This window comes from Dryobates pubescens, chromosome 11, assembly GCF_014839835.1.
Source record: "Dryobates pubescens isolate bDryPub1 chromosome 11, bDryPub1.pri, whole genome shotgun sequence".
NCBI classification, from domain to species: domain Eukaryota; kingdom Metazoa; phylum Chordata; class Aves; order Piciformes; family Picidae; genus Dryobates; species Dryobates pubescens.
The window spans coordinates 28874578-29017843 of NC_071622.1; the positions used below are offsets into that span (position 1 = coordinate 28874578).

Below are 143266 nucleotides of genomic sequence, written 5' to 3' on the forward strand. Positions count from 1 at the left end.
ACTCCTCACTGGACCCAGTTCATTGTTTCTGGGATCCAGAGGCAGGAGTGCAAGAAGGGATGAGAAACTCTTCTGATGGTAGAAGTGCACAAGAACACTGGGACATGCTGGTGGTCCCACATGCCTTGGCAGCATGTGAAAACACTAGGGAAAAAAAAAAAGAGAACTGGTTTATTTGATTTGCTAATTGGTTTATTTCATTTGCAGCCACTTCCCCTGCCTGACCCTGGGCACAGCTGTCAGTGCTGAGATGGAAACACTCCGAATGAAACGTGTTCTTCACACCAAACCTGAGGGAACAGATTTTCTTCAATGGCAACTTGCAATTTTGCCCCAAACTCTGCGTGCTGAAGATGTGGGGATTAGACTTTGGGTTTATCACATGGAAACACCCCACAAAGCCCAGCACCGAGTAGTATTTTCCCCAATTGTTTTAGCCAGTCCCAAAGCCAGCTTTGCTTTGCCAGGCTGGGTTTCAGCTTTGTGCCAAGAGTCACGCTCAGCAGACCACTTAGGGACCAGCTTTGGTGGTGTCTGTACTCACTAAGGACTTGAAAGACACAGCGGTTAGGAACTGTGAGTGAATGCTCAGATGATAGATCAAATCACACCACAGTGAGGTGTAGCAATGCCCTGGGCCCATCAGAAACTGCCCTGAGACTCTTTACCAGTGCTGCCATCTAGAGAGGAACAATCCATCCTCCATAGGTGGAAGAAGATCCCCCAGAAGGATTTAAGAGGATTTCAGCCTCTAGCACAAGGCTTCAGCCTTTGGTGCACACACTCACTCACACCAGCTTGTAAAACCATCACCCCACATGCAGGGAGTCACCCCAGCTGCTGCTGCTGACTAACGTGTCTTCTGGCAATGGCACCTCTGCCAGGCCCACCAGAGTGGGACCAGGAATCACCGAGGGGCAGCTGGGTGGCCAGGCTGATTTCCGCTGCGTGCACAGCCGCACTTGTTTTGTGGCTGAGCTCTTGTGATGTACTTTCATTTCAGCACAGGGGAAACTGCAAGGAGAAATCAGAGCCTGCATTACGTAAACTTGGGGTAAAGATTAAAACACGTTTGGCTGCTGAGACATCTGGATCTCATTGGCGTCCTCTGGGACAGCAGCCTATAGCTCCAGCCTGAGGAGAGGCGAAAAAGAGCAGGAGTCATTTTTCATGCAAATCTCCATCTGTGCAGAGGGGCTGAGTCTTGGTGAACCTCCATGGCCACAGCTCTGGCAAAGGTGGCCTAAGAAGTGCTGCAGGGCTGAGTGTGTTCCCCTCTTGCTGCACAGTTGCTGACTTGGAAGGGATCTGCTGTAATGCAGCCCAAGGGCAAAAGCGAATTTCCTGAGAAAATGATGACTAACTGACCCTGGACACGTAGAACGAAGCCTCCTGAAGGAGCTGTGCCAGTTATAGGATCATAGAATCACAGAACTGTTTCAGCTGGAAAAGACTTCTAAGATCAAGTCCAACCACCAACCCAACACCACCATGGCCATTAATCCATATCCCACAGTGCTATGTCCACACATTTCTTGAACACCTCTAGGGATGGTGACCTCCCTGGGCAACCTGTTCCAATGCCTGACCACTCTTCCTGTGGTTATCCTCGGCCCCCAGCCACTTCTACTTCCTGTGCTGTATATCCAACTCAGAGACTTGCTGGCATGCAGGCAGCTGCCCAGAGCTACATCCTGCTCAGTGTCCTGGTGGGTGAATCCACCCAGGCTTCCCTAAGAGCTATCTTTTGCCTGTAGCCATCTCCTTCTCCATTGGAAGGCTCCAAATCCCTTGAGCTGAATGAGCAAGGGCTGCACTGGCACAAATTATTGGTTATGGGGGAACTGCTTAAGCTCTACTGTACCACACTTGGGAAAGAATAGCTGGAGGAACTGTAGCTGAGATGAACCTGTGACATTGCAGGAATCATAGAATCACAGGCTGTTCTGCATTGGAAGGGGCCTTAAAGATCATCTACTTCCAACCCGCTGCCACGTGCGGGGACACCTTCCACTAGACCAGGTTGTTCAAAGGCCCTTTCCAACCTGGCCTTGAACACTTGCAGGCTTCCAGCCTCCACAACTTCTCTGGGCAACCTGTTCCAGTTCCTCACCACCTCAGGAAGCTGTGCATCTCCTTCTGTGGATGCTGAATTAAGGCAGGAGCCCCAGCAGAGGAGAGCTGCAAGCTGCTGTCAAGCTGTTAGCAGTGGGCATGAGAGCAGGTCTTGATACAGAGCCTGACTGGAAAATGCTCAGGGTTCCATTAGAAGAAATTCATTGCTGACCTGCTTTAAAAAGAGGCCAACCATAAACTGTGGGGTCACTTGTTCATGCAACGCTTCAAAGGCAAATTAGAGCAGCCAAATTGCTTTTCCCCCCACTAATCCCAGCCTTGTGGTTTACTGCTTTGCAGCCAGCAGCAAGCAAAGCCCCTGAGCCCTGACCTTGTGGAGGGAAGTGCCAAGCTCATCAGTGTGGCACCAAACCTGTGGCTCTCCCAAGCTTGGGCACAGCCTTCCCCAGAGTCAGCTGCTGCCATGGCACTAGGTGATGGTGCTGCACAGCCCCCAAACTTGCAGAATGCAGCCCGTGGGTCCTGCTTCACACCTGCCTGTGGGCAGCAGTGGCTCCTACCATGGCTTTCAGCCTTCATTAATGTCTCTTTCCTTCCCTTTACCCCAAGACTGAGCTAGATTCACAGATTCATAGAACGGTTTGGGTTCACTGGGATCATGTAGTTGCAACCTCCACATGATGGGCAGGGACACCTCTCACTAGCCCAGGTTGCTCAAGGCCTCATCCACCTCCTCCCTGGGCAACCTGTTCCAGGGTCTCACCATCCTCACTGTAAAGAATGTTTTCCTAATTTCCAGTCTAAATCCCCCCTTTCAGCTTCAGTCTATTCCCCCTCATGCTCTCACTATAAGCCCTTGTAAAAAGCCACTCCCTACATTTCTTGTAGCACTCTTCAGGTACTGAAAGGCTACTCTAAGGTCTTCCCAGAGCCTTCTCCAGTCCAGGCTGAACAACCCCAACTCTTGCAGCCTGTCCCCATAGGGGAGGTGCTGCAGCCCTCTGGGCATCTTCATTTCATTAAGGAGCTCTTAGGGTGCTAACCCAATTTACCAAACGTATGGCTTGTGACTCTTGGTTTTTATGACCAAATCAGCTGCAGCTCTGTGGCCAAGTGCAAATTCTTTTGTCTCTCAATGTATTTTATAATCACCACTTTACCTTGTTGTCAAGTTTGCTACTCACTGACTGAGAGCTCAAATGTTTCCATGCCATGTGTGACCCTACAGAAGGAGCTGTCAAGTAGATTTAGGCTTGGTCTTTCAAGAGCTCAGAAGGAGATTCCTCAGATTAATTTGGAAGCTTCCTTGCTGACTGCATTTGCCCTTTCCAGGCCATGTGGCTCACACTTCCAGAAGTTGCAGGAGGCTTAGTGCTAACGCTGCCTGACACCAGTATGGGAGCCCTTCATGTCAGCCCCAGATGCTCCAGATGTGCGCCACTGGAACACTTCCAGACCTCCTTTGAGCATCAGGGAAGGAAGAGTGAGCTGGTTGCATGCTGCAGAGCAGCAGCAAAGAGGGTGAATTTTATCTTCTCCATGAAAAGCAGGTCTGCAGAGAAGGACCTGGTGGGCAAAAGGTCTACCATAAACCAGCAATGCACCCTTGTCACCAAGAAGGCCAGAGGTCCTCTGGGATGGATTAGGGAGAAGGTGCCCAGCAGGCTGAGAGAGGCCAAGTCAGGAGCAAGAATGTGGCTCAGCTCCAAGGGTATAGTTTCCAGAAAAACAGACAGGAAGGTGCAGCTGTAGGCCTTACCATTGACCAGCTACAACCATGCCCCAAGTAACCCTCTTTTCTGTGCCCTTGGATATGACCATGGAATGACAAACTGGTTTGAGTTGGAATGGACATTTAAAGGTCATCCAGTCCAACCCCCCTGAAGTCAGCAGGGACATCTGCAACTAGAGCACGTTGCCCAGAACCCCAAACAACCTGACCTGGAACGGTTCCAGGGATGGGACATCTGCCACCTGTCTGGGCAATCTGGGCCAGGCTCTCACCACTTTCAGTGTAAAAAATTTCATCCTTCTCTCCAGTCTGAATCTCCTTCTAGTTCACCCCTTGTCCTATCACAACAGGCTCTGCTCAAAAGTCTGTCCCCAGCTATCTTATTGGCCCCTTTAAGCATTAAAAAGCCACCAGAAGGTCTCCCTGGAGCCTTCTCCAGGCTGAAAAACTCCAACTCTCAACCAGGCCTCTCAGCAGAGGTCTTCCACCCCTTGGACCTCTTCTGTGGCCACTTCTGCACATTAACACTTGCACATCTAGGTGGATCTTACCATCCACATACAACCAATCAAGAGCTCCCCAAAAAAATCCTTCCTTCTCCAGAAGGGAGCTTCATGTGATGTATGAAAATACAAGAGCATGAACAGCAATTGTAGCCCAGATTACTTTAATGTCCTGCAATCTTGTTATTGCTCATCTCTGTGTGGGTTTGTTGTGGGGTTTTTTTCTTATACAGAAGGCAGCTGGGGGTCAATTTACAATGTTTAGTTTTGAAAGTGAAGTGACAAATCCTCAGCCCTGAGGCAGAGCTACTGTTCACTCAGACCTCACCTTTCAAGGGCTGTGTATTAACAATGATCAAGTATTTGTGCTGCTTTGCCAGGAAACTTCCCAAGTTAGAAAAAGAGCCTCTGAATTACTGAAGAGCTGAGTCTCTTTGTTATTTCCAGAGCCTTTTGTTTAAGAAGAAAACCCAGCAGGTAGCTGAACCAAGAGGCTGTGCTGAGGAGCACCCTACAAGGCTCACCACCAGCGCTGGGTGACGCAGCCAAGCAGCACAGCCATGTGCACGCCGTGTTGAGAGAGGCTGGGTTTATTCCCTATCCTCAGAAGTTCAAGTGCTTTTAAATACAGAAATTAAATTACTATTGTTCTTCCAGTGAGAGATGTGACAGGAACAGGGCAGGGAGACTGATTTCCTTCACTCAGGAGCACTCCAGCACCTGGCTGACCAAGCCTTTATGTTATGACGGTGGGACCGGTGCGGCCGGTTCTCTCGTGGAGCTGGGAGAGTTTCAGTGCAATGGAAATGAGCGGTGCCAGCATGACCTGCAGAAAGGAAAGAGATGGCTCAGAGCTACCAGGCAAGCACAGCCACGTCCACCCTTCCCTCACCAGAGTCTGCTGTCATTCCTGGGCACCCACAGCTCAGTGCTGCTGACGGAGGAACTGCTCCAGCAGGAGGCACAGTGAAGCAACGGATGCCATGTTAGACCAGTAACACAGCTCCAATCCCAGCTGCACCATGGTCACAGGACACTGAAATCCCTGCTTTAGTTCATGAGATTTTTTTTCCAGTCTCTTTGTCAATAATGGCACAGGAAGTTATGCACAAAGACTTCTGAGGTTGTTTGCTGGGGACTATAAAATGATTCTTTTCCTCCTGTGCCTACAAGAGAAGTCAACAGCATTTTTAACTGATGCTGTAAAAAACAGCTAGGATTACTACAGGACAGGTCAGTGATACCTGAAGACAGCCACATCCTTTTACTCCTTTTTTATTTTTGTTTAAAGAGTTGTTTCCCAATTGGGTGTAGGAGTGAGTTCATTTATCCTTAGTGAGGCAACATTTCAACCTGAATCATAGAATGGTTTTGATTGGAAAACGCCTTTAACATCATTGAGTCCAACTATTTCCTAACTCCACCAAGTCTGGTGCTAAGCCATGTCCCTCAGCACCACACCTCTGCCTCTTTTAAACACCTCCAGGGATGTGGATTCAACCATCTCCCTGAAGAGCCTGTTCCAGTCTTTTAGAGCCCTTTCAGGGAAGAAGTTTCTTCTAATGCCCAACTTAAACTTTCCCCGGTGCAACTTGAGGCTATTTCCTCTTGTCCTATCACTTGTTACTAGGGAGAAGATGAAGCCAGGACTGAATCCGTGTCCTCTCACACCTGAATCCAGCCACGGATGTCCCACAAGCAAACAGGAAAACTCATGTGCGAGTGCACTTGTTCCACACTGATTATTTCACTGATAATTTGATCTGTCTTCATTGATAATTTGATCTGTTTATACTGGGATTAAAGACACCAAAGCCCTTGCTCCCAGGGTCCCTGGAGCACCTCCACAAAGCTCTGAACACAGCAGTGCTAAGCAAAGTTTTAAGTGTTTCAGGCAGGCTGAGAGGCAGTGGTGCCACAAAGGAGATGTGACACTTACCTGTGGGTCTTGATGTATCTTCTGAGCATCCTTCTCATAGCTGTCGATGTAGAGCCGCACGGTAGCCCCAGCACTGCCGGTACCGCTCAGTCTGAAGATGATGCGGGAGCCATCCGAGAAGATGAGCCGTAGGCCCTGGTAAGAGAGAAGGGATAAGAGCCTCTCAGCTCTGTTCCTCTTGGGGTCTTAAGGTACTCCCCACGAGATCCAGCATGACACAATCGCCAAGCTCCAACTCTTCAGAGAGCTACCTCAATATCTTGTCCCCCCATCTCCCCCCATCTTCTCCCCTACCATCCCTCCTAAACCACCCTGGAGAACCTGCCAGAGTTCCTGGACACGAAGCACATTGCTGCTGTAAGGTACTTCACCCCAGTGCTTGCTTGGAAACAAGAGCCAGGGACTGACTCTGTCCGACACGGAATTACCAGCCCACTGATTTTCCACCCAAACAGGACATTAGGACAATGCTTGGTCACCCCACAGGCAAGCCAGTGATTCCTGCAGGACTTCTCCATTATTCTTTCACAATTCCTGGGCTTTCTCATCCTGTTGTTAAAGCCATCCATCCACAGGACATTTTTATTTCAGTAATCTCTGGTGACAGGTTGCTCATCTCACATGGATTTAATACCCCCATGACTTCTGGAGCCTGGAACTCAGTCTCCTGGCACAGCCACTCTGCCCTGCTGCCTGCCCTCCTGGGGACAAGCACATGAGTGCCATCACCTTAGGGCACCTAGGAAGGACTCACCTACAGCAGCCTGGGGTCTGGCAATAGAGACAAGACACTACCTGAACGGGAAGGGCTGTGCCTCATGCTCCACTTTTGACCCTTTCTTCAGCACAACCCACATCTCGGCTGCTGATTGCCCAAATGATTCCCTTACCTCAACCCCATTTCTCCTTCCCCTTTAGGGTGGCTGTAGGGAAGCTCTGCTGCCCATCCAGCTCTCCAAGGCAGCAAGGCAGAAATTTCCCTTCATGAAGGGTAAGATCCCACCAACAAACATAGGGCAGAAATGTTTTTTCCAAGGGACAAACACAACGGTTGACTTTAAAGCAGGTGGAAATCCAACGGGCAAAGATTAAGCCCAAAATATAGAGCCCAACACCCCTCTGAGGTCATGTTTGGCCCAGGCAAGGCTCTGCCCACCTGGTTTCTGGAGACACTTCCATCCACAGGATCATTGTACTCAAAATTATCAGCTTTCTCCACCGTGTAGACTTTGTCACCACCTGATAGCTGCTTCCCCACAAAGGAGCGGTCAAACATCAAGGTCTCCAGATCCTTCATCATTTTGTTCGCTGCGTCTGCATCCACCTCTTCGTAGTCATACCTACAAGCAGTCACCACAAAACCCAGATTAGGAATGAGTGGCAATGTTTTGTGATTTCAGCTCTGTGGTCTGCTCCATAAATGTTCTTAATTCCCTTCCTGGAGGAGAGGACAGGAGAAGAAAGGAGATTTGTGAGCAGCAATACAGCCAGAATCCAACACAAACCTATGGGATGTGCTGGGCCCTGGAGGGTGGAACACAGGGCAGAGGTAAGCATGAGGTGTCAGGAGAGCTTTCCCCACCTGGTGAAGAAGTTTCTGCCATATTTCTGCCAGTGATCCTTCATGATGTCCTCCACGCTTTGCTTGCGGGTGGCTAGGATGGACAGCCAAGCCAGGACAGCCCACAGCCCGTCCTTCTCACGGATGTGGTCGGAGCCTACAGGGAGCAGAAACACATTTCCCACCTCCTTTCACGCAAGAGTCTGTGCTAGGGCCCTACCTTGTCTTCTCCATCCAACTGGCAGCCATACAAACTCACAAATGGAAGGCATTTGGTGAGCCCCATCCCTGCTGTAAACTGTTCAAGATATCATCTGCTTTTAGCTGGAGCCCAAATAAAACATTCAGCCCCTTTTCTCACACACACACACACACACACACACACACACACACACACTCATTGTTCACAGATCCTTAACTCTGTTCCCAAGGAAGTCAAGGGGGAATGCACAGTAAAAAAGGTCATCATCCAAAAAAGAATAAAAGGCCAAAGCAACAGAACAGCTCAGGAAGGACTAACATCAACCTCTTCAAGCAGCTGTCACATACTGTCAGCCAAACCAGACTGCTCTCATCAGCACAGATCCTGGCAGAGCACCAAGAAAAATGTCAGCTCTGGCTCTCAAACCAGACCCAACAGCCCTGAAATGATGCTGCAATAGAGAGAGGAGCAGCTTGGTGAACAGCAAACAGCTCAAGGAGGGACTTGTGTGTGCCTGCTCTCAGTGCCACACAGACTGTGAAAGAGCCTGGTTTGGCTAGGAGATGTTCCCCCAAAGCAAGCATTGCATGGAGAGCAGGACACCCTGGCAGCCCAACCTTGTCCTAGAACACACTGGAGAGGGGCTGACAGTGACCAGGCATGGACTGCACAGGACCCAAGGCCCTCAGGAAACCTGAGAGGGTGCTGCAGCTTAGACAGCACCCCCAACACCTAAATTAAACAAGGGATCAGGTGGCAGCCCAGAATACATCCAGCCCACACTCCATGCTTTTGGCTTGTGAGTTCAGCACCATGCACCAATGCACAGCTCCTGAGTTTTATCTTCTGAGCTCTGGACAACCTCCAAATAGGTATTAATGAAATCCCAGGGAGCCAGGGAATGCCTGCTAATGGAGAGAGCACTCCAGAGCTGCCATTTTCCCCTCTCGAGAACTGCCAGAGTGGGCAATCACCTGGGGAAAAGGGCTGGGGGCTGGAGCAGGGGTTACCAGGCTCCTTGCACAAATCCCACCATTGTGGGCGCAGCGGTAAATTCTCCTTGGGGTCCTTTACGGTGGGGAGAGCTGCAGGGAGGTGACGGAGAGGAATGCTAAATAAACACAAGTCCCCTGTGATGTATCAACTTATGGCTGGAATGAAACAGCCAAGAAAGCAAGCAGGAATTCTGTCATGTCGCATTACTCTAATTGCTCCTGGACTCCAGTCCCACCGGGTCACAGTTTGTTTCAATTTTTACTGGGGTCTACTTGGCTGCTCCTTCACCTCTCTCCCCGTCACCACTCACATTCTGTCCAGCTCCAAACAGCTCCTCATTAACTTGCTATCAACCAACCTCCCTCACCCCTTATTCATTCCTTGAAGTGCATTTACCAGAGGGACAAACCCTTTTTGCTGTACAGGGAGAGTCCAACATTCCTGGGCCCTTTCTTAATCTGTCCCCCTCCCCCCAAACTGCTTCAGTCCCAGGCCTCTCAGATGTGATGCTGCATGGCCAAACTCTCCAACCCCTCTCACAGCCCCTGCTGCAAACAGAATCAGTCACTTTTATTTGTAATGTAGTCACCTACTGGGGGATGGAAAGGAACTATGAGCTCATTGCTCATACAATAAAAGATGGAAACCATTTTAGAGCTGCTCATTAGAGTCCATCTTCCATCAGCAGCCCCGTGAATCACTTGCTGTTTTCTGTTTGTATTTATTTCCTGAAATGCCCTCTCATTAGCCAAAGTCCACAACATCTACTTAATGCATGCTGAAATCACTTGGGGCAAAACTCCAATAGCTTTCTTCACTCACCATTTGCTTCAAGATTTCTTTACAGAGATGCCATGCTGCCCTTTTCCTTCAAACCTGAGGTCAAATCCCATGTATCAGAGTAGCAGCTGACTGAGAAAATATTGACACTGAAGACTGCTTCTGCCCCACAGCCCCTCTGCTGTCACCAGAGCGTGTCAATGTGATGCCATTTCATCGGAATTATCATAGAATTCCAGGTTGTAAGTGACCTCCAGGTTCATCTAGTCCAACCTTTATGTGCCTGCTCCTGCCAGTTGGCATTCTCTCAGCTACAGGAGATCTGGGATCATCCTTTCACACCACTGTACCCCTCAGTGCCACAAAGCACTTAATTTTAGGTGCTTGGGGATTTAAGGCTGTCTGGGCTCTGCGAGGAACCCACACACAGGCTAAAATGTTCTTCTGAAATATGGGGTGGTGGAATGAAAGCATGCAGGGTCTGAGCCTGGAGTCATCCAGCCTAAATTCCCTCAAGAGCCTGTGCCTTGTGTGTCCTTCCAGCAATCCCCAGTCTCCAGAGAACAGGGAAAACAAGACATCAGGAAGAATTCAGACCAGATAAAACTCATAGACTAATTGTGTATGAATTAGGTGCATGCAGAGAAGGTCCTGTCTCCACAGTCAGGACAATAAAACCATGGTGGTAGATGCCATGGAAGATGTCAGAAGCTGCTAAGGCCTCCTGGGAGCAGTGAGTGTTTTGGGCACGCCACTCTAATGTGGAGCAAACTCTGCTCACTTGAACTCCCCTGCACAAATAACAGTTTTGTGTCACGTGCACCCCCCTAGTAAATTCCTTGTGATGTTCACTTTGTTTCTTAGTAACCTAATAACTCGCTCAGACTGTTCAAAGGCAAGTGTTAATTTAAACTTTATAAATCATACCTTGTTTTTAGAACAGGAAAATGAGGGCCCTATTAAAGCTCAGAGATTTAATAGTGACCTGAAACCTTCCCTAATAAAACTGCATGCTCCAAACCATATTTCTTTCCAGAAATGAAAACATTTAGAAGGTTTTCCTGGCCACCAAGAGTTGAAAAATACATTTAACACTGCACTTAATCCCCACAGATTCAATGACCGGGCTAGTAAAGAGGCCCTTAGACTTCCTGCCTATCTACAGATGCCTTCCTAAATAACTGAGAGGAGAACTAGCTCTTGCCTGACAAAGCTTTTAGCATTGTGTTTGTTCCCACCAGTGATTCTTACAAGCTTTTACTAAGTTTTATGATTTTAGAAGCATTAACTACTTCACATGAAAGACAAATTCCAAGCTGCCCAGCACTATGAAGGAATAATAGGAAGGAAGAAGAGAAACAATCCCACCCCTGGTGAACTCAGGAACAGTGACTTACCAGTACCAAAGCTTTCCTCCCCACACAGAGACAGCTTGTTTGCATCCATCAAGTTTCCAAAGAACTTCCATCCAGTTGGAGTTTCATACAAAGCAATCTTAGTAGCATGGGCCACCCTTCAAAGGTAAGGTCAAGTCACATCTCAGACGGACTCTCAGCACTCCCATGTGAAATACTGCAGCACAAGCTGTGGTTGCTACCAAGCACTGATTTTGGGCCAACACTGAAGGCAGGTCTTGCCACTCTTTAGGTTAGCACAGGAATCTGCTTTAACCTAGGTTTAATGTCTGGGGAATGAGTGGGATGCACAACTAAAGAGCAGATATAAACACACAGCTCTTCTAGAGACACCAAATGAGTGACAGAAACTCTTCATGAACCCATCTCCCTTCCCAATGGGGAAAAGAAAGGCAACAAGGGAGAGAGGCTTAACAGAGAGGGACTGTCATTCATTTAGTGCCCAGACCAGCTCTACCCCTTGACAATCTCACAGGTTCGCAGACTGCATCGGGTTGGAAGGAACCCTCAAAGGTCATCTTGTCCAACCCCCCTGCAGTCAGCAGAGACATCTTCAACTAGATCAGGCTGCCCAGGGCCACATCAAGTCTGATCTAGAATGTCTCCAGGGATGGAGCCTCAACCACCACATCTGGGCAACCTGTTTCAGTATTTTACCACTCTCATTGTGAAAAACTTTATTCTGGTGTCTAAGCATTATCTCAAAGCATTAAACAAAGAATCACTACCAAATTAACAAAAAAGGGGTGGGGAGGATCATCTGTTTGGGTTTCTCTGTAGAGAAGAGCCAAAAGCAGAGCCCAGCTCAGGCCCCAAAGAGGATTTAATTCATTAAACTCCCCTGGCAGCCAGCCCACAGCAGCCCTGGCACTGCTTCCTGCACGCACTGACACCCCAGCGCAGACACCACAAAGGGCCCCAGTGCAGACAACTCCCCCCTCCAGCAGGAGGTACAGGGGTTGGGTGGTACCTGTCAAGAGCCCCGCTGGTGGGCATGCTGCGGGCAAAGCCGCGGACTCCAGTCTGCTGGAAGTAGGGGATGCTGAAGATGTTGGCAGCGATGACAGCGACGGAGTCGGAGGGGTTGACAAAGAAGCCGTGCTTCCCCAGGATCATGTTGCGGTCCTGTCGGGGAAGAGAGGGCAACGCTCAGCCCTGCTTAGTGCGGAAAGGCTGCAGCAGCGGAGGCTGTGCTGCTTGGCAGGCACAGCCCATAAACCCGCAGCTCAGAGAGGCTTTTGATTGAAATAAATCCTTGTGAGACAGCTAACCAGCAGCACCTGCACAGTATTTCACCTTCCTGCTGATTTTTCACAGCTTTTAAAGCTACTTAAACACACTTTGGACTTCATTACTAACACGGCAGCCAGCTATTGCCATGGTGGCGAGCTACAGCAAGTGGGTCGCTTCTATTTGCAATTACAGAAGGGAGAGAGGGAGAAGAAAGACCTTCACCTTCCTCCTCCTCAGCTCAAAAGCCCCTGAGCAGTCAAAGAATCACAGAATTGCAGAATTGTTTTGGTTGGAGGAGATCTTTAAGATCATGTAGTCCAGCCATTAACCCAACACTGCCAGGTCTTCATCAAACCCTCAGCACATCTCCACGGCTTTTCAATCCCTCCAGGGATGGGGACTCCACCACTGCCCTGGGCAGCCTGTTCCTGGGCTTGACAACCCTTTTGGGGAAGAAATTGTTCCTCATATCCAACCTAAACCTGGTGCAACCCGAGGCTGTTTCCTTTTAACAAAACAGAGCAGCCCATTTACCCCATCTCCATCAAAGGCAGCTCCAAAGTCATACTCTCCCGTCTTCATGGTCTGGACCAGGTCAGCAGCATATGTTAAGTTGGGGTCAGGATGGTGGCCACCAAAGTCCTCTAGCGGGGTGCAGTTCACAGCTGAATTTGCTGGGGCTCCGAGCTCCTCACACAGGATCTTTTTCACATAAGGGCCCACAACTATCGCAGCAAAACAAGGAGAGGACACAGGTCAGCCTCTGCCCTCAGGCAGCTCTGCGGGAGCCACAGAACCACCCAAGCCTCCAGTCTGCTCATTTGGGGTCAGTTTTCATGGTTTATTGTGCTAAAGCCCAAGCACTCACATCAAAAGCCCCAAGCAGCACATAGGTGTGCTTCAGTCTGATCCACCCAGGCACACAAGCTCTTGCCAAAGCGAGCTCTTCAGCTGAGAGGCTGTCTCACTAAACAAGACCATTCATGGCTTTGGGTGAGGAGGAGCCTGTGCCAGGGACTCAGCCTCTGAGCCAAGATCCCACTGTGAAGGGCTTAAGCACTGTGGTGGGAGTATGAGGGCCCCATCTAACAGAACAAGCTGCGTGTGTGATTCATAGCCCACCAGCAGTACCGCAGGAGGTACTGCTCCTCCAACACTAATGATGGAGACAACAAAAAATAAGTGAGCATAGGAAGGGGAGTGGTGTGGTGACAGGAGAAACACGGTGCTAAGAAAGCTGGGGTGCTCCTGACAGTGTCTACTGAAAGAGACTCACAAGCTTGGCGTGGATGTTAAATTATATAAAACAGTCTAAAGGTCCCATTTTTGTATCAAATATCCTTGGCCAGACTTTGCCTAATTGCTGTGACCTCAATGGGACAATGACTGATGTAAAGTCTGCAAGGGCAGTTCAGATCACACCATCAGCACTAACCTCTGCCTCTCAGGTGTGGATTGTGGAGAGCACACTCCCCCCAAACCCCAAATATTTCCCCAAGTCCAAATATTCAACAAAAAAATGTAAAGCCACAAAAAGTTTGCCTGCAAAAATGAAAAAGCAATTATTTTACAAACCAGGAAATAAAAGTCCAAGTGATGCATATGAACACCCTAAAACCTTTCTCTGAAGCTGGTGCCAAAGCCCTGGGGACACTTGGCCCAGCACAGTGCCTCAAACCCGAGTCCACCCATACCTCCATGCATAGCATCTATGCGAATCTTCAGGTGGTTCTTCCCTGAAAGCAGTTCCTTTAAGGCATTGAAGTCAAAGATGTTCCTCAGCATATTTGCATAAGCTTCTACTGAGTCCACAATCTCCACTGGAGAAAAAGAATCAACAGAGAACAACTCTCAGAGTCTGAAATCATTGCAGAAATGTTGCTGTTCATGGCAGAGTGATGACAACCCTTAGTGCAAAGGGCCAGGGCTTGGCATAAACCCTTTAAACACCCCAAAGAAACATTACACAATGGCCCTATATCATAGAGTCATAGAATTGTTTCAGTTGGAAAAGCCCTCCAAGATCACCGAGTCCAACCTTCAACCCAAGATCACCATGGCCGTTAAACCATGTCCCAAAGTGTCACATGTTTCTTGAACACCTTCAGGGATGGTGACTTCATGAACTCCCTTTCCATCTGAAGAATTTAATTAAAGGCAGTCATTGCTAATGGGGCTAGAAACCAGATGGACCAATAAAATTCTTAGGGCAAACACTGTTCCCTGTTGCAGCTTCTTTTGAGACGGTTCAGACCCACTCTGTTTACCTGGAGGGTGAGACTAAGGAAAAGGGGGAAGAAAAAGTAGATAGAAGTAAAAAGCAGGGCAAATTTCCACCAAAGTCAACACAAACTGTGCCTCTAAGAGCCCGAAAAAATTACCCCTCATGACTACAAGCAACACAAAGACAGAGCCATGAAGAGCTCACTAACATGATCTAGTTGGAGATGTCGCTGCTCACTACAGGGAGGTTGGACAAGATGACCTTCGAGGGTCGCTTCCAACCTGAGGTGTTCTATGATCAAAACAGAAATGGGGACTAAGAAAAACACCAACTTTTACCATCTTTTAATGTATACATTTTTTAATTCCAAGCTCAGGGCGCCAGGAGATGGTAAAAACATTCTTGTCCTAAATGTTTTACAAGTCTTTTTTTAATGCATCTTCATATTTCACTGCTGACAAAAGTCATGTGTGAAATGTAATGGCTTTTCCACTCCCCAAGAGTGGGAGTTTCCCATTCCCCATGGGAAACCATGGCAGGGGGAAAATCAGTTGCACAAATTAAACACTAACACTAGGATCTTTCCTCAGGAAAATGCCCCTTAACTGCAGAGTTTGCAACCTTACAGACAAAACAGTCTCTGAAAATTGGACTTGATGATTTGAAAGGCCTCTTCCAAATGAAAAAACTCTATGATTTTAAAGACCTTTGATGGATCAGATTCACCTCCTGAAGAACAACCTTTCAAATGACAGAAACTGCATCTGTACAAGAAAGTATCTGCACAAGGTAAGATATAGGCCAAAAGAAAAAGCAAAGCCTGGATGCCAGGGTGACCAAAAGTGATGTCCTTGCTTGGTTTACCCAGGAGGTGAGGAGAGGTCAGAATGGCTATGCCTGTCCTTTAGAGAGACCAAATGTCTTTACCTGCTCCATGGCAGGTCCACATTAACTCCAGCAGAAAGGAAACTTTCTAAGAAGAAGAAGAGTCATTTACCTGTAAATGGTTTAAATTTGTTCTCCAGGTCAAACTGCTGCTTTCCAATGGTGCTCAGGTCCACCTGGAGATCTGGGCAGATTGCATATTCTTCAATCTTCTTGCTGATCTGGAAAATTTTGTCCGTGATACCTTCTGGAGCAGGACCTGAAAGATAAAACAGGCAAGGGGGAAGATGTTAAGGAATCAGACTGCAATAAGAGTGTGATTCAGAAGCACAAGAAGAGATCTGGAGCTGGCAACATCTCCCTTGAAGAGGAATATCAAGGTATGAGGTAGGGGCAGATCAATCATCTGCTCTGTGCTGGGAAACCCATTGCTGAGGGCACTGAACCTCTGTGATACTACAACAGTTAAATTAGGTTCCTTGGGGTCAACACAAGAAATGGCCAAGCAGAAACAAATGAGAATGACCTTACCTCCATTGGCAATATTAAATTTAATGCCAAAGTCCCCATTGGGCCCCCCAGGGTTGTGGCTGGCTGTCAGAATGATGCCACCAATGGCTTTGATCTTCCTGATGATGCAGGACACAGCTGGGGTGGAGAGAATCCCATTCTGCCCGATGACCAAGCGGCCGATCTGACAATGAAAGAGGAAAACAAACCTACAGTGAGGCCCAAATCCTCAGACCAGCAAAACTGCCAACCCCAAAATGCAGGTAAGGCAGAGGTGTATTGAGGGCAGAGGTGCTGCTTCTCTGCAGCCAAACAAGTTTTTCCTGGGAGGCTGCCAAAGCTCCTCGCTGTATCTCATGAAGGTCAACACCTAACCCTTTCCTGTTGTGCCTTTTTAGCGTTTTCCTTTGTGAATGCTGCAGCTCAGATGGACATGGCAAATTGCATTGAAGAGCTGAGCTTTCCAGAGGCATCTAAACAACAACCAAAAAAAAGCCCAAACCCCTTTGGCTATGATCTGGAACTTTGCTTTCAAAAGGCACAATGGGACTGAGAGAGGCCAAATCAGAACAAAAATTGAACAACATCACTATGCCCACAGGAGCAGCTGCACACCCTCGTACTCACAGCACGTAACAAACCTCCTGTCCACAACTACAGACTGAATCCAGACCAATGTGGTAACAATGCAAGGTAATCAGGACCTGCTTGCTCTTGGAGATCACACAATTAAACAGAATCATAGAATCACTTTGGTTGGGAAAGACCTTTCAGATCATCCAGTCCAACCATTCTCTTAACTCTTCCAAGGCTGGTGCTAAACCACATCCCCCAGCACCACATCTCTGTCTCTTATAAACACCTCTTGGGATGGGGATTTAACCACCTACCCTGGGAACCTGCTCCAGCGGTTGAGAACCCTTTCAGTAAAGACATTTCTTCTAACACCCAACCTAAACCTCCCCTGATGCAACTTCAGGCCATTTCCTCTCATCCTATCACTTGTTAACAGGGAGAAGAGACCAGCATCCCCCTGGATTCAACCTCTTTGCAGAGAGCTGTAGAGAGCCTCCTTTTCTCCAGGCTAAACAACCCCAGTTCCCTCAGCCACTGCTCACAGGACTTGTTCCCTAGACCTTTCACCAGCTTTATTGCCCTTCTCTGGACCTGCTGTAAGACTTCAGTGTTTTTCTTGGAGTGAGGGCCCCAAAACTGAACCCAGTACTCAAGGTGTGGGCTCACCAGTGTTGAGTACAGGGGGACAATCCCTTCCCTGCTCCTGCTGGCCACAGTATTGTTGATCCGGGCCAGGATGCTGTTGGCCTGGATGAGGATGAATTATTTTTCTGGAAGAACATGCTTCTTACTATAGCCCCAAATGAGGTGCTAGAGATTTAAAAACATACCAGACTACTCTCCATCAACTGAGGAGATCAAACAGAGAAAAGAGGAGGATTTTCATTCCACACAAGCTGAGCCAGGAAACAAAAGGCAGCACTGCCAGCCTGAAGGTGTCTGCTCGGTGCTAAGCCAAGGGCAATGGATGACTGCGATTCCTCTGCCCTGGCACTGCCTGGTGCTAAGCCTCAGCTCTGCTGCCCAGCCCTTGTTACATGCTCCAGCTGTCACAGACCAGCTGGGCAAAGGAGGTTACCGTGAAAGAACTGCACCTCTAGCAAATGATGAGCATAAACATGAGCCAGCACCTTATCAGCTCAGAGTAAGTGCCCTGCTTTCAGCTGGCCACAGCACAGTGCCTATCTACTAGTTTATCATGACACACATTCCATTTAGAGTAGCCCAACAAACACAGGATTGCTTTTTTGCACATTCTCAGCCTAAGCCAGCACACCTTGCTTCATGTTTTATTCCACCCTCCAAGTCTTGCTCCTTCAGTTTCACTGAGAATTAATGCAGTCTCTAGGCAACTCCTCCCTAAAACCTCATCTTGTGTTTCCCAGCTTCCCTTTGAGGGTCAGGTACAGCCACAACACCCTTCAGCATCAGTGCTCTGCTTGCATCATAGAAGCATAATCGCAAAATGGTGTGGGTTGGAAGGGAGCTTAAAGATCATCTAGTCCAACCCCACTGCCATGGGCAGGGACACCTTCCACTCGACCAGGTTGCTCAAAGCCTCATCCAACCTGGCTTTGGACACTTCCAGAGATGGAGCATCTACAGCTTCTCTGGGCAATCTATTCCAATGTCTCTCCATCCTCATGGGGAACATTTTCTTCATATTACCCAATCTAAAATGAGCTTCTCCAGTTTGAAGCATCATCCCTCATCCTGTCACTTCATGCCTTTGGGTAAAGTCCCTCTCCAGCTCTCCTGTAGCCCCCTCAAATATTGGAAGGCTTGCTCTAAGGTCTCCCTGGAGCCTTCTCTTCTCCAGGCTGAACAACCCCAACTCTCTCAGCCTTTCCTCACAGCAGAGGTGCTCCAGCCCCTTGATCATCTCCATGAAGATCAAAGGATGCGGCTGAGAACTGACAAAACTGGAGTTTCCCTCCCAAACCAAGCAGCAGGAGAACTGGGTGAGCACATCAGATCCACTGTCCTTACCCAACTTGTCCTCTCTGCACACCTGAAATGCAGCTTTTACATGAGCATTGCTGCTACTGCAGCAAGGAAGGAAAAAGAACAAACCAGCAAATAAGCAAAGAAGCTGTCCCTATACAAGCTGCTCTTTGATCTAGGGTCCCCCCTTGGCTTCCAGAGGCTTTTAGCTTTCATTCCCTGCTCATCCCATGCCAAATCCTTTGTAGTAACCACTGGAAAAGGTTGCTCAGAGTAGTACTGTGCTGAGCAATTCACACTTCATCTCTTTTCATGCCCTGGAATTTCTTATGAGAAAAATCCAAGGCTGTAATGATGTAGAAATCCCTTTCATGGAATGCTCAAAAGACACCCGTTCAGCAACAGAGCCGCTTTGTGCAGTCATTTTGGGTTACAGCATTTTGAAGCAATCCAGGCAACAATTCCACCCCGGTTTTACTGAAAGCCTCACTAAGATGCAATAAAGGAGACCTCCTGCAGTCCCCCTCCTCCCTCCAGTAGTGAAGGCTGATGCTTTCACACCAAAAACATGTTTTCCAGGGCCAAGGAAGCTGGTGTCTACAGCTCCATCATGTCATCAGCACACACTTCCAGTCCTCCTCCTGTAAAAGGAATGCATCACAAGATGCACCAATCCCATATACAAAATCCTCAATCTAAATAGACACTCTTCTGTTTATACAAGCTAGGTTAGGTGCACAAACTACCTCTGTCATCCCCTTCAATAAAATAATCATTTTAAACACACAGTGTGGTGGTACTGACACAGCAAGGGTGCTCAGAACAGTTTGGAAACCTTCCACCCTCCCAGGCTTGGAGCCTCCACAGCTTGTCTGGACACCCCAATCCAGTGCCTCACCACCCTCATGGAGAAGAATTTCCTCCTAATAGCTAATCTAAATACAGCTCCTTTTTGAATACATCACCCCTCACTGTTGTCACTCCATGCCTTTGTACAAAGTCCCTCTGCAGCTCTCCTGTGGCCCCCTATAACCTTTGGAGATGTAACAGTACCTGTGTCTGCCCAGTGCAAGCAAGGAGATTTTTGCATGCTCCAAGCACAATACGCATGACCTCCTCATGGCTCTTTCTGTCTGAAAACATCCTTAGACTCATCACTTCTATTCTACAGAGCAAGATGAGCACAATGCTGGTAGGTATTAGCCAAACTGCACAAAAAAGCAAGCAATGAAAAATATCAAAACCAGCAGCAGAACTAGCTTTCAGCCAGACATGCTGGGAAAACATGCATGAGAGAAGTCTCAGCAGGTGACAAGCAGCCTAATCCCACCTTTGCCAGTAGAAAATCTGTCCTCATGTCAACCAGTCCAAGCAGCAAGCCAGGCTCTTTATGTACATTTTCTATCTCTTCTACTCAGCCCAAACACTGACTTAAGGGCAATACAACAATTTGTACTGCCAGAGGAATTTTTTTCCCCCAAGATGGAAAAGATCCTGATTTTAATAAAAAAGTTCTCTCCTCCTACTTGCCCATTCCCTACTAATTACCCCATTGTCATCAAGGATTTTCTTCTGTCAAATTCCTAAAAGCCAGGTCTTTCAGCTTCAAGTTTGCTCTGTACTAAGAGATCCAGGAGAGCCCTCAGAGTTTTTAATTCTTTATAAGCAGAAAGAAACAAAGAAACTCCCCAGTGCCCAAGAGTCTTGCAGTGCACCAACCACGCTCTGCTGCAAACTGGTGCTTCCAAAATGGAGATTTCCAGCACAACCAGAGGTTGCCACTCACTTGCTAACTCTGAGCTTATTTCAGTTCTCAAAGTCCTTATTACACAGCCACCATTTCTTACCTGCTGGGAAAGAAACAGTCACCTTTTGCCTTCACCTTTGCTGAGCAGCTCAGGTGGATGCTGGAAGAGCTTCTGCTGAGCTGCCACTGAACAGGAAACCACAGCTCTACCACTTACATCGCCTCTGAACACCACCAGGGATTTATCATCTGAAGGACAGACAACAAAATCCACAGGTGCCAAGAGCTTGTGGCATCTCAAAACGCAAAATGAGAACACACAAAAGCAAGCAGCGTGTATTTCCCTGTGTACTCCCATGCACTTCTACCCAACTGCATCACAAAACATCACAAAACCAACAGTCATTTCTCTACTGCCAAACTGATCCTTGTTAAAAAGTTCACTATCAGCAGTTGAATAAAGCCTTGGGGGGAAAATAAAGCTCCCAGTGACTAGTTTATTTTGTTTTCCTGCACTTATCGGCTAGACAGCTACAGGAATTGAAGCCATTTAACGTTTACCAACCCCATTGGCAGCAGCCATTTGGACTATCAGTTCCACTGCAGACTTATTAAGGTATCTCCCATCACCTCCAACTACCATAGAAGATCCCTGTCGGTCTCTTAAGTCTATGGAAAAAAAGATACTCTGGATAAAATTCTGCAAGTAGTTCATCTTGGATTCAAAATAAAAGGTCTTCTTCCGTAATCCACTGGTTCCTGGTTTCTGATCATTGTAAGGAGCTGTTGGCATGGTCACCAGAGGCAGAGGAGCGTTTTCCATGTTCCTTTTTCATGCAAATGCATTGAAAAAGTAAATTAGGCCAAAATACAAAATTCAATCTTGACACCGGCAATGGCCCACCTATTAGAAGTTCAGTGAAGGCGCTGAGCACCCAAAAATAGCTCCTTGAACCTTGAGCTGCGTGTAGTTCTGTAACTGAAGACGTTTTCTTGCACTTGTTGTGGAGGATCAATGTCATGGGGAACACACAATTCCACGCTGCCCCCCCTCACTGAAAGGGCTGGGGAAAGGGCATTTTGGTCCTCTTGATCATCTTCTGTCCTCCACGGGGGCAGCTCCTCGCCATCCTGCGCTAGCACCCACTGCAGAAGTGCCAGGGGAGCAGCTCGGAGCGCTTTGCTCGGACGCAGCGAGGCGCTGCCCGGCGCAGCCCCAGCGTTTTGCCAGCCAAGCAGATCTGTGCGGCAGCGCCAGGCCCTCCTGCTGTGCCCCTGGGCAGCGGCTGCCCGGGAGGTGAGCTCCAGCGGGCACGGCACAGCTCTGCTGGAGGTATTTTGCAAAGTCTGGGGAGCTAAAGGTCACTCTGAAAATGGAAGGCAACGGATCTGTTACCTACAGTTTGCTCACACAACTCCTGCTCTGATAACCTGACTTCTCCACAGACTCCCTCTCAAACACAGGGACATTCTCCACAATGAACTGTGGGTTGGCACCACAAAACCTGTCAACGGGGCTCTGAGCAATCTGCTCTAGTTGCAAATGTCCCTGCTCACCACAGAGGGATTGGGCCAGATGATCTTTAAAAGTCCCTTCAAACCTACAGCATTCTGTGATTCTATAAATCATTTGGAAAATGACGTATGATAAAGCTACTCATTTTGGAGCAGCTTTAACACAGGCAGAAGAGACTCAAATAGCAGCAAAGTTTCACAGAACAACAGAACCACTTCAGTTGGAAAAGACATTTCAGATAATTGTTTTTTATTTGGAATGATACCTGAGTGTGAGGACAATTTCAGTAACATCTTAAATTGTGAAAGCAGTGGAATACATTTCTGGGGAGTGACCAGCAGTGGCTGCCGACAGCCCTTAAAATTTCTTTATAGAATCACCTTGGTTGGAAAAGACCTCTAAGATCATCCTGTCCAACCATTCTCTAACTCTACCAAGGCTGGTGCTAAACCATGTCCCTCAGCACTGTATCTCTGCCTCTTTTGAATACCTCCAGGTATAATGAGTCAAGCACTCCCCTGGGGGTCGCTGTTCCAGTGGTTAAGAATCCTTGCAGTTGAAGAAGTTTCTTCTAATTACCCAACCTTAACCTGCCCGGGTGTAACTCGAGGCCATTTCCTCTTGTTCTATCAGTAATTTCTTGAGAAAAGAGACCAGCATCCACCTGGCTTGAAACCTCCTTTCAGGGAGTTGCAGAGAGCCAGGTCTCCCCTCAATCTCCTTTTCTCCAGGCTCAACAACCCCAGCTCCCTCAGCTGCTCCGTACCAGACCTGTTCTCCAGACCCTTCACCAGCTTTATTACCTTTCTCTGAACCTGCTCCAGCACCTCAGTGTCCTTCTCATAGTGAGAGATGTCATCATCCTGAATGTGGGGAAGGTAACTTTGAACACTAGACTGAAATCAAGAGTTTCCTCCAAACTTTTTCAGTAACACTCAGAGTCCTCTGTCCAAGCTGCTGGAAACAATTTATAGATGTTCCTGGAGCAATTAAAGAGCATACACTTTGTAATGACTCAGTTTGTCCTGTCATTAAAAAACAGGCAAGGAAAAAGGAGATGTGTACACAGCTGAACTGGGACCATTTAAGCAGGAGCTCACAGGACTGTTTCCTGAGGTGCTGATTCTGTCATTGCTCCAAACTCAGATTTTCATCCAGGGGGTAAAAAGATCCTGTTATATGCATCAGTGTGTTAAAACCAGGCCGGGTAATTTGCATGAGACTGAGGGGAAACTTCATGACTGAAGGCAGAAACGTACCTCTGGAGAGAAAGGCTCTACCTGGCCTTCTGTGAATGCATCAGCCAGGTCCCTCAAGGGTGACGAGGAGCCAGATGAACTTCCCCAGGGAGGAGATTCAATTCCCAAGGAAGGGGAATTTAATTCAGGTTTGCTCTCAGCAATCAAAGCTATTTCAGCCATCTGTGGGAAGGCCAAAAGCTGCTGCCCCACACAGCACCTACCCAAGGGCCAAGCTCTGGCTGAGAAAAAGCCAGGACATTGTGGGGTGTTGACATGAACGCATTACGTGAGAATCAAACTGCCTGATCCATCCAGAGCTCTCACATCTCAGTGCTCCAAAAGTATTTTGCATGGGCTTAGAATCTGATTCCCTAATTCCTCCCTTTTCCCCACCAAACCACACTGAAGCATGTGCACTGCAGAACTAGGACAACACAACTTTCCCACCAGCAGTGAGACTGCTGGGATATGCAGCTACACACGACTGGTTTGTGATTTATACCCCCACACTACCTCAGCTTCCTGCAGCTGAAATGCCCTTTATTTCCAAGCAAAGGCACAGGCTTCCCTCTAGTGGCTCAGAAACCAAAATTCAGCTCCTAAAATATGCTGATGAGCCTCGCAACAGTCCCCTGGCTGGAAAAGCCCTAAGCAACCTCTTTTCCTTGTTAATACCAATCGAGAGAAACTTGCTGCCCTGCAAAATGGTGTGGCATTAGGTGACAGGAGGAGGGCACAAGCCACCTACCAGCTCTGGAGGCTTCATGGAAGAGATGTACATGGACTTACTGGCAGGAAGAAGGCTTATGGAAGGTCAGGAATTTTTCTGGTTATGTTCAAGTGCACTGACCAGAGGAATCAGACTGAAGTAAGCTGGGAGGAAGGTGCTGGTAAGTAGCACCGTGCTTGCTCGCATCAGATGAAACACATTCTGGGGCACCCCAAACTGTGTCCAAAGAGACAGAGACCTACTGACCAATGGCATCCTGGGCTGCATCAAAAGCAGCATGACCAGCAGGTCAAGAGAGCAGAGATTATGCCCCTCTGCTCTGGTGAGACCTCACCTGGAGTACTGCATCCAGCTCTGGGGTCCCCAAAACAAGAAGGACATGGACCTACTGGAGCAGGTCCAGAGGAAGCCACAAAGATATCAGAGGGCTGAAGCACATCTCCTTTGAAGAGAGGCTGAAAGAATTCAGGCTGTTAAGCTTGGAGAAGGAGAAGACTTCAGGGAGACCTTATAGCGGTATTTCAGTATATGAAGGGGACCTACAGGAAGGCTGGGGAAGGACTGTTTAGAAGGGCCTGTGGTGATAGGATGAGGGGCAATGGTTTGAAACTGGAGTAAGGGAGATTTAGGTTGGACATCAGGAGGAAGCTCTTCACAAAGAGCGTGATGAAAAACTGGAACAGGTTGCTGAGAGATATGGTTGAGGCCCCATATCTGGAGATGTTCTAGATCAGACCTGATGTGGCCCTAGGCAGCCTGATCTAGCTGAAGATGTCCCTACTGACTGCAGGGGGAGTTGGACAAGATGAGCTTTGAGGGTGCCTTCCAACCCGATGCAATCTGTGAATATGTGAAAGCTCAGCAAAGGTGGATCCTTATCACCTTAAGGACTGGAATGGAGAGTAGGGATGGATCTTTTGACCTGGGAGGCTTTGCTTGGATGACTCTGATCATTACAGATCAATTGCAGCCTGGAAAGTAAATCAGCAGGTCATCTCCTCCCTGCCCAGGACTGGCACAGGCTCAAATACACCTTGGCTATCCTACAGAAAGTTGTAACTTGTTATTGAAATCTTTTCCTCCAGGTAAGCTGTGCCAGTGCACAATTATCCTCACAGCAGTGTTTCCCTACAACCTGCCACACATCTTCCTTGCTGTAATTTAAGTCCTTCTGAGCAGAGAAGACAGATTGATCCTAATCCTCTTCCTGACAACTTCTCAGACAGGAGAAAAAAACCCTTTCAGCATACAGACTCTGAATGCTCTCTCCTTGCTATAGCAAACAACCCCAACCTCCTTAACTTTTCCCCGTGGCATGATTCCTAGGTCTCTCATTCCTCATGACAGAGGCTGGTGAAGTTGTTTGTGTCTCCAGCTGTAGGCTGGGACATTTGCTAGCTTAGGTCCCCTTTTACTGTCATACAAGAACAGTTAATACTATGAACTAACTGTTGACTCTAGTTAATGACAAAAAGACAAACAAGACTGGTTTGAGATGACTTAACTTCACCAAAACATTGTGGAGCACACAGCTCCTCCCTTGGCTGGATACAGTCAGTCCCTGCCCTACCCCATCTCCTTCCCTCATCCCACCCACTTGGAGCTGTGGCTGTCTAGAGCCATCCCCAAGCCTGAGACCAGGCAGCTGCGCTCTCCCGGTTTCCCTCTTCAACACTAATTCAACCCCAGCACAGCTTTCCTCCAAGCTACATCTTCTACTTCAACACTCAGGCAAGCAAAATAGTTGGGGAGAAAACTCACAGTGCAAAGGCCAGACTGAACAGTAATTCCCTCTTCACATTCCCTGCAAACACCCTTGGGTCAGACTTTGCTGAGGTGCAGGGTGCTCTCCTCTCTGAGCAGCCCTTCCTCTCCATTCCTTTCAGTTTCTTCCCACTCTTCTTCTATTAACACTTCTTTCTCTTCACTCCACTGAGTGGAGCCAAAGTACCTGCTGCGGAGTTGTGTTTAGTTGTGTTTCTTTTCCAGCTTCTCAGGAGTTTTTCTGACAGCAGCCAGCTGGTGCTAAGCTTTATCTCCCTATGCTCTCGCTCTGTGGTTAGTCAAAATGTTAAACTGCATGAAACTGCAGGGAACAGACAGAGTCAAACCAGGTGGTTTGCCCCTGTTTGGGGATTTTCCTTTAAGACAGAAATAACATTTCCCTAGCTCCTGCCCACAGAAAAGTTCTGGTCCCTGCCGTGCTGCCTGCACACTCACCATAAGAGGGTGCCAAGAGCCCTGAAGAACCCTGCTGTCCAGCTGCCAAAACCATGCACTTTCTGCTCGAGTGCAACTCAGGTCCAGGCAGACACTGCTCTGTGTGTGACATTTGGCAATGTCAAGACAAATGGAGCCAAAGGAAAATAAACAGACCAACTGCAAACCTATTAGTCATGTAAGGAGTGTGGCTCCAACTGCAAACTTCTTTTGTTTCCCTAAGAATTAATTAAGAAGCTAAGATTTGCAGTCACTGCAGAGATTCCAGAGAGGCAAAATGCCTGGCAGCATTCCAACGACATGAGAGCAACCACGTACACGAGTCACCCCACACTGGAGATATTCTCTACCTACACTGCACCACGGTGAAAATGACATGACCACCTAGATGGGTGACAAAAAAGGGCTCTGCAGGGCTGATGATCAAACCACCATCTGCTGGGCTGCTGTAGACACAGTGCTGGGCTCCAGGTTTGTCACCCCAGTGTGGGCTGACCCTCCCCTTTCCTGGGAAGGAATTACACATTAGCAGCTGAGATTGAGAAACTTTCAGTTCAAAGGTTGCCTCTTCCAAGCACACCCACACCTGTGTGTTACCTTGGACTGCCCTAGTGTTTGCTGTCCTGGGGAAAAGGAGAGGGATTCCAACTGGTTTACCTCCAGTAGACCCAGGAGTGCTCCAGGAATTTGTGGCCCCAGGCCCCTGACAGATAGGCCCTGTCCCTGGATCCTCTTAGAAACTGGTACCTAAACTCAAAAAATCCTGAATTACAAAGCACAGACAACATTGTGGAGGGCACTGACAGTTGCTAGCATGAGGAGCAGGGTTGTGTTTGGTTAAACTTTGCAGGGTCAGAGACAGAAGTGTACAGGGTCCAAGGTGCACAGAGCCAAGCTGTTATCTGGTAGCAAGCCAGTAACCCCCAGTATGCATAGGTGATGGTGAGGTGGCTGTACATGACAGGGAGTAACATGGATAGAAGGGAGAAGGGCAGATATACACCAGTGTTTTCTCACAGACTCACTAGGGTGTGCTGGAGAAGCTTCATCAGAGGGCCCAGCAGCAAGAAGCAGCTAAGAACAGCAGCAGGAAAGAGAGCTGGAAGGCCTGTGGAGAGGTCACCTACACCCTACCCTAGGTACAGTCAACCATCCCCAAACCATTCTGGCTAGGGATTTTCCTGGGCAGAGATTCAGGGACCTCCCCAGGCAACATTTTCCTTTCATTAGCCTTAAGCTTTCCAAATGCTTTTTAATGTCTAACTTACACCTCCACTGCTGCGATTTTAACTCTTGCCCTGTCCCCAGCACACCAGAAAACAATTTGTTGCCTTCCTCCCTGCAACACCACTGCAGCCTCTTGCAGCCTGCCAGCATGCTTCTCAATCTCTAGGCCAAGTTCATTCCTTCATTAAGGGTCCTATCTGCTCAACTCCAGGTCCTTCCTGCTGAAGCCTCCCTCTCTGAGGGGTCACATTCCCGATCAGGACTTAGCTCCTTGTCAGAACTTTCTCTCTTGGGTTTCACTAACAACAAACTTATTTTAAAATCTAAGAACAGTGTCTATTTTTTCTGGATAATGGAATGACATTGCCAGTTGTCTTTGTGGTCTACTCACCAGATATGCTGCTTACTACAGTACTGTGCAGCCTGTCCTAGGATTAAATATCTGCATATTACATTCATAATTCATTGCTTCTGCCTGTGCAGTCTTTGTACTTCTTCTTACTGATATCCCATGGGATTTCTGTTTTGTTTCTAAGATAGGTTCCAGCTCATCCCTTGAAGCTTTAATCAATACATTGACTAGCTCAGAAAGAACCATGGCAGGATGGCAGGGACACAACAGAGAACACTTCCTGAAGGAAGGAATTGTCCCTATAATCAACAAATTCATATCCTTTGGCCTACTTAAGGAGAGTGAATCTACATACAACACTCCCATTTTGCCTGTGAAGACACCAAGGAAAGGTTATGAGTTAGTCCAAGACCTAAGAGCCACCAAAAAAATTATAGATCCTGGGGCAGCTCAGTCTTGGTAAAAGACATACAAGGTAGCACCTATTCACAGCCCAGCTCACCCATCCCAAACTTTGCCCTGGCAAACTTTCCTGCATGGGAACAGGCTGAGAGTGCTGGGGCTGTGCTGCCTGGAGAAAGCTCCAGAAAGACCTCATAGCAACATTCCAGTACCTGAATGGGGCCTACAAGAAAGCTGGCGGGGGGACTTTTTGCAAGGACTTGTAGTGATAGGATGAGGGGCAATGGCTTTAAGCTTGAGGAAGGCAGATTTACACTGGGTATTAGCAAAAAATTCTTTACAGTGAGGTTGGTGAGACACTGGAACAGGTTGCCCAGGAGGTTGTGCATGTCCTCTCCCTGGAGGTGTTCAAGGCCAGGCTGAAGCCTTGAGCAACCTGGTCTAGTAGGTGTCCCTGCCTGTGACAGGTGGGTTGGAACTAGATGATCTTTAAGGTTCCTTCCAACCATTCTATGATTCTATGAAAGAGAAGTCATCAGACTCCATCCTGCTGCCCCAGAAGCACAGGCAGAGCTGAGGTTTCTGCTTATGCAGTGTCATTGTTCCAGGAGCTTACAGTTAAAGCCCTGCTAGTATGAATTTCAGCTCTGTCTGCTGGATTTGCAGAGATTAACTGCAAAGCACCTTAGCTCTCCCCTTCAGCTGGAGTTTCATTATTGTAGGGTTTACAATTCCAAAAAGGCACTAAACTGGACAACCTGACCACTGCCTTAATAACCTTCAATTGCAAACTGATATAAGCTAATTAACTTTACAGGCAGAAAGAAGCTAAGCCAGTGCGAGAGCAGTTTCCAAGCTGCAAGAGCTGCTACATGCGTGGTTGCCTTCTAAACCCCACCATAATCTGAAGCCAGTATGTCTCTCTGTATAGGAATGCTCATGGCACAACTGGTATCCATTTCCTTACTTCCGATACCACATCTCAGTTTCCCCTTCTGTTTCTGAGGAAAACAGCAACATAAGAAAGACCAGAAATGGAGGTTTTTCATAATGGCCTGCAGGATCCAGCATCACTGCATCCAACTCTGGTACACAGGGATTGCTTTTTAGAAGAAATTTCTTTATGATCACTTTAATTTGATGGAGTTTATACAAGAAGCTTTTACTTAAAGGGAAGACCTGACCCTGAGGACTGAGGGAGTAATAGGTTGCCCAGGGAGGCAGTTGAGGCCCCATCCCTGAAGATATTCAAAGTGAGGCTTGACAGGGCTCTGGGCAACCTGATCCTAGTTGAGGATGCCCCTGCTGACTGCAGAGAAGGTTGGACTGGATGACCTTTGGAGGTCCCTTCCAATCCAGACCATTCTCTGATTCTATGATAATGATGCTGATTGCTGAATGGATGCTGGTCTGTAAACCAACAAGGCTCATGCTGACTGCACAGTATTGTGTGGAGCCAGGAACAAGCAGAACAAGACAAGAACACCAAAAATGAGACAAGAACAAGTGATGCTGAGATAGGGGTGAGCAGGAACAAATTCTTCCCACCAGTAGGCCTAAACAGACAGGTCCCTCTGTGACCCTTCCACAGCTGGGATGCTAAGGCTAGGAACATGGGCATGCTCCAGATGGGCCCAAAATGTGGCTCTCCCAGCCTGCATTGCACCGTTCTGCTTATTTTGGGCTCAGTGGCACTGTCAGAATGGGAACTGCCCTGGAGGCTATGGCAGAACAGACAAAGCAAAAGGGAGCAGGGCTACAAAAGGAGAGGAGTAACAAATCAAGAGCTGCTGTGCAGCAACAGAGTTTAAACACTTGGCTTCCCTGCGGTAACTGAGTCGGGGGAAAAGCTTAATAGCAGCCAAGCCAGGAAACCAAACTTTCCAAGGAAGGGAACAGTATTTATGATGAAAGCACTGTTTGTCCTGCAGCAGGAAAACAAAACCAGGCTGGTATTTAGCATGCAAAGCACTGCCTGGCATTCACAACACCTTCAAGCCATTTATTTTAATGTAGCTACTTTGCAGCACTTAGAAATGTTTATTTAAGAAGGAACTGGGGGCACAGTAAATTTGCTGAATGGCAGGTGACAGTGAATCAACCTGGTGCTGGTTGTATGGTCAGATCTAGATTTACAGCTTCAATTCAGTCATTTTTGCTTGGTTTTGACAGAACTCTTTGCCACAATTCTGCTCTGACAGGTGATGCTCCAACAGCAGCTTTTATTCATGTAATTTAAGAGTCAGACTGATTGTGTGGGAATAACATCAAGGAAGCCTGGCACAACAGACCAAAACAGCAGGGCAGGCTGCACTGGATGCCAGCTGAGCATGGCAAAACCAACAGCATCTATGTTAGTTGACTTAGATAAATGCTAACTTACAAATAGCATAAACATTTCTCAATCACACAACTACAAATCACAGAATCGCTGAATGCCAGGTTGGAAGAGAACCCAAGGATCATCTGGTCCGATTAAATTGTGTTATTCTTAGTCAAACACATGTACTGAGTTACACATTAACCATTCCAGATGGAAACAAAACTAAACCCCACTCTTTTTTGCCTTTTAAATTTTAAAACTGACACTCACAAACTGTGGTCCTTGAGTTTTTCCTGTGGGTCAAGAGGACCATTCAAGCACATCTTAAAATAAGGTGATTTTAAAGTATTAATCCAATCACCTCTTCATCCCCAGGACCAGAAATACAGCATGAAATTGTCAAGTCTCTCCAAGACTTGGCTGCTGGAATCACAGAATCATGCAGGTTGGAAAAGACCCTTGGGATCATCAAGTCCAATCAGCAGACTCCCAAGAGCCCCAGCACCAGAACAAAACCAGTGTCCAGGATCAAATTCCCATTTTCTGAAGCACACTTTCTTAACAGCAGTAATCCACCCTTCTCCTTGAAGACTAGGCAACTTCCAGTTACTTCACATTTATTATGAAGAAACAGGATCTTCATAGGCTCTTACTCAACCACCCTGTGGCTGGGATCTAATACTTTGCAGCTACAAAGGAAAAACATCAAGCAAACAGCCCCTAACCACTCCAAAACAGGAAAGCAAGTACATGGGAACTGATTAAAACCCAGCATTCTTAATGTGCTCGGAGAAGTTCTGGAGGCTCCAACCCTGAAAGTGTCCAAAGCTGGGTTGGATGGTGCCTTAAGCAACTGGTCTAGTAGGAAGTATCCATGCCAATGGCAGGGGGGTTGGAACTAGATGATCTTTAAGGCCCTTTCCAACCCAAACCATTCTATGATTCTATGATTTTGCATTTTCTAATGGAACTGTCTATACTTGATCACCTCATTTCTTGGGACCTGATGGGTTTGCCCTTGTTGAGTTTGGCGATGCAATACTTGCACTGTCTTACGCAGCCAGTGCCACTCAAATGCAGCCAGCAGTTGTGTATCAAGTTTTCAGTGGCTTTAGAGTCACTGTATCTCTTTCTGGTTACTTATTTAGGCTTTGCTGCTATTTATTGGATGATTTGGGGGATATTTTGTTTTCCAGTGTTCCCTTCTGAGGTCTTTTTCCTTCTCTTTAAGTGGGATACTCAGATCAACAGTTTTGTGGTGCTTTTCATCTGTTAGTCCTCTCTGAAGCTCTGGGGGCAAAAAATGGGGCAGTTTTATGGCACTCTCCAGCACTCCAGCAAGTCTATAGCACTACCTCTGTTCTGCTACAGCAAAGGGATAAAGAACCTGTGTCAGTAGATGACTGGTAATGCAGTCATATTGCCAAATTTTTGCTTTAGATAGTCTAACATTTTCTCTCAGGACATGGCCATTATCTTGGTTTATAAATCATGACTTAGAATGAAAAGCTTTAAAAGTATATTTTTTCCCTTCATAATGTCTTGGCTCCTAACCCATATATCCGTCCCCTTGTGTTGTTCCTTTACCTTGTTTCCTTTTTGGCAGCACTTTGAATTCACATGGACCACAGACTACAAGGCAAATGCCCATTAGCAAAGGAGCCCCTTGGGACCTGCTTCTGCAGTGCTGCAGAAAGCTCAGTGCTGTAAAGCTGCACACACACAAGTGTCTGCAAGATCAGGGTGGAGGATTCAAGCAATGGCTGGCTCTCAACCCCTTCCCAAGAAGACACCTACTCAGCCCCCAGGACTGAGCTGAGACCAGGGACAGAGAACTCCTCAGCACCTGGAAGGCTGCCACATCCCACCAGGCTCTAGATGCACATCCAAAAACCTGCACAAACTCAGGCTTTGTTCCTAGGGAACAAGTCTCCCAGTCTGCTTCTTGACAAGGGTCCAAGGTGCTGCCAGGGTGTGCAGTAAGGTGTGAACACTGCATGTTTCACCTCCAACCTCTCCTCAGAACAAATAAACAAACCAATGTCTGTTGCTTTTTCCATCAAGGAAGGCCACACAATCCATCACTTCCACACACCACAGCTGGAGCGGCAGAGGGATGCTGAGACACTGACTGAAAGTTGAACAGCCTCCACAAGTCACAGAAGATACATTTATACATGGCTTAAAAATAAAGTTATTTCTTTATTTATTCCATTAGAAGGCAGCTATCTCAATGTATTATTTTTTTCAGGCATTTAAAGGCTTTGAGGAACACAACTGCCACGGGGAAGCTCGAATGGGTAACCCTAATGTCCAGCCCTAACCACCAAGCATCCATCACTCTCTTTTTGTTGGTCTGAGGAAGAAAGTTTGCTGCTGCTGAGGGGGAATCAGATGTTCCAGGAGAAGGGTATGTTTTCATCTGGAAAAGACCACAAGGGAAAATCTTCCCTTTGCACATCCAGCCGCAGCTCAGCTATCCCTGCCAACATCATACTCTCTGTTCAGCTTCTCTTGGGCCAACCAAGGGACAGCACCAAGACAAATCTATAGAGATAAAGACTCCAGCAGTGAGATGTTGTCCAGAGCATCCCACCCAATGCACCTCACTACCAGCACGTTGTGCCGCTGGTTTGTGTTGTCAGCTGGAAAATACAACCATCACTCAAAGCAAGAAAAAGCAGTAACAGGAAAGCTGTGCTTATTCCACAGGACAACAGCACAGGCTGGGATGTATCCAGTACAACCCTGTGGAAAGGGCCCAAGGGGTCCTGGCGGACACAAGCTCAATATGATGATCAACAAGGGCACCACCAGCAGAGACAAAGAAGCCGTCTAATTACTTTTCTTGGTGCTGAGCATGCCACACCTGGAATGCTGTGTACAGTTTTGTTCCTCACTATAAAAAAAAAAAAAGATGGGGACAGGCTGAAGAGGGTACAGAGAAGGGCCAGCAAGATGATCCGAGGACTGGGAAGCTGCCAGATGAGGGAAAGGATGAGAGAACTGGGTTTGTTCGACCCAGCAAAAAGATGGGTCAGGGTAAGACCTTATCACTGTGCCCCAATACTTAAAGAGTGGCCAATGAGAAGACGTCAGACTCCCTTTTTACAAGGAGACACACGGGAAAGATGAAGGGTAGTGGGTTCAAATTTCTCCTGTGGAGATCCCCCGCTGGACACAGGAGGGAAATTTTTCACAAGAACCATCAGCCTTTGGAATAATCTCCTCAGGGAAGCGGTGGACACTTGTAAGATTCAGCTCGACAGAGTGCTGGGCTAGCTCATCTAGATTCAGCTTAGTCAAGAAAGGTTGGACCCTGATCCTCGAGGTCCCTTCCAGCCTGGGCTTTCCTGACACCTCACCTCCGCCCTAGCAAACCCCACCGCTCCTGCAGGTACCCAAGGGAGGTGAGACACTAGGTGAGTTTCAGTGCGTGGAGCCTCAGCTGTCCCCACGCCGGGCCTCGTCACCTCGTGTGTCATTCACTGCTTCACTTCCACGCACAGGGAGCGATTACTCACCGCCGCTGTCCCCCAGGCACCCCCTGCCCGGTACCCGCCTCCGCCCCCGGGGCACTGCCGTTTTCCCTCCGACGGCTGCGGGGAGCCGTGAGGGAGCGCGGCGCGGGGCCTTACCCCGTTGGCGGCGGCGATGCGGACGATGAGTTGGATGGCGTCCCTCATGTAGAAGCGGCCGTCCCCCCCCACCACCAGCGTGGCCTCTTGCCGCTCGGCCGGCGGCACGGTGGCCAGGATGCTCTGGATGAAGTTCTCGGTGTAGTGGACATTGCTCTGGAAGACCGTCACCCGCTTGCGGAGGCCGCTGGTACCGGGTTTCTGGTCGCCGTAAGGCTTGGTCTTCACGGTCACGATCTGCACCATGGCCGGTCCCTGATGCGAGTTCCGGGCGGCCACGGCGAGAGGGGGGAGTCGGCCTCGGGCCCCGCCGCCGCTCCCGCCCTGCCGCCCGCCCCTTAAAGGCGCCGGCAGCCCCGAAGGCAGGGGGAGCCCCCTGCCCTGCCTTCCCGGCAGGAAAAACTATCCGGGCTGGAAAAGGGGGATAACCACAACCTGAGGATGTTCAGCAAGGCCAAGTGTAAGGTGGTGCACCTGGGAAAGCATAACTGGCACAAGGAGGACATGGACCTTTGGGAGGGGAGGCAGAGGAGGCCACAGCAATGATGGGAGGGCTGGAAGTTCTGTGCTGTGCCGCTGTGAGGCCAGACTGAGATAATCGGGGCTGTTCAGCCTGCAGAAGAGAAGGCTCCAGGAACACTCTCTAGTGGCCTTTCAAAAAGCTGGGGAGAGACTTTTGAGCAGGGCCTCTTGTCACAGGACAAGGGGTGATGGTTCAAAACTGAAAGAGGGAGATTAAGACCAGAGAGAAGGGAGAAATGTTTGACACTGAGGGTGGTAAAATGCTGGCTCAGGTTACCCATGCTTTTGACAGAAAAAGTTAGATCAGATGATCCCGGAGGTCCCTTGCAGCCTGGTATTCTATGATCTACAATTCACAGCCTCACTCCGGCAGCAAGATGATGCCAGTGTGAGGCTGCCATCTCAGAGGATGCCCATGCTGCCAAGCACTGTGTGGGAAGTGGAGGACTGAGGACAGAGGTCCTCAGAGACAGGGTCTGACCACTCAACACAAGCAAGAAAGCCATCCAGTGCTTCCAGAAGTGGGGTCAGGGAAGGGCAGTCTTAGTAACACCACAAAGAAGCTGCAGTTTGTTACTATAGCTTTAGTTCTCAAAAGGCAGACAACATCCCAGAAAGACACTTTTCCTCCCCAGTGTCTCCCATGGAAGAAATGAGGCTGACATCTGTGTTCATTCCTAGAAAACAGAAGGTTTTTCCATTTTGGTGGTACACGGACTTAGAACAAACTGGGATTGACTCTGCAGATAAACTAGATCTCTTACCTCCTTCAGGGCAGGAAAGGTAGAAGCTATCATGAAGAGCTAGCTTATGTTTCCACCTAAAGAGGCAGATAATGAAACTCTTCCTAGCAGTAAGAGGATCACCAAAAAAAGGTTCCAGTCTGTATTGCTGTGGCATGTTTACTAGAGCCTACCTACAGCAAACCCAAGACTGTTCAACTGGAATGATTTTTCTGCTAAGAACTTCAGCTTTAATTGTTCCTTTCCTAAAATGCAGGAAAAGTTCCATAGGGATTCCTGCCACATCTAGCAAGGCTGATTTTATTAACAAAATAAATGTAAATAATGAAGTGTTGTGCTGTACAGGCAGAGTGCCTCATGATGCCCAGCACCTCCTCAGAGATGTAGCTAGAACTGCTGTTGTACCCACACACACCTCGCCTGAGGCAGCGTTTACAGAGCTCAACCACCTGCTAGAAATTACCAACTATTTCTGGGGCCTCTTAATACAACTTCTACTCTTTCTGGACAATTCTGAAAATGAAAACAATGTCTGCTGTACTGGCTAAGAGAAGAAAAGAAAGAAAGAAAAACTGAAAAATCACCAGCAAACCTGCCTGAGCAGCAATTGCTGAGGCATGTAAATCACTGGCAGCCTCCAGCAGGGCTCTCATTTTGCAACTGACATTTACTTGCCCAGGGTATGATTACATCAGGGTAACAGCAGAGTGCAGGAGTGGCTGGCAGATAAATATAGCCTTTCAGGACTGCTTGCTGCCCTTCTACATGAGGTCACATATATTTCATGTCTATTTTAAACTCGGACACTTTTAAAGCATCCAGCGGTCAGGGTCATGATTTTTTTTTCCACATTAACAGACATTTAGAAGGGCCAGAAAAACGTAAGAGGGTGAATATGTCTGAATAGTACCTTGAAGCTGGTTTTCACTCCTATTGCAGCCTAAACTTGATGGGCTTCAGTCTCCTTATTTCAGCTACCCTGAAAACAATTAATGATAACTGTCAAGAGCCACAGACAAACCTTCATTTTCCTCAAATCAGCTTATTTGCTTATCACGTAGAATCACAGAATTCCTCTGTTTGGAAAAGACCTTTAAGATCATCAAGTCCAACTATTCTCTAACTCTACCAAGTCTGGTGCTAAACCGTGTCCCTCAGCACCACATCTTTGCCTCTTCTAAACCAGGGATATGGATTCAACCCACTCCCTGGGGAGCCTGTTCCGGTGTCTGAGAACCCTTTCACTTCAGTGAAGAAGTTTCTTCTAATGTCCAACCTAAACCTCCCCTGATGCAACCTGAGGCCATTTCCCCTTGTCCCAAATATGTAAAGGCAGACTTTATTTTATATAAACCAGTATGAATTCAGGCAGTAATTACTGAGACTATGTGTAACATATTGTCATCAAATGACAAAATAAAAGGGAAAGAACCAAATCCTTGATCAGGTGGCAAAATAAATTCGTGAACCCCACCCCTCATGACAGAACCACAGGAGTGTTTAGTGAGAAGTCCATCAAACCCATTTATTGAAGCAAATTTTTTCTCAGTGAAGCAGTTCTAGGGTGTGATGGAACTACATCATGTTATAGAAAACAAGAACATACCTGGGGAACCAACCTTTATAAACCACAATTTCATCACAACTGCCAGCTCTGGTACTGAACAGCACTAATTTTCATCACGCCTCAACGTTTCCGTGTCTGTGCATTTCATTAGGCTCTATGTGATAAATACTCTGCTAAAAAATGTTACACACTTAAGAGTTATCCCACCCCTAAGCTATCCCTATAAATGTTTCTTAAAAGCCATTAGCAGAAGTGTGATAGCAGCAATAAGTATTTCTGTGATTCACTGGCTTTAATGAACCAATCTCAGTACAAAGGTATGCCTGCTTTTGGAGAAGGATAAGACAGGAAATTGTCATGAAAAAATTGCCTGGTTTAGTCTGAATGCTACCAAGAAAAAGTCTTCTTGCAGGAATGTTTAACGTACGAGGGAATGCACACAATTATAAAGCCACTCTTCCTGCTCATTCAGCGGCATCACATGCTGAGAAACCTGTGCACAAGAGAGAAAAGAGAGAAGAAATTGTTGTTTATTACTGAGAACCTCAAGTGCTATGGAAGCTAAACAGTTTCAGGACTTACAATGCTAACACTAAATAAACACCTAGCATCTCTAATAACAGTTGGTGTTCAAAACTTACTACTGAATTGCATGACAGCAAAATACCATTAAGGGGCACTGAGCCTGCAGGTTAGATTGAATGAAGCCAAAATTAACATTAATTAAACACCTTCCAGGATCAGGCAGTAGGTATCTAAAGTGTCAGTAGCAAAATTAGAATAGGCCCTAACCCTGCCCATGTCATGGGACTGTCCCTGTTTACCACGAGTTTGAATGCAGCCACACTGGAAAACTGTGAAATATAAACCAGTTTGGATGCTTCTCCTTTTAAAGAGAATCTCACACTTTTAAACTAGTAAAACCTGAATTTTTCTTCCCAAATGAGTGAAGAAAAATATCATCTGCATTTATAATGCTTTTCTGAATCTTATTCTATGCCTTAGAAGCATCATTTAGACTTGTCACTAAGCCTGCCCAGCAGAGCAAATTGTCTGGTGGCTGAACATGATCCATAAGTTTAGTCTAACAAAAATCAGCCATCTGCAAATCCCACTGTGCATAAAGAGTGCAACTTAATTGCTTCTGACTAGCACATGCTTGGTCTGTTTCTCATAGAGATCAACCTATCTGATTAAAATCTGCCAATTTAAGAAAGAAAATACAGCTTTGGAAAATGAGTATTTAAAATATTCACACAATCAGAGAATGCCAGGTTGGAAGGGACCCAATGGATTATCTGCTCCAACCATTCTAGGTAATAGTATGGTTTAAATAAGATGGCCCAGCACCCTGTCAAGCTGAGTCTTAAATATTAGTAAATGATACAATAATGGGCAACTGGAACAGGCACATGGACGAAAAACTGAGCAGCTATAAAGTTTTATGGCCATCTGCACGTCCAGCTTTGAAACATCAAGAACTCGATCTGATCCGTACAGGTGATGAAGATGCCACAACCCTACATGCTCATTGTCATGCTAAAAGATCTGCAAGAGGAAACTGTAAAGATGTGACATGATTATTTTTGTTCCTTTTTGCTCAGATTTTAAGTTGGCTGAACAATAAAAATCTTACCATCATGGATTTTGGTGCCACTTCCACAGCAAAAACAGTAAGCCCCCTACTACTCAGGCAGTTCTTACTCTGCTCGTTGTTGACATGAATAATCACTTTGTTTTCAGACTGTGAGTGAAAAAAACATGAAGGAACTCATTAGTCTTACTGGTTAAGAGGCTGCCCTTTATGTAACAACTCCACATTGCACTTACATCCTCTGGCTTTGCTATTTTATGAGATAGAAACACTTTAAGGATGCTGATGTCTATTCTCCTGATAGACTATCAGTTCCAAATGTACATCAGCAGAGCCCAGATCCACTGGTAAAAGTCACTTAAGAGTCACTGAAATGACTTAAGCACTTAACTTGGGAATACCATTTAGTGAGCAAACTATTTAGATTCTAGCAGCTTACAGAGTTTCAAGAGGTGACTGGTCAAATTCACGCTAGATTTTACGTACAAAGAAGCTATTTCTCTCTCAAATAGTCCTTGAACTGCAAATCACTAAAGGTGAGGACAGCAATCTGGAGAAGTGCCACTGGATGGGCTGATACAAACAAGAATTGTGCAAACAAACAGGCCATTTCTGAAGACTTCATTAATTCATGTTAAAAAAACCCATCTGATGAACTTAATAGAAGTATAATCACTTAAAGAAAAGATGCTCTTGCAAATGCTATGCAAGGAGGATCCAATATATAAAACTCAGATAACAGAAAAGCCTGTAACTATCAGTTTATTCCAGGGATAAGGAATCCCCAGAAGAGGGGATCTTCTCCATGCTCATCAATATCTAAAAGGTGGAGATCAAGAAGATGGGGCTGGACTCGTTTCAGTGGTCCCCAGGGACAGGACAAGAGGCAACTTCTATCACTGCATAAATATAAACACAATCTAGTGTTAAGCTGCTTGTGGCTTTGATCCACTGCTCTGGCATTACTTTGGTGAAGTCCTCATTTCTACAAGGCAGTGAGATAAAGGCACACAGAAGAATTAGCTGTACAGGAAGACTGTTATGGCAAGAGAGACAAGGTCACTGATACCTAGCAGAGAAGGTACATTACAGTAACTTTGTGCTTTGGGTAACGTCCCACTATTTATTTTGGCAGAGAAATAGGCAGAGAATAGGAATAGTACTGCTTAGACCCTGAGAACTATGTGGCTCTGTATACCAGGTTTTTAATCTCCCCAGTTCACACCCTCAGTAAGGAGGGTTAGAAGAAAGACACCTTTCCCTACCCACTGATTAAATACATAGGCAAGACTCCCTCAGGAGCCAGCCTATTTCCTTAATCACAGAAATAACAAAGAAACAATTACTTCAATTTAAATAATCAGTACAGTAACTGAAGATCTAATCAGACTGCACAGCTTAGAAGATGACAAATGCATTAGCCTGCTTTTTTATTATTTAACCCCAGACATTTATAATACTAAAAAAAAAGAAAAGGCCTCTAATGAGGTTTATGAGGAAGTGCAACTATTTGCTTCAACACAGAACAGAGGTATTGCTGAAACTTAAATGACATAAAAGGCAGTGGTCAGTAATTTTAATCAGACAGCATCCAGTTGCCTCTGTACAGACCTCATCTCCTTCTCTCACATATCCCCAAACATAAAAATAACTCCAGCATGCCCACCCTAAAGGGCGAAGTGCAGAGCTAAACCTTGAGTTCCAAGGAGTCTCAGCATTCAGTCCTAATATAAGTCCACCAGCACACCCCCTTTTGCATGTTTGCCCATTTAAAAATACACTTCTTGCTGGGATCTTTCAAGATTTAATGCTCCTTAAGTTTAGTACCTTACTGCACTCTCAGTTCCTGATATAAATGGAAAATGAATAGCACATTCTTTAGGTTCTACGCAAAATGATTTAGGATCTTTGCTCCTCACCAACCACTTTTGCTTGGATTTACAATTGTGAACTTGCACTGGTAATTAGTAACCTCACCAGTTAACAATTCATCCATACATGCTTCTAAACCACAATTAATACAAATCAATGCTCTTTTACTTTCTTACACACACTGAAAATATCAAAAAGGGGAAATGCTGTAGTCTTTGCTGTCTCTGTAATTTCTTCTTCTTAATATTTGTTTGCTGGTATTAAAAACATATTCTGTCTCAAATAATTAGGAAATTCTTGAAAATTTGGAATGTGAGTACAAATAGTCAGATTCTATATGATCCTTAGAACTGCTTGCCTCATTTAATAAACTGTCCAGACTGTTTTGAAGTTTGGGTGATTTCAGGCACTCATGGGGATTGCAAATGTTGGGGGTTTTAAGTCACAGTATCACAGTATCACCAAGGCTGGAAAAGACCTCAAAGATCATCAAGTCCAACCTGTCACCACAGACCTCATGACTAGACCATGGCACCAAGTGCCACATCCAATCCCCTCTTGAACACCTCCAGGGACAGTGACTCCACCACCTCCCTGGGCAGCACATTCCAATGGTGAATGACTCTCTTAGTGAAGAGCCTTCTCCTCACCTTGAGCCTAAACTTCCCCTGGTGCAGCTTGAAACTGTGTCCTCTTGTTCTGGTGCTGGTTGCTAGAGAGAAGAGATCTACCCCTTCCTGGCTACAACCACCTTTCAGATAGTTGTAGAGAGCAATGAGGTCTCCCCTGAGCCTCCTCTTTTCCAGGCTAAACAATCCCAGCTCCTGGGTGATTTCGGGCACTTTGGGTTTTTTAATGTTGGGTTTTTTAAGTCTGAGTGCATCAGGTACTTTGGGTTTTTAAATGAACTAGATACAGAAACTTGGTATCAGAAATCAAAAAAATTAGGGACAAAGGGAGAAGAAGAACCACAATACTAGACCTTGGCATGAAGTATCTTCATGAAGTCTGATGCCATACCTTATTTTCAATGACAGAAGTGATTCTCCTGCCTGCTTTGTAGGTGTAGATGATGATGTTTTCACAGCCATCCATTACTTTGGCCTCTCCTTTATTAACAACAGACTTGCAAACAGCCCTGTTGAGTTGCCAGCTCCCTGCCTCTAGATACATGGCTTTAATTCTGGGTTTGCATTTTTCTGCATAGACGTCGATGACAAAGGGGCATGCCTGCAATGGACAAAATCAGTTTCATCAACACTTTATCTGTAGCTTTTCCCCACAGATTTTCATCCACATCTTCAGACATGCTCTGAAGCAGAACTACCCAAATACAAGGAGGTCACTAAATACTGAACATTCAAAACCTGAGAGCTGTGGCATTCTTTCAAAACAAATGAAGACTCAGGACAAATTAATGTTTTGCATACCAGTAACAGTAGACTCCATATGCAGTTTGGTGCATTCAGCTCCAACATAACAATCCCTTCCTTGGATAGCAAAATGTACAGGAATTAAGGTGAAGAATGAATATATTTCAGTCTCTGAAATAAACCTGTCTCCTTTACCTGTCACACTCTTGCTATCTGCACCACTTCATACAGATTTAGAATCATAGAATGGGTTGGGGGGGACCTTAAAGATCATCTAGTTTCAACCCCCTTGCCATGGGTAAGGACACTTCCTACTAGACCAGGTGGTCCAGGCCCCATTCACCCTGGTTCTGACCACTTCCAGGCTTGGAGCCTCCATAAATACCTGCAATACTGCATTAAGCACTCTGCTCTTAGATTCTTGGCTGAGTACATGTAACAACCAGGAGTCTGCATTTTCCTAGACTGAGTAATAGCACTTTGGTTTCTTTCAGATGGCTACTGGCATCCACTGGGATATCTCAAGTTCTGTCTTTAATTTGTTAGAGGCTCAATGATCCTGAAATACCAATGTCTTAAATCACCTGAAATCAAGGAATTAAAGGGTTAAGTTACAGAGACAAGCACAAGTGTTCTGAGAGCTACGTTGTCCTCAGCAAGCAAAGACTACAGCCATAAACCACAGGTAATATAAAGCACAAAATGCCTTTTTGAAATGTCTACCTCCATAAAAACCTCCCCAAAATCTTCTTCCTTAGAGGCCAGCTCCCTCTGATGTCTGAAATGCAGAAAGACAGTTTTGTAGTTGCACTGCTAACCCTACTGACAGGAAAAGGCGAGAGTGCTCATCACAAGAAACCATTCACTATGATTTCAGGATTTTCACTGAGAGACAACTGATGTCTCTCAACCCTAAGGAGTATTTTTGGTTCTGCAGGTATTTGTTTCCCACACATATATTTTTATATGGTGACTACACACTGAGCTGTGTAATAATATATAGGGAAAAAATAATATAATCAGATCTTTTTTTTTTTTTTAAATCAGCTTTTCCTAGGAATGAAACTGAAATTATTAAATTATCAGAATATTTCATGTTTTCTTTTTCATAATTGTTTTTACTCTTCATTAAAGAGACCCTCTTTATTTAGTGAGAGCTATTAACACCAACACTGATACTGTTTCTGTAAAAATAGAGTAAGTTTAAAAATCTATAAGCACATAGAAATCAGAGAAGTAATTCTTAGCCCCATAAAGGAAACTGTGTCACCCAAAGCTCCTTTGTTAAAATTTTAGGTGAATACTTTCAGACACTGTTGTGAAAGGCAACAGTAACAGAAACAGCCATGCCTGAAAATTATGAATTCTAAATCATATGTAAAACCCCCCTTGTCTTATCCTTATCCAATTCTGTGGTAGCTTGGGCCAAGAAAATGCCTTTTTTTAAGCAGAACAAGTATGTTTGCTGACAGTCACAGCTTACCATCACTGTCTCCTTATCACTTCCCATCAGCAAGGTACATGAGTTCTTTCAAGGGGTATAACCCAAGATTCCTTCTTCTGCAACCCCACAAAATACTGGCATTTTCCAAAACAAAAGGCAAATTTCCTCCTTCAGTAATGTCAATGTTATCCTAAGAAAGACCACAACGACTGAAAGTCATGGCATAAACCCTGTGCTAGCAGTGTTTGGACTGGATCACTGACCTACTAAATTCAATTTGTGACAGACAGAAACAGTGCTGCAGTTAAACATATGTGGTAAGTTGTATGGGAAGCTGTTATTTTTGCTCTGTGGTTATCATACCTCTGTCATTTCTAATGCTTTATTGTAGCCCAGAGACAATAAAGTGACCCAAAGGTCACTAGGATCCCCTTCACGGTCATTGGCTTCCATGAGATTCAAATCCATAAATCCTTGTCTTGTTAGTTCATTCTTCTTCATATCAAAATTCTCTATTTCAAAAGAAATACAAAGCAGGACTTAAACATCCGTTCTCTCTGCAAATACCCTTTTTCCTTCCAAAGCCAAACTCCCACTTAGGTTTACAAGGTTTAAAAGATGGAGCCATTTTTGCAGCCTCAGGCTTTCCAGTATTATTTGGGAAAGAATGTCCTTGACCAGCTACATGCTCTTTGCAGAGCTTCCCTGTGGATTTTTGATAATGACTAGAAACAGCTGCCCCTTCTGTAACCCAGAAAAGGGTGAGAAAGAATTAATACTGATTTATGCTTTTCTTTCCTAGTTGTATTGAGGTTGAAATTTGCAAAATGGGGTATATCAGGAATGGGAAATGAAAGCCTGCTGGAGCCAACACCCTTAGTGCTTGAGGTCCTTGCTAGAGAAATGATTTACTTAGTTCCTAAAAAGCAATAAAATGCCAGTAATCCTAACATCCCTTTCTAGATAGGATATCATAGATCGACCACTCTAATGTCAGCAAACACATAATTGAAATGTCCTTGTGTCAGAAATGTTTAAAAATGGTTTTCTCATCTTCATAACAATGCTAAATCTTTACTATATATTATTTAAAAGGGATTACCAAGCTAATAAATCTATCTAAGGGTACAGATGCTATAATAAATGGCTTGAACTTTGGTGTCAGGATTTATGACATTCATTTGAACCCTCCAACTGATTAATGACCTGGTAAAACATTCACCATATTCTCTCCTTTCCTCTCTTACACACCTCACACACCTCTCCTACTCACAGCGAGACCAGTGCACTGAGACATCACACTGACAGAGTCAGCAAGTGTGGAATAGCATGAGCAGGCATGAAAGGGACAGGAAATTCACCTGTAGAAAAGTATTTTTGTATGAGCTTTCCATTATTTAAGAAAAAAACCATTATCTCAAGAGTGTTGAGCAGAGAAATAATTAGGATCTGCCAGACTGGAAGTAATTTGGCCCAAATTAAGCAATGTGAAAGAGCCTACAAAGGAATTAAATCAAACATGATATGGGCTGACACAAAACAATATGCAATACTGCCATGGTAAAGTTGCAGAAAAACTATATTCCTTATAGGAGCTTCTAATTATCATACAATGGCTTCTAAATTTCCAACTTGTCCACTCACTTTGTCACACGCTTTCAAACCCCTGCCTCTGGTACTGTATTACTACAGCAGCCTGCAGTCACTGGTGGCTGAATTCTCCTAGCCCTTCTAAGAGGTCAATATATATGGTTTCAGGGCCTTTGCAAGCTTAAACAATGCCACTTAATTCCAGTTTTCTTCAAAATTGACATTTGTGGTCCAGCACTGCTCCTGCAGGCTGGCAAGATGTTGAGTAACACTGCTGAGACTTAGCAGCAGCCAGAAAACAAAGCATGGCTGAAAGAGTCCAAACCATCAGCTTCCTCATCTCACAGACATCAGATGTCCCTGCTGGCTAAAGGGGGGTTAGACTAGATGACATCAACAGATCCCTTCCAACCCAAGCCAGTTGAGGATTCTATGATTACATCTCGTGGCTGTTGTATAGTACAATATGGACAAACTGACACACCATGCAAAAACCTTCAAAGGACAGATGTTTAATGAAAACCTGCTGACATCTGAAGAAAAGAAATGTAGTTGCAATAGGCATTTTCTAAGTCGAATTTTCTGAACAATCATTGTAAGCTATAAATGTAATTTTTAAAGCATCATATATAGAGGCCTAGAATGCTTTAAATCAAAGAGATGCTTTTTTAAACCATCATATAGATGCTTTAAACATAGATGTGGTGTTGAAGGACATGGTTTAGTGGTGACCTGGCAGTGCTGGGTTAACAGTTGGATTCTGTGGTCTTTCCCAACCTAAACAATTCTATCACCATATATACACATTAACTAAATGTCTCCCTTAACACTGTGAGATGTTAAAGCAGCATCAGTTTGATCTGCAGAAAGGTGACAAGATTAAACAAATACCTGTTCCAGTTTACTTCACATGGTCCACTGTTAGAAAATCTGTAGCTTTTGGCAGCTACAAATCTTTCACCTACAAAACTCTGCAGTTAGCAACAGGAAGAATTTTCTTAGCAGAGGGTCAGTGGCACACGAACCAGAATGAAGCAAAGCAAAGGACAGGAGACTGGAAAAGGGAAAAAAAGAAAAACAAAGAGAGAAGAGAACAGTATCTACAAGTGTTCTTGGTAGAACCTACAGAATGCTCAGTCCTTCCATACTATATACATAGTAGGGTGTCACAAACGACAGCTTGCAAATAGATTGAGAGCCCTAATTAGTTCTATCAAGAACAGCAATGGACTTACCCTTACAGACAGCCCATGCTTCCTCATCACATTTCTCACCACTAGTTCTCAGCTCAAAGAAGTTGTATTCCTCCAAACTCAGAAGACCATTTCCATCCAAATCAATTGTCTCAAATATATCCAACAAAGCAGCTCTAAAAGATTAAAAAAGCAGAACTATTTCAAAATACTCCTGTTTCCTTTACTGTCTCCTCACACTGTCAGTAACTGCTTAGTCACTTTGAGAATACTCTGTACAGAAAGCACTTTAGTAACTTTTGAAAAGCTAGATGTGCTCTGGGGCAAACACTTTCACAGTAGTCACCATGCCTGCTGGAGAACATGACTCACCTGAACTCTTTGGTCAGTGCCAGGTCTCCATCTTCACCTCTGTACACCAATTTTGCTTCTCCGGTGATCTGTGGTTTTACCTTCTTCAGCCTACAGCCTGTTGTGAATGGCAGCAGCCAGTAAACTCCTGATCCAAGCTCCCCTTTCCATCCAAACATCTACTCTTAAAAGAAGACAGGCCAGTTTGCAAGTTATTTTTCAAATGATACTTTTCTTTTTCACTAGTAATATTCATACATGAGTGATGAATTACTTGAAAACACAGGTAATTCTAGGTTCTTTCCTGAAAGAAAACAATTAAAATAGGAATCTAAGAAAAATATCAAACCTCTTTGTTTTGTTGTTCAGTAAAGCTCACAAGCTGGAGATGTTCTTGGGTTTCATTTTCCTTGAGAATATACAGAGCTGTATCCACTGACAACCAAGGACAAGACTTTCCTAAAAAAAGAAAAAACATTCCCAACACAAATGCTTAAAAAAGGACAGAAAATGTTATTCTTTGAACCCCAAAGTAGATATTTCTAAGGTATTTATCATGTTGATCCCTGCTAATGTAAGAGATACAAAAAAGAATCCATTATATGCTATCAAGGAATCCATTATATGCTATCAGGAAGTCCTTCCTATTTAGGCTGACTGAATTGATTGTTCTCAGTCTTGTGTTTGCCTCACAGACAATGACCACTATTAGTAGTTCTAATAATAAAACTTCTGGTAGTTAAAGAAGGAATTTTCATTATTTTCTAGTAGTAAAATATTATTCCTTATTACTTTCCTTTACACTAAAGCTCCTAGATACTTGCAAGGATGTTAGCAAAATCATACCATATTCTCCACTGATGGTTTGTAGAATATTATTAAATTCATCTTGACTGGAAAACTATTGCAAACACTTAGGGATGCCAGAAGATGTGACTCTCAGAGGGTAAGTTTCAATTATTTATATGATTTAAATACAGGCCTCTACATGGCCTGACTTAGGATTTTTTTTATCATGTAGGATTTGGTTTTCTTGGGTTAGACTGGAAAGGAGACCTGGTCTCACATATGTTGAGTAGATGCCATTTGAATCTCTGATTCAAAGCTAACCAATCTGACTAATTTCAAGTGACTTAAATTAAGATGGACATTAAAATAGGCAAACTAAGCTACAGACCCCTCAGACAAGATTCATAATCACAACATCAAGATACCATAATGCCATAACAAGCCATCATCTAAATAGTAACAGAAATCTTTGAGGTGGAAAATACAATATTAACTGGTTTGTATTGTTGTCTCCCACAAAGTACCTAAACACCTTAGAGAGAGATACTGCAAACAGTGCCAGCATTTGAATTATGTAACAAAAAACTGCAGAAATTTACAGTCAAAAATAGTCTGAGAGGTTGGTTGACTAAAGGGAGAAAGATAACAGACTTTCAATATTTGCAGTGCCCAGGAAGTGAACAAAAAATTACTAAGCACAAAATGGGTCACAAAATTGATGAAAGGGTTGGAAGCCCTCTGCTGTGAGGCCAGGCTGATAGAGTTGGGATTGTTCAGTCTTGGAGAACTCACCAGGGAGATCTTCTGTTGGTCCTTCAATACTTAAAAGGATGATTAGAAAGTTGGGGACAGATTTTTGAGCAGGGCCTGTTGTGACTGATAAAGGGAGATTCAGACTGGAAAGAAGGAAGAAACATTTGACATTGAGGGTGGTGAGACTCTGGCCCACACTGCCCCATCCCTGGAACCACTGCAGGTGAGGTTGTGTGGGTTCTGAGCAACTTGCTCTAGTGGCAGATGTCCCTGCTGACTGCAGGGGGGTTGGAACTAGGAGACCTTTAAAGGTCCCTTCCAACCTAAAGCATTCTGTGATTCTATGATTTTAAGCAGAAAATCTGATGTAACAAGTTACAACTGTACTAGGGCCCTGCCAACAGAGAGACATATTCTTGCATCACAGTACTCTGAGTGAGAAACAGGTGTATTAGCAGAAGAGAAACTACTTTTTAAAGAGGAAAATTCTCCAAATACACTTACCTTCTACCTTACGAACGTTCAAAGGCTTGATGGTAATACATACTGCAGACCTCTGAGGTAAGCGCAGCTTGTACTTGTGACTAATGATTTCACCATCTTCTTCCAAGTAGAAGCATCCTTTGGACTGTGCCCATTGCCATTCCTGGAAACCGAGCAGATATTAGATGTAGCATGTGTGATGTACCTCTGAAAGGCTGGAATTTTGCTCCACTAGTTCCATCAGGCCAGGGAAGCAAACCCCATAAACAAATACTGAGGAGATATTTGCTCAGATAAATCACAAGTGCTAGTCAAATACAATGGTTCTTCTTGACTTCTGGCAAAGCTATTGGAAAGACATAAACTGGAAACTGCTCTACTTAGGAAGAACGTGGTTCCTAGAGAAGCCATGATTTTGCTGAGATCCTCAAACAGCTTCATGTTTTGCTGGTGGTGTCTTTTAAAAAGCAAGTCCCAGTTCTGAATTTCAAATATCATTTGAATATTTCTTCACAAAACAAAAATAAAGTCCTTATACATACATATATATATAAAAATAACTCTCCCTGGAGGTGTTCAAGGCCAGGCTGGATGAAGTCTTGTGCAGCCTTGTCTGGTGGAAGGTGTCCCTGCCCATGGCAGGAGGGTTGGAACTAGATGACCTTCAAGGTCCTTTCCAACCTAAACCATTATATGAATACAGAATGCCTCAAGGAATTAAAAACATTCCTAATTTGCCTTCCCTGGTCTGGATTAAGTCCATGATTTCTAGCCAGTTTCCCAGCAATGGAAGATAGTTTTTCTGAGCAGAGTCTAGCAGGAAGAATCTTCCAGGGTAGAGAGCTCTGTCCATATTGCTGTACCTATGGTTATGGTTCAGTGTCACAGGTAAGCTAACATAGACTTGAGAAGAGAGCTTTATAAAATGGTGAATCTCTGCATATAACTCCCAGTGAGGAGGCTGACTACTAACTCCAAGACCACACAGTCTTCAGCAGAGTGCTAAATTTCACTTCTGCTCTATTTACAACACATTCTGGTTGTAAACAGTTCTTGCCCGACCTAAAGGTGTCAGGCAAGAACTGGGTTTTGCTAGAGCATGCACCCCCAGGATGCCAAGTAATACACTTAGTAATACATGCATCTCTGCTCTTGAATTTAGATTTTTCCACCAGAACTCTGCCTTTTTTAAAGATATAAATTACTCAGGAACTCATGGATTTAACAGCCTTCAGTCCTGTACCATTTTTGCCACCAATTTCTGTGGGAACAAGATCGACTCCTCTATGCTAAACATCAAAGTAATTTTCCTTCTACTCCTTCCTGCTTTTAGAACTTTGTATTAATTAGTTAAAACAAAAAGAGATGGACTTTGAGAAACTGGCATAGAAAGACTGCAGAATCCAATACTATCCCTCACTTCATTTTGTGCTTTTGAATCACTAACAAGTTGCACCCAAATAGCACAAATTCAGATATAAAAAAGATCCTCACACTAAAAGAAATAAAAACCACATCATCTTGAAAACATGAATGTGGATTAAACACTGAGAATTCCCAATTTTACACAGCTGGAAACTATCTTCATCTCAAATTACTTATCATTATGGTAAGACTCCACTGTCCTATCAAGATGCTGATCTCAAGACAACAGTTATTTCAGCTCTCAGTACCCTAATAGTTTTGGTTTCATAATGCAGTTTAGATGTCACATTCTGCTAGTTATATTTGCATACAGCTGACAACATGGAGCACTTTCAAGTGCAAACACTTTGCAGCTCACTTTCTGCTGTTCTTTGACGTTTAGGATTTTTGCAGAACATGAAGACTTTGCTGAGGGAGTTCTAATGGACTTTAGAAGTAAATATGCATCCTCAGAGCACAAAATGACAAAGATCAATGAAGATACCTACAATAAAGTGGGACATCCAACCCCCAGTGTAAATTAATATCCAAGTCTCTCCTTGCCCATAAAACCAAACCAAGCCAAGTGCCATTTGAAGTGGATGCAACCTGCTTGAGGGGCTGCTAGGCCTAAGCCTTGTGGATGTGAAGCTGCCTATGATATTTGGTCCACAAAGTCATACATCAGTCCCTGACCACCTTTTATAGTTGCTCAGTCCTAACTTACAAGACCAACCAGAAATTTTACACCAGTCTTTATCAATCAAACTAGATTTTTAGTGATAGGATAAACAAAAAGGGTCCAATCACAAAGAAAAATTAGGAAATGATCAGGAACACCTCTCCTACAAGGACAGGCTGAGGGAGCTGGACTTGTTCAGCCTGGAGAAGAGAAGGCTCCAGGGAGACCTAATAGCACCCTTTGGTACCTGAAGGGTGCCTACAAGAAGGCTGCAGAGGGATTGTTTCCAAAGGCCTGCAGTAACAGGATGAGGGGCAATGGTTTGAGATTAGACAAGAGGAGATTTAGATTGGACGTTAGTAACAAGTTCTGCACCATGAGAGTGTTGGGACAGTGCAACCGGTTGTCCAGGGAGGTAGTTGAGGCCCCAACCCTAGAGATATTCAAGGTCAGGCTCAAAAAGGCTCGGAGCAGCCTGATGTAGTGGAGGATGTCCATGCTAGCTGCAGGGGCATTGGACTAGAGGACCTTTGGCAGTCCTTACAACTTAAACCATTCTATGCTTCTATGAAATAAGTTAACAGAGATTAAACATTATTGGACTTCATGGTGAGGGTCACATGTTGGACAACAGAGTTCTTTCAGGTAAACAAGTGAATATTGGGAGTGGCTCTGCAGAGTTAGATAATGGCTGGACTTGATGATCTTAAAGGTCTTTCCCAACCATAGTGATTCTGTGGTGCTAACCTTTGAGGCAACGTTAAGTCGAGACTAGAATTCAAACATGTTGTTCAGTCTGTTAGATCATTTTTAGCACTATTTTCAGTAAACTCTTTCTTTCCAATATTTGCAGGACTCCTAACTTCATCTAAAGCCCATATTCAGTAAATTGAGATTTTTCCTTCAAATGTGACACAGCTGAGGTAACTGCTTGTTCGCTCCTTCAGTCTCTAAGCTCAATACCTTACAGAACTGTTGGAGAGATTAATGACATTTCAGAAAGAACAAAGTCCAAAGGCCTGCTAATGAAGCAATGTGGCTGTTCTTTTGAGACAGAAGTACACAGCAGAAGTTTCAACAGCCATTCAAACATGCTACAACTATTCAGAAAGATACTGTGACAATTTTCATATACAAAAATCACCGTAACAGCCATGTTCTGTTTCCTTTTTCTCACCATGGTAGACCTCACCCAGACCACCACCTCACAGATGAAGAGTAGCTTTGTCCTGTTTGTTTACCTTTTTCTAGCAGTTATTTTAGATGCAAGTCAACTGTTTTTTGCAGTTTTGCATTCAGATGGACATTGTTACAACAGGAACAGCAAATGATCCAAGTAAGCAGGGAAAATCTCTCAGGGAACAATGTGCAGGTTAAGATGTGAGCTGAAGTTGGACAGCGCTTGAGGAATCGAACCCTGCCCTGTTGTTCTTGCAGAGAGCAGAAGGTGGTGCTATATCCTCTGTCAAAGGACAAGAGGAACCTAAACTTGGGAAGCTGAAAGACAATTTTCTGCTGGGATTTTAAAATGGCACTTCAAAGCATAACAGAAGTTGTCAAAGATAGCTACCATCGTGAGAAATATTTGTATTCGAAATGTTAATCATAAGATTAATTACTAATTGATGTTAATGACATTGAGGTGATGGAGTAGGTCCAGAGAAGGGCAACAAAGCTGGTGAAGGGTCTGGAGAACAGGTCTTGTGAGGGGCAGCTGAGAGAGCTGGGGTTGTTCAGCCTGCAGAAAAGGACACTGAGGGGAGACCTTCTGGCTCTATGCAACACCCTGAAAGGAGGTTAGAGCCAGGTGGGGTTTGGTCTCTTCTCTCAAGAAACAAGTGACAGGATGAGAGGAAATGGCCTTGAGTTGCATTAGGGGAAGCTCAGGTTGAGTATTAGAAGAAATATTTCCACTGATAGGGTTCTCAAAGACTGGAACAGGCTCCCCAGGGTAGTGTATAAAAGAGGCAGAGATGTGGTGCCAAGGGACATAGTTTAGCACCAGACTTGGGTGAGTTAGAGAATGGTTGAACTTGGTGATCTGAAGGGCCTTTTCCAAGCAAAACAATCCTATAAAGAAATTTTAAGGACTGTCTGCTGCCACTACTGGTCACTCCCCAAAAAATGTATTCCACTGCTTTTACAATTTCAGCTGTTTTTGAAATTGTCCTCATACTCAGGCATAATGGCAAATAAAAAGCAGTGTCAATGAGAGGAACTGTTCCTGCGATGGAAGAACTCCAGCTCTTTGTCTTGGACAAACCTGTTCCACATGCACAGAAGTCTTGCTAGCTTAATTCCATGAGGCTGTTTAACAGGTATGAGTGGGAACACACCTGCTTCTTTCAGGAAAAAGATTTCCCTGAGCTATTTCTTTTGTTACACACTGTGCGTGAAGGTCTTTCACCAACTTCAGTAGAGGAGAATGCAAAGGTGAGATAGTTTAGCTACTCAAAGCAGAGAGAGGATCTTAAAACATGATACACTACCTTTTTGTTGTTGCTGTTAAATCTTGATTAAAACCAACACAAAGAATACCTTGCAGAAATTCAAGATCTCCATTAGTCATCTTCTAATGAACTGTGATTCAGCTACAGCTGAAGCCCAACAGGTCAGCATGTTATTTATGCACATCTGTAGCACTTCTGTAACTGTCTAATTTTTTTCTCCCCAAATTTATTTATATGGCTGCAAACATGTCACAAAATTCCACTGACAAAAAGAAAGCACGTGGAAGAAGGTACTATGAACACATTCCATGTTTTCTAAGGGTTTTTAGATTTAGACATTCAACATATTTTGGCTTCCACTGTTTTCTCCTGCCAAAAATGTCAAGCTGGCATTGGTCCAACTTCCTGATGACAAAATTTTCTTACTTAGAGATGAATTGCAGGAGGGAGGAAATATATTTCTGAATATAAGATAATAAGAATTTTTGAGTGCTAGATTCTGATCCACACCCCAAATGAATCACCTTGTATTTATTTATTGAATGTTGAGAGTTTGCACTGTGCCCTTAATAAAAAAAGGAATAAAAATAATAGTAATTCTGCTTACATCTTTCCATGTTTCCTGATTGATTTCAGGATTTGCATGATGTTAATAGATAGCAACCAATATCTGCAGCTGTTGTTGTTTTTAAATCAGTTCTTCCTAGCTTGTACAAAGGAAGAGGAAAACAATATTGGGAGACTGCATCCTGGTTTTCTACACTACACATTATGTTTGAACAAGGTGAAACCACAGGTTAAATTGCATGAAGGTCCAGCTACCTAAACAGACTGCAAAAAAATTCCTTAGAGATTATGTTTTAAAATTTTAATATAGAACAAATGTCACTGTATAGCAATGGTGAAGATATAAAGGACTTTGGAGTTCAATAACAAACACAGAGTTGTTATTTGAAACAAAAATGTAGCTCATGAGAACAATCAGTTCAGTTTTCTAGCAGCAGTTATGCTGCGTGGTCATAACCATTTTTTCCCCTTTTATACAGGGGTCTCAAGGTGCACATTTTTAATGTATCCCAGCAGTTTCCAGTTAATGTTTTATATTCCTACAGCTATTACTTTCTGTTGAAAGAAAACTAGTAAAAGCTCAGTCAAGAAAGGGAAAACAAAGGAAAAAGATCAATATTAACACTCTACAAATATTGACTTAGCAAAGTGACTTTGTTGTCGTTCTCCCACAGGAATTGATATTGAATGAGTGATTTATTTAAAAGAAAATACTGATAGGACATATTAGTCTAACTAAAAATCAATACTTCCAGGCTAGAGCAGGTATTTACAAAGTAATGCCCAAACTGAGTATGCTCACAGCTCTTGTCATTTATTTCCAATTACCTTTCATATAAAGGTTTATGATACACAATCTTTCAGGCTACTTAAGCATTTAAAAGTTCTCACCAACCTAATAAATTATTAATTTTTAAATTTCTCAAAAAGTCATTAAGCATTTTATCCAACAGTGATTTCATTTATAAAAAACACACACTTTGTTCTATTAAACCTTCACACCTGAAAAATTATTTGCAATAACCAGCTGTCAGCAAAACCAACAGTATATAAAAATGTTCATCATAATAGGTAGCAAGAAACCTTTCAATTGTTTATAGCTGCCCTTGACAAACTATTAATAAAACATAAGCTAAAAATCAGAGGAAAACAGTTTCTTTCTTAAAATTCAACAACACAGCCTAGAGGAAAACAGGATAATTTCCACAGGTCTACCTTCATTGCATCAGGCTCAATTAGCTTTGTGTTTCTGTGGCTACTGGTACCCATGGTGATGGTGGTGGAAACAGTGGTTTTGCAAGTTTGAGCTGATGAGGGTCTTGAAGGAGTTCTGCTATCACCTATAAACAGAGATATTTTGTTACAATTTTGCTCTTCCAACCCACTTCCGGTGCTATTTATCATCAAGTCTTACATTTATAGGCACACAGAGAAAAACTGAGTGAGAAGAACTTCAGCCAGATAAACTGATTTCCCTTGTAACTGTCTAACATTTAATAATTCACTTACCAAACATCTTTACTTCCCTTATTGTGCATCCCAGGTGAATGGGCGCACAAATGACAGAACCTTGGAACCAAATCTGCCTGAAGGACATGAAATTGTTACCACATGATTCCATTTACCTTGGAATCAAGGTAAATCTGTCCTAAGAGGATAGGTTTAATATGCTTCTAATTTAAAGTTGTTTCTTTTCAGTATTTCCTTGCCAGACAGCACATCAGCACAACAGCTGCAATAAACTGTCCCAGTGTAATTACTTCCAAGCTTTTACTTTCTGGTTCCTTACATTGGCGCACCTCTGCTGGTAGAATTGTTGATTTAGCTACACAAACTCAGTCTTCATCACTGCCTTGTCATCCTTGTATTGCCTAGAATTGATGCAACTTAAACATTGTACACTACACATGAATATTTCATGCAGTACCTTTGCAAAGGTCTTTCTCCAGTCTGGGAAAGTTCTGAAGTATCTTTATAACTTCAGGAAGAACATTAAACACTCATGTTGACTGTGCTTGAAAAGTAGCCCTGATAATTGAAACAACCAGACTGCTTATTGTTTAAGGTTTCATCTCTGATCTGGGAAGGAAATAACTTGCTATGTTGCAACATCTGAGCATTCAGTTTCCCTCTTCCCCCTGGACTGTGTCACACAAGTCAACAAAATTCACCCTTTAAAGTTTGAAAGCTTCAGATCACAGAGGCAGCCAAAGTCCATTTGAACATGAAATTCAGATATTCTACCAAGACAGTCATATTATTGCTACAGCAGAAATTTCACTAAGCTGAAAAAAAACCAAATACACACTCAGCTGTTCATTGACCCAGAGCATGAACTCCAACAGAATGAAAACTCACAGCATGAAACAGAAATACCTTTTGCTGGTGCCACTTTGTGATCAGTTTTCCTTGAGATCCTTGGTGATGGTTTTGACACTGGCAGTGTGATTCTTTCAGAGGAAGAAGTTTCAGTTTGACTTCCAAACTGCTGCTGCCTCAGTCGACTATCAACTTCCAGTTTCTCTCGCGCAGTCTTGCAGCACTGCTCATTGGTTGCCATGTAGAAGTCACAAAACTTTGGGTGAAGAAAAGTAAGCTGTGAGTGATGCATTTTTTTCTCATAGTTTTAAGGATTACAATGTGACATTAGTAAAGAAATTACAGGTCAAGAGATTTCCCCTAAAGCATTTTCTCATAAAGCACAATAATAATGTTAATTTTCATGAATCAAGTGACCACTCCAGTGACACAGCCACATGGAGCCATGATTCAACAAAAAGCTTTAACATAGAATGAAAATTAACTGCAGCTTTCAAGCCAAAAGGTAATTTATATTTCTTTCTAGATATCTGAAAATCTATTAAGTTTTTAATGTTTGGTTTTTAATAGGGAATTGTTTTTCTCCTGTGAAACTGTATGTATGCCCAAATCTTCTGGACCATTTATTGAGTTCAAAACTTAGAGATGATGTCTGAAAAAACTGGAAAGGTTTTGCACCTTGAAATTTAGATGTTTAACATATACAATAACATCCCACATAAAGGCAGTTACCAGGTTACACTGTCCTGATCTGAGCTAGAACAGAACTAATTCTGTTCAGTGATTTTACTTCCCAGCTCAGTTTCTGCTTAGTGACAGCACTTTCTGCAGTTCAGGGCATATTTTCACAGACAGGGGCTGCTTCCAGCAGAACATGACGGGAAGAGTTCCTGCCAAGGGCTGGGCTGCAGAAAGGCTCTGCCTTGGACTCGCTCCTGGGCACACCAAAGGTACTGCTAAATCTTGTGTCCCATGCTGGGAAGCAGATAGTTAGAAGTAGCACCTGTGGAGAGGAGCGGACAGGAGAGGCCACCCTCAAATGACCAACAATGGATTCCACCTATGGACAGCATCTTCAGGAGCAAGCTGAGAGATTGCGAGGGTCAAGCCTCAGTGGCCAGCATGCAAGGACTCAGTCTATTCTACTTTTGATACCAACCCATGTGTTCCTGAATCCATTTCCCAAATCCAGCTCCTGAATTTACTTCTCATCTGCTACTGACTCAAATTTGCAACTTCCCAGTGCCTGCCCCCAGCATCACTAGTTACAGCAACTAATTGCCACCCGGGAGTTGAGTTCCATATGGGTGTGTATTTGTATCTATTTTATGTTACTGTTATTATTTTCATTAAAGCTTCAGTGTTGTTTCCCAACCCATCAATCTCCCTCCCTTAGTCCCTTTTTTATCTCTTTGGGAAGCAGAGTGGTTCACAGAGAGACTCTGTGGCTCATTAGTGGCCAGCCCTAACCCTTGACAGCAACTTTGCCTACATGTTTGCTGTCAGTTGTTGCCTCTATCCTGCCATTCCTTTAACTCCTATCTTCAGGCAGGCTGTTAGGCTTCGTGCTTACTGATGGGCTCTGCCAATACATTACATTCACTTGCAGCAAGTGACCTTTTCAAGGACAGCAGCCAGATAAACAGCCCATGTTCCAGTACACAGGTGGTTGCAGGGGGTAAGGTTGTGAACAGACCAGCTCATAGAGGTGGGATGTGTTGTGCTTGATAACACCAACACTGTCAGGAGCTTTGAGCTAGTAACACAAGAACAAATAACATCACCTTGTTTGCCATACCTTGTTGTAGTCAAGTTTGCCACTGAAGTTAAAGTCAGCTTGTTTAAGAATGCTGCTCACTTCATCTCGACTCATTCTTTCACCTCTCTGCAACAAAAAAACAACTCAGTTTGGGTCCCTGATCAAGAATGCTGCTCACCTACAACTTAGTTTGGAATCCTAATCAAGAATGCTGCTCACCTATAGCACACACTTCATGGAAATACAAAGGAAGATTCCTTTACTATCCTTTCATGGAATCTTCTCTTGTGATTAATTTAAGATTTTGATTTGAATTGTCAAAATAAAGCTCAACATCATAAAAAAAAAAAAGAAGAGTCCCTAAAATCCCACTAAATATTGAGCATGTGACTTGCACCAGTTCATGCAATTTTGTGATGTCTTCTGGGAACCTGCCATGAATCACAGAACCATAGAACCACTGAGGTTGGAAGAGACCTTTTTGATCATCAAGTCCAACTGCTCACCTAGAGCTCACAATCACACCACTACTGATAAGCTACTACCACTAAACCATGTCCCTCAGCACCACATCAAGGTATCTTTTAAATACTTCCAGGGATGAGGACTCCACCATCTCTCTGGACAGCCTGTTCCAATGCCTGAATGACACACCAATTTCAGAAAACCTTCCACAATCTGGGGAATCCCAGTTCTCAGCCATCCTTACTTACACTGTAGCATGCTAAGAACCAAAAGCCAACTTGATAATGGTTACTTTCACTTATTTCCTTGAGCTATTCTATTATACCAGGCGACACCTGCAATTTAGCTCCCTAAAACAGTTATTCCAGGCATATATTTGTCTTGCATTGATCTGTACATGGAATCATTACTGTGAAGCCAAAACAATTTGTCTCCTTTTGGATCCAGGTCTAAACTGTGTGTCAGAACACCAACTCATTGCCCCAGCTGGTACGTGGTGACAAGGTACAAAGCACATCTTCCACAAGATCCTCCAGCAATTTGCTCTACACAGATGTATAGGGCTGTTAGCAGTGACACAGCATTATGTGACTGCTGCACAGAAGTCTGTTTCACTTTTCAGCTATAGATGTGTAGTATAAACTTGGGACTAACTCAAAACTAATGGGAATGTCATTGTTGGTAAACATGTGATGTGGACATTATGGTCCTGGAACCATAGTGGATTGTAACAAATCAAATCCTGATCCTCTCCTCTTTCAACAGCACCAGCTGCTACTGCAGGCACCCAGTCTTCAGTTTGGGTCTACATAAAGCAATACCCTGACTTTATGTTACAACAGTTTATAGCTCCTATGGTAGCACTCAGCACCTCTTAATTCTGTCTTAAAGATGGTTTCCTCACCATCACAACCAAATCTTTTTGTTCATGAAGAATGAGGATTGAAAGTTCTGCCATGGTGTTTGAAGTAAACAGTTTTGTTTTACTGGGTCAACCACCACAAATACAGTATGAAAATTGTTTCTTCTGTCCCAGTTTGATCTCCTCTACATTTCCTTAAAAATTGGATTATTCTCACTTTTGAGCACTCTACTAGAATTCTACTACTAGTCTATTTTAATTGCTTCTGCTACTTAGTGCAGGATGCTTGGCTTTTGTGAAGGGGGTGGCTGTACAGAGCAAAAAACAACAGAGCAGAGAAAGGAAATCATTATCACCATCTGTGATATACATCTCTATGTAATTTAAGTGGACAGACATTATCAACCGCAACACTGTAAGGGGGAAAAAATGGAAGAAAGGTCAAATAACCACAGAAAATTAGACACAAAATTGCAACACCCCCCCTCTCCCCCCCCCAAAAAAAAATAAAGAATCCATAATTGGGGTTTTTTTTAATCAGGAATATGTGTTTACACATTCAGAATAGCTTTAGCATCTAATACCCAAAATCTCTAATGGCTAGAGATGGGTAATTGTTTCATTTGTGACACTCACCATTGTAAGGACTTGATAAAGTTCATCATGTAAAATACATCCAGTGTTATCTGTGTCTAGTTTTCTGAATGCTTCAAGCAGCTCAGTTTTTGTAGCTGGTTTTTCTTGTTTTAAAATAGTACAAAAATCATCAAAATTCAGTGTGGTTGTTTGTGAAGTCCAATATTTATTAACTGTCTTCTGAGAAGGATTCCTTCCAGCCTGCTGAAGTACTGAACAATAAACCACAATGTTAACTATATATTCCAGCTGTCACTAAAGCAGTTCTCTCAGAACATCCTTTAATCACTTGCCATGTTCAGACTTTCTTTTTAAAGCCAAATCAATCCCAGGGAAAAGTAGGTCTGAAGGAGTTTTGCTCAGAGTCTCAGTCCCATACTTGACTAGTACAGACTGACCAGGACCTTCCCTAGCCTTGAATTCTCTGGTTTGTAGCAGAGAGGCTCAAGCAGCCTGAGGAACAGATGAGCTCACTCATATGTTCTGATGAAACGAGACATCAAACAGGCAGTGCCTGGCATCTTAGACCATTCCTCACAAATGATGATCCAGCACAGAGATGACATCTGGTGCACTGCTGAGAACCACATCCACAGAGCAGTCTAGGACAGTATCATGGGATTTGTTTTGCTTAAAGGCTCTGCAGCTTCCACTTAATCGTGTGCACTATTCCCCCAAACCCAATAGGATATCTTCCTTAAAGAAGCTTAATGAGTTCAAATATTTCATTAAGCCAGATATCCATTAATTTGGTCTCCTCACAGAAAAATCCCAGCACAGTGGGGGTTGGAAGGGACCTCTAGAGATGATCTAGTCCAACTACCCTACTTTAGCAGGGGCACCCACAGCAGCTTGTCCAGGATCACAATATCCAGGTGGGTTTGGAATCTCTCCGCAGAAGGAGACTGCACAACCTCTCTGGGCAGCCTGCTCCAGGGCTCCAGCACCCTCAGACCAAAGAAGTTTCTCCTCCTGTTCAGATGGAACCTCCTGGGTTCATTTTTGTCTGATGCGCTTTGTCCTGTCACTGGGCACCACTGATAAGAGTCTGGACCCATCCTTTAGCCCCTCACCTTTTAGCTCTTGCTGAGCACTGAGCAGATCCCTGCTCAGGGTGCTCTTCTCCAGGCTAAACAACCCCAGCCTCACGAGGGCAGAGTAGAGAGGGAGGACAACCTCCCTCAACCTGTGGGCCACACTCTTCTTAATGCACCTTCCTTAAGTTACAAGTGTGAAATTCAGCCCAGTGTCTCCATTCCCTGCCTTAACATCAAGAGCCTATTACTTGTAAGCTTGCACATTATTAGAGACTGCTTATACTGTGATCCATATAAATCTTTCTGCCTTGTTCAGGACTGAGATCTGGCACAGAATTTATCTTAATATTTTACATCATATCTATACATGTAAACTTGTCAATCCAAATGACACAACATGATATCAAATGTAAAGGAGAAATTATACCAACAGACATACTTTGTTAAGGAAAACAGCCAACACCTGACACACAACCAGTCCCACTGCTCCTACACCTGGGATTCTTCAAAATCAATTTTCTGGATCTATTCTGCCCTTAAAAGCCTTCACTGAAAACATCCTTTCATCACTTTTCAGTGTGAAGAAGGTTTTATCTTAAACTGAAATTAAATTCAAACGCACAGCCTATCTGAGACTAGATGGATTCTTTTATACCTTCACATATAATCTGGATTTTAGGGAAACAAGCTATACTTCATCTCTACCTAGGACAGCAGCTTGGTTTTGATTCAGCTGACCAAGCCTATAGCAGCTGAGAGCAGTTCAGGAGCATCTGTGAAATGAGGTGGTGGCATCATTATGATTCTCAGTAAGCAACTGTGTCACCATCAAAACAAACAAACATAATCAGACACCTTTGTTGCTAATCTCTGTCTGAATGCCAAGGACTAAATGAAGGTTTCTGCCCTGGCACCTCTACGAGCAGAGTCACAGAACACAGCAAAGCTTACATCTTTATCCATGCCAGGCTTGGGCACAGAGCAATTATTTCGGGATTTCAGTGTCAAGGTCAGCCAAAGAAGAGCAGTTACTCTGTGTGCTTGTTTATATGGACAGCAGAGTTCCTGGAATCATAGAACTCTTGAGGTTGGAAGAGACCTTCAAGAGCATCAAGTCCAACAGCTCACGTAGAGCTCACAATCTTACCACTACTGCTAAGCTACCAAGCCTAAACCATGTCTCTCAGCACCACATCCACACATCTCTCAAATACCTCCAGGGATGGGGACTCCACCACCTACCTCCCTGGGCAGCATGTTCCAATGTTTGAGAACCCCTTCTGTGAAGAAATTTTTCCTAATATCCAATCTGAACCTCCCTTGGCACAGTCCTGTCACTTATTACTTAAGAGACCAACTCCCACCTCACTCCAACAATTCAGGGAGTTGTAGAGGGCAATGAGGCTTCCCCTCAGCCTCCTCTTCTGAAGACTAAACAACTCCAGTTCCCTCAGCCATTCCTCCCAAGAGTTGTGTTCAAGGCCTTCACCATCTTAGTTGCTCTTCTCTGGACATGCTCCAGCACTTCAATGTCCTTCTTGGAGTGAGGGGCTCGAAACCAGCTTGAGATGTGTTCTCAACAGTGTGAAGTAGACTGAGACAATCACATCCCTAAACCTGCCAGCAAAATTGGCTATAGCACAATGTTCACCTACCTTTAACAAAATATCCTTCAAATACACAACAATTCTGTCCTTTTAGATGGCAAAATCAGCACTTGCCATACCCTACATGCCTTCCAAGTTTGCATTTCTGAAAGTTCAGTCAGACTGCACCTTGATTCTACTTAGCACCCCAGGCTGAGGGAGCTGGGATTGTTTAGCCTGGAAAAGAGGAGGCTCAGGGCAGACCTTATTGCTCTCTGTAACTACCTGAAGGGTGGTTGTAGCCAGGAGGGGGTTGGTCTCTTCTCCCAGGCAACCAGCACCAGAACAAGGGGACACAGTCTCAAGCTGTGCCAGGGGAAGTTTAGGCTGGACGTGAGGAGAAAGTTCTTCACAGAAAGAGTGATTTGCCATTGGAATGTGCTGCCCAGGGAGGTGGTGGAGTCACCATCCCTGGAGGTGTTCAAGAGGGGATTGGACGTGGCATTTGGTGCTATGGTCTAGTCATGAGGTCTGTGGTGACAGGTTGGACTTGATCTTTGAGGTCTCTTCCAACCTTGGTGATTCTGTGAACATGGGATATGAAGCTACTATCTGTGAATAAGTAAAACTCCTACAGATTAAATTTCACAATGCCAGTCTCCAAGTGAGTATTTTACAGTGTGGTGTATCAGTCAAACACGATGAAGCAAAGGAGGCTTAAACACTGGCACCACTCATTTGAGCAATGCCAGAATTTACTGAAGATGTACTAAGTCTGCAATCATAGAATCACCACCTGGTTTGGGTTAGAAGGGACCTTTCAAAGCCACCTAGTCCAACCCCCTGCAGTAAGCAGGGACATGGACAACTAGAGAAGGTTGCTCAGAGCCCTGTCCAAAGTGACTTGGTATTTTTCCAGGGATGGGGCATCTACCATCTCTTGAGGCAACATGAGCCAGTGTTTCACCACCTTCAGCATCATAATTTTTCTTAGTTCTAGTCTAAATCTCCCCTCTTTTAGTTTAAAATCATCACCCCTTGTGATTCTATGAAAACTACTGTAAATTCATTAAATCAGTTACTGAGTTTATGCATGAGGGATGCTCTCACTACTCAGTTGCCGAGTGCTGTTTGCAAACTACCCACTGTAACCATCACACATAAAAATTAGGGAGAAAAAAGATAACTAATCCTTACCTAAACTGAGTTGTTCTTTTGATTTAATGTTTTCTAAGCTGCTTTTCAAAACAGCTAGATAAGCTGCTCGGCAGTTCATGTAAAAGATTGCTTCTTCTGCATGCTGGGACTTTTTTGCTTGAGAACTTTCTGAGCGTGTGGCTTTCTGAACAGAGAGGGATGTGTCACTCTCAGGACTGCTTGCCATCCTGTGAAGAATAAAATTCCAGTTACAATTTGTTACTATCTTACCTGTTTGATAATACATCTTTGTTCTTTGAAACACAGACTAGCACTAATTATAATTCAAAAGAGACAGGGAACTAGTGGAGAGTGTCCAGTGGAGGCTCTTAAGATACTGAGGGGACTAAAGCATCTCTGAGGAGGAAAGGCTGAGAGACTTGGGCTGTCAAGCCTGGAGAAGACGAGCCTGAGAGGGGATCTTCTCAATGCACAGCAAAAGCTAAAGGGTGGGGAGCAAGAGCAAATCATATCAAGAATAGATGGAGCACTTACTGAAGAGAGTTCATGACTGGCTCATGTCATTTTGGATTCTTTATTGTATTTCCCAGTGATAACAGCAGAGTAAAACCCCCCACTTTTGTCCTCCAGTGGAAACTACATGTGAGCAGGTTTATACTCAATTGTGTCAGGAATTCTTCCTTCCCTCAAAAGCTGACGCTTGCATTTCCAGGGCTGGAAAACAGGGCAGCTTTATACAGTTTCACCAGAGACACTGTGTCCCGTCATAAATACCATACAACATGCAGTGTTAAAAACAACTGGTATAATAATTATTAAATTGATTATATGCTTTTTTAGGCTGCCAATCCATAGCAGAATGGGCTTTGTTTTCTGTTTTCACAGTTGCTCATATAAGAAAGCTGGGAAGGGGCTTTTTACAAGGGCTGCTTGTGATAGGACAAGAGGGAATGGATTGAAGCTGGAAGAGGAGAGACTTAGACGGGATATTAGGAAGAAATTCTTTACAGTGAGAGTGGTGAGACACTGGAACAGGTTGCCCAGAGAGGTTGTGGATGCCCCCTTCTTGGGGGTGTTCAAGGCCAGGCTGGATGAGGCCTTGTCTAGTGGAAGGTGTCCCCCATGGCAAGGACTTGGAGCTAGATGGTCTTTAAGGTCCCTTCCAACCCAAACCATTTTATGAATCAATGAATTAACAGACATATGTAAGTCTGAACCTAAGGACATACTTAAACTCCACATAATTTAAGCCTTTTAGGTACAAGAACCTAAATAATTGTACCCATGTAATTGTAAATGAATGGGGGGAAAAAACACATTTTTTTCTAACTTATTAAAACTACTCAAAGCAGTAACTAATACTGTTTGCTCACCAGTGGCCAGTAAACTTTAACAGCAGCTTTCTGCTTTTACCAGGGGTGATTAAGGTTTTTAGAAGGCCATCACAGAGGGACACTAAATCGTGTTGTACTGTTGGTCTAACAGCCTCTCATATTATGTTACCCAATGCTGACTTCAGAAAAAATATTCCAGTATAATAAATTGAATATCTTGAGTTCAGGCAACAAGACGACGACATCATAGGGTCCCCTTCAGGACTCATTGGATTTTTCCTCAGGAGGCCTAAATCACTTGCACCTTGTTGAGTTATATAGGTCTTTTACACTTGGGAAAGAAAGATAATAATCGCTTATCATGGATGAAGTACCCTATTTATAATACACAGACCGCCTGCCTGACACTTTAATATTACACTGGCATTAGAAGGACCCCATAGGGACACTGTGATACAGTCTGGTTACTGCAAACGGGTGTCACTATAATTAAGCACCAGTGTTACACACACAAAATGGAAAGGGGTTAAAGTCAAGGAGGAAAAGAAGAATAAATGTTAATTTTCCAGTAACTAGTTTATAAAATGTGAACTCTCGTTTACACTCCTTCGACTTCCCATTACTGAGATATTTCTTACGTGGGCTACAGTTCTGCCAACAAGTGCTGCCAACACATTGCTCAGAAATCCAGTGAACAATAGCTCAGTGACAGCACAGCCAGCAGTCCCATGGCTTAGGCTGTGGCTTTTTTACTGGGCATATGACACTTCAGACAAAACAGACATAAGAGAGCTATCCGGCCTTGGTGAGATGGGGGAATGACACAGCTTAACTACTGCTTTCACAGAATCATAGAATGGGAAAGGTTGGAAGTGACCTCTGGAGATCATCCAGTCCAACCCCCCTGCTAAAGCAGGGGCACCCACAGCAGCTTGCCCAGGATCACAACATCCAGGTGGGTTTGGAATCTCTGCAGAGAGGAGACTCCACAGCCTCTCTGGCTAGTCTGTGCCAGAGCTACTGCACCCTCACTGCAAATGTTTCTCCTCAAATTTAGATAGAACCTCCTGGGTTAGAGTTTGTGCTTGTTACCCCTTGTCCTATCACTGGCCACCACTGAAAAGTGCACAGCCTCATCCTGATTACCTCTACCCTTTAGCTATCTATATGCATTTATAAGATTCCTTCTCAGTCTTCTCTTTTCCAGGCTAAACAGCCCCAGGTCTCTCAGCCTCTCCTCATAAGAGTGATGCTCCAGTCTCCTAATCATCCATGTGCCTCTCCATTGGACTCTCCAGTAGTTTCCTGTCCTTCCTGAATTTTCCATTTGAGTTGCTAGGATTCTAACCAACAAAAAACGTATTCCAACCAAGAATTAAGTCATACCTTGACAATACTGACCTTTCCCACTGCAGACGGCAGAAGAGCTCACACCACTGATGCTTCTTAAGCTTCTGAACCCAAGAACTCAGGCCATGCTCACCTGAATAACAGAAGCATTTAGGTTAGAGAAGACCCTTAAGACTGACAGGATCCCAGGCCAAACATAGGCTGCAGGCCCTTATCAGTTTGCAGTCAGCCAGGGCAGCTGAGCCAAGTTGGCTATGGGTCTATTCCTGACCATGATCCTTATGCTTAGTATAAAGGGGGAAGTTTGCTGAGGAGAAGGAAGCCTCATGCTTTGGGTTCCTGCTCCTCTCTCTTCTCTTTCTCCTGCAGACTGCTTTCCTGTTTATTGTTAGCACTGTACCTTTGCTTTATATTGTCATTGGTATTAGGTTCATTTCATTAAATCCATTTGCATGTCAGCCATCGGGTCTCCTCTCCTTTTCCTGATCCCCTTCCTCTGCTGGGCAGGTGTAATCGGGTGACAGAGCACTCGGGCAGAACATCGGCTGCAGCTGCTCTGTAGCCTGTTGTTTACACACAGACACAGACTGGTAGGGGCTGGAAGGGGCCTCTGGAGCACCAAGTCCCACTCCCTGCTTAAGCAAGGTCACACACAGCAGGCTGCCCAGGATCACAATGTCCAGGTGGGTTTGGAATCTCTCTAGTGAAAGAAGGTCACCCAAGTGCAGGTTTAGCCCCAGATACGGACTAAACATAGACACGCACAAGTATCACCGAATCCAACCGTAAAGTGAAATGAGGAAACTTTTACCACATGACTCTCACTACTTCCCTCTCCGGTGGGCACGGGGGTCTTCTTGGCCAAAATTTACCCAGCAAAAGACACCCTAATCCCCCTTCCTCATTCCGTTCGGCGGGAACCAACTTTCCCGCCCGCTCGTCGGCACCCGCCGCCCGCAGCAGCCCCGAGTGGGGACAGGGCTCGGCCTCACCTCCCACACAAGCCGGCCTCGCGGAAACCTTCCCAAGGCGGCGGGCTCCACGGGCCCGGCTCCTACCGCTGCACAGCACCGAGAGCAGGGGGCAGTGGGGTCCAAAGAGCCAGTCCCCACCCCGCAGGGTGACGGGTGCATTGCTCCCCGGCCCGCCCTGCCGGCGCCGTTTCCAGCCGGCGGCGTTTGGCCGGCGCACGGAGGCGGCGGCGGCGGGAGATCTGTAAAAGAAGGCGGTGGCTCCAGGCGCTGCAATGTCGTAGGTATCGGGTATGGGCGGTGTAGCGGGTAGGCCCAGTGCTAGGCGCCGCTTTCCTCCCCACAGTGAGGGTCCTCACCGGGAGCCAGCGGAGCGGGAAAGACAGAGCGGGGCGACAGCTGGAGCCAGGGCCTCTGTGGGGCGGAGCGCTTCTTCCCGGCAGTCCTGAGCTGGTTCCCAGAGGAGAAATGTACTCCTGGGGTTATCCCGGAGTGAAGAGGAGCTCAGCGCTGCTTGGGGAAGGGCAGGTTTTGTCCCTAGCTCCGTCTCGCAGTTATTTGATGGGACGGAGCATTTAAGATGGTGGCTCCTTGGGGCAGAGCCTCATCCGGACGGAGTTTGGGCGGGCGATGCCCATGGGTTTGTGTAATATTATTTGTGTTTCGTGTCTGTTCCCGGCTTCCCAGCCAGGGGGAGTTTGTTTATTTCCGCACATCCCGTGGATAAAACCTGCAAGGATGTGTGGTAGGGGTAGAAGAGAAACAGAGGACATGGCATAGATGGGTTGTGCAGAGTTTGCCCCCTGGGTTTTGTGCCTTCTCATTTCTCTTCATCCTACAGCCATGTCAAATCCAGATTCAGCTTTACTTTGGCTTCCGGCTTTGTGCTGCAGGCTGCTGTGGGAAGCTGTTGCAGGCCTTCAGTGCTAAGGGCATGACACATTCTGTGTCGACTTTCCATAAGCCTCAGTCTCTTCATATTGCCGCCAGTGGGAATAAATCCTGTTCATATTTCTTCTATTCTTTGCAATTTATCAAGTGGTAGTCATGTAAGTCTGATGCTTTTCTTGTGTATCTTCGCTAATTACAAGATTCTGAAGAAGAATAAAGAAAATGATCCCTGGAGATGCTTTGAAGACATAGAGATATGGTGCTGAGTGATATGGTTTAGCATCAGACTTGGTCGAGTTAGAGAGTGGTTGGACTTGGTGATCTTAAAGGTCTTTTCCAACCAAAAGTATTCTATGAAAATGTGTAGAGTGTTGCTAACTTCAGCAACAGCAGTAAGGTGAGATCTTAAGACTCATTCTGCCTATATATAGACTTGGACTATTGTCCCAGTTTACAGCTCTTGATACAACTTCAACAATAACTTGTGTTACAGCTAACAGATCCCAGCTTCTACCAGTCTTGTCCACTGGAAATGGAAGTAATCATGCCAGGCAATAGTAATACACAGGAAGTTTATCAATACACAAACTTCAATCTGTTGGTGTTTAAGTCTGTTTCTTTCTGGTTGCACAGCAAGTTTCAACTACAAAAAATGATTGTGTATTCTTTCTGCTTTTGCAATTAATAAGACATTTATACTAGCAAGAGTTTAAATATTTAGGTGTTTTCTTTTTTTCCCAGTAAAAGCAGAAACTTAAGAGGAGGCTAATTGGAATGGCCTCAAAATACACTACAATACTTTTAAGCTATTTTTAATTAAATAATATAATCAAGTTCCTTGATTCTGTGTGGGGTCTTATATTAAGTCATACATAGCCTGGAGAAGAGGAGACTCAGGGGTGACCTTATTACTCTCTACAACTACCTGAAGGGAGGTTGTAGACAGACGGATGTTGGTCTCTTCTCCCAGGCGGCCAGTACCAGAACAAGAGGACGCAGTCTCAGGCTGCGCCAGGGGAGGTTCAGGCTGGATGTTAGGAAAAAGTTCTGTACAGAAAGAGTGATTGGCCATTGGAATGGGCTGCCTGGGGAGGTGGTGGAGTTGCCATCACTGGAGGTTTTCAGGAGAAGACTTGATGGGGTGCTTGGTGCCATGGGTTAGTTGTTTGGGTGGTGTTGGATTGGTTGATGGGTTGGACGCAATGATCTTGAAGGTCTCTTCCAACCTGGTTTATTCTATGTATTCTATGTATGTATGACCATTACCATTGCATTCATTAGTAAATGGAGGAAAGTTAAGTGTATGTGGACTTAAAAGCAATATTAGGAAATTAATTTCTTTAAAGAAAGTTAAACTGCATACCTAGACTCTAGCTGTAAAGCAGTTCCTCATGTAAGTGGTTTCATCAAAGCACTTTTCAAATGAGTGGAGATCTTCTAGTATTAGCAAGGAACTGATAATATGACCTGGAATGATAAGTGAACAATGTGCTATAGAAGCAATATGTGGTTCTTTAACCTGATAAATATTATGGGCAAAGTAATTATTGCAAGTTGTGCAGCTAGCTATAAATATGTGCCATCATACTCTGCAATCAAGAAAATTAATTAAGCCTTATCAGGAATTTTTGAACCAATTCAAGGGTAGGAAACTCAGGTAAATAAGTTATGTACTGCCTCATCTTTCTGTCTCCTTTTCTTGTTCACACTCTGACATTTGATTTTTGCACCATAGCCACAGCAGGGCTTTTCCAGCTGTGCCAAACATAAATTAAAGCTGGTGCTCTTCTTCCATGCATTAGTTTTTCTCCAAGTTCATGTTTGTAAGGATCTGAGACAAGACATTTAGGCCACTTGGATCTTCTTGTTAGATATCTGGATGAATTTTGTTTCGTAAGTTATAGCCAGGGACTGCAAGTAGCCTAAAAGCACATAACTTATTTTGAATGAAGCACAGTTGCCAGAGATTTACTTTCTCCTTATGGCATCAGAAAGACAATAATTAAAATATGTCCACAAGCAAACCATGCTGCTGGAAAGGATTGCAAGAAGTGAGGCAAAATTGACCTTGTGAAGGCAAAATTGCATCCCTGCTGCTCCTTCCAGCTTGATGGGCTTGCCTGGAGTGAGGCTGTCTATTTGCCGTGTAGCTTTGGGTATTTGCTGACGGTTTGCAGGCCCCTGAGAGGTATTTGGGCTGCCTGTAACTCTCTTGCTGTACACAGTATTTCAAAGAATATAGTCTTGACCAGTCCACAACTTTCTAAGAAAATTTCTAAATATTTATAATTTAGTGGGATTTTCATGTCAGTTCTCGTTTATCTTCATCCTACAGCAATGTTGAGTCCGGATTCTGCTTTACTTTGTCTTCCAGCTTCTTGTGAAGTCCATCATAAAAACTTCCATCATAACATGCTTTAGTATAACATGCAAATGCATTGGCCCCTAGAGTATCCTTTCAGAGGAGATGGATTAATAAATAGAACATTTCTCTGCTGCCACTGGGGTGGAAGATGTAATGGAGTCTGCATTCCTTAAGCAATATGGGTTTCTATTTAAAAAAGGAAATACATTGTAAAGAATTCCATCAAACTGTTACAGCTTTGGCTGCCCTTTGGCAAGCATTTCACAGGCTTGCTTTTATTTATTTATTTAAATGTTACCTGTTTACTTGGCTTTTTTAAGGTAGAATGGTTCCCCTTCTTTTTGTTACAGAGATAGCTGTAAAATTCATATGGGTTTGTTGGCTGAATTATATTTCATAGATGTGGTTTTCATTCTAGTCTTCCAAGACTTTAATTTTGCAATAATAACATAGATTATTAAAAAGATATGTTTGGAACGAGGTCATCTTAATTCAAGTCCAAACATTTTTCTTCTGAGATGAAAATGGAACTAAATCTTGTGTAATTTGATATAATCTCTATGTTTCCTGGGGACTGTTCTTATAAAGACTTCAAATGTTTCCCCCTCCTTGTTCTATACAATGCTTGAAACTATTGTTAAGATTTAGGAATGTGCTTAAAAAGTTTCAGTTGTCTCTGGGAGAAATAGTCTTAATTTATGTTGACCTTTCTTTCCTTTGAGCATTTAGCCCGCATTCAATAAAATTTTGATGACTGCTCTTTAGAAGACAGCTGTACGATATAAAGTATTATAAATATTCAGCTTTCCTCTTCCAGCATTGCCATTAACAGCTGGGCATCCAGTTCAGCAGAGCAGATTTTGCAGAGAGAGTTTGGCATGTTCCTGAATCAGTATAGGGAAGAAGACTAGCAAATAGTTTCTTATGGTTTGGGGACCTGTAAAGACATAGAGCATCTGTTCCCCGGTTAAGTCGTAGTCTGGTAGCACTGAATCATGCTAAGAGCAAAAATGATGGGAAGAACTACTTTTTTCACCTTGGCTGTGCCTGTGTTTGAAATGCCTGATGCATTATTTCGACTAATGGCAAAAAAAATTTCAAGCCTTGCTTGGAAGGTATGTAAATGATAACACTTTTGAATTTCTTCCTTGGGTTTTTGTGAGAAAGAGACAAACCTGCAGAGCAATTTCGTGTCAAGTCTTCATGTTTTATCTCTGGTATGAAACGGAGAGTTGGATTGTCTTATGCAAACACTTTATCCCTCTAAACAAGCAATGTTTTTGTGACATAGGATTTCAATCTGATAATCTATTTGCTTGGGGTGAGATTAGTTTTTATGCATAACATTAAAAAAAAAACCAAAAAAAAACCAAAAAACCAAACAAGAAAAGAGACTGTCTTTAAAATTACCAATTCTGCACCTTATGACCAGAAATCTTTGTGTCCAGATGACCATAAAACTTGTCCATATTTTTCTCTTGCAGGGTTAAGAGAGCATTAAAGTTGGACGCTGTTAAAAAAGATAATGTAAGTATATCTTGGTGAATGGAATCATCTGGGCTGTGTATATATATATATGTGTGTGTGTGTGTGTGTGATGTGCACACATATGTCTATAAACGTGGTACTACATGATAGCTGCGTTTAGATTGTTATAGATTGGATATTGTCTAGAAAAATCTTAACAAGGCACGAAGCTGCTGAAAATTGGATTGTATTCTATTTGTCCTAGAGGTGCCTGGCTTTAAGTATGAATAATGGAGAAATGAGCATTTTGATTTTTATTTTTTTTTTATACCATCACTATTTACCCCCAGAGCTGAAGGAGTTAAGATCCTGGGTGAAATCATTCATTAGGAATTAGCTCCATTATCCTGGAAGCAAATGTTCTACCGTGTTAATTGTACATGTAACAATATGGAATTATGATAAAGCTGTAATCTGCATGTTATAAACTGCAAAATTGAAATGAAAACATTAAAGGCATTTTTGTGTCAAGGATGTAATTGCCTCCCTCAGCTAATCTGGCATAATGAAACAATAAAGAACTAGCACTGAGATAAATTTCACCACAGTTATCACAATAAAAATAAAATTGTACTGTTGCTGTTATTTTTTTGTAAATGCAGCTATGGTATAGTCCCAGTACTAGCATGTTATGACATATGTCAGTTTATTATCTGCTCCTACCAGCAGTGGGTGTTGCTGCAGACATCAGCATAGAGGAGCTTGTGAAAGATGGCAGTATTTGAAGGCAGGAAAAATTTGGAGTGGATAGAAATAACTGGTCAGCAAATGAGCTCCTAATAAATCTCCCTGTCTTTGCCTTTTTGAAGAGGTTTGTTTCTATGCACCATGTATTTGGAGGCCTCAGTGGCATTTAGCAAAACAGAAGTTTTCAATTTGACAAAAATTCTGAATTCTTTTTTTATTTAAACAAAGGTGGCAAAACACCGCAGTGGCACTACAAAAAAAAATCATTAGCAATTTAATTAGCAGCTTAGTGTACCATTACCCAACTTGTTCTGCTCTGAATGCAGCTGTGACTGTAATTTTGCATCTGTTTCTTGGGCTGTAGGAACATTTTTTCGTAGGTGAGCGGTCCAGCTGAAATGACACACAGTTCCTTTTCTGCCTTAAAGTGATTCCTTCCCTGCCTTCTCCCCGTAAGACAGAAAGTCGCTTGCTGGCTACCTGCATTCAGCTTCTTGTGCAGCAAAAATCATGACAAAAGCCCATGTGAATGATGCCAACCTGGACTGGAGTCTCAACAATGTAGTATTGCACTAGGATTTAACAGATACTTGTCAAAGATGTCAAAGTGTAGCATAATTAAATAACATTCTGGAAGGACTGTAAGTAGTAAGTACATGATTTGCGTGAAGTACCTGGTTTAGCTCTGCCACATCCATTGCTGCTTTTTCAGTTTCTTTCCTATTATTCAGGAGACACTCATTGCTCCACTGGTCAGACTATCCAGAGCATGCCTCAGCTAACCAGATCAGAGAGGAATGGGTTTAAGTGTTGTGATTTTTGAATCATATCATACTAAAAATACATAACTGGGCTAAGACTCCTCTTCGTGGAAGAGAAATTCTTACTGCCAAGTAGCTACTGTCCTTCTAAGTACTGTGGTCACTTTTCCAGCTCATAGGAGTCTTAGTTCATGCCCAGAAATATGGTGGCTGAGGGTGCTGTTCAAGCAGGAAAAATACCTTGACTGTGTAAGTAGATTGAAGATTCTCTCTGTTACAGAAGAGGTTTGATGACATTAAAATTACTAAAGTGGGATCAATACTTTACTGTAATTACTTCACGTAAAGGTGATGTGCAGCATTCTTGAACCTGCTTGAATGTTGCAAATCTAATCAAGTGGAATTTAATAATATTGCAGTGTAGAAGACTGAAAGCAAATAATGGAGGCTTATCTTTTATATAGAATCATAGTATCACTTTTGTTAGGAAAGACTTTTCAGATCACCGAGTTCAACCAGTACCTAATTCTACCTAGTCTGGTGCTAACCACGTCCCTCAGCACCACATCTCTGCATCTTTGAAACATCTCCAGGGATGGGGATTCAACCATCTTCCTGGGGAGCCTGTTCCAGTCTTTGAGAACCCTTTCAGTAAAGAAGTTTCTTCTAATATTCAACCTAAACCTTCCCTGGTGCTACTTGAGGCCATTTCCTCTTGTTCTCTAGCTTGTTGCTTGTTGAGAACAGATCAAACCCTACCTGGCTCCAACCTCCTTTCAGGGAATTGTAGAGAGCAATGAGGTCTCCTCTCAACCTCTGTTTCTTCAGACTAATCAACTGCAGTTGCCTCAGCTGCTTCTTACCAGACCTACTCTCCAGACCTTCACCAGCTTCAGTGCCCTTCTCTGGACCCACTCCAGCCTCTCAATGTCTTTCTTGTAGTGAGGAATCCAAAACTGAACCCAGTACTTCAGGGTGTGACATCACCAGTGCTGAATACAGGTGGACAATCATTTCCCTACTCCTACTGGCCACACTATTGCTGATGCACACCAGGATGCTTTGGATGGCCTTGGCCACCGGGGCACGCTACTGGCTCCTGTTCTACATCCTGATATAGCTTGTGGCTTTCACATATTACCTGGTGAACCTGATTATTGACCTTGAAAGTACTGCTTTTTTGCCACCTCTTTTGAGATTTAAAATTACTGTAGGTTAATTTTCCAGGGGATATTTGAGAGAGGTGAAACCTATAAGTCTCAGGCCTTCTCAAGAGTTTTCTTCCCATTCTGTACTACACTCTGGGTTCAGACTGTCTTTGCTCCCAACCATGTCCCTCCACTAGACACTTTGCCCAGAGCATGCAGGAGATTCCTGTGCTGTTTAATCTGATTTAGAAAGGTTCTTATTTCAGCAAAGCAGGACAATACATGATTAAGTATGAAAAGAGAACAAATTATTTTTTTTTCCACTGCAGTTTCAAATGAATGTATTACCAAAGTGCAATTAGCAGCTTGTCTGATTCCTTAATTATTACTTTTTTTCCTCACAATTTGGGTTAGGTACCTTGCATTCTTAATGATATATACCCCAGTTCTTCACCTTATGCATCATTCCTAGTACTGAAACAGTTTCATATTCTTACCTATTATACTTTTTCTAACCTTAATAAATGGAATAATAACTGGAACTTAAAGAGATTACAGAATAATCATCTACAATAAAGCTTCATTGAAGAAATACTGTGGGAAACTGGGTGACTGTTATGAGTGACATGAAGACAAATGATGGATGGTTTAACAGGTGGAGTGAGACTGAAGCTGGTAGAAAAGGGTGGTAGTTGTGAGGTGGTATTTGTGAAGTGGACGATGCATTCCTATGCTTGCTGCAGTTGTAAAAACATAGAGAGATGGATTTGCTCCCCAGACTCAAAGCCTCTTGATTGTAGCAAATTTAAAAAATAAATAAAAAAAAAGAAGAACTCTTTCTGGTTTTCTGGGTGGTTTGTGGTTTTTTGGTGGGTTTTCCTTTGTTTGCTTGCTTGTTTGGTGGGTTTTTGGTATTTTTCTGTTTGTGTCTTTGTTTTTGTAGGATTTACTTTGATATCATGTTTCCAAGAGGCAAAAAAAAAATATTCACTAAACCATAGGGGAAAAAAAAGTGCCTGTTTCACTGCATTTAGACCTTCTTTGTCCTTGAGCAAATGTTGAAAGGGACTGTGAAAAGTGGTTTTGCACAAAATATCCCTTTATAGTGTTTTTTAAAGTTGCTAGACCTCTTATGTGGGATAGAGTTGTCGCTAGTAGCCCTTTATGTGCAAAATGTGGGTTTGTTTTGGGTTTTTTTCCTTCCTTTCATTTAGCAGTGCAGTGAATCCCAGTTTGTAAATCAGCATCCAGTCTAGGGAATGAACTATATCCCATATAATCCCAGGATTGCAGACTAGTTCTGAAAACTTCCCTGCACAATTCTTTTAGCATCATTAACTAACTCCTTTTATATCATTAGACATCTTGAAATCCTCATTTGGTTCAGAGACAAAATTTGGATTTAAGGGACTCATTCAGATATATTTTTTTTAATTGACATAGAATCATATAGGCTGGAAAAGATCTTTAAGATCATCAAGTCCAAGTATTAATCCAACATTACCGTTTGTTTAGGAAATCATTAGAAATGACTATCTTTTGAGAGAATTAAAATGTAAAAATAGCTGCTTACAGTCTGTGTTTTAAGTTCTCAGTACTGTAAGAAGAATAATGACAGATTTTGACTGCTTTTAAAAACAAAACAAAAACCCCCAAACAAACAAAACACCTCAGGTGTCCAGGCCAAAATACCTAAATCTTTGGAAACCAGATGCTTTTGCTTATGAAAACTGGGAGCTTTCATAAATGGAAATAGGAATAAAGTTAGGAATTTAGGTAGAAAAATCTATGATCAGCTAGTTCAGAGAGGCTTTGTCTGGGTTGGGTGGCAAGATGTAACCCTACTGACAAGAAAGGTAGAGGCCAGAGAGCATTTAATTATAGAAGGGAAATTTACAGCTGTTGTAGGTTTAGATGGACGAGGTCCCTCTTTATCTTCAGCCAACACACATCTAAGATTCTTTGTCTTTTGCTACATTTTAGCTGTCTGATGCAACACCTTCAAAGACCAAAAGGAAAAATCTAAACTACTCACCAACAACAGGAACTTGCCAGATGAGTCCATTTTCATCTCCTGTGAGGTGCAATACACAAAACCTCCGAACTGGCCCATCAGATGGTTAGTTGAATGTTCCATCTTTCTTACTGCAATATTTTTCTACTTACTGCCTAGATTAAGTAAGTTATGTCTCATATGGTATGTTTTGTTTCTTACTCCTCTCCTTCAAAAGTCTTTAATCTCTTTTGGAAAAGTTGATGTTAATTCTTAAAAATTGAATCTTTTCCATATCAGTCCACAGGAGTGATGATGAAACAACTTGTTTATGAAACCAGTTTGGCTTTCTGTTTGTAATACACAGCTGAGGTCTGGACTCCCTTGTGGTCAGAAGAGCTGCATGTTTAATTTTGTGGCCTTTTGAGAACTGTGAGATTTGCAACACAAGTTGTGATTCATGCACTTTCAGGCTTCTAGCGGTAAACGCCTTCATCTATAGTGCAGTTTTAACAAAGGCATGGATTGACAGGACAAGGGGTAATGGCTTCAAACTGGAAGAAGCTGGATTTAGATTAGACATGAAGAAATTCTTCCCTGTGAGGGTGGTGAGGCACTGGAACAGGTTGCCCAGAGGAGCTGTAGAGGTTCTAAGTTTGGCAATGTTCAAAGCCAGGTTGGATGGGGCCTTGAGCAACCTGGTCTAATAAGAGGTGTCCCTGCCCAAGGCAGTGGTTGGAATTAGATGATCTTTATGGCCTTTTCCAACCCAAACCAGTCCATGATTTATATTTTTCTCTGAATATTGGAAGTTAGGTATATTTAACAAATCAAGGCTAAAAGGGAAGTTCAGTAAGTTTAACCCTTCTGCTTTGCATTCTTTTATGTAATTTTTACTGGGTTTTATGAAACAGGCTCTTTACAGCAATGTTTAGTTAATCTAACATAACACTGAATGTCCTTACCTCACAGAAAATTGGCCTTTTTATAATTACATTTTTCCAGCTCACTTTAGGATATGTGTTCACATAGTCACAGTTGTTGATGCAGACCATAACTGCTCAAGTGTATATTCAGTAGACTCACTTGCTTTCATGGCTTTAACCATCAGGTCACCAGCAGGACTTTCTTATCATCCTTCCCATACAGATCCCAAGAGCTTTCATTTCCTTGCAATACAGCTCCTATGAAGAAGGTTAATTCTTGAAGACATCAAATGACTTCAAGAATAACAATAAAAATCCTTTGCTTCCCTTGTTAACAAGTTCCTTGTTCAATTACCTTCACCTTTAAAAAAAATCAGATTTTGAATTTGTCTGCCTTTAATTTTCAGCCATCAGTTCTTGTTATGCCTTTTTTGTTGGGTTAAAGAGCTTTTTATGCCCCATGTATTTTGAAATTTATATGAAGTAATTTAGGCCTCACTAATATTCATGAATTATGATGAGCAGAAATATTCTGACCAGGATAGAATAAGCACTGTTTGAAATTTATCTGGATGTCTGCAGATTTTTGCACAAGCTTATGGCACCACATGCCCTTGTGATGGATCTGCAAAAGTGGATTTTTCCTCTAGAGAAAAAAAAAAAAGGGGGGGGGGGGCAGGATTTTTAAAAGGAATCTGATCAAGAAAGTTTGGGATTCTATCAAAGCTGGCTGACCAAAAAATGAAAATGACTAGAAGCCTTCAAGCTGAAAATGCTGTAATCTGTGCCCATTCCATCCCTTTTCCTTATTAAATACAGCAGAATACTTAAGAAGCCTGGAAGCATGGGGTGATTTGGTGGCAGTGTAGTTACAGTCCTGTGTGGGGATGTTTGGTTTGGTTCCCTAATTAGTGAGAATCTAAACAGAAGCAGCTTTATCCTAATCACAGAATGGTAGGGGTTGGAAGGGACCTCAAAGTATCATCCAGTCCATCCAGGTGGGTTTTGAATGTCTCCAGAGAAGGAGATTCCACAATCTCTCTGGGCAGCCTTCTCCAGGGCACTCTCACCCTCACAGTGAAAAGGTTTTTTCTTATGTTCATGTGGAACCTCCTCTGCTCCAGCTTGCACCCATTACTACTTGTCCTGTCATTGGACATTTTATTGTCACTATAGCAAGTCAGACCTTTGGAGGTAGTTTGCAGTGTCTCTTTGTAGTTGTTTACAAGGTGGAGTTTTTAGTAAAGGAAAAGGGAGGTTTCCTTGTTTAGTCATTACAGTGTTTTCATGGTAATGCTCTGTGCTGGCTTTAGGCAGTTAATAGGATAAAAAACTTTGAGTGGAACATAGTAACTGTGTCAGAATTATGCTAAGTTCCATTTAGTGATACCATAATCCCAAAATTTTCAGCAATAGAAATGCAATGTGACTTGATGAGAAGCCAGATGACAGAAGAGTAAATTATAGTGAACTCATCACAAGGGAGTCTGTCCTGCTTTGGAAGTCAGGTTCATACTAGCAACTTTTCCATGTGATTCAATACTTATCTTCACCTTTATTGTTTCTTTTCTCTCTTGTGAACCTCCCAGGAGATAGAACCACAGAGCAGAATGATTCAGAAAGCAGATTACCCAGAAGAGGGCAGCCTCAAACAAAGCAGAAGGCGTGAGTATCTAAAGTGCAAAGGGGGTGCTGTGCTGTTTGTTTTACTTACAGAAGATTCCTATTTCCCACAGAATTAATAGCAATTATCTTTTAATATTTGTCATTCCCCAGGATTGGATATTCAAAGGCACAGGCTATCAGTTACAGGTACAGACCAATGCAGGGTTTGCAGTGCAACACTGCCAGTTACAGGAGTCACACTCGTGGTCATACACAATTTAGTATCCTAATTAAACTACTGAAAGCAAGCTGTGTTTTGCCTTTCCAGACTCATCTGAAAGTGTACATTTTTCACTCCTTTGGAAGCCTTAACTGCCTAAGATACAGTGCCAGTGATGCAGGACTTTGGGGTTTTTTTTATTAAAGAAGTAGCCACAGATGGTCCTGGTGAAACCAGGTTTGCTTTTCAAAATCTTTTCAAATTCTTGTCTTTTTTCCCCACAATGTATTTTAAGCTATAAGCTTCCTGCTGGTAATGGACTTGGGGAAGCCCACAGTTAGCAAAGCATTTAAATAGTTTTCTCTTTGAACCGTTTAAACATGCAAATCAATTGCAGACAACAGAAATAAGCCATTTACTGCTTCCTCCCACAGAAGGCAGAATCAGCCTTGTAAGAGACCCAAAATTTAGGAGGAGAGCTACAGTGTGAGACAACTTAAAAGAATCATAAAATGCTTTAGTTTGCAGGAACCACTCAAGGTCATCTAGTCCAAACATGAAGAAAGTGTGGGAAACCTTGTAAGCACAGATTAGCAGCCATGTGGCTAATTGCAGTTGTTCTGTTTGCACTTTTTTTTGTGCAGGTTCATGGAATTACAGTCCAAAGTGAAGAATTCATTGGTTAGAATTCTGAAAATAAGAGCAAGTCTGACAAACCTACAGGTCTGGTTTACATGGATTTGGTTTTTTAATCTACTTTTAATACAGGATTTGAAATTGAAATTAAAATGCAACATGTGACTTTTGAGGAGTAGGTAGGAAAGAAAATAAACTACTTGGAAGCAGGTAGTTTTGACTTGGAAATCTAGAAAATGCAGGGAAAACTCAGAATTTAGTGGGTTATTTATTAATTTGTTTTTTTATTAGAGGAGCTGCTTTCCCAAATACAGTAATTGATATCACTCCTCATTTTGTACAAAAATAAAAGGAGACGTGGTTATCAACTTTGATTTATAACCTGAAATATGAATTATTACTGCGTAGATTTTTGTCCTTAAATATTAAAGAGCACTTTGTGTTGAATTGTACTCTTTCATTTACCACTAAGGTATCATCCTTTGGCAGTCTACCACATGCTAAAATGTAAATCATGTTCTTGTTTCAGTCCCAGTTTGTTTCCTTAGTAAGTTTAGCACAAAGTTTGTTGCTGTATAAGGAATGTTGTGTAATGTCATCCAACATAATAAAATAAACATAATACTGAAATAGTAAAATATAGGAATAAAATTAAATAGTTTCCTCTACTCCAAGTATTCTGTTGATTTATTTTACTTGCATATGTGGCCTGACAATATGTTTTAGTTACCAAAAAACCCTGCTCCTAATTAAAACTATTTTAATTGAAATGTTCATTTTTAAAAAACCCTATGGAAAAATCCTTTCTGTTTCTCCTGAGATCCATAGTGTGTGGTTTTAGGACTACCATGAAATGCTGAGGAGTGTGCTCAACAGAATCTTAAGTGCTTGTGGATTTCCATTTTACTCACATATTACACCAAGCTTGTCCATGTGCCAGGGTTGCTTTTCTGAGGATCAAGTGTTAATCTGTTTAAACAGCTGAAGACTTAGGAAGGAAGCGTAAACAACAGGAGATTTTTAAGTAACACTTAAAAAAGGCACCTGAATGCCACTTGCAAAAGCAGCTTTATTTTCTTATGCTCTTCAGCTTTCTCCTCCCGTTGACTTTCTGTGAGGTGGAGTCTCACACATGGTTTAGACCTTAGGAAATATTTTTTCCAGGTGTTATTATATAAGTTGTAGAGCTCTAAGTAGACAGCTTGGGAGGGAGATTTGACAGTCTCTTTGTTTTATTTTTTTTTCCAGGCTTTAGAGGGCAGTAAAGAGCTTGAGAACATCATTGGTGTCTCGGACTTGTCTTGTGCCCTGAGTGCTGAAGTGGAGAAAACTCAAGTGCTAAGTAAGGAGGAATTTCAATTATTTTTTTCCCTTTTTTTATGACAATTTAACATCGAGCACTCCAAATGTAACGGTGTGAAGCGTTAGACCCCAAGACTCTGAGTGGTTTTGGTCAGCATAAATGCACCTTAAATGTCTTTAAATGCATCCAACCAGGGACATAAAAGCAAGGCAGCCCCAACAGCCCACTCTTCTAACTCACAGTCACAGATGGAGTGGAAAAACTGACAAGAGCAACACCTTTTCTGATGTAAATAGTTAGATACTTAGTGGATCGTTAGGTAGTGATTAGGCTAAACGTTTGCACTTTGATTGCATCGCCTATTCTTCTCTTTTGGCAAGGAAGTTGTTTTGTTTGTTTGCCTGGTTAGGAGGATTAGGCTGAATATAGGTTTCCAAGCTTTCAAAATTGCTATTCATGTGTCTTTAAAAGATTGACATACCAGATGCTTATTGTGTTGGGATAAGGGCACTTTGCAGCTGGCACATCTGTAATACTTTTCCAAAGGAACCCAGAAAGCCAAACATTTTCATTTCTTTGTGTCTGGTTTTAGGAAACTCTTTATCCTTACTCCAAGTCAGAGGTTCTTGGGACATGTGAATCTCCAGCAGTAAAAAATGGATTCATACTTCTCTTTCCAACTACCTCTGCAGCTAGAAGGGGAGTATGTGATGGGGAAATAGTGTAATGCAAAAAGCACTGGAACAGGCTCCCCAGAGAGGTGGTTGAATCCCCATCCCTGAAGGTGTTGAAAAGAGGCAGAGATGTGATGCTGAGGGACATGGTTTAGTACCAGGCTTGGCAGAGTTAAATAATAGTTGGACTTGATGATCTTAAGGGTCTTTAACAACCAAAAATGATTCTATGATTCTGTGGTAATTGCAGGGAAAAATAAACTATTTCTGGGAGAAGAATTTCCTAGTTACCAGGTCATTCCTGTAACTCTTAGAAGTGCTGAAAGGCAGCGGGTGGCACCCAAGGGGCCCCAATCTTTATGCCTCAGACAGTTTGTTCATTTGTGTTCACAATAGCAACACCTTTCCTCTGTACCCATATGGTGTGTTTGTGGTGCAGGTGTGTGTCTAAGACTGCATTTACCTACTTCTACATCTCCTCAAAGATCTGCATATGTTGTCCTTATAGACTCTTCATACCAACCTCTACTCTAGTTTCCAGGGAATGTGAATAATTTATGTACACAAGTGGTCCCTGTGCCCAGCAAAGATGAGAAGACAATTTTTTAACCTGCAGCAAATGTGGGGTTTTGCCATTATGCCACAACCTGTCTGGCTGCTGTTTTCTGCAGTGTGAAAACATGAGAATTAGCTCTAGGAAAACCGAACCTCAAGTGATTGAGGCTGCTGCTTTGCTCACAGTTGGAAACAGATGAAGACTAAAGCCACAGGTGCCAGGAAATTTGTCTTACCGAGAAGCCCTGTGACTTTATTTTTCAGTGCATCAAGTGTATTCACCACAGCAGTGGAATTTATGCACCACACAATTCCAGCAACTGCTGTTGTCTCAATCACCATTTCTTTCCCGACTTGGTTTCCAATGGCCATTCTGTTTCCATTTTGCATGTGTATGCACTGGCCTAGTTCCCACTGTAATGCACACAATCAGATCCTTGCTCAGACAAAAAAGGGTTAGCTGAAAATAGCCTGTGTTTACATTACTACCCTACAATGTGGATAGGGCAGAGAGAGTGCCCAAATGAAATCTCACAGCTATTGTCCACACTTCATGTCCACTCTTTCTGTTAGCTTCTCGTGGCCTTTAAGATGAGGAAGAGTCATCTTTTCCCTCTATGTCTGAGTTAGAAGCAAAGCACTACATCAGCACTAGGAGACAAAAATGGGAACAAAATACAGTACGAGATGTGTAAGCACAATGTGTCACAACTGTCAATTCTGAACAGGTTTTGCTAATTTTTGGAGCAGTGGGGGCTTTTTTTGTCCTCACCTGAAGAAAAACCCAAGTGCTTTGAAAGTGAAAAAGGTGGCTTAAGTACTATTTTCTTTGCAATCTCTTGAACAATGTGTATTGATCCCACGTTTATTTCCTCCCTAGTGACTCAAGCAGAAGAACTGCAGCTGTTGAAAAGGAACAGTGGGAAACTTCCTGCCCAAGGTATAAAACTTTTTATAACTCCTTGTAAGAGATGTTTTGATGCTTCCTTTCAGTTGACTCCTTCCTAGTTGATGATTCCTTTCAGCTGATTCCCTGCTAGTTGATGGTTTCTTTCAGTTGATTCTGTCCTAGTTCTTGACTCCTTGCTAGTTGACTCCGTCCTAGTTGATGGTTCCTTCCAGTTGATTCCTTCTTAGTTCTTTCCACTTGACATAAATTGGGTGACCTTTAGGATGTGGACATTATGATAATCAAATGTCCTTCTTCTGAAAACCTTCTCAATTTTCTGCTGTTTTCATTGTATTGGGTATTTCTCCTTGAAAGTGAGCAAGGAGAAGACTATCATTAGTGATTTTGCACTTGAGGCATAGTCTACAAATGTGCAGTCAGGTCCTAGAGAGTTCACAGACCATTCATATGCCAGTTATCCCTGTTCCTCCTCCCTCTTCCTCTGCCTGCATTTTCAGTGTGCAATCAAGTAGCATGCAGTCTTTCCAGCAGACCCTTTTTCACCTTCTGTGTGTTGTGAGGTGTTTAGCACACTCCAGGGGACTGTGAAATCCCAGGTATTAGGTTTCTTCATAACTAGTGCTGTGAAAATATTTGGAAGTTGGTGGCATTTAATTATAGTCTGGCCCCCGACAGCCACTTTAGTGCCTCATCTAGCTGGGAAGGTGGCAGCCAGGGATACACACAAGCCTTATTTTCCCTTACACACAGTAAAATCAGCAGTCACCACTGATACTCTGATAATTCTGTTATCTTCACACATTCTATCTTAAAGCAGAGCAAAACCAGAATCAAAGTCAATGATGGCATCTCTGCTGTGCCAACCAGCAGGACAGCTTCATATCACAAGCAGCCCCTTTGATTTGTGTTGTACCTGCTCTTCCACAGGCCTGAATGTGGGATACTGAAACAGGTTGCCTGGAGAAGTTGTGGCTGCTGCCTCCCTGGAGGTGTTCAAGGCCTGGATCAAGGGTGGATGGGGCCTTGTGCAACCTGGTCTAGTGGATGGTGTCCCTGCCTATGGCAGTATGGTTGGAACTAGATGACCTGTAAGGTCCCTTCCAACCCAAAACATTCTGTGATTCTGAATTCTTTCTGCTGTGGAGAATTCTCTTAAAGGGGAAGCAAACTTTTCAAATGTCAGTTTCCTTGGCTCCAGTGGATCACCACAAACAAAAAAGAGTGGCATCATTTCAAGGGTATTTGACATGCTTGTGCAACCTGCTGATTTACAGCTCTGGATGTCCTGTTCAAGTGCTCCCAGCCCCTGTCTGGCACTGACAGTGGCCAATGCCACGGGCCACTGGAGTTTTACACAGTGATGGCTTCCTCTGTGTGCTGCTCTTTAATGCTCATACACTCATAGTCCCATCTTTGGCCTAGAAACTAGCCCCAAATACTAAATGTGAGGTGAGAAAGGAGATATTCTGTGAAAGCAGGGTGACAGATAGAATTATGAGTTTAAGTTGACCAGTTTTGATGATGTTTCAGTGTCAGTTTTGCTTTAAAAAAGAATAAATTCAGTTTTCTAGTCTTGAAAATACAGCAGTAGGAGAGGCAAATAAGAGCATGATAAAAGCAAAGCATTTGGAGATGTTTGCTGGTTAGTTCTGGATGTGGTTTTTCACAATTATTTTTAATTAGCTATGCTCAAGACTTAAAACTGAGGCCTGTTCAGTGGCTTGCTACAGCTGGAATGTCACATTGTCATCACATGCTGAGGCATGAAATTTATTTACTTTACATAAGCAACCTCAACTTAAAACAACTCAGTTCAAAACATTCCCTGCTGAATGGGCAGCATTATGTAGAAGTCTTGTATATCATTTTGTGCCACCAGCAGCAAAAATGGCACCATTGTTTGTCCATGCCTGATATTTACAGTAAACAAAATGTTTTTGAACAGAACGTAAGCAAACTGTAAGGCAACTGCCAAGAGATGGAATCTAGTTGGTGTGTTTCATAGAATCACAGAATGATAGGGGCTGGAAAGCACCTCACAGTAAAGAAGTTTCTTCTCATGTAGAGGTGGAACTTTGTGTGGTTTAGTTTGTATCCATTGCCCCTTGTCCTATCACAAGACACCATTGAAAAGAGCCTGGCCCCTTCTTCTTGACACTCACCCTTAAGGTATTTATAAACATTAAGGAGATCCCATCTCAGGCTGCTCTTCTCCAGACTAAATAGCCCCAGGTCTCTCAGCCTTTCCCCATCAGACAGATGTTCCAGTCCCTTGATCATCCTTGTAGCCTCCACTGGTCACTCTCTAGTCTATCCCTATCCCTCTTGAACTGGGGAGCCCAGAACTGGACACAATATTCCAGTTGTGGTCTCCCCAGGGCAGAGTAGAGGGGGAGGAGAACCTTCCTTGACCTGCTGGCTACGCTCTTTGTCATGCACTCCAGGAGACCACTGGTCTTGGTCAGGAGGGCACATTGCTGTCCCATAGATAACTTTCTGTCTACCAGGAGTCCAAGATCCTTTTCCACATAATTGCTTTCCAGCAGCCTTTGCAGCCCCCAACAGGCCTTGTGTGTGTTGAGAGTGGATGTGTGGGTTGGGATATGCATCTTTTGAAAGAAAATTTAATGGGTTCAGAGTTTCAGGGAGTGAAGATACCGTTCCAAGCAGGAAAGCTGCTTAAACTGGTTGTCACAAAAGAGAAACACTGAGATAAATAGTGTGTCAGCAACAGTGTGGCCAGCAGTGGGGAAGTGATTGTCCCCATGTACTCAAGCACTGGGGAGGCCACACCTTGAGTATTTGGTTCAGTTTTGGACCCCCTCACTAGAAGAAAGACACTGAGGTACTAGAGTGGGTTCAGAGAAGGGCACAAAGCTGGTGAAGGGTCTGGAGAACAGGTCTGGTGAGGAGCAGTTGAGGGAACTGAGCTTCAACCTGGAGAAAAGGAGACTGAGCGGAGACCTCATTGCTCTCTACAACTCCTTGAAAGGAGCCAGGTGAGGGTTGGTCTCATGTCCCTAGTATCAGGTGATGGATGGAGAGGAAATGACCTGAAGTTGTGCCAGGGGAGGTTTAGGTTGGATATTAGGAAAAATTTCTTTCTCTCAAGAGTGGTCAGGCATTGGAACAGGCTGCCCAGGGAGGTGGTGAAGTCCCCATCCCTGGAGGTGGTCAAGAAGAGTGTGGAGATGGCACTTTGGGACATGGTTTAATGGTCATGACTTGATGATCTCGAAGGTCTCTTCCAGTAGAAACAGTTCAGTGGTTCTGTATCCATGGCTCTGCTGTCCAAGGAAGAAACAACAAAAGAGTGTTAGAGAAGATCAAATACTTGCAGGAATAAGGAAAACTATCTTCAGCATTTGTCTTGTAATGAAATAAAACCCACTTTCCTTTCTGTGGTATTCTTTTTCCTGCCCAGCCCATGAGCATCTGTGATAGTCCCTATCAAGTTTATTTCTAAACTTTCCTAACTTCCATATTGGCTTTAAGGCCAGTGACTGAGGATTGCACTCATTGCAAGCAGTGGTGGCTTTCCCAGAGACTGGATCAGGGTTGACTGGATGGATTTTCATTTAAGACCACTTGAAGCTGGTAGTGGAAAGCAAAGCTGGAGAGATCAGAGCCCAGGTAACACTGAGTTCCCACTCACCAAGCCAGCTTCTGGAGTGAAGAGATCATAGACAAATTTGGGCTGGAAGGGACCTCTCAAGTGCATCTGCAACTAGATGAGGTTATGTGGCGCTGGAGGCAATGTGGCCTTGGTCATCTGCTCTTCATGTGGAAGATCAATCTATTTCAGCTCTTCAGGTTTTTCTGCCATCAGACCTGGGGAAAAGTTAATCTCCGTTACATTCTGCAGCTGTACCTTAGGGTGGACGCTTGTAAATGCCACTGGGTTCAGCAGAACTGATGCTGCAGTGCTGAGCTGAGGAGTGGGTTTGGTTTCATCCTAAATCCATCCCCATGCAGAGACCCAGAGAAATCATTCTGCTATCAGAAGTAGCTGTGAGGTGGCCCCAAAGCACAGCAAGAGGAGTGTGCTGGTTGCTACTCTGCATTGGGGGGGTTGGTTAAAAGCTGATGTAGCTGAGGCTGAATGTGGCTATACATCTCTCATCCTCTGTAAGCAGGCCTTACTCAGTTTGTAACTATGAAGGCCCTTTGCAGTCTAGAAGAGGGAGCAGAATCCACTTTGCCTGGTACCCAAAATCTGCAGTGCCTAATGGTTTTCCCAGGACAAGGGAGTCATCTGTCTGCTGAAGGGCAGAGGAGCTGAAGGACGGGTTTCTGCTTGACCCCCAAATCCATGATTTCTCCCTGCAGCTTTTGGGTCTGTTGGGTTGTACCCACACCTTAAAGGAGTGTGTTTTAAAATACGGTCTGGATCTGAGGTCAGCGGCAGGAGCAGCTTTTCGGGTGGGAGGAAGGGGGCAGATTACCAACCTCTGCCATGATTTACCATCCTCTGCTATGTAGATAAAATATTAAGCTATTAACTCAGGTGGCAGATACAGAAATGCACATGAGACGTATGGCTGCAGGCCTGGGACGTATATACATATAGACCTGTCACCCTGCACCTTGGATTTGGGTGTCAGCCACCTTTATTCACGATTTCCACGCTTGTGTTTATGCTCTATTTTCCCATCTACCTTTCCCCAGATGCAACAACTATTAATTTTTAATTCCAGTAGACCTAGACTTTTAGAGTATTAAGCTTGATGAAAAATTAAAAGGAATTGTAGGTCTTTCAACAGCTCCATGAGGGAGCTCCTGCAGGAGAATAAATACTCTTTTTCTCCCATGAATATAATTATTTTAACAAACCCCCCTTCCCTCCCCACCCCCACCCCCCCCATGAAAAAAAAAGGGCAGAAAAGAAACGTTAGTTTGGACTCACTTAGTAGCAATTATATGTTTAAGAGGTGTAAATAACTCGGCCCATCCAGACATTACAAATATCCAGGTGCTGTGTATGTGCTGATGACAACAAAATTGAAAAGAAAGACCGTAATAACTCTGACTGGTTTTCTCTGCAGAAGATATTGATTATTTGTGTGTGGTGAGAGATTTGGAAAATTCAATTAAAGGAGTTGTGCAAAGGTTTCATAAATTTTCCCCCGCGCGGCGTGTACACAGCCGTCGTTGCCTATTAAATCAAGGCAGCACTTCACAATATATTTTCGTTGAAACATAAAAATAAATAACATTTAAACAGTTCTGCTTACTGCAGAAACAAATTTTATTTGCTGTGAAGCATTTAGTCATGTGCCAGCCCTGCCTCACAACGCCTTTGCCAGCTGTAACAAATTTTATAGACGTTTCCCCCCCCACACACCCCCCTCGAGACATAGCTCATCTACTATGAATTTTTAAATGAGCAAATGGTGAAGAAGGGATGTCAGCAATATAAAAATTGATCAGTTAAAAGATAAAAGCATAAGTAAAGAGATTTGTATGGGAGTCTTAATAGGTTTTATTAAATAAAAATACTATAAAAAGACAGGAACGGATAGACTGAAGGTTTTAACTGTGGTTGAGGTGGAGAAAAATTATTCTGGCACATTTAGGAGAAGATTGGTTTTATATCACCTGACAGGTGAACATTTTTTTTTCCTCTCTGCTTTTGAGAACTGCAAATGTTTTAGAGTAGTCCAACTTGGGAAGTAGGAGGGGAAAAGAAACTTGGGCAGATTCTGCTCCTTTTCATGGGTTTTGTGGGCCCAGGGCCAGGAGACACCACAGCAAAGGGCATCAAGGCTTCCACCAGCCCACCAACACAGGGATGAGGCTTCTGGTGACGCTCCAGCTGCTGCCTTGCCCTGTGCAACCCCAAAACCCTGAGCAGAGGAGAAGCGAGCAAGGACAGGCTAGTCCTGCATCCAGCTTGAGTTGCTCTTGGCTGCAGCAAAGGCAGCTTCCTGGTGGCCTCCACAGATCCTTTCCCTGCTGCTCTGGCTGCAGTACAAGCACCTTCCTGATGCCCTCCACAGATCCTTTCCCTGCTGCTCTGATCACAACGCTCTTATCCAGAGATTTTGCTAATGTTCCCTTTGCTTTTTGATAGTTTTGGACTTCTGTGTAGAAAGATGTTGAGAGAGGGCTGTTAAGGCTTTGTTGGGGTTATTAAGAGCAACTCATTATCTTCATTAGGTCACACACTAAAACAAAACAAAACAACAAACAAAAGCCACCACCAAAAGTTTAAAACAAACATCATTTTGTTTTGAAAGTGCTACAAGCAGCATTGTAAGGTTTTGGAGCATAGGAGTGGGAAATCACATGATTTGATTATCTGGGTATCTAAATCTTGGTGCCATCTGGATAAACATTACTATAAATAGGGCTGGTTTGTGAAAATGTGTTGCTGTGGTTTATTTTGGAAGGAAAGCTGAGTTAATGAGGTTTGAGATTAACCTGGACAGCTTACATTTTTAAAATGTCTTCTCAGAGTGAAGTGCAGATCGTTGAGTCCCAACTATTCTCTAACTCTGCCAAGGCTGGTGCTAAGCCCTGTCCCTCAGCACCACATCTCTGTGTCTTTTAAACCCCTCCAGGGATAGGGATTCAGCCTCCTCCCTGAGGAGCCTGTTCCAATGATTGAGAACCATGTACGGGTCAGAATGCTACAGTCAGTGACTAAAGTGTTCATAGAGGCTGACCTAGGAAGTTGCAGTGAGTACAAAGAAGCCAGCTTGTCATTCAGTGTCTTTTTCTGTCCCTTGTCACACCAGCCCAGGCAGTTTCCTATTCCAAGCAAGAGTTAGTGGTATTTTTCAGTGATGATTCCTATGAAGAGATGGTGTCTATGGGTTATGAGGCTGAGAAGTTATACCTGAGGCAGAGCTGAACTGGATGCCATTTTTCTGGAGTAACCTCATCAGACCCATCTTAAGACAGAATTTCTGGCTTGGGCTGGGTCAGCTCCAGGTGGTATCACTGGCAGCTCATGTCAGATCCACAGGCAGGTCTTCTGTGGCACATCACACACAGAAAGTGTGTGACGCCATGCTAAGTGGGGAGAACTGAGGAGAATCTTCCCTACCACCCCTCATGTCTCTGGTGGCTTTGATGCCTCTCTCCATCTAGGTTTATACAGAATCACAGACTGGTTTGGGTTGGGACATTTCAAGGCCATCTAATCCAACCCCACTGCAGTCAGCAGGGACATCTGCAACTAGAGCAGGTTGCTCAAAGCCCAAATAACTTGATCTGGAATGGTGCAAGAGATAGGGCATCTATCACCTCTCTGGGCAACCTGGGCCAGGATCTCACCACCCTCAGTGTAACCCTCAGTTACATCTAGTCTAAATTTTCCTCTTTTAATTTAAACCCTCATCCCTTGTCCTGTCACAACAGCCCCTGCTAAAAATTCTGTCCCTAGCTTTCTTATAAGCCCCTTGAAGCACTGAAAGACCACCAGGAGGACTCCCTGGAGCTTCTCTCTTCCAGGCTGAACAATACACAACCCCTTTCCTCACAGGAGCAGTCTCTTTAGCCATAATCTGCTGCAAGTATCTGTTTGTGTTTCTCAGGATGTTTAACATAAAGCAAAGAATAATGAATTTTCTCTTCATGTTTTGTGGTGGTGGAATTGAAGTGCACTCAGGGTACTGTGATCAGAGCTGATCATCTGCTGCAGCCTGGCACTCAGCAGCACCTGCTTCCAGACCCTTCCCTCTATGTTCTCATTCCTTGAGTTCCTTTCTACCCCTGCACGCTTTTCCTTTCCTTCTTCCAGCCATCTGCTCAGCCCTTCACCCCCAACCCTGCCCTCCTTGCATACAGGGCTCAGGTGTGGCTGCCTCTTCTTGCTGTCTCCTTAGAGGACTCGGGGGAGGGTAGTTCCTCTCACAGTGCTTGATGGGATTCTGATGAATCTTCCACCATGGTCCTTATGGATTTGTATTTATTCTTTTATTATTAGTAAAATAGAAGGACCAGCTTCTAACACCCTGTAACATATCCTGTTCTGCTGTTATTGCTGGTAATGAATGACATAGCATATGTGTGTGCCCTTACAGGGAGACAGCCTCGACTTGCACTTGGGCAGGTTTAGGTTGGACATGAGGAACAATTTCTTCCCCGAAAGGGTTGTTGAGGCCTGGCCCAGGCTGCCCAGGGCACTGGTGGAGTCCCCATCCCTGGAGGGATTGAAAACCCGTGCAGTTGTGGTGCTGAGGGACGTGGTTTAGTGGTGACCTGGCAGTGCTGGGTTAGTGGTTGGGTTTGATGACCTTGGAGGTCTTTTCCAGCCTTAAAAATTCTAACTAACTAAAACAATCTCCACAGATTGTGGAGACACAGTAACTGTATGAAGTAAAAGAGGCTCCCTTAACCAACTCAAGTCACCTTTGTGGGGGGATTTACACATCCTCTGACCCCAGCAATGCTCTGGTTTTCAAAGCAGCCTTTCCTCCTCCACAGAGTACATTCAGAGTACAAGCAGCTTTGCCTTCCTGACCTCACTCCTTGACCAAGGTAAGAACCTCCCTGGTCTGCTCTGTGCCTTCTCCACGCACATGTAGATCAGGACCGGGGGGCTGAATTTTCAACCCCTTGCAGAGGGACCTAGTGTGTAGGCTGCAGTCAGGGCTGTGAGCACTTGATGGGAAATCAGTTGTGACTCTGCATGTGGCATTTCTCATTACCGGTTTGGTAAGCAAACCAATAGTGAACCTGCAGCAGCCCTGCCCCATTGGCAGACACCCAGGAGCCTTTCTCCTCCTTGACGCTGTTGTCATTTTCCTCAAGAATGGTCAATCAGCTGCAAGACACATAATGAAGGTGAGAACATTTGTGTACTTTGCACTCTACCTTCGGAAATGCCATGAGTGATGCCCTGGAATTCAGCAAAGGCTGCTTCCCTGCAAAGGTGCTGAGTGTTCCCTTCTCTGCAGTGCTCTTTATCAAGGCAGGACAGTGGGCTGCAGGGCTAACGGTCCAGCTGAAATAGCAGCAGCAGCACTGTACAACATGCCTGGAGGGGCTAAAAAGCTGTGGAGATGTGGTGCAGAGGGACATGGTGACCTGGCAGTGCTGGGTTATTGGTTGGACTCGATGATCTTAAAGGTCTCTTCCAACCAAAATGACTGGCCTCCAGCTGGATGTGGCACCATTCACCACCACTCTCTGGGCATTCTGTGGTACAGGAACCAGTTTAAGTCTTCAACTGGCTTTTTGGCAGGTGAACTCCTGCTGAAGTTAGCTCAGAGGACACCTGTGTCTCTGCTGTTAATATCCATGGCTAGTGTATTATCTATTGGTGAATACTGGGTTTGCACCCAATGTCCCAAAGACAGACACACAGTTCCTGTTCTGATTCCGTCTTGTGGCCAGCACTGTAACCCCCTTTGCTTTCTTGCTCAAAAACTGTTGCTGTGACAGCTAAGTGACCTTTTAGCAATTAGTTCTCCAGATCAAAACTTCAGCATTTCCTTAAAACATCTCCAAGTGTTCCTGCAGTCCAAGGGAGACCATCTGTCGCTCTGTCTTGCCTTAGGATGTCTGCCTGCCTGTCTGTCATGTGCAGTGAGGCTGGTGCTGGAGGCAGGACAGCCCTGCCCTGCTGAGCAGATCACATGAGTGATGCTGCTGCTGTCTAATTGCTATTTATTTTGGTCATTCCTTGTCTCCACACAGGCATTATGTGAAAAATGCATTCCACATCAACCCCAACTTCTACATCTGCTTGACTGTACTTAAAAGGAGAGAAGAAATGGCTGTAAACCAATCTCCCCAGCAAATACCAGTTCGGGATGGCTCGTTACACCAGGCAGGTGCACATCTAGATAAAATTTCTGGCATCTATTTAAACTTAACAATGTGCACAACCAGATAATCTCAATGTAAATAATATAGCATGGTTGGCTTATGCAAGCATGCCTACAAACTGCGGGGTTAGGCTTGCTACTGCAGGGAAAAGAAACTCTTTGCTGTAGCTTTGTACTGCAAATACTGAATGTTAACTGTTTTAATTAACAAAACCCCTCCACTTTAACCCTCCCTCCAAGAACTGGGTGAGAAGAAACCACATTAAAAGATGGAACAAATCCTCAGCCCCCAAGCAAAACATGATTTAAATTAGTAAGATTCACAACTCTTCTCAAAGCCAAATAGGCTCAGAAGAAAGAGGAAGGTTTACATGCAAGGAATTATTCTGCGTGCTGAACACGTTTAAGTTGTTTGCAAACATCTTCCCTTGACTGTGGCTGCCAAAGGTAGGGACATGTTTATTATCTGCAAAGATGTTTCCTACTCTCAGGTCAACCCAAGGCACAGCAGCTGTAGGCTCTGAGCCCATGGTGTGCTGCACACTTAGGCTTTTGGAGTTTTTAGTTCATAGCAACATTTTTGCTCTGTGCAGCCTGACTGGATACAAGTGTTTGTAACTGTTGGAAGGGACCTGTGCTGGCTCCTCACTCTGTTCGCCATCTGCACCATTCTCCTCTTTAGGCTTCCCCTGCTCTTGTTTCTTGTGTGTACAGGATGCACCAGCTCTGTGTGATAATGGAAGGGTGGTTTGCACCAGCAATATTTTATAGAACCTGATTGTAACCTCAACAATTAAAGTTACACCATGGCAATTATTAAATATAATGAAATGTGGTATTTAATCATTTCTTGGGCAAATACAGAGTGACAGACCAAGGTTCTACTGCAAACACTCCTAAATGCCTTGACTGTCTCAGCAGTTACTGTTTCTTTGACCTCTTGCTGTAGGAGGCTTTTGCCGTTGAGAAACAGCTGGGGCTGTTAAGAACCATTTCCAGTTCCACACAAGGTGGATCGTATGACTCTCACTTTATCACCCCTGGAGGCCATCTCAAGGACAAAGAAAGGAGATCCACTCAAAACTAATGTTTTTGTATGGGGGGGACGGAGCTCACCACCATCTGATAAACACAAAAGAGATCAGGCTTCTTGCAGCTCAAAGTTCTTCTGCTTCCTTCCAGCTCACTTTGCTGTTTCACACATTATTTCAGTGGCAGGAGACGTTTCTCAAGGTGCCTGAATGCCTCAGCTCTGCTTGGGGAGAATGCTGGTTTGGAGCTCTCACAGCCTCTGGAGCCAAAGCTGCCAATTGATGCTTCCCAATACACACCAGTGCCACTCAGCCTACACTCCTAAAAAGATGGGCCCTGCTGTGGGCACTGCTCATACATTCCAGGAGCAGTCACACCCTCAGAACACTCTAAATATTTGTGAGGATAGTTGAGTTTCATTGCCTTATAGTGAGCTGTTCCAGTGGAGGTGAACTGCTGACCTGTGCTCGCCCCAGTACTGCCACAATTACTTCTCCAGAGCACCTTTTCATCCTGCCTGAGCTGCCACGGGTGTAGTGTCAGCTGGGGTTACTTTATCCACAACAAATAAAGCTGGAAACACAGAATAAATACACTGAGCCTGCAGCCACTTCCCTTACAGCATTCATAACCCTCACAGTTGGGAGTTCCCACAACAGCTGATTCACACACTGCAGACACAGTCCCAGAATGTGGTCCTGGCAGGGGAAGCTTGGTATGTGACAGAGCCCAGCCAGGACAGGGGAGAAGCCTTTCAACAAGGCTGGCTTTGGGGTTTCTAATACATATAGAAATATAATCATATATAATAGACTATATTTATATATAGTGTCCAAGCAGAATGAAGACAGAGGACAGACTGACTCCTAATGAAGCTATACCACCCTGAATTCCTTTATGATTAATTTTCTTACCCCAGGCTATTATGTATAGAATTATTTTATCCATTTGTATCCTCTGAACTGTGCCATGCAGAGGGAGAAACTGCAGGGCTGAATTACATCTGCATTCCGTGCAGTAAGAGGTGGTTTGCTCTGGTTTTTACCTGCTTTCAAACTGCACTGCTATACGCCAGCTTTTACTTCAGCAGAAATACAATCTTCTGCTTTTCAGTCCTAGTAGGAGCAGTTGCTGAGAGCCCTAAGACTGTAACAGTATTGAAGCTGGCTGACAGCAAAGGCAGGACCGTGTCCCAACCTCTGCATACACAAGAACCTTCCCCTTCCCAAACCTCTATTCCCCGACTAACTTTGGTGCAACTCTGGCTTATGCTCTTCAGGATTCTGAAAGTACTGGTAGTGTGGAGAATACCATAAAAGACAAGAAACGCAAACTCCTGTGGGTGGACCAAGGCTGCCACAGAACTTGGGTCAATCTCCTGGGTGAGCAGATCACCCTCCAGCACATGAGATTGGTGGGAGGCCAAGTTCTCTTCCCTACTGTGTTAGCTAAAAAACAAAGAGCTCTCCTTAGGTGACAGTACCCAAGATAGTGCCTTACAGACAAAACCCTTGTGAGACACCAATGGAGGATAATTCATGTCATAAAACAATTCAGCAAGACGAGGCACAGAAGTTTCTACTTAACCTCCAATACTTCAGCTAACAAAGCAGTTTGTTTGGCTGATACAACTGGGGGATTTCAGGATTAATTCAAAATTTGGTCCTTTATTAGGTATTTTAAGTTTACAAATGGTAGTGAAAGTATTACACTTCTGAAGAAAACACACCAAGCTCATTTCCAAGTACTCTTCCAAATGCTTCTCCTAGAACAGCATAACATTTGCTGATTCTCACCAGCTTGCAGGAAGTCTGTCACCTCACAAACAGCTTTACCTGCAATGCCAGGCACTGCTCACTGCAAAATCCTCTGTCCTTCTTTCAGAGTTTAGCCTTTGGTCTTTGCAGGTTAAATTATTTTCTTCTGAAAGCTTCGACTGTTCTTTGAGTCCCAGAGTATAACAACATTAAAATACACCAGAAATAATATGAAGTGTAAGCAGGAAACGAGGGACACGGACAGAGGGAACAAATCAGGTAACCTCTGTGGAGGATTCACTGTAGCACTCATCAGAGACAGGACTGCCATCAGCGTCACCGAGAGGAGAAACTGCAAGGGAAGGAGGGACGGATTAGCTCGTGGGGATTTAACACTCAGGCTGTTGCTGTGGTGCTAAGGGACATGGTTTAGTGCAAGACTTTATAGACTTAGATAATGGTTGGACTTGAGGATCTCAAAGGTCTTTTCCAAAATCCCAAATGTTAGGGGCTGGAAGGAATCTCAAAAGATCATGCAGACCAACACCCCCACCAGAGCAGGATCACCTAGAGTAGAGATCACACAGGAACAGATCCAGGCAGATTTTGAATGTCTCCAGAGACTCCACAACCCCCTTGGGCAGCCTGTTCCAGTGTTCTATGATTTCTGTATTCCTCAATCCATAGATAGATGACACTGTTCTAGTGTGGCTTTATGCAGTTATTAAAAGTGGTTTGTGCAAGTACTTCAGCACCATGAAGGGCTGCAAGGAAGAGTTACAGGAGTTAAAATGGCTCACCAGGTTTTTGACAATCTTGGGAAATGACTTGACCCATGAAACATATCTCCTGAAGGAAAGGAAGAATAGCTTCAGCTGCAGGTCCTCTGCAGATGTCTTCTCAAATATGGAGAAGGAAGCCACACACACAGAGAGGAAGGCCAGCGAGGTCACGGTGTAGGGCAGCAGCAGGCCATCCTTCAGCAGGAGGGGCAACATACTGTGACACAGAACACCCCCAGAAGTGAGCCCACATTACAAGTTGTATTTCCAAGTATGCAAATAAAAAGGACAAAGAATACACTTAGACTTACTGGGATTGAGGAAGAGCACAGATTTCAAATAATATTTGTAGAGTCCAACTCACCTGAATGTTGATACAAGCAAAAACCATGTGGCCATGAATGGAATTTCATTGATGATCAAGCAGACAGGTCTGGAATAAGAAGAGGAGAATCAGCTATGCAAACACTGACAGAACAGCACTTCAGCCTCAGCCTTTCACATGGGGCTGCTTGCTCTCTGCACTACCACAGGGGTCTGGAGAACAGGTCTGGTGAGGAGCAGCTGAGGGTATTGGAATTGTTCAGCCTGGAGAAAAGGAGGCTGAGGGGAGACCTTCTGGCTCTCAACAAGTGACAGAGAAAATGGCCTGAGGTTGCACCAGGAAAGTTTAGGTTGGATATGAGGAACAATTTTGTCCCCCAAAGGGTTGTTAAGGCCAGGCCCAGGCTGCCCAGAGCACTGGTGGAGTCACCATCCCTGGAGGGGTTGAAAAGCTATGGAGATGTGATGCTGAGGGACACAGTTTAGTGGTGACCTGGCAGTGCAGGGTTAACAGTTGGACTTGATCTTAAAGGCCTCTTCCAACCAAAACAATTCTGTGAGTCTCTACTGTGATGTCAGTGAGGTATCACCCACCCAATTTAATTTGCCCCCATGGCCCAGCCTTGCTGTGCAACTCAGTACATGTCTCTGCTGTCTCTGGCAGCAGCACCACCTTGCCCAAGCCCACAGCCAGTCTGTCCCTGGGCAAACAGGGATGCCCTGAACCTCAGTATGCTCCAGGAAATGCAGACAGAGAGATAATTGAAGCAGCAGAGACCACAGCAAGGCTGGGTTTGGACCCTTCCATTTACAGGTTATTCAGAAAAGCAAGAGCAGGTATACTTGTAAGTGGGAAAGCAGCACGTGGTCACAAGATGAGGAAAAGAAGATTAAAGTATATTCCCAGCAAAATAATTTACTTACAGTGACACGAGAAGAATAGATTTTTCATGGACTTGAAAGGAGAACAGGAAAAATGACAATGCACAACTAACCTTAGGAAAGGAAATTGGAGACACATTAGTGTATGTGAGTGCAATGCAAAGCACCAGCTCAGTTTCTCCACTGGCATAGTACAGCTAAATGATCTGATTTTTCTAATTAACTGCTACATTTACTCTGATGCAGCTTACAGGTACACAGAGCTGCTTCTGTAACCACCTACACACACTGCAAAACACACTGTGTGGACGTTTACCCAGAGCACTTCCTCTTAGAGCTCTCAATCTTGCTTAGCTTACCTGGCACAAGTGTCCCCAACACCAGGCAAACACAGCATTCGCTGGCAGCGTTCAGTCCTGCTGACACCCACCCTCCTTTCTGACAGACAAGGTTGATCCTCATGAACAGCCAATACACCAAATTAAACAGCCTGTCTTTTTAATTTTTTTTCCCCACCAGATAAAACCACATTGTAAAACATACACCAATTCTTGGAGAGGATAAATGTTACTTTTAGGCAGTGATGTAATAAACCCTCAAATATTCTTCATATTAAAAACAGAATTGATCTTGTAACTCTTGAAGCTGTAGGACCAGCTCCATAGAACTGCTTTCTAGGAACATGTGAGTTTTTGCATGTAAATCACGTTCCTGTGCTTAAACCCAATGGCATATGACTAAGAAAAGGCAAACTCCTGGGGAAATAGTATCATTTGCTTTTTAAACTGCTAATGAGCTTACAACATCCGTCTTGAGATGTTTTTATTGAATTTTGCAGCCAATGCACTACAAAACAATAGCAGTTTGAAAGGTAAACAAAAAGAGAAGAAAGTCTGACTCTCTATGAGGCTTTAATGTGTACAGAATCTTCTACAGACTCTTCAAAGGAAGATCATAAAGCGTAGTATTACAGAGGTAAGGCGAAAAGTCTGGATTTAAGAGCTAGGTTGGAACTTGCTGGCCATGGGTTATAAAGAGTTTTGCACCACATCACTCAGAAGAGAAAGGGCTGCACTTAATGGTACTTCTGATCATTGCAGCAACTGCAGGGAGAAGTGCTGGTTGCAGCCCGGTGCTCAGTGGTGGGCACAAACCAAGGAGCCATTAAAACAGACACTTACCAAAGCAAATTTAAATGCTCGGAGAGAAGGCTGCACAGTCAGCTTTATACAGGTGGGAAGCAGGCTCAGGAAGGTCACAGCAAAACTGAAGAATTTTAGAAGAGAAACAGCTTTAATAGAGGAGTAACCATGGTATAGCATAATCACTTGGGAAAACCATGGAGGTTAGGAATTCAGTTGTGATTTTCACAAGTACAGAATCACCCCAGGAGACCCATCACAAGAGAGCACTCCACAGTCTGCAATGACACAAGAGGGTTTGAGGAAGTAATGAAGCATTTCAGACTCTGGAGACCTGGACTTGAATTCTTCACAATGTCAAGAGCCAGAACTGTAAACTGTGGCTTCCAAGAGGTAATTCTTTGAAGAGGAAAGCAAATTTTAACTGAGTTTCAGCCAACCAAGTAGCTTAAATCCCTACATAAACCAGCAGGAAATTTTTCATTCCTAAATCTTCCCAACCATACTTGGGGAAACACTTTTCACTTGGGAGAAAAGTACAGTATAGGGGAAAAAAACCCACCAACTTTTTTCCAAGATATTAACTATCACTTCTCCTTATTCTTTGACCAAAATCACTCATTTGGGAAAAAAAATAACAACAATACAGATAAACTATTAAAGCACTTCAGTTATATCTTACCTGAATTTTAGCTGAGTTTGAGGTGTGACTACATTCTTTATCTTTATAAGGACACTTAGACTGCACCAAATATTGGCAACTTTATCCTGGAAGAGAAAGGAAACATTAATTAAAAGGGTAATTAGTAATACTTCCATTCATGTAAATTTATGTTTGTGACAAGAGCGGGGCTTGAGAGACGAGTTTTTACCATGATACTGCAAAAAAGCCACTTGTTTATATTCCTGGATGTACTTTGTATTCCTAGATGTGCTCTTATTCTGATCTTCAAAAGTGTAAAGTTTCAAGACAGTCAAATAACAGAGAAATAGTTCTTCAGCATTACCTTTTACCTCCTGAGACTACACATTTTGTGAAAACCAGGCTCTGAAATTGCCCGTCCCTGACTAAACACTGCCACACATGAGTCTTGTCCAAAACAAAGACACTCTCTGCACTGTCACGTTTCATTCCATACCTAAGCCTCTTTAGCTGTGCTCACTGCCTGCTAGCAATGACAGAGTTAACCTCTAATAAATCAAGGAGTCTAAAGACATTAACAGTTGTGCTAGGATCGCTTTCAAAATTAAATTTGTAACTCCAGCTCTCATGCTCTTGAAACTCATCCTGAAACAGCTGCTTGAGTCACAGCTGTGTAGACATAACAACCAGAACGCCGCTGCCACCAGCAACTGAGCCACCTTCCTCACGTGCTCCCCAGAAGCACAGAATATGCACTTCAGATCTGCTGAGGATTCCGAGGGCACAGGGGGGTTGGCAGCAGCAGGGAACGCACAGGACACGCTTGCTGAAGGGCCAATGTGGTTTTAGAGCCATCAGCATTTGTTACTGCTTCTGTAAATGGGAAGCAAGTCAAAGAAGCTGTCACAGGCAGCCCAGGATAGCCTTACTGTGCCCTGCTTACGTGGACAATTTCTCATTTTGTCTAGATTAGCATCCAGCAAGTCACTCCCCTGGTCAACTCGGGAAATATTTGGGCTAATATAAGACTAAAATCCTTCAGCTCTTTCAGACTCACTGCTCATTGTCATTTAGAGATTTGATTTTATGTTTGTACTGAATAAAAGGTGTGGTGACCAAAACTATCTATTTATAAACTCCAGATAAGGAACAGGGTCATTGGTTGGGCATGGGGGTGTTTTTAGAGGGGTGTCATTTGTAGGAGGTTTATTTACATAGAACTAGTAATAAAATGCTGCCTTTAGTACACCAGCATTAACTTTTGAAGAACACAAAAGTGCCAGTAGTGACATGACCTGTGTCTAAAGAAGATTAGAGTATAATTTAAGCTGACTCTGACTCCATCGGTATTTACTCAAAATCCGTGGGACATCAAAACCTGGACACTCAAAGCTTCATTTTACTGCTTAAACTTGAAGTTGAGAATCTGCTTTTCAAAGGGTAATATTAAAGATTTATGCCTTAATTCAGCAAAGCAGCAACAATGACTCGCTGTTAAGTTAGGAAATCAGTAATGACCATCAGGGAAACATGGAACTGCTTTACTGGATCAAAGCTGCAGGACTCAGCACCTTGCAAATATCCACAGAATGAGGAAAACAGTAAAGGCAGAACTAGCCTAAAACTTGTGGAAAATAGTGTGGAAACTTGCACTGAAAATACAAAGTGGATGCAAAAGCAAGTCCCAGGCTGCACCCAAACCACTATTTTTTAATTACTTGTTTTCAAATAATGAATCCTGTTGTAAATAGTTGAGCAGAGGCAAAGACAGAGACCGAAGCTGTTAACTTTTAAGGTTCCATCTTCTGACACTGTCAATTACTCTGGAATCTATGTCAATGGAAAAATGTATGGATTGAAGTATGGGGTTTGATGATGGGATAAGTGTTGTCTACTCATATAATATCCTGGAAGATGCCAGCTGAGCTGGGGTTAAATACTGGATTAAATAACTGGCAAGAAATGACTGCTGAAGAAGGCAGCTCAAATTACTGGTCCTGTGGTGTGTCTCCCACATGAAATCCCCAAAGGTCACAATGAAGGTTTCTCAAGGGATCTAAGAACAGGGAACATTTACAGCAGGGTGGGGGAGAAGAAAACATGCATGCCTCAAACAAGCCTCGGTCAATGGGAAAGAGTCTTCTGAGTACTTGCATGATTTGTTCCATGTCAGTACAGAACGGCAGCCAGCAGACAGCAAAGGAAAGCACCACTGTCCCTGCTATTTTAGTTAGCAATACCAATCTGCAAATAGGAGAAAAGTTTCCATCAGAAAAGATCAATCTAGCTACTGGCAACAAAAGTCAGCTCTTGATTTATAGAATAAACCTTGTTCTAAGAGATACAGAACTGAAGGTGACAAATAGAATCAAAAAGAATTACAAGTCTTCATCCTCAGAGCAGTGACAACTCCATGAGAACCACAAAGCCACTGCTGTCAACCCAATCCTGCTGTACACTGCAGCCCATATTTAATTTAGCTCACAGAATGAAGAGGAATAAGGAAGGGTGCCTTAGTGCTCAATGGAAATAATGTAGGTCTCAACAAGAGATATTTATTCAGGAGAGGAACACATTATAATTAGGTGGGGGGCACCAGGGGGGCACCCAGCTCAAACTGCAACAGTGTCTCTTCCACTGGAAATTCAGACTGGTTTGAGTTGGAAGGGACCTTAAAGATCAACTAGTTCCAGCCACTCCTGCCATGGGCAGGGATCACCTTCCACTAGACTCAGATGCTCAAGGCCTCATCCAGCCTGGCCTTGAACACCTCCAGGGAGAGGGGGATCCACAACTTCCCTGGGCAACCTGCTCCAGTGTCCCACTGTAAAATAATTTTTTCTAATTTCCAATCTAAATCTGCCTCCTCAAGCTTCAATCCATTCCCTCACACAGGCAAATAAAGATAATCCCATTCTCACTGCCAGACTGCCTGCATGAATTCTTGAGAAAGATAAAACAGTTTAAAGTCACTTTGAAGTCACTTACCCCTTTCCTTTCAGTCCTTTCTTGAAGCACTTCCCAAGCAAATAGCAAAAAAAGGGCAGAGAATGGTAGAGTTCCATTTGCTTATAATTTAAGGCCAAGCAAAAGGCCAGTGACCCGAGAAGGTCCCAGTCATAAGACAAACAAAGCACAGCCCACAAGGCAAAGCCAAGGCTCACTGAGTTGTATATGTTTTTTTATGTCAAGGACAAGACACACATCTCAGTACTAAAAGCTCTTGAGGGACAGGTGTAAAGCAGCAGGCAAAAGGAGTTTGTTGGAAGTTTTAAAAGCAAATCACTAGTTGTGACTGTTGGTCACAGACAAAGAATCTGATTTCTATTTACAGTGTATTTTTGATATTTCCAAGGCTTAACTTGAGGCAAATATGAGGACAAATTGTGTGTTAATTATATATGTAATGTATATTCAGTGGAACAAGCTTGTGGTGGCAGTACTCTAAGATTCCTCAAGATGGATTTTTTTTTTTTCTTCTTGGTATTTACATGAGTAAGGATAAAGCTTCCTAGAGTCTCTCCTCCCAGCTCCCAAAGGTTATGTACAGAATATTAAAATACACCAGGATTTAAATTATGTATTATTTTGTTCAAGGACTCCTGGGGTTTTTTTGTGGTTCTACTCCACTCACAATGCACATAGCCAGCTCCTTGCCAATACTGAATAAACAATGAATAATTGTTACTAAAAGCAACGTCATTTCCTCCTGACTTTGAGAACATGTTTTCAGGCTCAGCAGAGTTTGAAGAGACTTAAGCTACACTTACTATTACACTACAATAAAATATCACCTTTGTCATTTGCTGTTATTTTTACACAGAGAGAAACCAAAAAAAGTTACTAGTCAGAAATCTCACAGTATTTTTTTTTCTCTTTCTCAATATAAATTGCTACAACAACACAGACTCAGAGAATCATTTTGGTGGGAAAAAAACCTTTAGGATCATCAAGTCCAACTATTATCTAACTCTACCAAGTCTGATGTTAAACCATGTTCCTCAGCACCACATCTCCACAGCTTTTCAACTCCTTCATGGATGGGGACTCCATCAAGGCTTGACAACCCTTTTGGGGAAGAAATAATTCGTGTCCAACCTAAAGCTCCCCTGGTGCAACCTGAGACCGTTCCTTCTCATCATATCATTTATTACTAGGGAGAAGTGACTAACACCCACCTGGCTCCAACCTCCTTTCAGGGAGTTGTAGAGCCACAAGGTCTCCCCCTCTGCCTCCTTATCTCCAAGATGAACTCCAGTTCCCTCAGCTGGTCCTCACAAGACTTGTGCTTTAGACCATTCATGAGCTTCACTGCCCTTCTCTGGACCTGCTCCAGCACCTAACACATTCAGATTGTCTACCTTGTTTTCAGCCCAAACATGGCTTTCAAAACCACAATGCATATTTGAGATCTCATCCATTTCACATAGATAACGTTACACCAAATATCATCTTCTAATATTTTGGCATTTGGATCTGGCAGAGCCATGCAGCATCCGTTAAGGTTAAATAAATCTATTAACCTTGGGGGAGTTGGTCATACACAGTGAAGTTATTCACATGAGAATCCCACAGCTGGAAGAGACCACAGGAGACTCTGCAGAACACCTGTCAGCTTCACCACAGTGTCTGCTACATCTTCATCACCCCTGACACGAGGTTTGCTGAACCTTTTCTTAAAGATCTTGATGCTGCAGATTCCACAACCTCCACAGAATTTATTGCAGCACTCTACGGTTCAGAGCCTTTAAATACACGGAAGAAGACACCCCATCTTTAGAGTCAGGACAAAACCAGAACTGCAGAATTCCTGAACTGTAACTCAAATATGCAATAGTTTTGTTTGCTTTCTTCAGAATTTGCTAAGATTATTCTGCAAGTCAGGATAAAGACATAAGGAGACCTTATCTGCATGTTCCAGTATTTAAAGAGTGGCTACAAAGAAGATTCAGACTCCCTTTCCACAAGGAGTCACATGGAAAAGATGAGGGGTATTGGGTACAAGTTACTCCAGGGGAAGATTCCCATTGGACACAAGAGGAATATTTTTCACAAGGACAATCAGCCATTGCAATAATCTCCCCAAGTAAGTGTCAGAGTCCCCAGTACTTGAGGGAGCAATGGATGTGGCACTGAGGGACATCATTTAGTGCTTGGCTGTCTTGTCTAGACCGTGCTTTTGCCAAGAGAAGCTGGACCAGATAATCCTTGAGGGTCCCTTCCAACCTGGGATTCTGTAAGTCCATGCTTCTAAAGAAAACCACCAATTAGCAAAGTATTTGGTTGTCAAAACTTTCTTCAGTACTAGGTGCTGAGATTCAGTATCTCCTTGGAATATTTCAATATCTACATTTACCAGATATCCAGGGTTGTGTCCCTCTGGATTGATGGCACTGAGCAGCACAGCCTGGAGCAGCCAACTAACAGCATTTGCTTGTGGATGTGAAAACAAGTATAAACCCAGAAATCTTATTTAAAAAACCCACCTCTGAAGGTGTCTGCCGCCAGCGCTGACTAGTTAGCTCTGGTGGTGTACCTAGTATCAGATGCCTAGTTTGAACCGGTTGGGCAGTAAGTGAAGTGAATCCAGTCCTGAGGCACATTTTATAGAGCTGAACATTTTACACAACTACACTGCACACTTCTCTGTGCTCTGAGATAGGCAGAAGCCCCTGATATACAAAGGTAAGCTAAGAACAGGTACAACAGAACAGTGTTTCTTGGTAAGTGGGAATTCATGGCTCTGCAGAACAAGGATACTGGAAGTGTCCATGGTCAATAAGAATGAGGCCTGGATAAAGCAGTATGCAGAGAGCACTGGCAGCCTGGAAAGAAAGATGAAAACAAAAAAAGGGGGAAGTAACTATTTAGACATTAGATAGAACTATTTCTTTACTACTTCCTCAGTACAAAAATTTGCCCCTCCACAGTGCATCCTAGATGTAGGAATCTGCTTCCCAAGAGATAATCTTCTGTCAGTAATATTGCAATAAAAAAGGATCAAGACTTTCCATAAATAAAGAAACATTGAATGGAAAGCAGCCCACCCTTTGCCAGTCAGCTCAGAGATCACCCACACCCATCTCCAACCTTCAAACCACTTCAAACATCAGAAGACTCATTCCAAACTGTATTGGTTCTACCATGAGGAACATGCAAGACAAGGCGCTTCCTAGATCTGTCACAACACAAGTGTTAGATTTACTACTCAAGCAATAAATTAAAAAAGAAATCCAATTCAATATTTTATGGCTACTACACTTCAGAGCATTTTGTTATTGTTATTAAAATAGTTACGATAAGGCAATGGCTTTATCTTTTTAACTGAAAAGCCTTTAATAAGAGAAACACTGACTGTCATCAGTTTTATGTCAATTGAAGCCATCACAGTGTTCTATACATTAACTTCCACACTGTTACATTTCTACCCTGTTTTAACAGCATATGTTTTCTCTGGGTTTTAATTGACACCAGACACTTGCCTTCTTTTTAGTAGATGTTTCTTTCAAGGAAAAACAATATAAAATTACTGCAGGAACATAAACCAGCAAATCAGCAACAAACACTGAAAAATAAAGATGGACTTCAGGTTAGAGTCTTCCCATATACCTCATCTTAATGCCATTCAAGTTGGGGACTTTCATCTGGAGTCTTTGACTCTGTTTAGAGTTGTAGCTTCTTACTGCTCCATACCATGTTTGTATTTGGTGTAAAAAAAAAAACCAAAAACCAAACCAACCCAAAATAACCCCACCAACCAAAAAAAACCAACCCACACCACTCATGATAATTACAACATGTTGCAGTGAGACTAGTTGCCTGCCTTGTGAATGTGAAGCTTGCATCCGTACCCTCACTGAATACTTCACTCAGTTGACTGAAGTTAAAAGAGTTGTGTGACTACAGTTTGAGCTGAATATGCTTTTCTGTTCTCTTACATTGCCTTATGTTTCACTGATTTAAAGACAGCTCAGGTTTGGCAGATATACCAAAGCTAATTTTTTTTTCCAATTGGTTTGGGAAAGACAAGTTAAAAATACAGACAAATAAACATTAAAATATCAGAAAGTCCTTCCTTAGAATAAACTGGGTAGTTCCACTTCAAAGGACAAGAAGAAATAGGTCCACAGAATTTGATCTTGTTAATGTTTCTATCACTATCATTTCTGGTGTCCAAAAGCTGCTGCTTCCACGTGTTCAGCTGTTTTGGCTCCTGGCACAGCCTCAGTCAGCAAGGGAACACACTCTAGTTCCTCACATGCCGAAATGAGAGAAGGCATTCTTCATTCTCAAAAGAAATTAGCTCCCACAAGATCCAGTCAAGTGGTTTGATGGAACAGAGAGTCTGGAGACATAGTTAAGGAGCTCTAACAATCTCCAGTGTATCTGTGTGAATTAGTGGTGATATGAATAAACAGAATAGAACAAGTTATTTGGCTTTGATCATCTGCCTACAGTAACTATAGGTAAGAAAGTTGACTGGAAACAGAACCAGCAGGTTCACCTGCCTAGAATTGTGTCAGCTTCTACCCATGCTTAAACCACCAGGTGAATTCTCCTTAGCTATTGTCTTGAGAGCCTGACAAAGAACTCCCATTATGTCTATAAATCAGTTTCAGAAAATGGGCAATTATTCCAAAAGGGAAAATATATTTCACATCATTTCAGTCTCAGGTTTTGGAAGAAAATGTTTGAAGCTATCAGTTATTCAGTGGTGAACTGTTTCACAGGCTTAAGGCACAATTAAATATACCCAGGGCATTAGCAAAACAAATACACTGACACTTAACAGAAAGGTGTAACACCAAGTGCTGACATGGACCAGCCTGAATTATTTTAATGCATCTTTCTAATGGCTGTTGTTACAAAAGGTTTATCAGTTCTCCCAGATCCATCAGGGCTTCGTCAAGTGGGCTGATTTCAAAATTAATAAAGACTATTTCAAGGGTAATTAGGTTCTAGTGATTTTTATTTTTTTTTCAATGCAATCAATTACTAGGGACCAGACTGAGGGGTTTGTGAAGTTCAAAAAAGCTATTGATGAGCAACAGCTTTTGCTGTTGCAATCAGAAAATATTTTGTGGAACTCAAAGCAAAAGGCAGATTTAAAATTAATGAAAACAGCAACAGGAACTAGATGTTAAGGTCCTTTCCAACCCAAACCGTTCTATGAAGGCTGAGAAAGCAAGAGATCAGTGGCCTCACTGTTTCCTGTCCAGTACTGATACTGCTACTGAATTATCTCCGTATTTTTTTCTGCACTTACATTTTCTTTGTATAGGCAGTTAAAAAAAAAAGGTAAAAAAAATTACAAAATTACATTTAGGATAAAAGACATGTTTACTCTTTTTTTGTTGCTGTTAACAGAAGTTTCTCCCTAGAAAGTGGTGACTGAAAGAAAAGTGGCATCTTTAAAAACATCAAGTATCTCCCTTTCAGGTGAAGGATGCAGCTGATGATAAAGATCTGAGACCTCAAGAGGCTAATAAGTCAGTGAATGTCAGTCTACATGCAAAATAATTTTAATGTAAAACTCAAGCTAAGCTGGAAATAGAATCACAGAATTGTTTTGGTTGGAAAGACCTCTAAGGCCATTGAAACAAAGTGTATTTATCAGAATGGAAGAGAAAACAGTATTTCAAAATGAAAACGTGGGGCTGTGCTAAAAAAAGGTGGCTTTGTTTTAGAGTTCTTACTGAATTTATTGGGTTGAAACCTCGTTTGTATATATTATATTTAATCAGCTTCACAAATGGCAGCAGAAAGAGAAGCACACAGGAGTTCGGTTCATAAACGGACCTGCAAAACTCCCCATTAAAGAGCTGGGAATAAACTGGTGAAAACAAAAGCTGTATGATATTATACATGCTGAATTAGTGAGACCAATCTGCATGACTATCCTAAGGAAAGATAATTTTCCTACCTGTTGTACGCATAAATAACTTATGTGGCTGACTCTCATACCCCCGAGATGTGTGCAGAGCAATCCAATCAGGATTTATTAACTTTGCGCTGAAAAAGAAAAGCACAGACACATCAAAATGCAGACAGCTCTCATTTCCCTTTACACTCCTTTCAGCAATAAAGATGACATGCACAGGGGCATATCCCAAGAATTAAGATGAGTGAGAAGAAATATTTCAAAGAGCAATAGTGATCAGTGGAAGATTTTCCTCACCACTAGAGCAGTTTACACCGCAGTCTTCAGCTGCTCTTTCACAATTAAAATCCATAAATAAAAATCTTTGATAACAGTACAACTGGAATACAATATTTATTAGGACAAGATAACCACCTTCAGTCTAGTTCCAGTGACTTTAAAAAAAACAATTGTAAATACCTCTCATGCTTAAGTATTAAATATAAACCATTTACAGTTCACATAGATGCCCTGCATAACTGCGCCCATGCACTTTAACCTACATTCTTATTCCATAAGTCTCATTCCAACAGCAGTAAAGCCCCTGTGGAAAAAGTATTCCAATAACAGAATTCTATTTACATGATATCCAGTCATCAAATGTCACTTGGGCTCTCAATAGGCAAGAGCTTTCCCATGAGATGCACCCAATTCCTACAGCACGTTGTGCCTCACTGATCCAACACTGGCTTCTCTGCAAAGCTGAATAACACAGCCACACCTAAATGTACTAACACTGAAAGACCTGACAAAAACACCACCTTTCAATCATTACAAGGCAGAAAAATGGCAGAATTAGTTTTAAAGAGGGATACACATAAAATCTATTTCCTTAGCTTTGAAATAGCAAACAATGTTTTCCATTTCATCAGCTGGTAATTTTTAGCTAGCAGTTTCTCTCCTTGGGACAGAAAGAAAAAGAAAGGAGGAGAAAAAGATGAAAAAGAGGAATTTGGTGTTTTGTGTTCACCATCATAATAAGCATTGAAAGTATTAACTTACATATAAGCACACATCAAGCTGTGATAAGCAGTAAGAGGTGGATAATCAAGGCCCCAGTACATCAGGTTATTATCACTTGTATTGAAGTACCTAAAAAACAAACAAACAAAACAAACCTGAAAGGAGAATCTGTACATCCAGCTTTGTTTCAGCCCAGGGAAAAGGTTAAATATTAAAATAAGTATTTTTAATCAACATATTTCAAATACAATATAGAAGTTAGCAACTTCTAACTCTGCTTTATTTTATATCTCCCCACCCCCCCCCCCAAAAAAGAAAGAAAAGAAATGGCTCAGAACACATTTGGGTTTGTAAAACAGATTGAAAAAACTGCTAAAGCATCTTTCCCAGCAGAGAGAAAATCCTTGATGTTTGACAAAAAGAGACTGAGAGAAAGCCTCACAAAAACTGTTTGGGACATCTACTGTAGTTCAAGATTTGTTTGTGGTAGGCTTTGAGGGTCCTCACTTCCATCCACAAAGCAAACCTACATTATTCATGCACAGCAATTAATCCAGAAGACCATGGAAAACTTGCCAAAGAGGAAATAAACCAAATACAGTTACAAGGAAATTCCACAAAAAATGGAATTCTAGTGATTTTCCCCTATATTAATCCTAGGTTCTCTTTTTTGCTGGACTTGGACAAAACGTCTCCTGTGATGACAACTTCTGAATAGTTCCTCTTTACCTGCTGCTCTTTTAAACTGTTCTGCAGCAAGTTCTGAACTGCTTCTGCTCAACCTTAACATGAAAACCCATCTGCTAAAGTTATCCTGATGGAAAGCAACTGAACAAAGTGGAAAAAGGTGGCTTGATGATATTTCACAGACAAAAAAAAAGGAGGATAGGTCTGGAAGAGAACCATGTCACAGCAGGTGCCCCTAGGCACTTCTGTCAGCATGAGTATAGAAGGCAGAAGGCTAAAACATTCCTTAGAAGGAAGCACCAAATTCTCAGAGTAACAAGGGCATGAACAGTAGTTAAAATGAAGTCACCTCTTCCAAAGGAGAAGGTGCTTTTATCCAAGGAAGGCAGAAGTCACAAAAATAAGGCACTAGGCCCTTTACAGCTCACAACGAAGCACACTGACTAGTCTACTCTGCCTGCCAAGGGACAAGCTCCTGGCTTTCCCAGTTTCTCTCTTCAAATGCAGCCAGTTTTTGGCATTTGTTACAGTAAATAGTATTTCTTGCTGCAGTATCTTATGAACTGATGACAAATCATATTTCTTTGAGTTGCATCTGTGCTTCTTATCCTACAAACACTGCTTGTGCAAAGGCAGTTGAGATTCTTTATGTAGACTATGACATTCAGTACTTAGGTTTGGTGTTTCAGTACTTCAGGTTTTGGTGTTATTTTAATTTTCATTTCCATAAAACTCAGTTTTCAACAGACAAAACAACCCCTATACTCAGTGATATTTAACCAAAAAGGCATCACAGTTTTAATCAGCAGTATAACAAAGGATATTCTTAAAGTAGCTTTTCATAACTAATGTCAAGACTCCAAAGAATTAATTAAATTCTGGCCTCTGGCTCAGAGAAATCTCACACAAGGACGCTAAGTATAAACCACACTGAAGCTTACTGCAGCATTATTGGGTTTAATAAATCTTTGGTATGGATCAAAATAAGCATGAGACATGCAGTTGTATCACCAAGACTGGTCTGTTTAACAGTCAATGTGATAATTATGTCTCAAAAAGATCAGATTTTATTTCCTCACAAGAGAGCTACTCTCTATTTACCTAGTCAAATGTCCAAGACACATGCATGCAGAGCTTTATGTAAATGCTAAACAAATAACAGCACTAGAAGTGATTAGGATTTCAGCTTCAAATGTGAACACTATTTACATACCATAAAATATCTTTTTCCACTGGAGAGTACAGAAGGTGAAGGACAGCTTAGCATTCTAGAACGTAACCCCTTGCACATCAGCTGAGATGTTCTTTTCCAAACACCCAAGACTAAAAATTACTTCAATATATTAAAGATTCGATTTCCAAAGCAGAACACACACACACCACACACCCCCAAAAAAAAAAACCCACACAAAAAAAACCAAAACACAAAAACACACACACACACCCCAACCACACCAAACTCAATAAATAAAAGAAAAAAAGCAAATACAACAGGACCAAGATGCCCAAACTGGCAGTCCACAGGCTAAACCTGCAATATAGCTTCACCTGGCCCCTAGGCATGCCTAGAAATTAAAAATAATCCAGTAACAATATTTAAATAATCAAAGAATAATATTACAATATTCCAATATAATAATCCAAGCTGCCAACTCTATTATTATGTCAGGTCTCTATTATTCCAACTCTGGCACAAGGGGATTGGAAATCCCAGAAAATGTAAAAAAAGAAATGATAATGCAGCTAGAACACGATGATCTGAGGTCACAATGTAGAAGTTATCTTGGAGTTCCACACTGCCATGCTTTTGGCATCGGCCCCATGTATATTTACAGAAATACAATTGAATTAACAGTCTGTTCCATCATCTCAGTCTGTTCCTCAACAGAGAGCTGAATTAAAAATGACACCAGAAAAACAGAATGCTACTGTTCCTCTTACAAGATGATCTGGAGTTCCAATTTATTATTGTAGCATACATAAAAATACTTTTTACTGTTCCATGCAATTTCTAAAGAATCTCAGAAACAACACAAATAAATTATCTGGAATCATTTTACTGTTTTAGGTGTCCTGTACAAATTTTCATTATCCTTACATTTAGATTCCAGGCACCCACATTTTAAGATCTATGTGAAGAACATGGGTGTGAACAATGAACTGGCAGGTGTGAAAAACCACCAGTGGCCCCAGCGCAAGAAGCATCCACATGTGCCCATGGTCAGTGAAAGTTTCCACGCATTTCAGGACTGCAACCTGGGACATTAAACTGATCTTTTCTAGGCCAGAGCAAGCTTCTCTCTGATCTCGAATATAAGCCTGATACAAAATTGCTTCTTGATTTTTCCAGTCAATTCAAAACATAGCTGGAGCTTCACAACAGAGCCATGTACCAACCAAAACATTTTAGAGTAAAAAAATGCACATTTTAATATTTTTTGTTGTGGTGGCAGTGTTTTTTGTTGGTTTGGTTTTGTTGTTGTGGGATTCTTTCTTTGTTTCATTTTTGTGAAAAAATGGCACCTCAGCCTAAGAACAGGCTGGTGTTACATTACTACAAGAGTTTCTTAGACTAGTTCAGAGACCAGTAGACGTTGCGGAGATCCTAAAGGTATATTAAAATAGGAACCGAAGTTTCATTACATCTACCCTTGTGTAACCTCAACTACAACCACACTACATACCATTGTCTGATGGGTAAGTTGTAAGTAACTTCTTGCCAATGTCTCTGAGCTTCATAGTCTCCATACATTGGAGGTTTTCCCGCACCTAAAAAGAGAAGACAGTATTTAGGAGTTTTTTAATTGCTTTTCCTCAAGGTAAGTCTTTTCATATTAATATATTACTAATTTTGTTCTCCATTCCTGTGGTATTTGAGAACAAAAGAGATCTCAGCTGCTACACAGTGTAACAGAGAGGAAAAAAAAGTTACATGTCCTTCCAACTATCTGGCTATTTTTGAGATGAGCATTTATCCACTGTGAAGAACTGCTTCCTCATCTGACACACACAAACAAATTACTTCTAAGTGTAGATGAAAAACATGATGCTTTCTCTGAAGTACGAAAATGTACATAACAGATACCTTTTCCTGATTGGGTGAACTGCCACACTTCCTTAGCAGATAACTGACAATACTCTCACCTGTGTTTCAGCCATGTCATACTACTTTGCCATTCACAGTAACAACCAGCCTGATACTTAAATTTACTAAATATAGGTGCTGCAAATACCTCAGCTCCTCTCCCTTTCCCCTGTTGCCTGCTTTGCAGGCATACTGCATCTGTCTCTTTCCCCATGGTTCTTAATCAGGATTTAAAGATGAGCCACGTACTGAATCGGGCCATTCCGTACAGAATAGGTTTAGGAAAACTTTCTCTTATCTACAAGGCTTTCTAAATAACTGCTGCAGTTTGGTTTACAGGAATTCTCCCTCACATTTTGCAGCCAAGTGATTGTTGCTTACCAGTTCTGCCAAGTGAGTTGTGTTAAAGAACACTTTTCACATGTGCATACATGAGTCTCAGGAAACTAAGATTGGTTTTTTCCCCACAGCTTTATCAATGCAAATACTTCAGACGTCTCCTCCTAAACATTTTTTTCAATAGAAACCTAACTCTGATAACAGCAGGATATTAAGCATCTTTATCACAGTTTATTTACTTCTATTAACCTCAGCTTATTGAAAACAGAAACTGAACTCATTGTACTTTCAGTCAAATATTGACACTATCAAGACAGGGATTTAAGAGGTTTTTTTAAAATATAGGAAAAGCATCTGTATTTTTTTCCCCCCCATGATCTATGTTTGTGCAAGTTACACAAGCTCAGATATGTGTTTTTTATTCCTAAGTAATGAATGTATTATCTCCACTAATCTATTCCTGGGCAGTAGAGAGTAGATTATCTCCTCTGCATGACACATGCAACTAAAAGCTCCCCAAATAAGTGGGATCACTGAAAAAGAGGAGTTTTATTAGTGCTGATTCTGTAGCTATAAATCTAGTGAAACAAAGAACACGTCATACAACACACAAAAATAAGTGTTATCAAGATTTTAGAGCGGTGTATACACACACATTTCATTTCAGCTTCTCCTCTCACAAAAGAAGTGGTGGTGGTGAGAAATTAATTGCCTTCAGAATGATCAAAAGAAATCTTAATCCAAAGGTTTGATTACTGAAAGCCAAACACAGAGATTGATCTTACGTCAGTGAAAATGCACATTTGGCTTCATCTACAGCAAGTATATAGCCAAACAATTTGGAATTAATAAAAACGGACTGTTGTGTTCTAAAATGGTCACAAATTAAACTTAGAGTGGTCTTAAGTCAGTTTTATTGTTACAGGCATTTTTAAGGGTCTGAAGCTGCCACTCAACACCGTTATTTAGTGGCAATGCATTCAGCAGGAATTTGGTGATGCATTAAAAAAGCCCTATGCATTAATCTATGAAGCCACGTTTTTCCTCAATAATACTCCTGCATCAATTAATATCATAAATAGTAACCTTTCCAAACTAGCTGTTAGTTATCTGCTTTCTCTACCAGCCCACCCTGTCCCCAGTTCTAGAGACAGATCCAAAAGCATGTTAGATGTTGAGCAACAACAGAATGGAAGTGATAGATCCAAGACCTTACAGGGCAGATTTAACCCCCTCACTTCAGGCCAGCCACGCTGCGCTGGTTTCAGAGCACACCAAATCATCATTTCTACCAGAGCCTTCCTCAGACAACGACTTCTTCTTCCTTTGCTCAATTTTACTGTGTTGAGCAGCAGTGAAAGCAAACTGAGACCATGTCAGTTTAAACATTACCCTGTTGTATTTTTTTCTTGTTCCTGTCATTAGAAGTTTATCACATGTGAAAGAAGTCAAAAGAAAAAACAAAAATTCCAGTGTACTTATGCATTTCAGAGCTCTAACATTTTGGTTTAGGTTTGGTGGTGGTGGTGGTTGTTTTTTTTCAGCCAGCCAACTGTCAAAGTTGAACACATGCTTTAATAATTTGCTGGATTAGATCACACAAAGCTTTTCCCATTCCTACAGAAGCTACATAATCACTGTGTAGGAAAAAATATTTTAAATAGTTACTTTAAATTGATATTTTAGCTTGGTTATTATTTTAAGACTCACTTTCAGAATATTGATTGGTTTGAAATTAAATCAACTTTAAAAGAAATTTAGTTAGCAATGGAATTGTAAATACAAAGATCTATTATTGGGTGGCAAAAGCCAGGGTCTTTTTCTGCCTATAGATAGGTAAAAAGGAGCCTGTTAGCTACAGAACAGAGCTCTCATAACAGCATTTTCAGCAAGCAAACTCAAAATAAAACAAGGTGGTCTTCATGCAACTTATCATGAAGCAAATTCCTTCAAGTAAATGAAACCCAGGACTTCCCAGTTTAAAAATCACTAGAATACAATGGAACAGCTCCAGCTACTCAGGGGACAAGGCTCCCAACTGTCTGAACAGAAAATGAGAGTTGAATGTGACTGAGCTTGGGATTCCTGTAGCTGATGGGTGTGGGACTGAAAGTAATGATTCATTTTTTGAAGAAAATCTGCAGAGAGCAGCTTTCTGCACGCTTATGCTAAGTGCAGGAATGGCATTGAGAGGTCTGGGAAAAAAAAACCTTACTAGTTCTTTGCAAGTATTATGAGATGGGAAGAATTAAAACTCATCTATTAAAAGAATATAGCTCTAGCCCATGCTGTAAACAATCTTAGCAAGTACAGCTACAAGACAGAGCACAATCACTCACTCCACATCAATTTTACACCATCTTCATTATCAACAGCGTGGTTTTATATAAACAGAATCAAGTTCTATAACCAATACAGTTTTAAAAGATTAAATGAATGTGCTATTGCAGCATAACAAAAATCTGCAGCTACTGGGGAAAAAGAAAAAGGTGTAGAGGTGAACAGCCAACTGTTCTTTAGCTTTGCTGATCATCACCCCCCACCAAAAAAAAAAGTAGTAAGTTGTAGGGGTTTTGTCAGTGTTTTGTTCCAAACACTGATGTTAACCACAGCACATTTCAGAATAAGAACGTGCTATTATAGGAACTTTAGGGAACCAGAGGCATTAAAATGCAATGCTTGAAACAACACATTGCTTCCTTGTTCTGATTGTACATGCAAATTCATTTTAATTCCTCACAAGGTCCATAATCCACCCCCATGCAGTTGTTTTACAGACCACAAGCGCGTGTTACCTGAATAAGACCCGAGCGATACGGTCCAGCGTACTGTAAGTGCCAGTAAAACAGTAATTGTCATTAAGCTCCACTTGTCCATAGCTGGCCTTTGTAACAAGCCAAAAGGTATCTGAAAAAAACAAACAAACAAAACCCCACCACCACAAACATTGCAATGGTTTTGTTCCTCAGGCACATAATAGCACTACTGATAGTCCCAGTTTTCTCCCCACCCAGAAGCATTCCTGTTACTGTCCTGCGACTAGAAGCACGCTGCAATCAGGAGGGGGTTTCCGTACTGGAGGGTTTCTAACAATGAAGCCAAATGCTGCCCAAGAAGCCCTTTCACCCACTTCTGAGCTAGAAGCATAATAACAGCAGCAAGAAGAAAGGTAAAACATTTCAAGAGATGTAAGAGAATTCATATCAATACTACACTGTACATAAACACAGGTATTTAAGTATCACCTTAAACTCCACATAATTTAAGCAAACATACAGCATGTTTTACCTACAAGAGCATATTCTGTAAGAGATCAGTACTAAAGACTGTAGTGGGACTCAAAACACTCACACCATCCATGTGTGTTAACTAACTCACAAATTAATACTGGCCACTGAACAAGAAAACCTCTACAAGGAACTCTATAAAAATTCCTAGATTAATAGCTCACTAGAAAAAAAAAATTGTCAACAAGCACAGGGTTTTAAAAAGTGAGTAAATATCCCAGTATTATGTATCACCATTTATTTTCTCAGCTAAGAGCACCACAGCCGAATTATACAACATGTAGATCTGGTACAGCCTTCTCTCTTGGCTTAAATATATTGAAAAATTATTTTTAAAGTTAACTATGTACTGGCAGGTGTTATGCTGGAGCAGGTATCATCTGTTATAAAAACACAGAGCCCATCATAAACCTTTCATCATCTGTTCCAATTCCACAGGAATACAATCATGAGTATATAAACAAAATATTAAATACTTAACAGACCCAGGAATGCAAGCATCTGCCATTAATGATCAAAAATCTCTGATGTGATCTCACTTTAGTCTCTTTGACTTTAAAAAAAAGGGGCTTGAAACTCTACCTCACCCTCCCCAAGCACAAGCACACTGTCCATCAGCTGCCTCTCCCTTGAGAATACACAAGATGAAACCTCCCAGGATCAGGAGACCTTCTCCATCCTTCTACCCAAAAAGGCCAGAGATCTCCCACCAAGCTTGCTTCACCATACTAAGAATCCTGTAATGATAAGAAAGTTGCTAGAGCACTCAAAATAAAGGCCACGTGCACCAAACCCATGACTCGGGAAACAGGAAAGTAACAATGTTGCCCTATGCAAGAACCATTAACTATAGAATAAGCAAACTTTGACCCAGAAGATCAAAAATATTTTAGTCTGAGTTAGAAAAAATGAAGAAGAAACTATTCCAGCCTTGACAGTGAAAGCAGTAAATCCAAGAGCTGTACATCAGCCAAATCAGCAGCACCATTCCCTCCACAGTCAGCAACAGATACATTACAGGAGAGTGGGTGAACACAAGTGCCAGACTTTCCTTGCAGAAGAGGCATCATCCCATTTAAGTGACTTTAAGACACTTGCCATTGCCAAAAAAAACCCCAAACAACCACAACACCCACCACCACCAACACACACAACAAACAAGCAAACAAAAAGTCCCCCCCACCAGCATTCCTGAATTGCTTTACTAACAGGCAAGCAACATCTAAGAAACGTTCAGGTTATTCTGCTCAAACTAAATCTGTACTTATTTACTATTCATAGAAAGGTATGACTATCAATAGAGAAAAATTAGTTTAACAATATAAACCCCTGACAGCAGTAGAACACCATCTATAGGTAGAAACTGATAGCAGAGAACACTGATATTTGCATGCTTTTCATGCTACCCCCATGCCCAAACTACAGGACAGGCACATTCATCTGAACCAAAAATGCTGAGGTCAGCTCCGTAGACCACTTTACCCTAAGTGAACTCTTGTGCTTACTAAACTTGGGTCCAGTAAGACCAGGGTCCTATATGACTTCCAAAATCGAGTGTCTCAAGTCTGGCCTTTCCCTTCCATAAAATACTCATACTTGCCCTTCCCTTATAGTGCCAGTTAGAATAATCATTAATTATACTTTAATTCCTACATAATGCAAGTCTCACCTGCAGACTCTTTCTGGGGTACTGAGTTCCCTTTCTCTCTCTCTTCTCAACAGTGGTTCTTACATTCTTTCCTACTTCTTGTTCATCTTTAATAATTATCCCACACCTCCTGAAGCAAAAACCATGCATTTATTAGACTCTAAAGCACATATCTCAAATTTTTGCTATCCCGTGGGTAACACTGGTAAACAATTAAGGCTTTTCAGATTATAAAGCTGGTTTACCTCTGGATGAGCAACAATTAGAGGGTCTCTCAAGTGAGACACCACCTATAAGTATAAGGTGAAAGTCACAGCCCCAGAATACCACTTTTCCTTACAGGCTGCCTACCGTGAAGGCTCAGATAAACAGCACCGGTACAAACCACCCACTCCTCGCCAAAAGGAAGCTTACAGAATTCAATCATAAACGCGAGACTGTACTAAGATGTATTGTTGTTTTAACAGAGATATCACCACACAGCATCCTCCCCCCTCTCCAAACCACACGCGCTAAATTTAGATTTTCACCTGTTGAAGTAATACGGCTCCCTGAGCCTCCCGCTCTGACACTTATCAGAAAATGTATTATTTCTCCAACTCCCCCCACTCACCCACCCTCCTTCCCCAGCCTCCTCACACAGACATGCCGATAACCTGCAGTTGCTCTCAGGCCTCCCTGACCGCCCAGCCGAGCTGTCCTCATCCGTAGCCCCACCTCACACCATCCTTACCCAGCGCTCCAAGAGCCCCCTTCCCTTCAGCTACAGCCGCCGCCCTCACCCTGCGGAAGCGTCCCTCACTAACCGGCACTAACTCCCCTCTCAACCCCGGGGCACGACAGCAGGAGTCAGGCTGCCTGCTGAGCAAGCGGGAGACCGGCTGCCGAGCCCTGAAGGAGCAGTGGACCGCTGCCGCCGTCCCTTCCCGCCCCGTCTCTTCCCGCTCCTTACTGGACAGAAGGGGCGCGCACGCGCTTCCGCCTCGGAAGCGGCTTCCGGTTTTCCGCCGGCTGCTGCGCGCTCTCGTGAAGGCGGCGCATGCGCAGGCGGGGGCGTCTGCGCCTGCGCCGTCCCGCCCGCCGCCGGGAGGCGGGAAATGGCGGCTCCCCTCAGGTGAGAGAGAAGTGGCTTTTGGTGACGACTGCGGGGTATAGGAATGGAATAGGTCCTTGGGCTACCTCGAAGGTTTTGGGAAAGCGGCTGCCGTGGAAGGGGCGCTAGCCCTGTGTGTGAACTTGGTGTGGGCTGGCCAGCCTGCCCTCAGCTCACTTTCCCCTAGGTTGGTCCTGTCAGATGTGGGTGCGTGCTCGTCTTTACCTTGCTCACAAACATCCCTTCCGTGCTTAAATCTATTGCAAGTGTTAAGGGAAGCATGAAAATGGAACAGTGAGTATTAGTGGTGAAAAGCATAGTTTTGGCACACGGGGAAAAAACGCTTTTTTTACAGGTGATGAATCTAAGTGGGGGGTTTTGTGCGTTTTTGAGAAGAAAGGGAGCAGATGGAAAATGAGGGTTGTGAGGCATTGGAGCAGGTAGCTCAGAGAAGTTGTGGATGCCCGGACTCAGGAAGTGTTCAATACCAGTCTGTAGTGGGTTCAAGAAACCTGGTCTGCTTGAAGGTTTCCCTGCTTCCACAGGGTGACTTGTACTCGGTGATCATTAAGGTCGCTTTCAATCCAAACCGAACGTGGTTCTCTGAGCCATCCCAGGGAGTTTGTAAGTGGTTTGTCGACCTTTCTGGGAAACAATATATAGGAATCAACGTGATGAAGAAAAATCTTGGGTTTCATGGGCCTCTCTTTTACAATCTTTCAGTGTTAAATGCTTTAATTTTCTTTACGGTCTTGACAAAGTACATAGAGTCATAAAGGTTGGAAAAACCTCTAGATCAAATCCAACCATCAACTGAATACCACCATACCAGCTAAACCATGTTGTGAAGTGCCATGTCTACACATCTTTCAAGTCCTTCTAGGGATGGCGACTACACCACTTCCATGGGCAGCCTGTTCTAATGTGTCACCACTCTTGGTAAAGAAGTTTTTTCCCTGGCACACCTTCATCTTATCCTATCACTCACTGCTTGGAAGAAGAGACCAAAACCCACCTGGATGCAACCTCCCTTCAGGGAGTTGCAGAGAGCCAGAAGGTCTCCCTTGAGCCTTCCTTTCTCCAGGATGAACAACCCCAGTTCCCTCACCTGCCCCTCACCAAACCTGTTCTGCAGCCCCTTCACCAGGTTTGTTGCCCTTTTCTGGAGTTACTCTAGCACCTCAATGTCCTTCATGTAGTGAGGAGCCCAAAACTTAACCCATCATTAGAGGTAGTATAACATCAACAATCCTAGATCATCTTTACACAACCCTTAATGATATTTAAAAGCATAGTCTGGTTTTCTTTAGATTGCTGTGGTTTCCTTCTGGTTGTGCACCTAACAGAAGTCAGAACAAGAAATATAGTAGAAAACTGATTATTTTACAACTAGTACCACATACTGATGCATTCATGGCCAGACCTTCCAGATGAACTGCTCTTCTTGGCCTGTGTTCTCAGGACTGAAGGTTATAAAGGATTTAAACCCAACCTAAAATGGAAGTATGGTCAAGAAGTATCTTGTCACCACAGAAACAGAGTAAGCAAAGATGATAGGAAAACAAATTTTTCCATTGATTATTTGATTTGGACTAGACACTAGGGCCATACAGTATTGCTTGCTATCAGAGATGGCTTTTCTTCTTGTAAGTTTTTCCAGAGCAATGACGCTTCCCACCCATTTTTGAGTTGAGTACCAATTACTTGGTCCCTCTGACTCCTGCTGTAGTGTCAGCATTCTCAGCTGAGAACACTTGAGAGTGTTACTTCAAGGAGGTGTGATGAGGTTGGAATTCCGTGATTTTATATGGGTAGACAAAAATGCACAATAGTCTGCTGGCTTGTCAGGGTGTTTGGAGCCATAACGCTATTGAAAATGGCAGATGATCAAATCTTACATATTTTACCTAAATCTCTCATATTCAATCACTCCTAAGTAAAATGCTTCCATGTTGGGATATTACTAAGATCATAAGGGATGTCTGGAGATGAGAAATCAATGAGATAAGCACAGTCCTAAAAATCCCTCAGCTGCAAAGCAGATTCGAAGATGGGTAGAGTTCTACATCCTAACCCCCACTATGGCTTGCCCATGGTGTATGACACTAAAAATATGGGATGCAAAGTGAATTCCAGCTGATCCTGGTGGAGAACCACCAAGGCAAGTCCATATTTAATTTTATCCTCTTTTAGGCTCTCTCTTTCTCTTCCCTCCAGCATTTTCCATGCCCAGAATTCCCAAAAACTATTTCCCATGAAGCCGAGGAGTACAGCACAGCAGCACCAAGTCCCTCGGCACTGCCTGTGGGTTCCTACTGAAATAAACAAACAAATAAACAATTTTTTTTTAAAAAAATTAAAAATGGCAGGAGGGAAAGGAGTTTTGGGATTTTACCGTGCAGCTTATTGATAGTTTGGTGCCGGAGCTAATGCAGGGAAGCAGGAACAGCCGGCTGCAGATTCAAGTGCATTATTTCAATTAGCTGAGCGCTCTTTGTTGCAAGGTGAAATCATTCACTCCCCGGGCAAGCTTCTTTATTGAATGCTTCCTAAATACTTGCATCGGTCACGTCGCCTGGAATTGAGTCTCTGTCACTAGTATTTCTGCGGTGACTTTGAGCGGATCAATGACTGGAAAAGGCATTAAGGACACATTGATACCGCGGGGTAGCAGACGAGCGGGGCTTGGTTTTGGTGCTGGGTAGTAAAGAGAAGCCGATAATGAGCAGATAAACGTCTTTCCTTAACCCTTGACGTTCTCGGGAGGCTTCAGAGGCTCCTTTCCTCCACCCCAGCTCGTAGACTGAAAGCCGAGCGATGGTGAAGCAAATATCTCCCAGGTATTGCATAAGTCTGGAGTGAAATGCGGCCAGGATAATGAGAAAAGTCCGAGAGAGGGAAGCAGTCCTGGGAGAGGCTGCTGCTATAAAAAGTTGCTTTCCAACTCGTCCAGGATTTAGCTGCTGAGCTGAGCCGCGATGAACGAGCAAGCCGAGAAACAAACTTAGGAGACGTTTTCAATCGCAGATTCTCCATCTGACCTTTCCCCGAGTTCCTGGCACTATAAAACCTCACTAATTCAGCGGTTGTCAGGCCGGTCTCTGAAAACCCTCCACCGGCAGGAGAAATAAACGTGTGTGAAACCATGACCAAAACCTGAAGGGAGATGAGGTTTAGTCCCTTTATTTTTTTCCTCCTGAAATTCCAGCACTTAGTATTTAGATAAACTTGAGGGTTTAGGTTTGTTTTCTTAAATTCCTGCTGTTCTGGGAGCAGGCAGTTCTGGGGAGGTGGGTGCTGGGAAGTGGGGGACACCGCAGAGCTTCTGCCCTCACTGGAAAACCTCCTGGAGTCTCCCACTCGAGGGATGCTCCGAGTCCTCCCGTTAAACCGGGCAAGACGGTTCATCCTTACCTGAGAGGACAGGCTGAGCTGCTTTCGCGTGTCCCGGCGGCTTTCTGCATTTTTGTTGAAGCTTGAAGAAACAGGCATCGGTTTAACCTGGAGTTCAAGAGCTCTCCTCACTTGTTGTTTTCCCTCCCCCCTCCGCCCCCATCTCACTAAAGTGAAGTGCCACTTGCTTACCAAACCCTGAATTAATGAAGTTTACTTAGTTATTTAAATAGATTAAATGTCACATTTTAAATGGGAGGGGAAGGTTCTCCCTTGCTGACCTATTTTTCATTTCTGATTTAGGAAAAGGCACGATTAGCATGGATATTGCATTTTCAAGGACCTCGCCACTATTAAATAGACTGTTAAGTGCATTTTATGGCTGAAGAGTCTGTTCCCGGTTCAGTCGGGAAGACGTGCGAAGTTCATCTCTACCTGCTACATTGAACAGTCACTGACTAAAATACTTCCTGTGGAAGTATTTCAATATCCTGCTCGGTATCTGTAAGTACATAACGCTTAATGTTTTAGGACTGAAAAAACGTAATTCCGTGAAAGTCCCTGAAATAGAAGTGTTGGCTGGCAAGAAAGCTGCATCATGGGGGTTTGGCCAGTGGAATGAATTCCCGGCTCCGGGAAGAGATGAGACCAAGGGAAAAGAGGCTGCGGGGGTGACTCCCGCGCAGGTTTAAGGTCTGAGAAGGTTTAAGCAGGCATGTTTCAAATGCAAAATGCACTGAACTACAAGCGCTGCTCCCGAGAAGCTGCCGCGGTCGTGGCCGCTGACCCAGCATAACTTCTGTGCCGTTCTTGCTGGATTTCCCCAGCCTCTGCCGTTTAATATCGCTTGGAATTATGTCCCCCCAAAAAATATCGAGGCGGGTTTTTTTGCTTCCTGGGCCATGCTGACCTCCCAGGAGCGGGCAAGGACTGGCCTCAGACGAGGATACTTTCTGCTAAAACTGCCAGAGAAGGCACAATCCCATCGAATTCCCCAGTCCCCCGGGAGCTAACCCCTGCCCCAGACCCTGAGTGGATGAAAGAAAACCTCCCACCTTCCTAAAGCAAGTCTGTTGTATTTTTCCCGGCTTGGGAGACCCAATTGAGGGCCCCACAAAGGGCGATGGATGGTTCTTCCTAAACCGAAATGCTCTCCCCTCTTTGTATCTGGCCCAGGACACGGAGCCCGGGCTGGCAGGGTGGGGACCGGGGTGAGTGGCATTCCCAGCCCCAGGCCAGGAGCCTCTCGTCCCTTCGCCCTCTCTCAGGGATCCTGGTCCGATGGATTTGCTGCCCCGAAGGTTTCTCGATGTTTTCCTCTGGCCACCTCTCTATGGGTCAGACTGAAAAGAAGAGCTCTCTGACAGCTCTCATCTCCCACTCCGGGATGTTCCCAACCCAACTTTGCCCCGTAGCTCCAGAGTGGGGTTTCCGAGCGCTCCCCCGCTATGGGGACAGGAACGAGTGGCCGGGCCCCTGGGCTCTACGGCGGATCTGCTCCCGGGGACACGGCCACTAGACCCGCTGCTGCCCATTACCGAGTTCTCGGTGCTGCCAGCCACGAAGGTGTCGGGAAACGGGGGGGAGGTATAGCGCAAACACTGGGGCTCCTGCTTGGAAAACAAAGGAGGTGGCGGGGTCTGCGAAAGCGAGAGGGTTCTCCAGGAGCCCTGCATTAGCCAAGGAAATGACCCTGAAGAGCCCATCGCGTCTTTTTTTTTGGTCTGTTTTTTTTTTTTTTTGTGTGTGTGTGTGTGTAGCGACGTGGTGATTTTGAGGATTAGGGCCAGATCCTATCTGTAGCCTATTGTGCGTTCCTCGGCACCTTCCCCCGGGCGGAGAGAGCGGCGGGTCCGCAACTGTAATAAATAATGAGGGAGCTGGGGGGAGGGGGGTGTCAGGATAGCTCTGGGTAAACTCTCGGGACTGCAAGGATGGACCTTTTTCCCTGTGCTTAGGAGATAGTTGTTTTCAATACACCCCGGGGACCGACATGACATGGCTTATACTTATAAGCATCCGTCACGGACTGTGTCAACTTTGGCCATACGCGTCCGACAAGTTTATGAAAGCAAAAAGATGAGAAGGATCATGAAAACACCGAAACAAACCAACAAAAAAAAACCCCAAACACAAAAAAAAACCACAAAACCACAAAACTCCAACCTAACCAACAAAAAAAAAAAACCAAAACAAAACTAAAACAAACCACGAAACCAACAACTTTCTGTTATTTGGATAGAGCGGACGGCTGCGGAAACTTTAGTAGGAGATACTGTCCCGGGTTGTCCCCGGCTCGGTAAAGGCTGCGTGCCTCTCCGCAGCACCGAAAGCCCCTCGCCATTCTGGCTGCAAACCCTCCCGCGGTTTGGGGACTGACGCCTCACCCCTCCCGAGCCCAACCGGTGGCTTTGCCCGGCTGCCCCCCCCGGGACCCCTCGTCGTGCTGCCCACTGCAAGAGCGCGCCTGGCGCGGTCCCGTCCCGAGCGGCTCCAGGCACTGGGGATGCTCCCCGGGACGCTCCCCCGGTTGCGGGGGCACGCCTGGCCTTGGGGGATGTGGGGATGCTCATCCCAGCCATCCGAGGATGCCCTTCGGGGGTTGCGGGGGTGCTCCTGGCCCCAGGGGGGCGCGCCCGGTCCCCGCCGATGCAACGGGAGCCGCCGCGCCCTCTGCAGGCCCCGGTGCGCCACTGCAGCCTCGCCGCCTCTGCCACCACAGGTGAAGACCTGTCCACACGGCCCCCCGTTGCTGATCGCAGCCCCGTGATTGCGGGGAGGCAGCGGCTGCCACGAGGACTAGGCTGCTAGATGCCGCCGTCCTTCCCGAGCTCCGCTCCCTGTCCCGGCAACAACCGCCGCCCCTTCCCTGGGAAAGGCTTCTCCAGCTCCTCAGGGTCTCCTCTGGGATCGAGGAGGAAACCGAGGGAAAGAAAGAGAGAGAGGACGAGAGAGAGAGGGAGAGAGGACGGAGGTAACCGGGAGAGAAGCGCTTCCCGGGAGGGAGGCGGCGAGGAGGCAAGTTGCCGGTTCCGCCGTCGCGCAGATGCCGAGCCTGAGGTATTGCTGCTATGTGGGGAAATATGAGCGAGTGATGTTCCGAGTAACAAAGGCCGGGGAATGGCATGAGCCCCTGTTATCCGGTGTCCTCTGGAAGCCCTGGATCAGCAGCTTCTTGAGCCTAAAAGCGAATCCAAGAAGCGGCTTCGTCCCTTTTCCCAGGGAGATCCGCTAAATATAGCCGGTACCCCAGGCGGGCACAGGTTGCACGGTTCACCCCCCCCGCCACCTCCCAGCCCCGGTTGCTGTGTGTGTAGAACCGATTAACCCGACACAACTGCAAAACAACTTGTTAGAGCCGCCCAGCACAAACAGATTTAGCCCCGATGGGGTTCGGGTGCCCATGTAGGGCCCTGCCTGGCACCCTCCCACACTCCCCCCGGCTCCCTTCAGGTGCCTCTTTCTCCGTTTTCGCTGCCAGATGATTTAGCAAGTCCGTATTTATAAAGTTCAAACGATCTTAGCACCGCGCTGCTTGGTTTTATTTTAGTCCATGTATGCCGAGGTCTAAATATTTACATAGGAAGGAATAATATTTACCGGGAAAGCAAAGGACACCTTTATTTATTTATTTATCCATTTTAAGGGGATGAAATTAAGTGCCTGGTTCAGCTCCTCCCGCAGCCCGTCGTTTTTTACCCCGGCATCTTCTCCTAACAAAGGCAGCGAATTATTTAGGTAGGGGCAGGGAAAAAAAAAAAAAAAAGGCAAAGCAAAATAAAATCCACCAAGGTTACCTAAATTTCAGTGCTTTGCGAGGGAAAAAATAAAGTACCGAGCCCTGTCAGTGTGCGGGAGAGCCCGAGAATCCTCCAGACTAAATCCCCTAAAGCGGGACTTTAAATATTGCCCATTTATTTAAAAAAAAAAAACAACTTCATTGTAGCCCCGAAAAGGCACATAAATTATACATTTTTCCCGCAGCTCCCTTAAAAATTAGTTATTAAGAATTAGCCGAGAAAGACCCTTCACCTGTTTTTTTTTTAAACGCCGATTATTTTCCCGATCTAAACGCAAGATCCACACTCTCACACTGCACGGCCAAGGCTTTAATTCATTATTAAAAATAAAAATTAAAATAGTAAACGTTGCTTAGCTCACCCCAACCTTCTTAATTCCAAACCGTTTCCCTTCTAACTATCGCAAAAGCGAAGCCCAAGCGTACCTATTCCGGCGTGAAGGGGCAGGATCCGCACCACCGACATGCGGAGTCGAAATTAGGCTGCGAAAAATTAATAGATTTAGGAGAAAGAATTAAAAATAAAATCACACAGTCGAGGGAGACTAGGAGCTGCCGGGGAAGGCTGGATTTGGAAGCTCGGTCAGTTGAATCAGGGCTGGTCGCTGTCGCTGCGCGACCGGAGAATCCGGGAGGTACCGCGGGAAGCCTGCCCTCCTCACACCGAGCTTGGTGAAACCTACACCAAGGCAGGGAAACGATGGCCGGGTCTCCGCGGCCGTTCTCACAATGAGCGGAGCCGCTCGCTACGTTTGCGCGTCCGGGGCATCCCGAATCTGCGGGAGGTACCGCAGGGAAACCCTCCCGTATAGCACCGGCGAAACGAAATGCTCCGCTCGTTTTTCCAGCCTCCTTAAATGGGTGCTCGGAGAAAAGGCCGCGCACACAAAGCCGGGCAGAGCGGTTTAAAAATTTATTTACAAAGTTGTGTACAACACGAAGGGATAACATTTAGAATACATATATCCATCCATATATAAACAGACTTCTATAATAGAACAACAGCGTTTGCCGCCTTTGTTTTTCTTTTTGCATGTTTTATTTTCTCCAAAATTCTTTTTTTTATTATTTTTATTTGTTCGTTTAATATTTAAAATTTCCCCCACTTATTATTATTTTTTGTACGTTTTAGTTTAATTTCATTTGTTCTTTTATTTCGGATAAAACCCACAGGGAGCGCCGGAACCTTCAAAAAAAATGAAAGTTCACGGCTCCTAATCGCGACTGTCATTTCGTCTCTTTAGAAAAATAAAAACCCCGAAAGCAACGTCAGTAATTTTTAATACAAATATGTACAAGCGACGGTGGCAGGATAGGGTGAGGGGGGAACCGCTACCCGCTGGAGCCCGGAGCCCCTCCGAGGGGGCGGCCGGCGGCGGCGGGGTTTGCGGCATCTCCCCCCGGGGGGCTACTTGCTCCGGGGTTGGTTGGGGGCTACTGCGCCGGCCACTTGGCCTGCACGGCGGCTGCGGCGGGGGCTGCAGGCTGCAGGAACTGCCCCGCGATGATGTTGGTAGGCACGCTGAGGATGGGGGCGATGGCGGCGGTGGTCCTGGCCAGTGCCAGCGGTTGGTGGGCCATCAGGGCCGACTGCACGGTGACAGGAGGTCGGAGAAAAGTCTGGGCGCTGGCAGCCGAGCTGGCGGCCGGGACCCCGATGATGTTTTCAATGCTGAAAGACGGGCGACTGCTGGGCTCCGACTTAACGATGGAGCCGGCGGCTCCTAGGCTGTTGAGCTGCAGCTGCAGGCTGGGGCTGAGCTGGGAGTTGAAGGCTTTGCGGCTGAGCTCGCTGGACGGCAGGAGCGGCACGGCCGGCGGCAGCATGGGCCCCACCGGGGGGATGTAGGGGTACTGCAGTGCGGCTGCGGCCGCCGCGGGGTGCGTGTAGGCGCCGGGGTGCAGCCCGTAGGGGCGGCCGTAGGGGCCGGCCAGGCCATAGGCACCGAAACCCTGCATCATCAGCGCCGTCTGGTCCCGCAGGTGCTCCTGCTGGTGCCGCTTGAAGCGCTTCCTCCGTCGGAGGAAGCTGCCGTTGTCGAACATGTCCTCGGACTGCGGGTCCAGCGTCCAGTAGTTGCCCTTGCCGGGGTTACCAGGCTCCCGGGGGATTTTGACGAAGCAGTCGTTGAGGGAGAGGTTGTGGCGGATGCTGTTCTGCCAGGCGGGGAACTTCTCCCGGTAGTAAGGGAAGCGATTGCTGATGAACTCGCAGATGCCGCTGAGCGTCAGCTTCTTCTGCGGGCTCTGCAGGATGGCCATGGTAATGAGGGCAATGTAGGAGTAAGGCGGCTTCACCAAGCTGCTCTTGGGCTTGCTCTGCCCCGCCGCCGCCCCGCCGCCACCGCTCACCCCTTCCTCGCCACCCCCCTTGCCTCCTTCGACCGCGCCGCCGGGGCCCGCTTCAGCCGGGCTGCCGCTGCCGCTGCTGCCGCTCTCCGTGCCCGCTCCCGCCTCCGCGGACAGCCCCAGCTCCGCCGCCTCGTCCAACGGCAAGCGCGGGAGGGCGGCGGGGCTGCTGGCCTCGCCGTCGCTGTCCTTGCCCACCCCGTCGTCGCCTTCGCCCACCACGTCGATATCCACATCCTCGGCCGCCGGGACGGTGGGTCCGGACATGTCGCTGGCGCTGCCGCCTTCCGACAGGGTCATCCCCGCTCCGCGGACGGGGTGCGGTGGCGGCGGCGGCGGTGGCGGCGGGGCCTCCCGCCCGCACCCGGCGGCGCGGCGGGCTCCCCCCGCGCCCCCCTCCCGCCGCCGCTGCTCCGAACGGTCCCTGGGGCTAAACCCGAGCGGCCCGGTTGCCCCCCTCGGCGGTGCCGTCCCCGCGGGGCATGGGGCGGCCGCTCCCGTTCCTCTCCCGTCCGCGGCGTCCCGCGGCTCGGGGTTGCCTTGGCCGCCCGGTCACCTCCGGTTGCGCGCCCAGTTCCCGCCGCCGAGCATCGGGGGTCAGGCGGCGACGTTGGCTCCCGCCCGCCGCGATGCGCGCCCGCGGGCGCCGGGCATGAGGCCGCCGCTGCAGCTCCGCGGGCACCCTCCGCTCCACCGCTCCGCTCCGCGGCCCCGCCGCACACTGCTCCGCCGCCCTCCGCTCGGGATTGTTGTTTTGGGGCTGTTTGGGGTTTCCCCCCCCCTTTTTCCTCCTTTTTTTCCTGTTTTGGTTTGTTTGGTTGGGTTTTTTTTCCGCCCCCCCCTTGGCGGAGGGAGGGGACGGAGCCGCCGGTGGCCGGGCGGGGCGGGGGGCAGGAAGCCGGGGCGTCGCGGGGCCTCTCTCGCCACTTTGGCAGCGCGGCGGTCCCGACTGCCTGATAGATTACTTTCCCGTTAAAGATATACTCGGAGGCGGCGCCACGTGACTGCGTGACGTCAGGCGCCCCGCTGTGAAGTCATCCAAAACTCGAGTTGTTTCATGGACTTGTCAACAAAGAGCAGTGGCAGCTCCCCTCGGCCCGCCCGCCCGCCCCGTCGGGGACCCCCTGGGGCATCGGCACCCGCCGGACACCTGGACTCTCCGGGACACCGGGACCCGCCACCCCGCGTTAAAGTTGCCACTCCGGGGTTGGCTTCGCTGCTTCTGCCGTTCCCGGTGCACCCCGGGAGCAGCCGGCCCGGCCGAGCGGATACGGTGCCGTAATACCTCTTAAACCCACCAAGTTTGGGGATCTGAGAAATCAACTTTTACGTCGTTTTCTCTTTTCTTTTTTCTTTTCTTTATTCAACAGCAGCACCAGCTGGGAGTGGAGGATCAGAAACCAGCTATTGATTATCTCTTCTGGTAGTCGTAGGAAGAAATAAAAAAGACGTAAAGTAAAAAGGGAAACTATAAATAAAGAAGCTTTTAGACGGGTTCTTTTTTTTTTTTTTCCCTCTATGTTTTTTTTCTTTTCTTTTTCCTTTTATTTTTTTTTCCAGAGGTGTTAACGACTTAATCATTTCGGGCTTTAGCATAAGAAAAAGTAGGAAATGAGGGAGTGTGTGTGAATGTGAGGAGCGTATTGACGCGGCTCCAGGTAAGCCCCAGCCCGGGGAGAAGCGCCCGGCGGGGTGAGGAGAAGGGGGGTGGGGGGGTGCCCGGCTGCCCACCCCTGCCCCTTTGCTCCCAGGAGAAGGAACCCAGTACCCCGGCTTGGATTTTTAATTCTCACTGCCCGTACCCTTGTTGTTGTAGTTCTCTGCGTGGTCGGATATCGGTAAAACTGGGAAAATTAAAGCCAGGAGCGAACGAATTCCCACCAGCGGTTCTGGGTTAGGAAAAGCGAATGGTGTTAGTGTGTGTCCCTTTTTCCCTAAAGTCACCTTTGTGCTGGTGGATCTCCGCGAACCGTGACCCCGGCCTCTGCACGCGTACACCTCACACTCACATACCTACACTCACACTCACACTCAGCTTGCCCCCTTCTCGTTGCATCACAAATGAAAAGAAATGGGGGGGGGGGAGCGCCCAACTCTTCGACCCCTTGTTTCATTTGTTGCGCTTTTCTTCAACACAATAAAAGTCAAATTAATTGATTCAGACCATTAATTACGGCGCTTAGCGTGAAAAGAAACGTTTCCCCTCGATTAGGGCTCTATTGTGCTAATCCCCTGTTCAATCACGGCTGCCGGCTGAGCGGCCCGACCCCGCTCCGCGTCTCTCCGCACTTCTCCGCGGGCCGAGGCCGTTGCTTCGACTTCCAGGGCTTCAGGTAGTCAAGTTTAGGAAAGTATTTAGCAGCTAACCGGTCTGGGAAGTGTGGAGGGTGGAGTGGGGAGGGAGAAAAACTGAAAAAATAAAAGAGGAAACTTTCCCCGAAATATACAGAGAGTGCCCAGACCCCCGAAGTTCAAAGACTGGAAGTGAGGAGTCCAGCAAAGCAGTAAAATAATTAAATGGGCCTCTGCGGAGGTGGAAACCCACAATAATGACAGCGGCAGGGATAGAAAGTGGGCGCCCATACAGACAGATGGATTTAGCAACAGGAGAAAAACAAACTGTATCGTCTGGATCGATATGGAGTCAAATAGAGACGCGGCAAGCGGCGGGGAATGGGAAGACGGAGCAAGTTATGAGAGAGAGGGAAAAATTAATTACAACTCAATTTGATTCTAATATGGCAAAGCCAGAGCCAGGCTGCGGAGCGAGTTAAAAATAAATCCGGAGGCTGAGCCTCGGCAGTTGAGAGGGGGGGAATCTGAGGAGGAAAGGCAAGGCTGGGGCGATTTCTGCTTCTGTAATCGTTTTAAAGGAGAGAGAAACCAAAGGTGTCCCCTTTCAGCTCCTTAAGCCTATTACTTTCACTAATGAGTTATATAAATCGTTGACCTGACCTGGATTAAACCAGCATTGCGGTTCGTTTATAAACGTGCAGGGGTAAAAGGGGATGGCAGGAGAGGGGCTGCGTGGAAGAAATCCCTGGAAAATAAACACTTGGACACACACACATGACCATCCTCCGGCCGGGGCCGGGATAAAGATCCCAGTGGCCTCGGGGCCTGGACATACCCTCCCCCCCAAATTTTTCAGGATTAATTTTTTTAGGTATAGAAATATATACGTATGTATATATTAAGGCCGCTGTTTGCACCTGCTTGCTTCTTGTTGTTGGTTTTCGTTTTATTTTTTTCTTTTCCTCTTCTTTTTATTTTTGTTTTAATGATAATGCCGGTAGAGCCGGCAGACCTCGGTGTGAAACGAAATCGGTCCTGATTCCAAAACAGTTTCGGATTTATTTGTATTGGAAATGTCTAAACATCCATTCTGTAAAAGGCAACACGTTTAATTAACGATGAGAGAGCAGTTAGGGGCAGAAAGCTAGTAAAATTGTGTGATAAATTTATGGCATTGTTAGCGTGCTTTTAATTATGGCTATTATGTTAATTATTTCACATTAGCATGGAGTTATCAGCAGCATGTCAGATTTAATCAAAACGAACCTTTCTCTCGAAAATTGGGCTGTTCATTCACCGCCAGCATGAACGGGGGTCCCGAGCAGAAGCCGCTCTCCCCCTCACCCCCCCACCCCCAATCCTTTTTTTCCTTTATTTATTCAGAAATAAATAAACGAAGGCTTTTAAAAAGAGGACTTCTCCTTGAAAAGAGTGGCTGGATGTGATCTGGTGCAGGCGGCAGATCCCTTTAGGCTACTGCGAGCAGGGAGGGCAGAGGAGAGAAGCGACGCTCTTGTTTTTTAGGAATTCACCATTTTCACCCCCTCTGGAGAAGGCACTTTATCATTTTGGATCATTCTGTCAAACAATATGATGTTGCTCATTTTTATCTGTCCCGTTTTACAAAGCCCCCGTTTCACACTGCCGGCCAGGACAACACGCCTGAGTACAAAAGAATAAAAGAGACAAGCCGGGAGAATATAGGATCGCTGCCTGGATCAAAAAGGAGAAGAGAGGAGGAGGAGGTGTGTGTGTGAGGGTGAGGGGGTAGCGGGGGGAGGTTGTGTGGCCGGTGCCTCCGGCACACGTCCGCAACCCCCGGGGTTGATCCCCACCCAGCTACCTCGCCGGGCTGGTGATGCTGGGTGGTTCCTAAAGGCTTTGGCGCTTCTCGGCAAATAATAAAATAGAAATTAAAAACAATATTAATAATAACTTCCTAAATTAGGGGCAGACGGCGAAGTTTTTGACGGGGGCTTCATCCATGCCAAGGTGCGGAGCAGCCTCAGCTCTGCGGACAGCCGCGTTCTCCGCCACCGCCACCGCGCCCGCGGAGATCGCGGAGATATGTATTGATTTCCCCACCAGCCGCCCCTGAAATCACGGCTGCCCTCACAGCTCCCAACCCCGATCTCTCGCGGCTTCGCCCGCTCAGCGCAGGCCAGCGGAACCCGCCCGGCTCTGCCTGCACAGTGGCGAGTCCCCTCCTCTGGCCGGCCCCACTCCCCCCTTCCCCACGGGAGCGGGGGGCTGCGACCACGGCAGCTGCTGGCTTATTTTTAGAGCATTTCCATTCCTCCGGTTAATTTTAGATCGATTCATTATTTAGCCCCAGTTCGCCTTTAGGGAAACCCAAGCTGGGAATGGGGCGGGGAGCGGCCGGTGCTACGCGCCCGCGGGACTTTCCTGCATGCGTGATGCGCGGCTGCTCAGGGAGAGGCAACTTCGGGACGCCCCCTTACTCCTCACCACGGGGATAGTGCAGGGGCGAGGGACCGGCCGCGCCTCGCCGAACGTGCGCACTCACTGGAGGGGTACCAAGCCGGGCCGCGGCACTTTGCGTTGTTTGGGGAGACAATCTCGAGCACGTTCCCCCATCAACCCCCCTCAGTTCCTCTTAACCAGGTGGGGACACCGGGGCTGCGCCGCGGTCCCAGACCCACCACCTCTGGGGACTGTGAGTGGAGTCCCACCCCCTCACACACACAGGGATGGGGTTTGTATGTACCTTTATATATGCACATGTCTATGGCCCCCCTGGTCAGCCCCCTGCCGTTGGGGACATCCCTATATTTGACACAGGCAAAGGACATCCCGGGGACCTGGCAAAAGCAGGCAGCAGTGCTTGGGTACATCCATAACATGTCCTCTGGGGACTCACAAAATAAACCCCAAATGGTTAGAGGAGTGGAACCCAGTGCAGCTCAGGAATCCAAGTGTTCTACAAAGTAGGGAAAAAGCAAAATTAATTAAATAAGTTAAAATACAGGATTATTACTGGGCAAACTGGGCTGTGTGAGCAGAGGAATTCTGCTTTTTGTGCAAGACAGCTGCAAAGTTGGTTGAGATCTGACTTAAAAAATCCCAACACACCAAAACCAATCGCCAAGTGTTTGATCAAAATTCATTTGTCCTGCAGATTTTCATTTCACAAACCCTCACCCCAAACACACAGAAAGGTGTCCCCAAATTTTCAGACTGCAAGCACCCCATGCCCACTCCACAGTCCCAAAGATCCCCAGCAATGTTGATTCCTGGTAGAGTCCTACTCCTGTCTTTATCCGAATCTAGCAAAATGGCCAAAACTCATCCTCTAGACACCCTCTGTCAAACCCCTGTCCCTGTGGGATGCTCCTGGAAGGTGAAATAAATACTCGGAAACAAAAAAGCAGAGACAAGTCCCCCCGCAAAATCCTTTGTATTCTGCTATATTTGATCTTGAAGGTCTTTTCCAGCCAAATGATTCCGTGATCCTATGAAGGGGCGAGTGGAGTGACCCTGGCCCACCTCCTGGGGTGCTGTGGGGGAAGGTACATAGCAGCCCCCAGTCTGACTTCGTGCAGTGTTGGGGTGTGACAATATCAGTCTCTCCCAGGCAGCCAGTAACAGAACAAGAGGACACAGTCTCAGGCTGCACCAGCGGAGTTTTAGGCTGGATGTTAGGAAGAAGTTCTATACAGAGAGAGTGATTGCCCACTGGAATGGGCTGCCCGGGGAGGTGGTGGAGTCACCATCATTGGAGGTGTTCAGGAGGAGACTTGATGGGGTGCTTTGTGCCATGGTTTAGTTGTTTAGGTGGGTTGGACGTGATTATCTTGAAGGTCTCTTCCAACCTGATCTATTCTATTCTATTCTATTCTATTCTATTCTATTCTATTCTATTCTATTCTCTGGCTTGTGCTCCAGGGAACGTGCTTGGGCCATCATTGCTCCTTCCAAATTCAGGGATTTCTGTATGCATGGAGAGAGAAGGGAGGCTTGATAGGCTCAGGAGGGAAGAAGTATTCTACATGGCGATGCCTTCTTCTACACCTGTCCCAAATAGCTGGTGCTAATTTGGTAGAAAATGTGGAGACCAGCTCAAAAGAGGGCATGCAACCCGAAAAAAAGGGACATAGTCCAAAATGAGGGTCCTCAGAGAGACAGCACTGGGGGCTTTGTTGAAGCTGCTGCCTGTGTATTTTCATACTGACTTTGCAGGAAGGCAGAAGGTCTTTTTCTTCATCTCTCCTTTCCAGTGAGATGCAAATGGCTAGAGGATTCTCAGGGATGTGAGCAAATCTCTTTGGTGAAAGCAGCAATGCTGAGACCCCTTCATGGGCTGTCCCAATCCTCTTCCCAGCATGAAGCCAACTCAGAGAGCCTCCTGTGATGTTCTGCACATTGTGGGAGCATCCAAGTAGCTGATCTAGAATTTATTGTTATCAACCATCCCAGCCAGGACGTGAGCGGGAGCCAGCCCCCTTTCCATGTGCTCTCCTGCTTACCAAAGCTTCATTTGTTTGTTTTATTCCAGGAGAGTTTTGTAAGCAGTTCCTCTGGCTCCTGCCTAACACCCTTGGTTCCCTTTATTAAGCAGGGGAAGACAAGCGGTGAATTATTGATGCTGTTAATAAAGTTACTCCACTAATATTTTTCCCCAACACACTGAATGTTATTGATGAGTGAGGGATGAAGCCCCTCCTGGCACGGGCGGCCAGCATAGGGCCTATGCATCATGGTAGCTCCACGTACACCATGCAAATGGTGCCTTGGTGGAGCGTAAGCGGTGCACAGGCCTTTTATGGGCCTTCTGCAGAATGCTGAATTTTACCCAAACTGCAGGTTAAAACCCATGCTAGGTATTAATGTAATCAGGTCCATAATCTCTCTGTCAAAACCTCCCCAAGCACCTCTTCACCTCCTAAACCAGGTAGCTCCTTAACTGGAGAGTGCTGTAACACATTTTAGAATCATGGAATCGTTTTGGTTGGAAAAGACCTTTAAGGCCATTTAGTCCAACCATTATCTAACTCTACCAAGGCCGGTGCTTAACTATGTCCCTCGGCACCACATCTCTGCCTCTTTTAAACACCTCCAGGGACGGAGATTCAACCACGTTCCTGGGGAGCCTGTTGCAGTGTTGAGAATTCTTTCAATGAATAAGTTTCTTCTAACATCCAACCTAAACCTCAGAGCCTAGGTGAGCATTTCCAGCACTTGTGAGATGGAAGCACATGTTGGCAGCTGAGTTCAGGCCTAGGACAGGAGGCAGACAGCCAGGGAGGGTTTTAATTTTGACGAAAATAATTAAGAAGTGGCATTTCTAATTGACAGAGGAGGATGTGAAGAATCCTTAAACCACACCAATATTGTGGTTTTTTTTTTTTATTTCCTGCTTTTTCCCAGATAAAAAAAGATTCCAAGGGGAATTCCAGATAGAGGTGATGAAACAGTGTATTGAGCTCATTAGACAGTATTTACAGCCTGTAAATAAAGCTTATTTGGGAGATCTTATTAAATTATTCCATGATGGACGAGTTCAACAGGCACTTTTAAATGGATTTGAAGCAACTGGGCAGACAGAAAATATGTCTGTGGGACCATGAAACATTTTTCTGCCCAGAAGTGTGTGTGTGGGGGGCAAGCTGGGAATGCTCTATCATAAGGGAGGAAGAGGAAGTCTGCACCTTAGCATTTGCCAAAATGTCTTAATTGCTTTGTAAATGCATCTAAACAAATAAAACGTGGAGGGCTGTCTCAGGCCTCTGCTACAGATGAGTGTGCTCTGTGTGGTAGGGGGTGGAAGATCTTATCCTGCCTAGGACTGGACTTGCTCCTCTCTTGGGGCTACTGTGGGGTTTATTGCCATATGCTGTTGGTTGGAAGGTTTCACATGGCTTGGATGGGGGCATGGAACTGTGCAAAGGCTACTGTCCCACCAGCTGGGCAGCTGCTGTGGGGGCTGACACCCTACACCAACCCTTGGCCATGGACAGGAGCCATCAGGCAGCTCTGGGCTCCACTGGAAGCTCTCATAGACATCCTGGTTCTTCTTTACTCAGCTTTTTATTGTTGCTTCTAAGTTTTACTGGTGAATAGGTTGCTTAGAGAGGTGGTAGGTGTCCCATTCCTGGAACCATTCCAGGTCAGGTTGGACAGGGCTCTGAGCAACCTTCTCTAGCTGCAGGTACCATTCCTGACTGCAGTAGGGGTTGGACTGGGCGACCTTTAAAGGTCCCTTCCAACCCAAACTGTTCAATGGTTCTGTAATTCTATGAAAATGGCTGTGTGCAATACCTGTAAACTTTCACTTTGAGAGCTCACATGGCACAGGTGTAAGAGGGATCCTTTGTTTTCCTTGGTTTTATTTAAAACTTTCCAAATTGTGGGAATTTTTGCTCCTTCCTGTAGGAAAATAGTCCATTACCTATGGGACAGTTCTACTTGTAGCTGGTTTGCCTAGGCCATTTACTATTTTCATCTCATTATTGCTCTTAAGACCAATGCAGATTTAGTGATTGTAATAAGAATCAGAGAATGATAGGGATTGGAAGGGACCTCTGGAGATCATCCAATCCAAAACCCCTGCTAAAGCAGGGTCACCAACAACAGCTTGCCCAGGATCACGATGTCCAGGAGGGTTTGGAATCTCTCCAGAGCAGGAGAGACTACAACCTCTCTGGGCAGCCTGCTCCAGGTCTCCAGCACCCTCACACCAAAGATTTTTCTTCTCATTTTCAGATGGAAGCTCCTGTGTTACAGTTTGTGCCAGTTTCCCTTTGCTCTGTTGCTGTGGCACCATTGAGAAGAGTCTGGCCCCATCCTCTTGGCCCCACCTTTTAGCTCTTGCTGAGCACTGAGAAAATCCCCTCTCAGGCTGCTTTACTCCAGTCTCAACAGCCCCAGGTCTCTCAGTCTTGCCTCTTTACAGAGATGCTTCAGTTCCGCATGGCTTTTCTGCTCGAAATCCAAAAGAGATCATTGCTCAGGGCATGCTACATGCTACATTTCACCCTAAGAACACAGGTAACCATGCTGTGGCAATGAAAAAGGACTGTCAGGTTCACTTCAGATAAGCTCTCATTCAGTCCTTTGTGGCTCTGTGTTTGGAAGTTACTGACTAAAACCTGAGTTTTGGCTCTGCACTCTCCAACCTTTCACTGAACTGCCCAGAGATCAGGTGAACATAATCATTAGGTCCCTCTGCCCATTGAGACTTGTCTCTGCATTCATGTATCTGCAGCCTGGGAATGGGTATTTAAACTAACTGCAATTTTCTTGGGATGGAGTTAGGATTCATGGGACAACAGGTCAGATCCTGCAGCTGTAAAGCTTGTAGGGGCTTGACATGTTTGTTTCTGGGGGTATAACTTCTATCTACCCCGACAGCCCACACTTACAGGTCTGGCTTTGTTAGATCTATCACCATCTTCCTCCAAGCCAACTTCCTGAATGTTCTTCCAGCCTTATAGCCATTGCTTCCAAAATTACTCAGCACAGCACTTAAAGCATGCACATTAATGAGACCTACATATGTGCTTAAAGTTAACTATGTTCTAAAGACTAACTAGAGTTTCATTTTCCAGATAAGCCTGGTTCAAATTTGTAAGGTAAATTTTCATCTTCACAGGTGTGAAATATTACCCTTCCTTGCTTCCTCCTGATAGCTTTTACCATTTTATTTTCATTTCTTAGTGAACCTCGACCTGGAGCAATGGTCTTTCTTGTATTGATGCCGCAGCCAATGTAGCTCCTGAATAACTTCAGGTGGCTGGAAGCTGCTCATTTAGAGGAGAGAACACGTGGCTGAGACTTCGTTACAGAATCCTGCTGGCTTGGCTTCTACTATCCACTGACTAACAGCCCAGTCCTGCATCGCTTATGCAGACAAAAAAAGAGGACATTTTCTCAGAAAGATTTTCCAGATCCTGAATAACTTGGCTCCTGTGGTTGTCTCCATTGCAGCAATTATTTGCATGGATAAGCAGGTAAGGATCTGTAAGGAATTTTCAGGCTGTCACTCTGGGAAGGACATGTGTCTAGCATAGCTTTAGCCAACATGTCCTGCATGGTTTGCGTGTTTCTTATGTGTGTGAAATGGAATATATCTATATGTTTTGGAGGCATGTATTTAGCTATGAGCTCATGTGAGTCTGGCAGATGAATACATTCATATCGTATAGCACTGACATACTCATTTTCACTCAGGACTGCTTGTATTCAAGGACTTCTGTCTGTGTGTGGTGGAGTCAGAATAAGCCTTCTTGTTGGCTTAGCTGGAACATAATTAGGTCCAAACCTCCCCCTCAAATTGCAGCCATCTCTCTGAAATACAAACACACTGTGCAACTAAACCATTATGCTTAAGATAAATGTTAATGTTAGATATGGATCCGTCCTGTCTACAGCAAAAAGATTTACGTCTGTCTGTAGGAGACTCAATAAGCTCTTGAAACAGGAATGATGTTTTATTTTCTATCTGTGCTTGACACTCCAGCAACCCATCTCTGGGGTCTTACTCCTTCAAAGAATGGTATGAAACAGGCTGAGCTGTAGCTCTTGCCCAGGTGAAGCAACTTTCTGAAGGTAGAATTACCTGAATAGAAATCCTTCTTCAATTTACCTTCCTCCCACATTTCTTGCCTGAATTCATGAAGCTAAGGAGGAGGATGAGGCAGGAAGAGAAACATCTTGATTCTGAAGAAGCTCTGAATCTGACATGGAGAGCTTTTAACAGACTCAAGAACATAAATAAATAAGTGATAGGTAGAGAAGGTAAACACTTTCTGACGGGAGAAAAGTGCTTTAATGGCATAATTCACAGAATCACAGAGTGGTGGGGGTGGGAAGGGACTTCTGAAGATCATCTAGTCCAACCCCCCTACTAGAGTAGGATCACCCAGAGTAAATCACATAGGAACATGTCCAGGTATGAGTTTTCAATGCCTCCAGAGATGAAGACTTCACATGTCCAGAGCTTTGCCACCCTCAAAGTGAAAATTTTTTTCCATGTGTTTATGTGTAACCTCCCTGGTTCAAGTTTGTGTTTATTGCCCCTTGTCCTGTCACTGGGCACCACTGAGAAGTATCTGGCCCCATCCTCCTGACTCTCGCCCTTTGAATATTTATAAGCATTAATGAGAAACCCTCTTAGCCTGCCATTCTTCAGGTTAAACAGCCCCAGCTCTCTCAGCTTTTCCTCATGAAGTAGGTGTTCCAGTTCCCTCATTGTTTTCTTAGTGGCTCTCCACTGGAGTCTCTCCAGTATTTCCTGTCATTCTTGAACTGGGGAGCCCAGAATTCAGGAACAATTCTGATGAAAACTCTCTGTGCTCGCTGCCCCACAGTACCTTTCTGTGCTCCTCTGGTGCAGTATTTCACAGAATCGTAGGATTGTTTTGGTTGGAAGAGACCTCTAAGATCATTGAGTCCAACCTCCAACTTAAGACCACCACAGCTATTAAACCATGCCCCAAAGTGCCAATATTCACACGTTTCTTGAACACCTCCAGGGATGGCAACTCCACCACCTCCCTGAGTAACATCTCCTCCTGGTTCCTTCTGGGAAAGTTTCTAGATGCAACTTTAAAAAGAGGGAGAGTATTTTCCCTAATTATTTGTTAACCAATCCTCTTCATGAGATTCTGCCCCAGCCCCGTGCTTTCCTCCTTCACACAAATCAGAGCTCCCTATTTGGTTTAATAAACGGTAATTTCCAGCAAAGGTAACTGTCACCTTTTGTTTCATTCTGTGCGTTTATTTTTCAAGCACCAGAGCTGACCTCCGAACTCAATCTGCACTTGCCTATTGATGCATAAATATCTGTAATATCACAGTAAATTAAATCCAGTTTTAAAGGGTTTCTATTTAACAATCTGTCAGAACTTTCACAGCGTTTGATTTCTAGTTTCCTCTGTCCACTGACAGGTTTATCTCAATATGGCTTGATTAATGAAACCTTTTATTTGGAGTAAGCACACCAATGATTACCATAATCTCTTAAAGCTTGCTTAGGCAACATTGTACTCTGACAGCAGGGCTCCAAAAACTCCCAGCCCCTTCACTGCTTGGCAGAGTGAGCAGTGAGATTTGGGGGCTGGGGGAGGGACAGCACTGTCCTGCCCTGTGCTCTCAGGGCTGTTAGCAAAATCAAGCATTTTCCCAGTTTAGCAGGTTTGGAAATGTTGTTGTTGTGGAGGCTGGTGTCAAACACACCTTTATCACAAATAATTTTTACTTGAGATTAGCAAATGTGCATTTAATTTGTGATTAATCTTGTCCTAGAGAGGTAATTGATGTTCAAGGTGAGTTCTTAAGGATGATTTGTTGAATTTAGAGGGAAAAAAAAATGCTATAGCTCAGAGATGTTTGTATAGATTTGGGTATCTCAGTCATTAACTCCTACTGCTTGGTTTTCCTATCAGATGGTCCTGGGTAAGTCACTTCATCTCTCTGTGCTGGAATCCTATTTCACTGATGGTCATGTGTGACACAGCAAATGGAGCTACAGCATGTGAGTGGCAGAGTAGAACTGCTCTAGATGAGAGAGGGGCTGGGGCAAAACATTTCCATTTTGCTCTGTTGAATGGCAATGACCACACTTAGCACATGGGAGGGGTTGGAATCTGCATTTTTAGCACTTCTGACAACAAAGACCTCACCTCCCAGCTTGACCACCTAAAAAGTGATTGAATGACCTAGGTGGGCTCTTACAGCTGGAATGTGTCCAGCTTTCCAGGAATTTTTTGCTTTTAGCTCTTCAGCCTCCACAAGAGACTCTCTGAAGTCCACGTCCCTCTGGAGTCAGGGACAACATTCCCACCAGTGTCAGCAAAGATTTGATTGCTGTGCATGGCAATATAAGGATTATGTGTAAAATGTCACACAAGATATGTCACTCCAAATAGTCACTAATCCCTTTTGTGCCAAAATACAAAGAACTATCATATTAGGATCATCTACCTGTTAAGACTAATTTTCTATGTGATTTGTGTACTTGCTTCTACAGAATAAAGGTATTATAGCTGGAACCCAGGAGGTTCCATCCAAACTTGAGGAGAAACTTCTTTGCTGTGAGGGTTCTGGAGCCCTGGAACAGGCTGCCCAGAGAGGTTGTGGAGTCTCCTTCTCTGGAGAGATTCCAAAGGCACCTGGACATTGTGATCCTGGACAAGCTGCTGTGGGTGCTTCTGCTTTAGCCAGCGGGGTTGGACTGGATGATCTCCAGAGGTCTCTTCTAACCCCCACCATGCTGGGATTTTGTGATTTGAAGAGGTTTATTTTATGAAGACATTAATCAGCATCAGAAAACACATTCTCAGTTCTGCATTAAGAGCCAGAGAGGCACTGTCACCCCTGTGTGAACAAGTGAGGCTGGTATTTATCTGTGGGTGCACTTGTACAAGCAGCACACACCAAAGCATACCCAGCACTTGGCACGTATCACAGAGACATTTCCATGGCATAAAAAGTTGGAGAAACTCATTAGGAGCAAATTATGTATTTTCAATCAACAGATGCAATATGGTTCAATGGCCCTGCAGACAATGTGTGCTGCTGCTGCAGCTCCAGGAGCAACACTTTCAATAGATGAATGCTTTTGATTGTCATCAAAATGTTTATTTGCCAGCACGCAGAGGCTGCGGCTTGTGCAATCCTCCTTGTAGAATTATTGTAATTCATCGACGTGTTTCAGACTTTTTTTGGGGTTGTCTCACACTCTGGTTTTTAACCTTCAACAACAAATATTGTTGTATCTTGAAGACAGCAAATCCAAACAATTACATATGTAGTCCAAAGGCATACACAAGAAAATCAATATTTGACGTCTTTGCAACTCCCTCTTTGGAGCAGCGCTCAATAGCTCCTATTCATTATCCACTTATATCTCTTTCAGATTCGCCTTTGTCACCAGAAACCCATTTTTTTTTCTCCTTTGACTTCCACATAACTTCTTTGCCCTGTACTTTTACAGATGCCTTCTGGCTATAAATACTAATGAAATCTCTTTGCTTAATTCAATTTTGCTGGTACACTTACAGTTATGACCTAACTTTCC

At 44.3% G+C, this 143266-nt stretch overlaps 5 protein-coding genes across 5 annotated transcripts; 1 reads left to right on the forward strand and 4 right to left on the reverse strand.

The window, feature by feature from the left end:
* Positions 1–4394: 4394 nt before the first annotated feature.
* PGM1 (phosphoglucomutase 1) lies at positions 4395–34265 on the reverse strand. The gene is made up of 11 exons (XM_054165402.1): positions 33973–34265; positions 16078–16240; positions 15659–15805; positions 14132–14257; positions 12972–13162; positions 12175–12329; positions 11187–11302; positions 7833–7968; positions 7407–7590; positions 6251–6385; positions 4395–5137 (listed from the first exon to the last, which is right to left on the reverse strand). The coding sequence occupies exons 1-11, from the start codon at positions 34216–34218 to the stop codon at positions 5048–5050; spliced, it is 1689 nt and encodes a 562-aa protein (XP_054021377.1). The 5' UTR covers positions 34219–34265; the 3' UTR covers positions 4395–5047.
* A 2850-nt stretch (positions 34266–37115) lies between these two features.
* Positions 37116–65921, reverse strand: EFCAB7 (EF-hand calcium binding domain 7). The gene is made up of 14 exons (XM_009909991.2): positions 65892–65921; positions 63211–63398; positions 59391–59602; positions 57467–57553; positions 55726–55924; positions 54565–54689; positions 48268–48409; positions 46571–46680; positions 46243–46400; positions 45913–46046; positions 43451–43599; positions 41291–41500; positions 38441–38548; positions 37116–37297 (listed from the first exon to the last, which is right to left on the reverse strand). The coding sequence occupies exons 2-14, from the start codon at positions 63395–63397 to the stop codon at positions 37223–37225; spliced, it is 1896 nt and encodes a 631-aa protein (XP_009908293.2). The 5' UTR covers position 63398; positions 65892–65921; the 3' UTR covers positions 37116–37222.
* A 1198-nt stretch (positions 65922–67119) lies between these two features.
* ITGB3BP (integrin subunit beta 3 binding protein) lies at positions 67120–83974 on the forward strand. The gene is made up of 8 exons (XM_054164967.1): positions 67120–67268; positions 71567–71609; positions 76189–76324; positions 78714–78789; positions 79594–79672; positions 80834–80927; positions 82998–83057; positions 83955–83974. The coding sequence occupies exons 1-8, from the start codon at positions 67120–67122 to the stop codon at positions 83972–83974; spliced, it is 657 nt and encodes a 218-aa protein (XP_054020942.1).
* An 11488-nt stretch (positions 83975–95462) lies between these two features.
* Positions 95463–116392, reverse strand: ALG6 (ALG6 alpha-1,3-glucosyltransferase). Its single transcript, XM_054165443.1, has 14 exons — positions 116158–116392; positions 112623–112707; positions 109291–109380; positions 108292–108380; positions 105851–105933; positions 105129–105193; positions 102357–102542; positions 101477–101612; positions 99408–99493; positions 98765–98849; positions 97626–97696; positions 96742–96810; positions 96396–96594; positions 95463–95947 (listed from the first exon to the last, which is right to left on the reverse strand). The coding sequence occupies exons 1-14, from the start codon at positions 116237–116239 to the stop codon at positions 95747–95749; spliced, it is 1527 nt and encodes a 508-aa protein (XP_054021418.1). The 5' UTR covers positions 116240–116392; the 3' UTR covers positions 95463–95746.
* Positions 116393–127486: 11094 nt separating this feature from the next.
* On the reverse strand, positions 127487–129257 carry FOXD3 (forkhead box D3). The gene has a single exon (XM_054165251.1). The coding sequence runs from the start codon at positions 129229–129231 to the stop codon at positions 128017–128019; it is 1215 nt and encodes a 404-aa protein (XP_054021226.1). The 5' UTR covers positions 129232–129257; the 3' UTR covers positions 127487–128016.
* Between the last annotated feature and the right edge of the window lie 14009 nt (positions 129258–143266).

Bases quoted from the DNA above. Each gene is read 5' to 3' on its own strand.
- ITGB3BP (XM_054164967.1), top strand. From the start codon at position 67,120: ATGGGCGGTGTAGCGGGTAGGCCCAGTGCTAGGCGCCGCTTTCCTCCC. The intron at 76,325-78,713 runs GTTAGTTGAATG...TGAACCTCCCAG, and splicing joins CCGAACTGGCCCATCAGATG to GAGATAGAACCACAGAGCAG. The intron at 83,058-83,954 runs GTATAAAACTTT...GCTCTTCCACAG, and splicing joins TGGGAAACTTCCTGCCCAAG to GCCTGAATGTGGGATACTGA.
- FOXD3 (XM_054165251.1), bottom strand. From the start codon at position 129,231: ATGACCCTGTCGGAAGGCGGCAGCGCCAGCGACATGTCCGGACCCACC.
- PGM1 (XM_054165402.1), bottom strand. From the start codon at position 34,218: ATGGTGCAGATCGTGACCGTGAAGACCAAGCCTTACGGCGACCAGAAA. The intron at 13,163-14,131 runs GTATGGGTGGAC...TTGCTGCGATAG, and splicing joins CATAGATGCTATGCATGGAG to TTGTGGGCCCTTATGTGAAA. The intron at 6,386-7,406 runs GTGGGCAGAGCC...CTCTCTTACCAG, and splicing joins GAAGTGTCTCCAGAAACCAG to GGCCTACGGCTCATCTTCTC.
- EFCAB7 (XM_009909991.2), bottom strand. From the start codon at position 63,397: ATGGCAAGCAGTCCTGAGAGTGACACATCCCTCTCTGTTCAGAAAGCC. The intron at 48,410-54,564 runs GTAGACCTGTGG...CTCGGTTTCCAG, and splicing joins TTGAGCCTGATGCAATGAAG to GAATGGCAATGGGCACAGTC. The intron at 37,298-38,440 runs GTAAGATTTTTA...TCTTGTGCACAG, and splicing joins TGGCACCAAAATCCATGATG to GTTTCTCAGCATGTGATGCC.
- ALG6 (XM_054165443.1), bottom strand. From the start codon at position 116,239: ATGGACAAGTGGAGCTTAATGACAATTACTGTTTTACTGGCACTTACA. The intron at 108,381-109,290 runs GTAAGTTAATAC...TTTCTTTTTCAG, and splicing joins AGCTTGATGTGTGCTTATAT to CGCAAAGTTAATAAATCCTG. The intron at 96,811-97,625 runs GTAAGTAAATTA...TTCTTATTCCAG, and splicing joins TCTATTCTTCTCGTGTCACT to ACCTGTCTGCTTGATCATCA.